The sequence below is a fragment of the Diplotaxodon limnothrissa genome, linkage group LG7, assembly GCF_057381915.1.
Source record: "Diplotaxodon limnothrissa isolate DT_005_m linkage group LG7, D_limnothrissa_male_GT1.1, whole genome shotgun sequence".
Taxonomy (NCBI): Eukaryota; Metazoa; Chordata; class Actinopteri; order Cichliformes; family Cichlidae; genus Diplotaxodon; species Diplotaxodon limnothrissa.
The window spans coordinates 43,329,866-43,474,044 of NC_140602.1; the positions used below are offsets into that span (position 1 = coordinate 43,329,866).

A 144,179-nucleotide genomic window follows, 5' to 3' on the forward strand; every position below is an offset into this window, starting at 1 on the left:
GCCAAAATGCATGTCAGAAATGTGTAAAAATGCTGCTTCTCTCATACAATCTATTAACATAATTTCAAAGATATCACGTGCACTCATTTTCTCAGGGTTAGTGGGATTCCATCTAAATTAAATGGAATTGTGGCAATTGCATGAAGAAATCAAGTGGTTTTCTTTTATAAATCATTAGTTGCTTTTGATGGGAATTTTTTGTGTGTGGTTAGACCTGCTCCAACTTTTTTTTTTACAATAGAACAGAATAGCCCTTTATTGTCTTTGTGCATGTACAACAACATTTTTGTGTGGACTGATTCTGTGTGGATAATTTGAAAGCAAGAAAAATGATCCACATGTGAAAAAATATTCAAGACAGTTGCCAATTTTCGCAGGAGTGGATGTCCCCAAAAATCCACCCCTAGGTCAGACTATGCAATGCTCAAAGAAATTACAACAAACCTTAAGAGCTACAGCTCAACAACAATAAAAGCGCTATATAAATACAGGCCATTTACCATTTTACCATTTACCAATATCATCAGTTGAACAAGTTATTGAATCATATGTTGGACTTAGTTATTAACAAACTTTCTGTATTTTGGCTTAGTTTTCTTTTAAACCCCACTGGGTGTCTCACTGTGAGAAGTACCCTCTGGTGCTCTCTATAAGCATTTAGACTTATGCTTTTACGCAGCACTGAGTCAGCTGTATGTCTTCCCAAGCTTATGCGCTGCTTCCGTTTTGCTTGCCAGAAAAAAAAGTAATTTCCTTGGATTGTTTTGTTTTTTTGCCTGTGATTGTGTCTACATATTTTAGAACCATAAATAAATGAATGTTTCATTTGGTGCTTGTTTTGTGCTAGTTTTCAGATTCTTTTGAAATAATAATTGGTTGTGGACTAGCTTTTCATGTAATTAATACCTGACAGTCAGTGGCGTGCACAGACATTTTGGGGGGCAAGTGCTCCAGGGGGAAAAAAGGGCACTTTTTGCATATGTGGAAAACCTTTTCTTTGTATAATAAAAAAATCGCACAGGTTAAATGCAATTTGACTTTTATTTTCTCCTTTCTCAGCCTCTCTTTCCTAGGCATTATGCTTGCTGAAATTAGTAAATAAATAGACCAAAATGTATGAGAACGAATAAGACTGACTGTGGTCATTACAAGAACAGGGCAGAATGGTCGTTTTCACAGGCAATTGGGAACTGCCCATTTTTCCTTTAGCAAATTAATGTGTTAATGTTGCCAATATGTTACACCAAAAAAAATTAACATGTCTAACCAGTGCTTCTCAAAACTTTTAACACCCCCAACACCGTACCCTTCAAACTACCAATAACAACGTCACTGTTCTGTCACAATCAGGTCACAACACAGTGCGTAAATGTCTGCGAGCATCGCTGAGTCAGTAACAACCAGTTAGGCTAAAGACTGCATCTTTAGACAGTTGGACGGTGTTCTAACTTTCTCACAGGAGACACCTACTAAAGACAGTCAAAGACATTAATTTCAATCTTACCAAAGTAGGACAGTAGTTGACGTTAGTTATGGAAAGGCTAATCCACAAAAACGGAGAAACGTCCATAATTCTATTATTCATAATCATGTCAAGGTTTTAGGTTTTTCTGCAGTTCCATCTCTAAAAAGTGTGATGTCTTCCCGTCACTGACTTCAGTTTGAAAACTTTGTATTTATTCACAGATTTCCGTGAGATCATCCTAAAATTTGTAACGAAAAATGGGCTCAAAAGAGCCCTCTGCCTAACGGCATGTAGCCTTAGCCTATAGCATAACGTGATATTTTCAATAGTGTATGCAAAAAGGTCGGAATTGATGGAGAGTGGGGTTGCCTAAATGGTTTAGGTTACATTTTAAATGTGTCGTTTTTTTGTTTATCCATATGGATGGATGGAGGGGTAAGCTGGCAAAGTTTGTCATGTGCAGTTTCTGACAGGCTACTTCACAACAAAACAATTGCAGGTTGGTCTTAGAGGGCAAACAGAATAATTTCACTCGATTCATGGGTTACCTGACTGGTTGGGAAGGGAAAGAGCTGCCGTGTTGTCCGCCGTGGCTCCCAGTCGCTATAGTTAGCCTACTATGCCTACTCCAAGTAGTCCTGTGTCATGCCGCTGCTACACGCCTCACAACAAATGAACTGCAAGCGTGTTCACGTGACACGGTGACAGTGAAAAAGCGACAGGGTTCGGGTGTCTTTGAAGAAGGGGCACAAATCAAGCCATTATTTTCACACCTTTTTAAATCGCGCAGCTTTAAAAAAAAAAAAAAAAAATCACGTCTTTCAAAAAGGGCACTTTTTTGGACTGAGGGCAAAAGGGCAAGTGCTTCAGCACCACCTCGTCTCTATCTGTGCACGCCAGTGCTGACAGTACATTCAAAGTGAGAACTGCCCTTTAAAACGAACTATAGACTCCGCCCACACAGCCCGCCTCTGGTAGACGCCGGACTAGCGAACCAGCGAACCCGACCATTGGCGGACGGATTGTGAGACACCCAGAGAGCCAGAGATCTCGGGAGTGTATGAAGCTGACTATCAAGTTCAGGCTCTCTTCGCCACGTAAAGTCGGTCTACGTTAGATCACGATGAGTACATCAGAGTCTTTGGATCGTATGGAAGTGTGTGAAAGCCTCTTAACATGGGTAAGTAATCGAGTTATAGTTGTTTTTCCGCTGACAGACGGTTCTCCGGCGCCCCGGCGACGCTAGCTAGGCTAATGGTAGCTCGAAGAGCTAACGGGAGTAACGTTAGCTGGCTAGAGGAAAATGACTCTCCTCACAGTGGTTACGTATGCAGGCCAGCTGTTTGCTGTGTTTAGCTGCTGATGTGTTGGTTGCTAGCCGCCAGCACACCACATACCATGGCTTAACTATTGATTTTTGATTCATGCGCTGTGTAATCGGGCTTTTATCTAACGTTATTTGAGCTTTCGTTTACTAAATCCCTACCGAATGGTGTGTCAAACCGCATTGGCCTTGTTATGATTTAAAGCTTCTTTTGGTCAAACCTTTTTTGTCTTTTCTTATGGTATGAGGATAAACGCTCGGCGTCTGCTTTGGGGTTAAATTCCTGTCATCGTTGTTCAGTGTAGCATATTATTATGTTCGCCTTTCTTCCTCATTCCTTCTTCTGAATAAAATGTTAATGCTAAATAACTTCTTGGGCTTGGATTTTTAACCAGACATTACCCTATATTGTTGATGCTCAGAGGCTGAAAACTGGGATTTAAGCTAAAGGCGTCGGACTGTAGAGTCACGTGCTGCAGACTGGTATATGTTTACATTGATCAATGAGGTCTCCCAACACTGGGTTTCTAGAAAAGGCATAACACGTTGTACTTGGAAAGCTGTCACATCCTCATTTACCATAGTATGACGTGACGATTGCTGATGGTTAAACCAGTGACCTTAAGGTTAATAAAGTGCTGCTCAGGCATTTGACTGGATGGAACGTTATGAAAACTCTGCATGGAAAAATTACATGTTTTCACAATACTCTAGTGGTAGAAATGTCAGAATTGTATAATGGAAACATCTATCTGGTGTTGGTTATATTGGAGCCGAGTTCATGCATGCTACCCTGCTTCTCTAATGTCAGCATATCTGCACACAAGCTGGTTTCTGAGCAGGTTCACTTGGGTCACCTGGATGTTGTTGTGTGATACTTGAAGCCATAAAACATCCAGTGATTCCAGAAACTTCACTGAAGATGTGTCAAGAAGAGCAGTAGATGACCCCACAGATTAGTTTTACACACATAGCATAAAATAATTGATTCCCTTTGTGAAAAGGCCCAGTAAACCTTTGTCATAGTGATAATGGATCTGGCAAACATGCCTCACATACCTTACATGCCTATTAACAGTGAAGATACATCAGTGACTAATTAGGACTAAAACGAGACAAGTGTTACTGGTTTAGATTAGTGCAGCATTAAGATCAAGCATAGCTGATTTTCATGCATGTTCTTTGAATTAAATTTGCAAGTACTATTTAATGACTTTGTAAATACTAGATTTGTTTGGAGAAACACTATTTACCTTCCCAGCTTTCTAGTTCAAAGTCTATAATATCCAAATGTGTTTGCATGAAGAGCAATGCAGGCAATTATCCTTTAAATTCACGGTGAGCCATTCAGCTTCATGTATTCTGCCTGCTGAATGGTCCGCCTTGCAAGCGCCCACAGCTAAAACAAGTGGAATATTTCCCGGACTGAGAACACGTGATTATCTCCCACTGCATGCTACATGTGAGTGTGTGTAGCTTTGGTAATTATCCAGACTGTTAATGAAAAATTAACTAGATATTTAGTATATATATTATACTAATATATATAGTATAGATATTTCTCAACTCATACTTTAAATATATAGGGTTGCACATGACTGGAAAATACACATCATGTACTTTTACTGTCATTATATGAAATTACTGGATGTTTAAAAAGAATTAATGAATAAAAGCCACAGGATTTAATGTTTTTGTTGTTTTTCATTAATTTGCCCTTGGGAAGGTTTGGTATCACAGCAGGTAGAGCAGGTCATCTACTAACTGGAAGGTCGGTGGTTTGATCCTTTTTGATCCAGTCTGCGTGGCAGAGTGTCTTTGGGAACGATACTGAACCCAGAGTTATTCTTAATGCATGTATCAGAGTGTGAATGTGCAGCACTTAGATGCTGCACATTCACACATAGAGAGAAGTTATTGTGTGAATGAGACATGTTGTATAAGGCCAGAATGCTTGAGTAGAAAGCCCTATATGAGAATCAGCCATTTACCATTAAATCTGAGAAAACACACAGGAGATGGTTAGTCTGGTGTATTTATCAATGTTGTGATTTAGGGTTTCGATGCGCTGCAGATTTGAAAAAGGCTAATCCGGCCTCTTAATACGTGATCGCTTACATTCTAAACTTTATTTAGTCGTGCACACGTTCTCCACAGCTGAGCATGTCCTGACCCAGCTGTTACTGCAAACTTTTAGGTGTGGATTTCCTGTTGGGTCTCAGTCCACCCCATGTGTTACCACCAACTTATGTACTACAGCTGACATTTATAATAACATGATTGTTTATTGTTTTTGGTTGACTAGCTGAGTTTTTACTTTTCACTACACGCTCATTTCCAAAAGTACATATGAAACCAAGTTTACGTGTTGCAGTGGCTTATGAAACACATCTTGATGAAGCATTGTTTTGGTTCAGTGGCCCTTTATGGTCTATACTGTCAGTCAATGTGTTCTTATTAATGCAAGAATTATCTGTGATGGCCAAAAATGTTTGTGGTAAACCAGGTAGTCTAATGTGAAGTTCCTGGTCAACCCTTTTAATACACTGCTGACTCGTGAGCTGAACCTGAGCAAAATTGGAGCCTCCAGTTTACAATACCTCAGTTTACACGATACGTTTTTCATAACTATAGTTTGTATCAGTTAATGACCCATATGGAAAAAAAAAAATATATATATATATATACAGTGGGGCAAAAAAGTATTTAGTCAGCCACCGATTGTGCAAGTTCCCCCACTTAAAATGATGACAGAGGTCAGTAATTTGCACCAGAGGTACACTTCAACTGTGAGAGACAGAATGTGAAAAAAAAATCCATGAATCCACATGGTAGGATTTGTAAAGAATTTATTCGTAAATCAGGGTGGAAAATAAGTATTTGGTCACCTCAAACAAGGAAAATCTCTGGCTCTCACAGACCTGTAACGTCTTCTGTACGAAGCTTTTCTGTCCCCCACTCGTTACTTGTATGAATGGCACCTGTTTGAACTCATCATCTGTATAAAAGACACCTGTCCACAGCTTCAAACAGTCAGACTCCAAACTACGCCATGGCCAAGACCAAAGAGCTTTCGAAGGACACCAGGAAAAGTATTGTAGACCTGCACCAGACTGGGAAGAGTGAATCTACAATAGGCAAGCAGCTTGGTGTGAAAAAATCAACTGTGGGAGCAATCATCAGAAAATGGAAGACATACAAGACCACTGATAATCTCCCTCGATCTGGGGCTCCACGCAAGATCTCATCCCGTGGGGTCAAAATGATCATGAGAACGGTGAGCAAAGATCCCAGAACCACACGGGGGGACCTGGTGAATGACCTGCAGAGAGCTGGGACCAAAGTAACAAAGGTCACCATCAGTAACACACTACAACGGCAGGGAATCAAATCCCGCAGTGCCAGACGTGTTCCGCTGCTGAAGCCAGTGCATGTCCAGGCCCGTCTGAAGTTTGCCAGAGAGCACATGGATGATACAGCAGAGGATTGGGAGAATGTCATGTGGTCAGATGAAACCAAAGTAGAACTTTTTGGTATAAACTCAACTCGTCGTGTTTGGAGGAAGAAGAATACTGAGTTGCATCCCAAGAACACCATACCTACTGTGAAGCATGGGGGTGGAAACATCATGCTATGGGGCTGTTTTTCTGCCAAGGGGACAGGACGACTGATCCGTGTTAAGGACAGAATGAATGGGGCCATGTATCGTGAGATTTTGAGCCAAAACCTCCTTCCATCAGTGAGAACTTTGAAGATGAAACGAGGCTGGGTCTTCCAACATGACAATGATCCAAAACACACCGCCCGGGCAACAAAGGAGTGGCTCCGTAAGAAGCATTTGAAAGTCCTGGAGTGGCCTAGCCAGTCTCCAGACCTCAACCCCATAGAAAATCTGTGGCGGGAGTTGAAAGTCCGTGTTGCTCGGCGACAGCCCCAAAACATCACTGCTCTCGAGAAGATCTGCATGGAGGAATGGGCCAAAATACCAGCTACTGTGTGTGCAAACCTGGTAAAGACCTATAGTAAACGTTTGACCTCTGTTATTGCCAACAAAGGTTATGTTACAAAGTATTGAGTTGTATTTTTGTTATTGACCAAATACTTATTTTCCACCCTGATTTACGAATAAATTCTTTACAAATCCTACCATGTGGATTCATGGATTTTTTTTTCACATTCTGTCTCTCACAGTTGAAGTGTACCTCTGGTGCAAATTACTGACCTCTGTCATCATTTTAAGTGGGGGAACTTGCACAATCGGTAGCTGACTAAATACTTTTTTGCCCCACTGTATATATATCTCTTATAAAGTTTGTATCTGTGTATTGTGTCTTGTGTGAAACTTGTATGAAAAGCATACGAGAGTGAAAACAGATATACTGTAAGATCCATTGAAAAATTATATATAATTGTAATATAATGTAATATATATAATGAAACTTGTATGTTTTGGATACTTACTAAAACAATATATGAAAGTAATGAGAAAGTGGCCACTTTCATGAGTAAATCATATAAGTTTTTACTATTTCTTTTCCATATGGGGTGCTAGTAAACATGTCGCTTTTGCCTGGTTTCTTTTAACGCAGAGAAAAATCCAAGTGAGCTCCAAGCGAAGCAAAATTCCTCACTACAAATCACATGAGAATTTTCACTCCGCTTATTGGCCAGATGGATTTCCGGAAGGAGCAATAAAAGTAAACTACAGCAAGAAGGTGCTGTGTTCTGGACATTTGGAGAACATGGAAAATTTTGGGTTTTTTTTTTCACGGCTAATTGCTAGCCCATACAGACCTTTGCACATCTATAAAGAAACTGCTCTGTAGTTCATTTGGAGCCGCACTGAGACCAACATCTTCAAAGGGTCTCGAATTGGTTGTTTTTGTCCACACCTGCGATTATTGTGTTCACAATCTATAAAAGTGAACCACACCAAGGGGGAAAACAAACCAGAGTTCGGTTTTAAACATAGGTTAGGGACTATAGTGGATATCTAGAAGGTATCTTTGGACCGCTTCCCACTTGTTTAAGAGAAGTTGCCTTGAGCAGGACAAAAGGGTAGCTGTCGAAGCAGTTTTTCATAAAAATCCAGGGTGTGCAGACGGTACTATTCCAGTAGTTGCTGAAGTGGTTGTTGGCCTTATTTTGCTCTCTCGTAAGTGCTTCAAGGCTTCTTGATTAGTATAATCGTAACAAGCTGAATGGAAGGTGATCCTGATAATTAAGAGGACATTTATTAGCCCAGTTTTGCTCTTGGACGAGTGCTTCAGGGTTCCACGATTAGTTTAATTAAAATAAGCTGATTGGAACATGAGCTGATGATGTCATTCAGAGGACATTTAGTAGCCTAGCGCTATCTCAAAAGTTGACATCCCATCTGAAATCAATAAAGTTTGAATTAGGCTTATATTATAAAATATTATATATAATATTTTACACTGGGGCTCATATTCTGTTGCCCTTTAGTCGAGGCAACACAAAGGTCTATCACCGAAGTTTTCTTTCCAAGACAGTATTTACCAAAGCATAGGAAATACTAACTAGATTTAGTCCTCTGTAACTACCGATTGCATGTATTTAGCTCTTGATTCACATAAACGTAGAGACTATAAAGGGGATGGATATAAAATTAAATCATATTTTTTATATTCAGTGATGTAATCCAGCATATTGGCGATAAACATTAGGTTTGATTGAAGGCTGATTGGCTATTTGTGACTGATGTAATTACTGGGTTAATTGTTTTTAGATTTGTGCCTGATCAACATTCAAGACACCAAATGTGACATAATTAACTAATCTCTAAAGGCGTTTTTATGAGGATAAGTGTACTGAACAGAATGATACTTGGCTTCATTCATGGAAAACGTGACTGCACAATGTCCTGCACCTGCACATAAAGCAACCCACCTGCACTGGTCAGCTTTGGCTTTTATTAGAAATCACATCAGCATACATTCCTTTCCGATGCTTTGTTATATAGTGTTACTCTATGTATTGCGCTGGTTTGGACAGTGGGACATGCAGCTAAAGCTGTCAAGCTCACATTACCATGAAAGCCACTATTGTTTAGAAAGAATAGTGTAGGATCTTTTTCAAGCTACAGCCACACAAAAATGAAAGGAAATTTTTATCAGTCAGCAAAGTGGAAAAGTAGCTGATTGATTTAAGATGACTTGAGGTAATACGTTAAATCAAGCACAAAAGCACATTGCGTGTCAGGGGCCGTGAATTCATTTCTTTTGTACAACTCTCACAGCGTGTTGTCAGCTAAGGACTGCCCGGCATAGTGTCACGTTTGTTAGTGGTCAGTGTGGTTTTTGCAGGGCTGGCTATTCCTTTATTTTCTTTCCTTGTCTGCCTTTCCTGCAAAAGGAAACGATGCAGACCAAATATTGCTGTTGTGCAGTACTAAGTTCATAACAATAGGGATCCATGCAGCCGTTTCTACTTAGATGTTTGTCTTGTCTCAGTTCCTCTTAACTCAGTGGCTGTTCAAAAGAAAAGGGATTTGTGTTGTTGCCGTGCTCGTATTTTAGTAACACATTTTAATACTGCCTAAAAAAGCTAACACAGCAAATGTTTTAAGAGGCAAGTCTTGCTATTATCGTCTATCCCAGTTCCATCAAATATAGGAAGTTAGTAAGTAACTGTATCCTGTACTTTAAAGCTGGCAAAAGAGTTTAAGTGAGCTGGTAGATGGAGTGAAAACTGTGGGTGTGGGTAATCAGGTGAAGTTTCTCTGCCTTTTCCCCAGTAATTGGTGTTACATAATCACGACTATTGTTTAGGTTCTCTTTTGTGTTGGCTCCTGGCCAGTGTCTGGCTTTCTGTTCCTGCTGCCTAGGACTATTTGACAAATCGCTTATTTTGAAAGCAGTAATAGATAAAGTTTTGCAGCTAATTGGCCCCCCAATGTAATTACAGTGCAAAAAAAAAAGACAAGCGGAAAAGACTCAAAATTCGCATCTAAACTGTAGCGTTACCTTTCATGTCCAGCCTAAATACAACTCTAGTCTAAAAGCTTTCCTTGTAGATGGATGTTACTGCAATGTCATGCTCTCCTCATACCACATGAGCTGTGTCCTTCTAAGGTGCACAGTGTCAAGTGTCTTCTTGTTTACTAATCTTGTTCTTTCCTAATGATGAAATAGTGCCGTTAGTTGCTTTTCTGTGACATAATAACACACTTCCCATGGTCCCAGACTTAAATTGTTAACTTAAAATATAAATTAGTGTGAAACTGTTAAAATAGTTAGAAATCAAATTAGTTTAGTACAGTAAATTCATCCATCCATCCATTTTCTTCCACTTATCAATAAGTGTGGGTGTGTAGAACAGTGAATTCATTTTTCATTTTTAATCTTGTTTAAAAAAAAAAAAAAAAAAGATAAAACACTCAGTTTTAAATAAATGTTAAAACTCGGTAGTGACAGCAAACACTTGTAAAAGTCTTGGTCCAGTCAGTCTCTCAGACTTGCAGCGAGATAAACATGTATTCAGTTCAGCCTTTTCAATTTCAACCCCGGCATAACAAAGCAGGGTGGGAAAACGTACTAGACATGAATTAAAATGATGACACTCACAGAGACAAGCAGGTAGAACCGGGACAAAGTTGCTGGTGTCTTTTTGGTACCTCTGTGTCATTCATTCAGTTTATGTCACTCACAGAAAAATAGATTGCCGCAAGAAACAAACCTCACTAACCTGTGTCGTTGTTGATGAGCAAAATATGTGGACGGCTGGTTGGCTTTTACTTTTAATAGAGGCCTTGCATTATGTATATACTATACTATATAATAGAAAGTGAGGGAGACAGAATTATGTACAAACAGGATTTTAACTAGGTTTTTCATCCCTTTTCTTAGTGTATCTTCTTCCTTTGGCTCTTGTAAAGTTGGCATGCAGACTGATATCACTTCTTTCTGGGCAACAGACTTTCTGCCAGAGGGGTATGCTACAGAAAAATATGGAGGGTAGGAAGAGAAGACATGTGAAATAGTTAGAAGGGACATAATGAAATAATGATATAATAGAAATTGAGCAGAATGACAAGTGAAGTCCGCAAGAGCAGTAAGTGTGAGTTCTTGTTAGTACTGTGGATGATTGAGAGTTATTAAAAGGCACCATTATAAAATTTGCAATGCGTACGGTGGATCTGCTCAGTGGACAGCAGATAAGTGTGATGATACTAGCCAGCATACAGCTGTGACAGTATGATTGTGAGCAAGGGATTCCCTAAAACAGGGCGTTTAATCTTATAATAGGTTTTTTCTAGTGTTTCAAACATGTTATGCTGTTTTCAACACACTGGTTACTCCTGTATAATTGTATAGTTTAGTTCTGTAACCAGCGCTTTGTTTACTTATTTCAGATCCAGACATTTGGAGTAGAGGCTCCATGCAAGACTGTAGAAGACCTGACAAGTGGTGTTGTCATGGCACAAGTTCTACAGAAAATGTAAGTAGTTACTGTTAATGTTTGTGTAGAAAGAAAATGCAATGTTTCTAATCAGTTTTTGATGAATTTTATTACATCATTGTAAAGTTTAGGTAAACAAATACAGTTTAATCTCTATAAAGTTATATTAAATCCATAGTCCACAAATGAATAAAAAAAACCCCAGTCATTTAATTTGGTATGCTTTTTTTTTATTTTTACCAAAGCCCACTTTGCATTGTTTTGTTTTGTTTTTTGTCTGAAATTTCTAGAGATGTAGTGTATTTTAGTGATGCTTGGATTAGTAGAATCAAGCCAGACGTTGGAGACAACTGGAGGTTAAAGGTAAACATGACTTACTCTTGATTTCAATAATAGCAAAGTGTGCATGAGATGGGCTTTGTCAAATGGTCTCTTTTTTATCAGTATTTGCTGATTAAACCTGAATTTTACTAATAATATACGTTCTTCTCTTTTACAGATCAGCAATCTAAAGAAAATCTTGAAAGGCATCCTAGACTATATCCAGGAGGTGAGAGTATTTAAATTATTATAATGATTTTAAAATGAACTTTCAGTACTTTACATCCAGACATTCTTGTAGAGGAGAAGTGATTGTCTACTCTACTCCAGTCAGCTTAAGTCATCACAAGTCCTAATAATCCAGTTGTTCTTGAGGTTTCTGATGTGATTTTATTGTTTAAAATTTACTGTTTTATTGGATGTGATACAACTACCGATTGCTAGGTTGCTAAGACATTGCCATGGTGGTCTGTAGTTAATCGCGTTTACTTTTCAGGTTATCTGTCGTGTTGTTCTAGCTGAGGAGTAGGATAAGTTCATAAAGTGTGATACTTACTGGAAATGGAGACCATTCGACTTGTAAGTAAAAGTTGTGTCCTGTGAAACGTGTTGGCTGCAGCACTGAGGCACAACTTTTACTTTGTATAAAGCCCTTCATCATTTCTGGTTTGTTTCACTTTTGACAGTTTAACAGCTCGGAGAGTAGCTGGCAAGAGTTTGTCGACAAGTCCATCACTTCCAATCAAACTATAAACGCAACAATATAGTAGTGACCAAAACAATCACAAGGCGGTATTGCCATCTGGTTGAGGAATACACATTTTCCCCTTGCGACAGGTTACACAGGCCTATGTGCCTGGCACTCTAGCAATCGTTTTCCCAGCAACTACAGTCAACTTCCAGCAATGACTTGCAACTGGTCAGTGAATACTATTTCTTTCACTCATCTGGTTGCCAGATGGACTAAACCCCAAAACACTGTATATGTGTGTATATAATATGTAAAATACTTTAAAAAATGCAGACGTACAACTCACTTTTTTAAATTGTTCATAATATTGTGCGCCACCCCCCAGAACACACAACCAGAGCTTGGAGCTCACAGCTCGAGGGGACTGTGAAGTTCCTAGAAGGAACTCTGCTTTGTTCCAATCTGCCTTTATGTTTAAAGCTGGCAGGAAGTGGAATAAGCTCATTGAACTACTGTTTATTGCCACTCTTTCTCATGTGATGTTAAAAGGGGGATTCTCTTTTATCCTCTTGATCTATTTGTGTTTATGTGTGACAGTAATTGTTATATGGGATTTGGTGCTGTGTTACAGTCTGTGTTTTATTGAAGGAACTACCAGTTGAATTTGTGTTAGGATAATTTTTCCTTGCTTACGTGATTTTGTGTATTTGTGTTTATTGCTTGATCTCCCCGGTGACTGTGGATAGAAATGATCTAGTAACTGATGTAAATCTGGTAGAATGCATCTCTTCTCTTAGGAGATTCATGTTCTTGTGCATTGACCCTGATAAATAAATACAAACCAATACAATGTATAGCCCTTACATATTTCATCCTTGTCTCTAGGTCTTAGGCCAGGATATTAATGACTTCCCACTACCTGATGTTAATCTTATTGGAGAACACTCTGATGCAGCTGAGCTTGGAAGGATGTTACAACTTATATTGGGCTGCGCTGTCACCTGTGAACAGAAACAAGGTGAATATTGGATTTAAGAGGCCCATGTTCTGTGTTGTCTCCCTGCTTTACCCACTGATTCAGAAAGTTATGTGCTACTTTATACTTACTTACTCTTAATTTTGGTTTTCTCTCTAATCCCTAGAATACATCAAAACCATAATGGTGATGGAAGAATCGGTGCAGCATGTTGTCATGACTGCCATCCAAGAGGTACCTTGTTATCTATTTTAGACCTTTAAAAAGTATTATGTGCATATAATAACTAATAAATGAAAGTAAGAGTCTTTGATTCTTGCTTTTTAGTGATCAACAGCTAACTGGTCACATTTTTATGGATAAAAAAACACACTCTGGTCACTGGTATTGTTAATTATAAATTTGAAACCTATTCGATTCAGGAATGATGATAAATAGTAATATTGATACCAATAAAACTAATGGTATCCATCGCTAGTGTTGTTTTCACTTCTAATCATTTTTGTTTGTATCTGTAGCTGATGACTAAAGAGACTCCAGCTACAGGAGGAACTGACTCATATGTGGATCTGGACAGACAGGTATGTAGATTTCAAGCTTTGACAAGCTCCTATGCAGCATTTCACTCAGGTTGAGATCTAGACTTTGACTCCGTCATTGCAACAGTGTGATCGTTACTTTTTCAGCAATCTCTTGTACATTTGCTGCTGTGCTTGGTCTGTTGACCCAATTTTGGCCATGCTGTCAGACAGATGGCCTCACATTTGACTCTTCAATACTTTGGTATACAGATCGGTTCATGATCCACTCAATTACTATAAGGTGCTTCGTACCATCTGTCAGCCATATCCTGTGGCTGACAAATGGTAGGAGGTGTGCTGATTGGCTGTATTTGGTTTTTCCTCTGCATCGTCACCAAACATCTCCGGTTTGGTCTCGTCTGTCGTCTGTCCAAAGATCTGCTCTTTTCCAGAGCTCTTGTGCTTTGCTCAGATGTAGCTTTGCAAACCTAAGCCTTGTTTCTATGTTTGTTTTAGTGGGGAAAAAATCCTGACAACCCATCAAAACTATCCATACTTGTATACTTGTTCAGTCTTTTTCTATGAACTTTTTCTCATAATCATGTTAGAGCAAAGAACAGCATAGGCTTGAACAAAGTTGTGAAGGTAGCCAGCAAAATAATAGTTTTCCCACAGTCTACTCCTTGCTGTATATGAGCAGCAGGTAGTGTGAAAGGGCTGAGCTATTGTGCTGAGCCAGATTCATCCCCTTCAGAGAATTTGAACCACTTCCTTCAGGCTGCAGACGGAGAAGAACACGAGTAAGATGTCATAGGATCTAAACTTTTTTATTACCTGTGCAGTAGCGTTCTTTAGTTTTATGTCTCTCTTATTTACCTTGTGGATTTTTGTTTGGTTTTTTTGGGGGGGGGGGGGTTGGAGGATTATGTCTTATGATTTTGTGTACTTGGAATCTTTTGGATGTAAATTTAATAAAAACAATAAAAACAACAATGTTTTTATTGTTGTGTGTAGTTTTACTGCTTTTATATTGTCTTTCTATAAACCTTCTTTGCTATTGGATTAGATTGAATTAAAATTATTATTATTTTTTTTTTTTTGATCAGTGAATCCACTGATTAGCAGCACCTGACTGCTACTTACCCTCTTAATTTATATGAAAATATTAAGGATGTACTTAATTTTTCACAAGTCTGCATGGAATTGTTTTCCTTTTTTATTAAGTGTACTACATAAAACATTTTGAGGAGCAGCAGTTCTTGATTTATGCTTAATCTGTTTTCAGCTGAAGAAGACAGTTGAGGAGCTGAATGATGCTTTGGCTACCAAGGAAGAGATTGCCCAGAGGTGTCGCGAGCTTGACTTGCAGGTTGGTTTTGTATGAATAACGGCCAGTGGTTTTAGGCTCTTCACAGCTAGCACCGTGTACATTTACTCTTCCACTACACTCCACTACAACCTATTACAATAAGGTTGTGAACAACTTTTCTGCTCTAACTCATTTGTTACATAAGTGTCATACTTCATAATATAGTTTACAGATATTTTTAGTTACACTTTAAAAGCAGCTCCATTTTTGGATTGATGTCATCAAAATTGTTGATTCAGTTGCTACTGATTGGCATGTCCCATAGTTCCTTATTTAATAATTGCCTTGCCAAATTGGCGATCTGACCCACCAGCCCAAAATCTTCACTGTAAATGAAAGACTGTTAATTGCAGTTGTTGCCAAAAAGTGGAGCTGTAATTTAAAGGGATACTTGCTCTCCACTTGTGTTGAATCAGTTTCCTCTTATCTTTCCTCTTTACTCTTTCAATACTGTTTGCCTTGGTTTAAAGGCTCTCCGTGCAGAAGAGGAGCGTGATAGACTGAGGTTAGACTTTAATGAGCTAGAAGAGAGGGTAAATCCAGACTTTATTTTCTTTGTTTCTTTCTTATGTTCATGGTGTGTGATTTTCTTTAGCCTGCTTGCAACAGGTTCCCCTTTTCCAAATTCTGTGTGCATGTATGTGTACACATTTGTGCACAAGCATTTGTGCACAAGCATTTGTGCACAAGCATTTGTGCAACTGTACACATTGTCCTGTTGGAGCACACCAGGCACAACTGCAGTTTGGTCTGGCTGTGTCAGATGTGGCTTTCTTTTACCTTGGTGTGTCCCATGCTTTTCCACAGCAATAGTAGAAAGCGAGGGAAATAGGTTAACATTTGAATTCAGAAATGAGTCACTTATTGGAAAAATGCGTTCATCACTGTTTAAACATTATGCAGTCTTCAGATTTTTATTTTTTATTTTTTTGGTTGCATAACTCTGATCAGCAAGCAGTCAGCAAAATTATTAAGCCTGTACCTGAAGGCACTTGGTATCTTTTGAGGAACCCGTGTGCTGGTTTTGGAATTAATTGCAGCTGATTTTCACCCTGTTTCCTGCGTTTTGAGCTGCACGGTTCGCATCTTTGATGTGATACAGTTTTGTTGCCATAAGGGAATTTTCACAAGGAATTTCGTAGGAATTTTAGACATGGAAGTGTTAAGCTTTTTAGAAGAGAGAGTGAGTCACACCATATTAGTTTAAAATGCATTTTTAAATAAAATAAAAAAGAGCAAATAGATTCACTAGATAATTTTCCTAAAGTCCCAGAAGGATTAAATTATTTTCCAGTGTTTTAAGGCATGTTTATAGACTTGATCCAGGCAAATTAATAAAAATCCCTTCCTTATTGACTGATTATATTAATTTTTTAAAGAAGGTTTGTATTTTCTCTCAACAAATTATATCAATATATCTAATTTTTACTGTTTACATTAAAATGCAGCAGCAGCTTTTGCTTTGCTTTGCCCATCACACTGAGAAAACACCAACCATGTAGCTCTCTCTGCCATGTTGGAGTTAATTGATTTGCCTTATTAAGGTGTGTTTGGTGTGTGTTTGTTAAACTAATGGACCTGGATGCTGTAAAGGAAACAAGCAAATTAAAGTAGCTTACCTACATTGTGAAAGTTATAAATCATCTCTAACTTGTTTCCCTTCTGCATCTCTTCTTTTCATGTGTTTAAAATCCCTTCAATCGATCATTTCCACACCTTTTGTGTTCCCGTTAATCTTTCTTTTCTCCACGCTGTCCCATTTTTCACCTTTTCTTATCCCATTCCTCTCATTTCACTCATGATTTCGTGTATCCCATTCTTTGGCCTTTTCTTCAACACTTCCCTTTCTCCAGGTGGCAGCCCTGCAAGAGGAGAAGAGCAGTTTGCTAGCAGAAAACCAGGTCTTAATGGAGAGACTTAACCAGTCTGACTCCATAGAGGATATAAACAGCCCTGCTGGACGCAGACATCTTCAGCTGCAGACGCAACTGGAGCAGCTACAGGAAGAAACCTTCAGGTCTCGATTTGCATGCAACGTGGAAAGGAATTTCAACAAGTCAGGGTTGAATTGATTAATGCCCAAAATCTGCAGGCTCAATGACACTTGTTTCTAATTCCCTCTAGGTTGGAGGCAGCAAAAGATGATTACCGGATCCGTTGTGAGGAGCTGGAAAAAGAACTTTTGGATGTGAAGTCCCAGAATGAAGACCTTACATCACTGGCTGATGAGGCCCAGTCTCTAAAAGATGAGATTGATGTCCTCAGGTATTTTGAGGATGCAAAACGAACCCTTAACATATTAAAATTATTAAATTAAAACAAACTAAAAAACTAATAAGACAGGAGCTTTGTTGTTTGTAGTAATTCTAGCTAAGGTGCTGTGAAGCACACGTTTTAATTTTAGCATTCATTCATTAGTAGATGTATTGGCCTAAAGACAGAAAATAAAAGAGCCAAGAAAACACTATGGCTTAAAAAACTTTTAGCTTTACAGCTTGTTATCTGTCCATAAACTAAACTTTAACTAATCCAGTGTGGAAATCAGCAGGATCAGTATGACAGTGGTGAAAATAAAACTGCTTGTTGTTTTCATCGCAGGCACTCATCTGACAAGGTGTCAAAACTGGAGGGCACCGTGGAACACTACAAGAAGAAACTGGAGGACATGGGACTGCTCAGAAGACAAGTATAATCTCTCACTCACACGCGCGCACACACACGCGCGCACACACACAGCAACTTTAATACAGCTTTTATTCTCATGAGTGCTAACACTGCAGTTCTTGAAAACGTGTAAATCAGATTGTGAAACATGACTTTCAGTCTAAAAAAAAAAATGTATGTCCGTATTTTCCAGAACAAGCTTATGGAAGAGAAAACCACAGCTTTAATGCAGGCTAATGTTGGCTTAGAGGAAGAGCTACGAAAGGCGAATGCTGCCAAAGCCCAGTTGGAGACGTACAAGAGACAGGTACCTGTTCCTAAATAAATAAGTTTTACATTTTCCCAGTCTTAGTACTGTTTTACAATTTTCATGCTTGTGTAATAATTTTTTAGCGATCAGGTCTTCTTTTGAACTGTCATCTCTCTTCACAGGTGGTTGAACTTCAGAACAGACTGTCAGAGGAGTCTAAAAAGGCGGACAAGATGGAGTTTGAGTATAAACGCCTCAAAGAGAAAGTCGATTCTTTACAAAAAGAAAAAGATGTACGTATATTTAATGTGACTAAAATTAGGACTGATGACATACAAAAGAATTACTTTAATTTTTTGTTTGTTTTGTTTTTATGAAATATGCCACTTTACTGTTCTTTCAGACCTGTTTCTCTTTTTAGATGAAATCAAATTTGTTACAGCTAGAAAAGCCAAACCTTGTAACTTAGCATGAGAGGAAATTTTGACCAAAGGCTCTTGATAACTGGTACTTGCGCAGCTGTCTGGAAAGTATTTTACTGGAAATGTTTTACTACTAAGCACACTGATGTTGATTCCAGATCCTGCACTTCTGCTGTTTGACCTTCTGTCTGTCTCGCTCATTCACACGTTTGACTCTTTGTCTCTTTATAGCGTATGCGAAGTGAGAGAGATTCATTGAAGGAAACTATTGAGGAATTACACTGTGTTCAAGCTCAAGAGGGACAGTTCACATCAGGTGAAGAAATGTCTTTGTCCTGAAATATAATAGGTGTAGCTTTGCCTCTTATAAGTTTAATGAATTCTTGCTCATCTTATTTACAACTAATATCTGTATTTAAAGGTTTATTCCCATTGGGTAGCAACGATGGTTCTGATTCACTGGCTGCTGAGATCACCACTCCAGAGATGCGGTATGTGTGTGTGTGTGTGTGTGTGTGTGTATATGTTTTAACCCATATGTTTTTGTGCCAGTTTGATTATTTTAAATGAAAGAGAAGAATAATGATATTAGATCATCCTAGAAGTTGGTTTTTAAAATAAAAAAGAACAAAAAACTAATAACTGAGTAACAAATACAACAGCAAACTATGCAAAAAGAATATAACTAATGCTCTGGTAAAATAAATTCACTTTTTAAGGCTTGATTCCTAAATTTTGGATAGTAAAGTATGTCTCTAGTGTAATTTATTTTACAACCAGATAGTTTCAAGCCCGCTTCAAGGCTTTCTCTGCTGTTTTATGGTGGATGGGTTTAGCTTAAAAACCCTGTAGAGCGTTATGTAATAATTGAGTGTGAGTTACATCAGACTGCCAGCAGCTTTCCAGGACAGCTGGATTTTCTGTTGGCTGGATAATATGCTTAAATTTTTATTCAGTACTTGTGAACCCAGGAAAAATGTGGATTTGTATACAAATCTTCTAAAAGCTACTTTCAGGGAGAGGGAAGGTTAACCCCATCCAGGCAGTTCATTTACTGTAAAGGTAAATGATGAAAACATGTTGTTTTGTGAATGACTAATGACTTTATGTTCCAGTTGATGTCTTTTGGTGACTTTTCAGTATCAACATGCTGCTTTTATAAGAGGCACCTGTTGCCTGTTCATTTGATCTGAACTGTAAAACAGGGAGTCGCACTCGCAGCTGAAAATTCAGTCCCTCAGCCAACTGCACCTCACCTGAAAGTCGTAGTCAGTACCTGTAGTCAGTAATAAATTGTTTGGAAACAACAGTTCTTCAGTTGGAATGGATTCATGTGCCATGCCCTAAAAACAGGGCTTGACACAAAGCTTCCTACCCATCCTGCTGTTTTGGTGATTAGCTGAATGTAAGGCTCTCAGGTGCTTTATATTCATTTGGCTGTCTGTCACACTAGAGCCCAAGACAAGGCTGGCCTCAAGCTTTATCTCCTGCTGTATTAAATACAGGGAATATCCAACCAAATTTGTGTAGATAACATTTTTGACTCAAGTGTGGAATTTGTCAGATTTAACCCACTGCTGTAACACTGTCAGGAGCACTAAAACGGAGCAGGCCATAGGTATAATTCATTAAGCAGACAGTGTTGTAATAAGGTGATTCACTACAGTGATTAGTTACGCTGAAGTGAATATCTCACTTACACTCACTACTTGACCTGAGCTTGCTTGTGTGTATGTTTCCGTGCACAGGAGTACACCATTTCAAAGTGAGCCCTCTTCCTGTTGTGGTTGAGGTTTCCCTTTCTGCACGTTGTGCCCTATACTAACACGAGATGATAAAATAAATAAATAACAAAATATTGCGAATTTTAAGTTCATCATTTAGACTAATATTCTGAAGCATTTTTGAGACTGTGGTATAAAACAAGAATGCTTGTTATTTGAGTTTAATGCTCTTGATGCTTCTGTGTTTCTAGAGAACACGTGATTCGTCTTCAGCATGAAAACAAGATGCTGAAACTGGCTCAGGAGGGATCAGACAATGAGAAGATCGCTCTGTTGCAGAGTCTACTCGAGGATGCCAACAGGAGAAAAAATGAACTGGAGACAGAGAACAGGTTGGCATCGAGCACAAAGACATATAGCTTATTGGTATTAACAGGAAATCACCTATTACTGAACCCAGTGTCTCACTGATATAGAATCTGAGAAGAGCAAACAATAATATTGTTCTTCCTTTTGGTCTGTTCATATTAATATTGAGCCACATTTTCACTTGTGTGCTGGAATGTGGGTGATTCTCGCCTTTACTTCTCCACACAGTTGTTCTTGTCTTTGTTGTATTTCAGTGAATGACTTATCAGCTAAAAATCTCCTTCTAATATTGGATCTACAACAGTTTATTTTGCAGTTTGGTCACTGATTTGTTGAAAATAACAACACTGTGGTGAAACGTTGTACTTGTTATCTAGGTTGATAAATCAGCGCTTGATGGAGGAACAGAGTCAGGTAGAGGAGCTACAAAAGAATCTTCAAGAACAGGGTTCAAAAGCAGATGATGTAAGTAAATGCTTGTACTCATGTACTCATACTGTGTTTAATTCCAGCACCAGTTTACTGGTGGCAGTAAACACAGAAAGCAATCAAACTACACTTCAGAGAGTGCAGTGCTCTGTTTCTACTGACGGCTTAGGTCCTGGAAAGTCATGTGCAATAGTGAAAAAGGCAACGAACATTTTTTTCACAACATCAGCCTTTTTAATTCTTGTGCTTACCTCAATGCACTGTAAACATTAACAACTTCTAACAGCTTTTGCATTCCCCTTTCTGCGCATATGTCATTTTATTTATTTATTTATTTACAATTATTTCTGCTGTAGCATTAGACACACTAGCTTTCTTGGGACGATGTCTAGCCATGTTAAAGACAGGTGTTTGAGGCTTGATTGCGACAGTGAACGAGATTAATACAAGCTCCTCAGCAATTCAGCAACTCTAATTTTTCTCCATCTTATTAACACATTTGCCTGCCGCCTCACCTCTGATGCTAAATGTTTTCATGGCCCTCCTCTCTGTTCCTTGTCTCTTTCAAACTAGTTCCTAGTATGGGACAACAGATTTTTAAGAAAATGCGATTTGGAGCATCTCCCAGGAAGGTTGATGTGAGGAAGAGAGTTTACGTGCATGTTTAACTTTGTCTTTACTGCCTGATTAACACTGATCTAAAACTTGTTTTCTTTTGTGGGGTTTCTGGTTTAATTTCTTGTCCGTCACTGTAGATCTTAGATCTCAGTATCAGCCTCATCTTTCCTTTCACTCAATATCACGAGAACAGTGTCTAAAATCATGCAACAGAAAGAAGAGAATGGAAAACTATTTCCCTCAAATAACCTTGAAAGTACAGATGCAACATTTATGTGAGAATCAAAGATGTGAAACTGTCAGATTATTATGTCACATTTGGCACCTCTTTTTAATTTTTGCCATTTTGTTCTTTTGTTATTGTTATTTTCCAACTGTTCTCCACTGTCAGACTATAGTAAGTATATCTTTGTGATTTCAGCAAGTTGCAGCTTTTAGACTTTTCAGTTCTGATGTTTGCATAGCTTTTTAAAACATATTTATATTGACAAGAATGTGTAACCGAATGTAGCATTTACACTTTAGAGTAGTAGCAAGTCGCAAATATTCTCTGTTCTTGTGAGTAGTTTTAAATCCCCTCCCCTGATAGAAACCCCAAAGTCCTTGTCTTCTCCTCTAGCTTCCCTGTAGCAATCGGAGCATGTAATCTCTTAGTACTCTGAAAATGAGTTTTGTCTATACTGGCTGCACGTCGCCTTGATGTCAAATTGGGGACTGGTGCTGATTCAAAATGTAAAGAAATTAGGTTCCTGCTTTAATTGTACATTCTCAGTATCATCAACACTTTGACTATACTGAAGGTCTCTTCATCTCTTCATCTTTCCACATCTTGGATCATGATCTTTTCCAAAAACAGTTCAACGTACAGGAATGATTGAATTTTGATACCACGATTTCTAACACATTCGCCCGTTTTGTTTGTTTTCTTCTTTTTCTTCCAGTCTTCTATTTTGAAGAAGAAATATGAGGAGCACATGTGAGTGTGTTTTAACTTAATTTGCCCATGTCGCTTAATTCTGCATTTCATATTGTGAGCTACCTGATATAAGGTGCAATGTTCTTTTTCTTAGGGAAAAAGTACAAGAGCTGAATAATGAGCTGCTGAAGAAAAATGCCTTCATTGATGAAATGGAGCCGAAATACAACACCAGCAGTGAGTTTACGGTGATATCTGAATATGCAAAACACGCTGACATTTAAAACATTTTGTGTGTAATGTTGCTGTACAGGTAACTCTTCATGCACTGACATTAAAATGTATGAGTCAGTTTAAAGGAAATCTAAACTAAGATGCTGTTTCCCCTCTCAGTCCAACGAGTGGAGGAGCTGGAAGAGGCCTTGAAGAAAAAAGATGAAGACATGAAACAGATGGAGGAGCGATACAAGAAATACCTCGAAAAAGCCAAGAGTGTGAGTAAATGTTTACTAGCAAAGGGTCCATAAATGAATAGTATTCTTTAGGGCGGGCTGTATGGGACACAAAAAAAACCCCCAAACATAACCTGAATGTGTCCTTCACAGGTAATCCGAACACTGGACCCCAAACAGAACCAAGGTTCAGGTCCTGAAGTCCAAGCCCTGAAAAACCAGCTGCAGGAGAAGGAGAGGATGTTGCATTCACTGGAGGTAATCAATTATCTAGTTGGGAATTAGGGTGCCTGAAAAAAGGGCCTGGCAAAATAAGTACCGTAATTGTTGGGCTATAAGCCGCTACTTTTTGCACAAGCTTTGAACCCTGCGGCTTTTAGTCAGGTGCGGCTTTTCTATAGATTGTCCATGATTTTTGTGATATCGTAAGACGATTTGTTTTGTTTGTTCCGCTGTTGTACGGCACTACGTTGCCTGGCGGAAGGATCGGGGTTCAAGAGTGGTATGTTGGTCACATGTCCATCCGCCAGGCAACATAGTGCCGTACAAGTAGCGCGAAAAACAAACTTCAAAGTAGCGCTATGCGTTCAGCGGGAGTCGTGGATGACGAGCGGCGATAAACTTGCGAAAAGCAAGTTGTGCTCAACTCTACCGGTGGATTCTGACAGCGTGGAAAAGTGTGCAAACATCCACGATCACCAACGGATTTCGAAGGGCTGGACTGCTGCATGATGAAGAGGAGGACACCGCCACGGCCCTTCAGAGGGTGTTCGACTCTGACACTGACAATGACAATGAGGATTATCTTTGGTTTTGAAAGTGACAACGAAGGAAAGAAGCTGAGAGTGGATGACGAAGCCATCCTGAGCCTGTTCGTTTCCGACACTGGAGAAGAGGACTTTGGTGGTTTTAGTGCGCAGGAAGATGGTGGTGAATGACTGACTTTTCTTCTTGTTAAAGCCGTGTCACTGCACCTGAGCCTAAAAGGTAGTCTGAATCTATTTTTCTGGTGTGCTGTAGGTTACTGTTATGTACTACATTTGTTACTCATTTATGAAGCACAGCACATGTGCAAATATGTACCCATAACTTGATTTTCAAAATATTAATAAAAGGGGTGTGTCTCCAAACAGCCATCTCTTTCCTGACAATTCGCTTTGTGCATATTCTCTTACATATGATAAGTCAATATTGAAACACCTGCGGCTTTTGGTCAGGTGCGGCTAATGTATGTACAAAACAGGATTTTCCCCTGATTTTAGCTTGTGCGGCTAATATTCAGGTGCGCTTTGTAGTCCGGGAAATACGGTAATAGACTCATGTGCCAATATTTGTTTTAGAAACATCCTCCACTCTAAGGTTGATTTTGCCTTCATGTTTCCTCCAAACAGAAAGAAATGGACAAGACAAAGAGCCAAAGAGATCACGAGGAGAAACTGATTGTGTCAGCCTGGTACAATATGGTAAGGAGCACCTATACAGTCTGAAGCAAATCCTGGTGATACAGACGATTGGTCTTCTTTTTAAAATGCACTGTGGCACATACAGCTGAGATTTGTGGCCAAGCAAGTACACTCAACAAAAATATAAACGCAATACCTTTGTTACTGCTCCCATTCCCCATGGGATGGACGTAGAGACCTAAAATTCATTCCAGATACACAATATAACCATCCCTCCCAAACAGTGGTCACAAATCAGTCCAAATGTGTGGTAGTGGGCACATCTGCTATATTGAGATAATCCATCCCACCTCACAGGTGTGCCACATCAGGATGCTGATCTGACATCATGAGTAGTGCACAGGTGTACCTCAGACTGCCCACAACAAAAGGCCACCCTGGAATGTGCAGTTTTTTGCGCTATTGGGGGTCTGGGGACCCAGAACCGGTCAGTATCTGGTGTGACCACCATTTGCCTCATGCAGTGCAACACATCGTCGCATGGAGTCTATCAGATTGTCAATTGTGGCCTGTGGAATGTTGGTCCACTCCACTTCAATGGCTGTGCGAGGTTGTTGGATATTCGTGGGAACTGGTACACGCTGTCGTAAACGCCGGTCAAGCACATCCCGAACATGCTCAATGGGTGACATGTCCGGTGAGTATGCTGGCCATGCAAGAACTGGGACATTCTCAGCTGCCATCTGCCCTGAACAATGTGAACCATGATTCATCCGTGAAGCGCACACCTCTCCAACGTGCCAGACGCCATCGAATGTGAGCATTTGCCCACACAAGTCTGTTACGGCGACGAGCTGGAGTCAGGTCAAGACCCCGATGAGGACGATGGGCATGCAGTTGAGCGTCCCTGAGACGGTTTCTGACAGTTTGTGCAGAAATTGTTTGGTTGTGCAAACCAATTGTTCCAGCAGCTGTCTGGGTGGCTGGTCTCAGACGATCTTGGAGGTGAACCTGCTGGATGTGGAGGTCCTGGGCTGGTGTGGTTACACGAGGTCTGCGGTTGTGAGGCCGGTTGGATGTGCTGCCATATTCTCTGAAACGCCTGTGGAGACGGCTTATGGTTGAGAAATGAACATTCAATGCACGGGCGACAGATCTGGTTGACATTCCTGCTGTCAGCATGCCAATTGCACGCTCCCTCATTGCTTGTGGCATCTGTGGCATTTTGCTGTGAGACAAAACTGCACATTCCAGGGTGGCCTTTTGTTGTGGGCAGTCTGAGGTACACCTGTGCACTACTCATGATGTCAGATCAGCATCCTGATGTGGCACACCTGTGAGGTGGGATGGATTATCTCAATATAGCAGATGTGCCCACTACCACACATTTGGACTGATTTGTGACCACTGTTTGGGAGGGATGGTTATATTGTGTATCTGGAATGAATTTTAGGTCTCTACGTCCATCCCATGGGGAATAGGAGCAGTAACAAAGGTGTTGCGTTTATATTTTTGTTCAGTGTAATAATAGCAATACACAGAAATAGCTACTGTCAGGAAGTAATTCATAGCTGAACAAAGCATCTACTAAAGCATTGAAAGACAATGTTATAATTGGAGCTTTTTTTAAATGTTGCGTATGTTTTCTGCTGTAGATAACAGATATAATACATTTCTCTACCACAGAGGGTAAACACCCCTTTTTGTTTGCCCAAGAAAATCACCACTAGATGGCAGCACAGACTATTCAATAACGTCAATGGCTGTTTGCTCATTATATATCTCATCAGTTGCTGGTATTATTGTTCATGAGCTGCTAAATCAGCACTAATGTTAAATGTCAGCTAATTTAATTTCCTATACCTCAGGCTTGGTGGACTAACTAGCAAATAATCTAATGACTGTCTTAATATGTGTGTTAACAGTCTGCGCTCCTTCTTGAGGGCTGTCTTTGACTTGGAGTGTTGCTGATTTGTAGTGACTTTCAAATGGGGCCTTAAGCTTTCCTCCTCTGTTTCTTTTACCAGGGTATGTCTCTGCAGAAGAAGGCTGCTGAAGATCGACTCGCCAACACTGGTTCTGGTCAGTCTTTCCTGGCCCGGCAGAGACAAGCCACCAGCACCCGGCGCCAGTATCCCGGTCACGCCCAGTCAGCTACCGCCAGGTAGATGGCAGTAGGGCACGAAATGCTGCAGCCAGCTATTTTACAAGTCCCCCGAACGATGTGCCTATTTTGAGGCGTTCTGTTTTCATTCATTTCTAATGGAAGTAAATGTTTTCCTGCATTTCCTGCCGATTGATTTTCTTTTTTTTTCCTTCTTGATCAGATCCATGAGGTAGAGATGCCAAGAAAGGTTGCCCCCAAATCTTGCACCTTTTTTTTTTTCCTCCTCCCCCTAAGCGTATTTTACCTTGACGCCCATCATGCAAGACTTCTACCTTTTATCAGGCTTCAGCATATTTAATAGGTTCTGACCAATCACACCAAACATCCTTTCTTCCTCCCTCTCTACCACTGACCTTCTTGAACCTGTGCTATGTAGTAAACTTGTGCCATGCAGGTTTTCCAGACTGCAAGGCTCAGAAGAATCGCGTGTCCTTGTCAAGTTACTGTAATTTTTGATAAGAGGAACCGCTCTACCTGTTCATGCAGTATTTATGCACATCTCTACCTGTAGTAACATTTTCAAGTTCAGCTTGTTTTTTGCAGTGGACTTGACAGCTTTTCTGTCCTGCGTCATCTATTGTAACTCTTTATGATGTAGCTTTAAGGAGGTAAAAGCAACTTTTAGTTTAATGTGTCAGTGTTTCATTTCAGTCTCGACCAGCAAATACATCGAAGCATAGGATTATGTAATGTCTCGTGTAAATCTTTGATTTGCTTGCTAAACGTTCTAACTGATTTAATTGAGTGATTTCAAATAGGACTGCATGATTGTTGGTAATGGTGCAGCAATAATTGTGAATGGTAGCTTTTTTTCCCGAAGAAAAAAAAGAGACTTCTTTAGGTTTTGAAATTGTTCCAGGTGGTGCAATTTAAGACTTGATAGATTTCCTGTGCTAGTGTACATACTGGTGTAAATTAGTTTTAAGTATCTAAGAGAACAAGGAGCCACCAGCATTTACAGAGTTGACAGACAACACCTTATGTGCCATAGTGTTTGATATAAATGTCTGTACCTTGGCAATCTGTCAGGTTTACCTTCCCCCTAATATGACGTGACAAAATAATGTATTCACAGAACGTTTAGCGGTGAGATGGTTGGAGAGTTTTAGACCTGAGGACTGTCTGTTGAAAGAGATTTAGTTTCTGGATCATCTGCAGAGTGGACATGAAGACCTGTTCAGTGTCACACATCAGAGTGGACTGTTCCATATCACTTTCTATAATCAGCTCATTGCTGTCACAGTAAAAAGCACTTTTTTTCCAGGTTTGCTAAAGGGTGTTTAAAATGCGCACTACATACAGGTATATAACTTTAAATGGGAGTCTTAAATAGGGTATGCTTTTCTCAATATGTGTTTAACCGATTGTTTGTTCCGTTGTCATTTTCCAGTTTTAACGCATATCAGGAATCATAACTTACTAACCTTGAAATAATTTTGCTTTGTGTTAGATCAGGAGCAGATTGTTGATTTTAGGCTAAAAAGCCCTGCCATCTGACCATTACTTCTTTTCTTTTTTTTCTTTTTTTCCCCTCCCTCAACAGCAATGTCCCTGCATGACTGGCACACCAATGACCTGCCCGAGCCTTGTGTAGCCTGGCCTGTTCTTTATGTGGCCTACACTGACCCCCAGCTGGGCTAGGCTGTGGCACGCGTGCATGAACTACCTACCTGTTTGCATGACTTTGCATTGACTCAAGTCTGCGAATAACCAGCCCACTAGCAGCAGCGCGAGCACTAACAACCCTCTGCGGTGTCACGCATTATAACCTCCAGACAAACCCGGGGAGGAACGGGATTGGAAAAGAAAACCTTCGCTCTCCTTTCCCCTGTTAATTTTTCCACCATTCCGACTCCTTTCCCCACACCCTGATGCTCTTTGTTACATTCTCTCCTCCTCCCCTCTTGTAGCCTTCATAAACATGCCTGCTTGTTTGCTTCCACACTGCATCAAGTCTGTTACACCATGTTACAAACAACCAGGAAAAAGGAGTGGAGTAAGCCAGTTATCTGTCAGTCAAGTTTTGGGTTTAAATAGGCCTGTTCTCTAGTATTTATGTCTAACTTGATTTTGTTTGGCTGCTTAGGGATACCTCAATGACATATTCCTGCATACTCTGTTTATTTGTGTGGCTCGAGGATTGGGGTAATATTTGAGAGGTATAACCGGCAAATCAGTATGCATAACAAAATAGGACTCCATTCTGTTTTTAACTTCTACAGTAAGTATTTTTATGAAAGCCCTGAACATGTTGCTAGATTGCATCTTAAAAGTGCTTTTACCTCAAGTATTGAATGCAACCAGTTTTGGACTAAAGGCAACAATGCTGCCCGAAAAGTGTTTGCAGAGATATAAATATAAAGTGTTTAAATGAAAGACATTGTTACAGATGTGTTTTGAAAAGCAGTAAAAGCCCCCATTAAGCCTGCTTGCAGTTTTTTGTTGTTTTGTTTTGTTAAACGCACATCTACATAGTGTTTCTGATAGTAGCCAAATTTCAGTTGATTCCTAATTGATTAATATTTTTTTTAGAAGCAAATAACCTGTGCCCTACCATATCTTGGTGTATTTTACCTTGGATTTGAAAATTCTTGGTAGTACAGACATGAAACCGTGCATTAGCTCATGCAGGCTGATGTGCCGTCTATTCACTTAAAGTAAAATTGGTTCATCACACTAAAATTGGAAATGGTCTCCAGTGGTCCTGCTGACCATAGACTCTCCTAAAAAAAAAAAATAAATATATATATATATATATATATATATATATATATATATATATATATATATATATATATATATATATATTAAAAAAATTTTTTTTTTTTTTTTTTTTAAAGGCCCTTCACATCAGACAGTTGAGAGGCATCCTGTATTTGGACGCTTACTACTTAAACATGTTACAGTATTAGTAATGGAGAACCATTGATGTTACTGAGAGTAATATTGTACATTTTATGTAGCTTCTTTAAATAAATGTCATTATTTTCCCTAAAGATTATGAAACTATTGAAAAGCGGGACTCAAGGTTAAATGTATGTCAAAAGTATGACTGCATACATTAATTTAAATAAGAGCGTTGGTTGCATCATCTGATTTAGTGCCTTTTTTTTATTTGTTATATGAAAACATTAATTTGGTCCTTTTCTTTCTGTAACAATAGATCTTACACACACATTTATTTTGTTATTTGGGGAAAAATGTTAAATATGGATGTTAACTTCATAAATTATTGTGTTGGGCTTAATGTGGGCTTTTCTCTGCTTTTAATCTATTTTACTTCTATTTGATATGTTACATAAGCTTAAATGATTCATGGTGTGCATTTTTTTTAAATCTTAACAGCTTATTCTTTTGCTGCTTGTACAGCAGTGTTAAACTTTTAGTAGTATTATAGCACCACTCATATTGTTACAGTGGATGTAATTTATCCATCATTTAAATACTTGTCTTATGCAACAAAAGGAAGATAAAGTTTGTGAACATGTACCTCCCGTTTCTTAAGTAGGAGAATTTTCTTAGAAATCGTTTTATTTAAAAAGTTTTTTTCTTTTGCTTTAACAAACAAATCACTCTTTATTTTTAATTTAATAATTTACTTCAGCCCTACAAATGGTCATGTTTTTTAATGCCTGCAAAGACTGGTGGGTTTTTGTTGTTTTTTTTTCTTTCTTTTTAGTGGGAAAAGAGGTTCATTAGCTCTTGAGGATGGATGTTTAACTGCATTAAAATGTTATCTCTGCAAGTCATGTTTGTTTTCCAAAACTGAGTAGTGGATGAATATTTTCAAGTATGAAGTCAGTAGCAAAGTACGGCGGTGTCTTGTCCCAGAGTTTTTGAAACCATTAGCCTGTGACCTCTGCAGTTTCAGCTGTAAATGTTATTCCACAGAACTCTTAACCGTCCATCCCCATACGCTGGTAAGAAATCTGTATATAATGAAACACATCCACATTGGGGTTGACCTGTTGAGATTTATATCAGGGATTTGAGGAAAACGTTTTTTTTTTAATCTCCCTTAAGAAAAAGCACAATGTCTTAACCCCTTTTATCCCAGTGAAATCAGCTCCTGTGTTTTGTTGCTCTTATTTGCATCTGTTTGTTCTTTAATAATACATCAAATCGGCTAGTTTGGACTACTTTCAGACCTCGTCAATGCCACTTCTTTGTCAGTACAAAGTAAAGTTACCTAATGCTGAGGTTATTACTCATTGTTTTCTAATTAACCGAACTCTAATTGAGAAAAGCAGTAATCCTACAAAACTCTGTCCTAGTGTAGTGCATTTTTCTTTTAAAACATGCTTAAGATGAAATGACTACCCAGTATTCTCTGTTGTTAGCTGGTTGCGCACCTACAATGGAGACCAGTCAAACTGTATTAGAAAGAAAATATGAACAGGGAGCTGTTAACAAGTCGTAATCATAACGTGCAGTGTTTGCTGTAGGTTTTTGTTTTGTTTTTGTTTTTTACTCTGTGAAAATGAACAAAATTCGTATTGAAGTAGCAAATAACCTTCCATTTGCCAAGTTTTATATAGCTTGTATACAAACACACTATGTACATAAGTATGTGACTTGGGAAGCGTGTAGACATTTTAAGAATGAGGAAAGTAGAAATCCTGTCTACTTTGGATTATAGCACCTGTCCAATGAGGGCTTACTGATGAAAACGTGCTTCCTACACTGCTAAAAATGACATTGTAAATAAAGCTTGTATAAAACTGGCTGCTGGGCTTTCTTTTGTTATCACCTAAAACCACACATTTCCATTACTTGCTGTTAAAATTAATCTCATTTATTAAATAAGTTAAAATGTGTATTTCTCTTATAAGGCAATGATCAGTTAAGGGTAAACTAAAAGATTCTATATGTAAGAGGCCGTAAATGTCATTGCCTTATTAATCTCTTTACAACAAAGCTTCTTTCATTTGATCATGAGACAAATTCTGATGATTGTCTGTTAAAATGGCTTTTAAATCGAGGGTGTTTGTTATTATTTTGTTCCTAATGCAGAATCACTCTTACCTGCAAAATGCAAGTGTGGCATTAGTGTGCTTTCCCTATTATTGCACTTTGCCTCGTCTATCACCCCATCTTTGTTCTTCAAAGTCACTAATGCCAGAAGGGGTAGTGTTGAGTTTTGATTCTGCATGTCTGCTTGTCTTATAAACTGAATTTGCTCACTCATACTCAACCCGGCCTGGGAAACAAAGCAACAGATGCCCCTTGAGGCTGCAGACGCCAGAACTTCCCTGTATCAGTGTCCCATTCTTCGATCTTCTTTTTCTCACTCTAACCTCAGCCTCCGGGTTCTTCCTCGTGACACGTCAAGGCAGATGTCCAGAGTCAATATAAATACACTTCTCTGGTTACTCACTTCTCACACTGACAGTATGATTGAAAGGAGGAGAGGTCATCGTTGCAGTCCACAAAGGTAGGTAGGAGGCCATGGTGAACAAATGGATCAGACACAGGCCTGTCTCCCAGTCAGTTTGAATGTGTGCACCATTTGAAAATAAGGATACTAAATATTTCTTTTGGACTTACAGTTGCGTTATTATCTTAATGTCTTCCTCTTTTATGGTTTCTCACTGTGTTTTGGTTTGCATGGTCATAGAAAACTGCTGGGTTAGGTATAGGAAATGATTATGGGTTGGGTCAGGCGAGACCCTTTGACAGCATTACTCACATGTTAGAAAGTCTTGCTGCTAAAGCCCTGAAGGCAAGCTTCTCCCATGTTCACCAGGAAAGAAAGTGTAGGTTTACCTCCATGTCATACTTACTCCCTGTTGGGCTGACTGAACTGACCTACAAGTTACTAACAAAATTGTTACCGAAATTTCATCTGTTGTATATCATATCACAATTTCTCGTGAGAAAATGTTAAAAATCAATATATCAGTGTTTGAGTTTATATGAGCTGGAAAGTATGGACACTTCACATTTTGATTGTTGTATTGCAGTTTGCTAAACTTGATTTTGTATAATTCAACTACAAAGAATTGGAGAGGAAAAACTGAGGCCAGTGAAAGTCACAGACAAACACCGAGTCATGAACAACATGAATAGAGACTAACCAGAAGCACTGAAAAAAAATGTGTGGATTAGACAAATGCCATAAATTCTTCTTCTGTCTTTTGAAACCTAAATACATAGTGTCTGCTTCATTATAATGCCATCATGGTCAGACCTTCTCTGAAACATAATAAACTCAGAGATGAATTAATTTTAAAAAAGAAAGAAAAACAATGTTTCACATACATAAAATGAGGCGACTGTAATTTTACAGTTAAACTTTATAAGTTGTTGGCATGGATGAGGTGATTCTCTCTCTTTAATTTATTTTTCTAAAAATGTTGAACAGCTTGAACGCTTAAAGGCTGTGGAGCCATTGGAAGTGTGATCTGTACAGTAAGGTACACCTATTTTAAAAAACATTGTTGCTCTTAACATGCTGTCAAAGAAACAGCATTTTTTAATATCCAAAGAAAATGTTGTCATTGATGCCAGATGTTTTTTCTCCCCTCCTTTTTCCTCTCTCCATTTCTCAGTATTGAAGTCATTACAGAAACATTCCATTGAAAGGAAAATCAGAGCAAATACGAGCTGTCATTTCCTTAATGAAAGAGCCTGTTACTATTTCTTCATAACTTAGCATTTGGCTGACAATATAGGCTTTATGACACTTTCATTTTACATTTCAATCAGGCTGCTGGGGGGGTGCAGAGGCCTGATAACACAAGGCTCTCACTGATGCACGAACGATAACACGCACACACACACACACACACTCGCAGGCACACGCGGATCAGGTGGTGGCACTTTTGGATTGAAGCCTGGTGGGTACCTGACCTGAGATTTTGACATGCACACAAAAACCAATGGGCACACACACCATCACTGTCAGCTAACACACAGGCAAGCCCTCCAATTTTCCATTATCATTTCTGGCATGACTTCAGTGAAACATAGGTGAGAAGTGCACCGGTGTAACTGAAACCTCATGCTCAGCCTGTTGACACAGTCAGAGAGTGAAAGGAAGGCAGAGTGGCTCTTTATATTGTGTTGACCCCTGCGAGAAAGGAGAACTGAGCAGAGTTTGAAGGGATCAGTTTGACAGACAGCTGCTGTGCGCAAAAGGCTGCGGTTTATAAAAAAGGTCCAAGCAGGCGATGCTTTTTGGAGACACGAGGCTTTCATTTGCCACGAAGATTTATTTTTTTCTGTCATATTATTGGCCTTATCACAGGCTTGTTAAAATGCCTTTGGTTGAGGGATAGCTTACAGAGTTCAGTAAACAAACAGAACACTTCTTCTCTACATGAAACTCCAGCCTTTTTATGTATTGGCCTCGTGTCCTGTATACAGATTGCTCATTAACCTCTTCAATTTCATTGCATAATTTATATATTGATTTTGACTTGCATCTCATTGTCATAAAACTAGTATGTACCATATGATGTTCTTGGTTAACCACATGCTTTGAAAAATCTTATTTTCCAAGTAGTAGCACGTGGCTTTTACTACTGATGCCCATTTCTCTATTTATTTATTCATAGTAATAAATGCTAATAGGAGATGTGGAGTATTCCTACATATATGGGACCTTTGATTCTATAATTCATTAATTTTTCTATCGTCAGCACAGAAACAGCATGTCACATCATAAACATGAGTGGTTAACATGCAGAAAAATGTTTGAAATGTTTTAAGTGGGATTCGCACAGGACTGCAAAAAGTCTTGAGCCAGGCCTCATTCCTTTCTTCATTTTGTTTTGAAAATTTAAAGCATGTGTAGGTATTTCAAGGTACATTGAAATACAGTATATAAGGCAACACAGAGCTTGTACAATTCTAACGAGCTTGTAAGTCAATTTTTGGTATGAGCGCCTTTATTCTTCAACACAGCCTAAAGTCTCTTAGGCAGCTTTCTTTTTGTTTCTTCAAGTAGTCTCCAGGTGTAGTTCTCTGGACTTCTTAAAGGACATTCAAAGCTCTTCTTTGGCTGCTTTTTGTTTTGACCTCTGTGAAGATGATCCCACACTGCTTCAGTAATCTTGAGGTCTGGGCTTTGGGGAGGCCAATCTATGACTGATTGTGTTCCATTGTGTGTGTGTTTTCTGTCCAAGTATGCTTTTATTGCATTGGTAATGTGTTTGGGATCACTGTCAGTGTGAGAAATGAAGCCAGTCAGATGCTTTCCTGGTCGATCAAAATGCAATGGCCTGAAATGCTGTTCCAAACCATGACAGAGCCTGATGGTGATGACAATTTTAACCAAAAACGTCAAATTTGAATTCATGACTCCCGTCCAGTTCTTGTGTAATTTGGCAACCTCAGTCTTTTCTCCCTGTTTTCCTTCCACAAGACTGGAACTGAGATTAAAAAGCTCAATGATCAACTGAAGGTCCAGGTGGATTTTTTCCTGTTTCTTAAGAATGTGACTTTGGATACTGTTCATCTGTTGTAGACAGTTTTTAATGCCTGCTACTTTTTCTTTGCCCTCCACTTTCCTCAAATTTCTTAATTGCACATACAGATCAGAGATGTGCTGAGATATGCTAAGTTTTTGGCTAATAGCTCTTTGGGACTCACATTGTTGATGTAAAAATACAATGTTATACCTATTTAAACTGTGTAATCTTTGGGATGATGTGTTTTTGTAACAAAACAAAGTGCCCAAAGATGCAATTTAAGGTCAGTTAAAAGGTCTGGACTGTAAATGAGTGCAAAAGTAGCCAATGCCCAAAGAAAAGCTTTGAATGACCTTCAGAAAGCCTGGAGAACAAGACCACTTTAAAATGACAAGAAAGTCTGGCTCCTTGGAAACAAAACATTAAGAAAGAAAAAAAAACCCCAGTGCTCTTGCTTTTTAAAAATCTTTGTCCTCGAGAGGCTCTAAGCTGCGTAAGTACATTACATGAACATTAACCTTTACACCATGTATAAGTAATCAAGTTCAGGTACTGCAGATAGTACACACACACACACACACACAGGTCAACAGGGAGCAGAAATCCACCGGGCCAGAGGGATAAACGTCTGAGTGATCTCCATGGTTTTTGAGCCAGAGTGAGTCACACTGGGTGCCGTGACCACTAAATCAAAGAGCTGTTTGAACAGCTGCATTCCTTCACACCCCTTCATCCTCTCTTTCTCTTGATGTGCAGTAATTCTAATTCTGGCTTTGCTGCTGACCCAAACCCTGTCTCCTTTCCATGTTCTGGTGTGATGGAGATCAAACTTAATGGAAAAGGAGTGCAAGCAAGTTTAGTCATCCTCTGATAATGAAAAGGTGTCTGTTTGAGTTCCAGTGTGATGATGAGACAGAGAAAGTGCAGCAGATTTATGGACACATGACAGCCTGAGTGAGTCGACCTGCCGTTGCTTTTCACATATACAGCTGCCCTCCTCCACACTCATTTACTGTTAGGCCTTTAGTTTTCAGTGACAGGCGTGGTAATTGGAGCGGTATGGACAAATCTCATACTGAAACAATTCTTTTGTTTTAGGTTTCTGACATTTTACTGGTTCAGTATCAGAATCAGAATCAGAATCAGAATACTTTATTGATCCCTGGGGGAAATTATTTTTTGTTACAGTGCTCCATTTTAAACCAACATTAAGACAAGACAGACAATACGCTAACTAAGAATAGTACAATATATACATATATATACATACATACATACATAAGTCACTCATAAATAAATAGTTGGAAAAGAAACATGTGTAGTTGTAGCAGCAAACAGTGTGTTAAGTGGATGCGTTGTACAGTACTACCTAATATTACTGTGCAATCATGTGTAATGATTATATTAATGTTTCTGTTCAATATTTCCTCCACGTTCCTGCCCCGATTTTTAACTTGCATGCTTAGGGTGATGATCCTGATCACTAGGCCAGTTTTATTCTACTCTGCATGAGTATTTAGCAACATAAACAACTTATCAGTAAAGTCTGGCATTTGACATTGTTCCTCCTACTTTGGGGGCCTACAAGTTCAACTTCAGGCCATGCAAACTATGTTACATCTGGCATTTAGTGATAGATCCTGAAAAAGAAATGAAGCATCACAGTTTCTCCATTAAAGTGTCATCTTTGAAGTCATCTGTTAACAGGACCAAACAGAGATGCTTACACTGGCGGTTTCAGGTGGTAGTTTCAGGTGGCTCTTCATTTTGAGAAGTTGTTAGCTTTTTTTTTTAATGTAGGTATTTCCTATTGTTATTCACACTGCCTGAAATAAAACAGTGGTTTAAAAGAGAGAGCTAGGGGAACATTTAAGAAACGTGCGTATTTAATATCCCACCATTATGACTGCATCCTTAGTGAGTATTTGTTGCTACAATCTCAGGAGAATCTTTTGGAAAATTGAAATGTAACTCTGAAACAAGTCATTTTAAAAAAATCTGCTTCAAACCTGAGGAGGAAAAAACACTGAAGGAGTAGTGCCTGCTGCAGCACTAATTCAAAACAGATGAGGTCTCTCAGCTACCATACTGGATTATAGGTTGACTTCTGTAATGATTCATCAGCATGGTGGACCCTGCAGGCTCTGGGATGGGTTTCATTGGTCTTAGTTTTGCTTTATTTCTTATCAAGTTGCTTTGCAGTTCTGTATTTTTATTTTTGAGTCTTGTTTTATTTAACAACATAATTAAAACCAAAGCAAGTGTGGATACAACATGTAATGTATGTAAAAGATGGACGTACCACTGTGATGTCACCTTTTGGACTTTGTATTTTGAAGCCTTAGCATCAGTGTTTTGATCTGATGGTTGAGTTAATTTAATTTCAGCCTCAAAGAAAATGGATGAATAAATTTTTTTCCACAATCATTCTAAACAAAATACCCTGCAAATAAAAAATGAAAAGAAAAATACATTAAAACTTCTTAATCTAGGTGTTTTTAATGAGATTGCCTCACCTAACACATATCGTGTATTTTTACATGTTCATTTCCCAAGAAATTGAAATCTTAAATCAGACCATGCCATTTGAAATCCCAAACTTTCTATTGTGTGATATAAAATTAACAGTTTAAATGACAGTTTTAGTGATTTTACCAACATCCAAAATAATGCTCTTTTATATGTGTTTATTTTTTTAAAGAAAAGATTATCTGTTTCACTATACACAAGTCCGTGAGGAGAGGAAGCACGTTGAGCAGGTACACAGGCTGAGAGAAGACAGCGCTAATAAAAAGGGTAATCAGGGAATTGAACACAGGAGGGAAACACAGGTGAAACAAATAAAAACGGTCATGCAAGGGGAGAAATATTAAATGGAACAAACAGGAGACAAATAAAAAATAAAACAGATAAAAGTAATTAACAAATACAGAGGTAGATAGTCAGCAACTTTACAGTGAGGAAAACACCAAGGGAGCTTGTTTCCACCACTTTTTTTTTTTTTTTGGTCAGTGGTGGAAACAAACATGACTTTTGGCCAATGCCAATAAGTTAAAATTTCCAGCCATTATCCCAAAACTCAACCCACCAACTCAAATTTCTGAGAAAGTAACTTGACATGTTGTGTTATCAAGTCGAAACTCTGACATAATAACCCCAAACCTCAACTCATTGAAGACAAACTTTTTTTTCATAGCGGCAGTAACGACCTTTCCTAAAAAACTGCAATTCACAAAATCCAAAAACACTATACAAACCTCAGAAGAAGAAAAAAACACATCGATTTGAAACTAGAGTTCAAGGCCACAAAGAAAGTGTCCAGTAAGGTCACAGATCATCTTAGTGGTAGAGTCATCCTCCGGCTAACTTCCATGCAGGAAACCCTCCTTGCAAACAGAGAAGCCGCACCCGTCAGTATTAAACCAAAAGTGCAGATTTAAGATCTTGTCACCTTCACCTTTTGTGTCACAGTCGTAACCACACTTTGATTGGTTCTTCATTAACTTTTTTAAAGATTTTTTTTTGACTTGGTATAAATGCAATCCTCTACATATGTTTTTAAGTCAAGTTATTTAGCAACAATTCTTTGAGAATCAGAAAACTACTTCAAATTGTCACACGATCAACATTTTTCTGCTTTTTTACACCTAAGGAAAACCACACCGCACGAATGTGAGTCAAATATGAAAAACGTGAAAAACAGAGTTCAACAACAAACACTGAGAGGAAGGTGGTCGGGTGATGAACAATTACGAACATAAGCTGGGATCAGAGCTTTGGATCAAGTATACAAGGTATGTGTGTCTGCCCACAGATCCGCCGGGACACCCTGGATTCCAGTAAGTGCTTTTTACCCTGAACACCACTTCTGCCTTTGAAGCTGTGACTAAAGGCTCAGTCACACAACCACTTCCATCACAGCTAACCATACAGTCATGCCTTTTCTGCTGTCTGTGCCATTTGCCATTAATGTCATGTTTGTTTTTGAAACGCGAAACTATAGATGTTTACAAGTACCAGATAATTAAATGTGCTGTGACTATCAAACACAACCATCATGTGGTTTGTGTCCCTGCTAAAACTAGAAACTCTGTGTTGAGAAGTCACAGATTAGAATAGATGGGATTACTGTAAGCAGAGCAAAACAGCAGGACAAATTATCATGTCATAGGAAGAAAATGTGTGTGTTTTTCTTTCTTTTTCTTTCCAAAACCCAAAAAGATGTCATTATAAAAGTCAAATATCTGTGCAATAAAGTCATATTTTCTCTGCCTGACGAAGACAAATACCCTCCAGGACTCATTTATAAATACTCTAAATGACTCTGATTGTATCACGATTTTATATGACCACCTCAAACACAGGACACAACCTAGATCAGGATTTGCCTGTAGAGGACATTCCACAAGGTACCTCTGTGTGGTTTGTATAGTTAATAAAAACTATGAGTCACCATCTAGATTGTAAAAAAAATTAAGAAGTCTCTTTCAGTAAGAATATACCCAAATGACCTAAAATACCTTTACCCTAAATAGCACAGACAGACTACAGGCTTTGTTACTTTCCTGGGCATCTTCTGAGTCCTGTGTTTACCAAAAATATACCAGATCTATAACAGGTAAACAGATGAAGTGAAGCAATCAATGAGGGAAAAAAAAGCCATGTTGTGACAAACAGTTTAACATCCACAGCCTTGTTTTTTATTTTATGCTATCTTGTTAGCACACAAACTGTCCCTCAGCCTCTGGATCTTCTGTTTGGTCTAGTTTCTGTAAGAGAGACATAATGAAGTCTGTCTTTGTATATGATCTGTCTGACATCTATGTATTACTTACTTCTGATCTAACTTGATCGACTGATGTTCAAAGTGGTAAACAGAGATGGGCAGTAACGCATTACGTGTAACGCGTTACTGTAATCTGATTACTTTTTTCAGGTAACGAGTAAAGTAAGGGATTACTATTGCAAAAACGGTAATTAGATTACCGTTACTTTCCCGTAGGAACGCTGCGTTACTGCGTTACTAAAACCGTGATTTTTTTTGCGAGAATGTCTCATGACAGTGACGTAAGCGAGTGCGACGTTCGTGGCAACAGCTGTGTGCAGATCAACAATGGATCATATATCGAGTTCAATTCAGTTAAATTCAATTAAATTTTATTTATATAGTGCCAAGTCACAACAAAAGTCGCCTCAAGGCGCTTCATAGATACAGGGAAAAACCCAACAATCATATGACCCCCTATGAGCAAGCACTTTGGCGACAGTGGGAAGGAAAAACTCCCTTTTAACAGGAAGAAACCTCCGGCAGAACCAGGCTCAGGGAGGGGCGGGGCCATCTGCTGCGACCGGTTGGGGTGAGAGAAGGAAGACAGGATAAAAGACATGCTGTGGAAGAGAGACAGAGGTTAATAACAGATATGATGATGCAGAGAGGTCTGTTAAGTGCAGGAGAGAGTATGAGCGTGCAGCGTTTAAAGCGTGGAAGTACTGACCTTACTTTGAGTTTGATTCCATAAAAAGTGAAAAAAACATTAGTGTCCATTGTGCGTGGGAAGAATACTTCTTTTTACAGCGGAAAAAAAAAACCCTAAACGTCCAAGCAAGCACCGAGTGCGCTACGACGTAATGGGAAACTCACAGAGAAACTCGCGGATTCTTCCACTGACCGCTGCGGCACACCTGCACCAGGGTAAACCTCCGCCTACCTCACTCCTGCTTTACAGGTGAAACTAGAGCAAAAGGACCGCTGAGTCTTTGACTTTATTTATTTTCTGCTGTGTTTTACTTGCATCTATTTGAAAGACTGAGTGTAAACACAAAAAAATATTTTTTATGTGCTGGAATGTGCAGAAAATAAGTTTAAATGTTAAACTAATTTCTTCCAGTCAGAGAATGTTGCATATAATTAAATTTTTGCTTGATGCATGAAGTTAAAAGGTTAAAACTAATAAAACAAGTTTTAAAAAGAGACTTTTCCATTTGATTACATTTTGTATGATGGATTATGCAGAAAAAGTAGAATTGGGCAGAAAGATCTATCGCTTTATCACCTATTCAGGTTGTAAATCGTGTTTTTAAAAAGTAACTAAGTAATTAATTACTTTTGAAAATAAGTAATCAGTAAAGTAACGGGATTACTTTTTTGGGGAAGTAATCGGTAATTAGTTACTGATTACTTTTTTTAAGTAACTTGACCAACACTGGTGGTAAGTTTAATTGATCCAGTGAGACTTTGGCATGAACATCTGCATCTGCAGCCATTAAAGGAGGGAGATGGTATTGGAAGGTCACTTCTGGTCTGGCTCATTTGTTATTGAATCATCTATAGGAGCTCAGAGGACAATCAATAAATCATTTATCACCCTTTTTTAAATAATAAATTCGAATGAAAATATTATTTTAAACTTCACAAAACTCTTTGAAAACTAAAAGTCTTCATCTGTAACTTGAAAATGTCTGAGGCTAAAAACGAAATATAATGTGTACTATATATATATCCTGTGGCTTAATATTTTATGAGAATATCAAAACTTCTCTCATATCTGCACATAAAGCTCCACTCCAGGTTTAACTGAACACAATCTGCTTTGTATAATAATGTGTGTTGGAAATAAAAGCCAGCCACCTCCACTAAAACCACATAGACCATTTTCACGCATGAACTGCCGCTCTGAACTTGTCTAGACATTACCACACAAAGGTACACGTGACAACACTTGGGACAGTCTTTAATCTGCCAGCTCCCTAGTAAAAAGTCCATGTGATGCCTGATTGGGCTGATGTGAAAAATATCAAGCAGGTAACTGTCCCGAGAAATCCCAGCTAGCGAGTGGGAGTCATGTCTCCTGGGTCCTGCAGGCTTTATCTGGGCCCCTACGTGCCTAAACCGAAGAAATCTTTGGAGTGAGAACATCTCCAAAGATTACTGTGCTAAATATCAAAAAGGGCATATTTGGATAATTTATCAGCCGGATTCCTCCAACATTATCTGGAGGTCATGTGTGAAAATGTCTACAGGCAGGCAATGCAAGCATGGAGGCAATCAGGCATCTGCCAGCACACAAGCCGCAGATACTAGAGCCAGGTCTTTTCAATTAGACACAATAAGACAGTGGTTTATATGACTGACCATCTGTAATCGGACAATTACTGGAACTGCATATGCAGTCCATATGATTCTCATCTCTTCCTGTTCTTTTTTTCGTGCCTGATTCAACACTTCATCAAAATGTGCTTTCCACTACCAATATCCACAGTTTAGGTCAGCTATTTTTCTCCCTGACTGATTACAGCTCAGGACAGGCCCTGGTTTCCCATCTAGAATCATCTGTGGATTTGCCAAAACCTCGTTCAAGTTAACTGAACTGTTCCTACATCACAGCTGTAGTCCTTCTGTCCCGCAGGTACTTGTCTACTTCTTCTGGAGGCCTCTAGGTCAGCCAAGCCCAAATGGTCTTCTTTTTCAGCTTGACAGCTTCCTTCATCATCGGTGTCCCCTTGATGATTCTTAGTTTGCAGCTCCAACAGGCGCTGACAGCCTACTGACCACAATTCAAGTAACCACCAGCACTGGGTCCAAACGTGGCTTTCTTTGCTTCCATGTCTCTAACATCCTCACAGTGTATCCAAAAATGTCCCGTGGAGGAAAAATGTGCCACAACTACATGTTAGCTGTTCACCCACCCAAGTGTCCAAGAAATCGCACCTCATATCTGATGATACAATCAGAAAGTCAAGCTTTGAACTTTGACCTTAAGTGTTTTGCTGCAAATAAGTAAGCCTGTGATTGCTAATAAGGTGTTTCTAGCACCGGAACCCAACCATGAGGTCTCACAAACATTCAGGAATATTCTCCAGAGACAAAACACACAACTCAGGTATAGTGTCCATTGGGCACCAGAGGCCACAACAAACTCTGGAAAATGGAACTGCAGGAGAATGGAGGCATAAGCCAGACAACTCAACTACTCAACCTCCCACACCAGCACGGGGTACTTCCCCAGCAGAGTGGTTAGCATGGTTCCATCTCACAGACGAAAAGTTCCACACCCAGGTTTCGCTGTTTAACGAGCCCTAGTGGATTTCAGTGGAGAGACCCATCTCCAAACAGGACATGTTTTGTTTATGTTTTTATGCATTCTTCTTTTGACCCAATATAAACTTCTTCTTCTTATTATTTGTTATATCTTGTTCATGGTGTTTCTACACACACACACACACACACACACACACACACACACACACACACACACACACACACACAGTGGGGAAAAAAAGTATTTAGTCAGCCACCGATTGTGCAAGTTCCCCCACCTAAAATGATGACAGAGGTCAGTAATTTGCACCAGAGGTACACTTCAACTGTGAGAGACAGAATGTGAAAGAAAAATCCATGAATCCACATGGTAGGATTTGTAAAGAATTTATTCGTAAATCAGGGTGGAAAATAAGTATTTGGTCAATAACAAAAATACAACTCAATACTTTGTAACATAACCTTTGTTGGCAATAACAGAGGTCAAACGTTTACTATAGGTCTTTACCAGGTTTGCACACACAGTAGCTGGTATTTTGGCCCATTCCTCCATGCAGATCTTCTCGAGAGCAGTGATGTTTTGGGGCTGTCGCCGAGCAACACGGACTTTCAACTCCCGCCACAGATTTTCTATGGGGTTGAGGTCTGGAGACTGGCTAGGCCACTCCAGGACTTTCAAATGCTTCTTACGGAGCCACTCCTTTGTTGCCCGGGCGGTGTGTTTTGGATCATTGTCATGTTGGAAGACCCAGCCTCGTTTCATCTTCAAAGTTCTCATTGATGGAAGGAGGTTTTGGCTCAAAATCTCACGATACATGGCCCCATTCATTCTGTCCTTAACACGGATCAGTCGTCCTGTCCCCTTGGCAGAAAAACAGCCCCATAGCATGATGTTTCCACCCCCATGCTTCACAGTAGGTATGGTGTTCTTGGGATGCAACTCAGTATTCTTCTTCCTCCAAACACGACGAGTTGAGTTTATACCAAAAAGTTCTACTTTGGTTTCATCTGACCACATGACATTCTCCCAATCCTCTGCTGTATCATCCATGTGCTCTCTGGCAAACTTCAGACGGGCCTGGACATGCACTGGCTTCAGCAGCGGAACACGTCTGGCACTGCGGGATTTGATTCCCTGCCGTTGTAGTGTGTTACTGATGGTGACCTTTGTTACTTTGGTCCCAGCTCTCTGCAGGTCATTCACCAGGTCCCCCCGTGTGGTTCTGGGATCTTTGCTCACCGTTCTCATGATCATTTTGACCCCACGGGATGAGATCTTGCGTGGAGCCCCAGATCGAGGGAGATTATCAGTGGTCTTGTATGTCTTCCATTTTCTGATGATTGCTCCCACAGTTGATTTTTTCACACCAAGCTGCTTGCCTATTGTAGATTCACTCTTCCCAGTCTGGTGCAGGTCTACAATACTTTTCCTGGTGTCCTTCGAAAGCTCTTTGGTCTTGGCCATGGCGGAGTTTGGAATCTGACTGTTTGAGGCTGTGGACAGGTGTCTTTTATACAGATGATGAGTTCAAACAGGTGCCATTCATACAGGTAACGAGTGGGGGACAGAAAAGCTTCTTACAGAAGACGTTACAGGTCTGTGAGAGCCAGAGATTTTCCTTGTTTGAGGTGACCAAATACTTATTTTCCACCCTGATTTACGAATAAATTCTTTACAAATCCTACCATGTGAATTCATGGATTTTTTTTTCACATTCTGTCTCTCACAGTTGAAGTGTACCTCTGGTGCAAATTACTGACCTCTGTCATCATTTTAGGTGGGGGAACTTGCACAATCGGTGGCTGACTAAATACTATTTTGCCCCACTGTTTATATATATATATATATATATATATATATATATATATATATATATATATATATATATATATGATATTCTTTTCTCATTTTGCAATATTGTTGCATTAGAAAACAAAAACCCCCAAACAGTGTTGTATGAGTCACCTGTCAGGATCAAATGCATTCACCACCCCATCTGTAAAAATGAAACATATGTGGTCATTTCCATACTGTGAGACGCTTTTGAAGATTTTTCTAAAGAGGCCGAATCGGATGTTTGCTCAGGATCTCTCAGAAGACCCCAGTTCTGTTTGATCTTCATAAACAAAGCCACTTTAAAGTGGAAATATACAGATGTAATGTTGCATCTGTATTGACAGGAGGTCACTGAAATCCATTCCAGATTTCAAACAGACTTACTGCACTCAACTTGAACAAAATATTGTCAGTGTTTTTTGGAGTATTCAAAATTAATTTAACTAATAAAACTGTGGATTACTGGTTTAACATTTAGTTCACTTGGGCAAAAAATCTGACCATAAAACCAAATCATCTTTAAAGTCACCTGGTAAGGTTTAACTTATATCATTACAATAAAAAAACATTTTTCAACCCACAAGAACATAAAACTAGGTGCGTTTAATCTCCCCACATGCTGGTGTGTCATATGGTTTTTAGTTGCAAAGGTATTTTGCACTGACGTGACATTTTTAGCAACGTGTTAGTTAATCTCTGAGGAGTCATGAACCCCAGACTTCATTCTGATCCTCGCTCCAAGCGAGGTACTAAAACTGTGACTTCTGCTGCAATAAAAAACCATAAAAAGCACACGTTAAGGGCTCTTACACCAGGCATGCCATATGTGATGCTACATTGAGCTGGGGAGGATGATCGAACAGCCTTTGCCAGATAAAAAACAGGTGTGTGCTTAGTCGCACACAGATGATGTTCTTTTAATCTTCATACAGATGCACAGAACAAATGATCAAACACACACATGCGTGCACGCACACACACACACACACGCACACACACACATTCGAAGTTGTTTTCGCTTCTCTCAATGTGTCCTGCCAACAGATTGGACAAATTAGCTTAAGATAAAGATCATTTCCAGTAGATTGTTTATGTACATGATTGACAGTTTCCTGTTAGTCACTAACATCATTAGACAAATGCAGCAATGTTCAGAAATGAGTGAAGTCGAAATGGATCGAAAATAGCACGAGTAACCATGTGTTATAATTTATATTTACAATTCTGGATTCTAAAAAGATGGTGAGAATGATCTCCAAACTATCTTTGGGCAGAATAAACTCAGAGGGACCGGCTTCTTTCTCAACGTAACACTCTGTCTGACACCGCTGCTTCTTTTCTGTCTTTACTTTTCTGGACTGAATTTGTCGTCTCACCCTTCATCCTATCTTCCATCCTCTCTGCTTCCTTTTTCTCATTCAGTCCAGTTCTGGAACTTGCAGAAACGACTCTATCCACTAGGAGGCGCTTTAACCGATATTGGTAAAGTTGGTTTATTTACACACAGCTATGCAAAAACACAGCAGATTATTAGTGTACCAAGGGGAAATGTATGCACATGCAGCCACATATCTGATTATCATCATTCACTGCTAAATGATTTAAACGGATTTAAATCGCACGAGTCAACGCTGTCAATTACATTCGGTGAGCTTGACTCCGTGAGCTTAATGTCTTGCACTGTTGAAACCAATTATCATGCAAGACACTTTTCTCTCTCTCCAGCCGGTTCTATTTGTATGCAAACAGCAAGCGACAGAAATCGGGCCCCGGGGTCGTTCCTCGCGTCAATAAACCATTTCGTATTTACTCAGACGTCTGAAAACATCAACATGTGTTCACTGCCCCCGTGTGAACCAGGGGTTTCGAGCCAGAGCGCACAGATCGGCCTCGAGACGCAGATATAAACCTCAAGGCCTTACTTAGGAAATTCAGTCAAAAACTGCTAAAACATTAGAAAATGTAAAGCTGTGTTGGATCTAATGATAATACGACCTAATAAATATATAAAAATAGGTTACAAATACATTTTCTGCGTGGACCCTGAATAGTAAAAATGTCATATTGGTAGTCCTTATTTATTCAGGGCGAGGTGACTGACCTTTTCTCAGCTGCTGCATGTCTCTGCTGGCCTTTCATGAAAAGGTGAAGCTCTGCGGTTTCCTTGTCTGTCCCAGATGTAAGCCAGTGTTATGGCAGGTTTTCTCATGCGAATGCCTCCTGTTTGTAAGGCATTAAGGACTAGAACATGATAATCTATCCACGGGATCTCGAGCGGCACCCAAAAAAACAATGCCTTTGGGGCCTGCTTCTCTAGGGCGACAAAAAGAGACCTCATCAGTCTAACGATAATTGAAATCCGGGATAAATGCTGTAATCAGTGTAGCTTTTGTTAATCACACATATCGGTGATAAATTGCTCTTGATTTAAGTCTGGTAAAGGTATGCACACTGAATTCATTGACATATGAATTGTGATCGACGAGGTGACGTTTAATCAGATTACTGTATGTGAGTGTGAGAGAGAAAGCGAGAGAGAGAGAGAGAGAGAGAGAAAGGAAAGGGTGGACTGCAGCAGGGTGGTGGCGGTGGGGTTTATGCAGACAACCTGGGGGAGGGGGTGGGGTGGTAGGTGCTCATTCACACACGTCAGAGAGAGAGAGAGAGAGACGCAGAAACAAACAGTGCACGTCTCCGTGGATAGACGGAGCAGTGTGCGCAAAAGTTTGGGGTTTTTAAATATCTATCTGGCAAGTGCAGCTTCGTGCACCACGCTCACATTCACCGAACCAGACATCAGGAAAACAGAGGTCAAAACGTAATCCCGAGTTTTATTCTGATGTTTAGCTTCAGGTGCTGGCACGGCGTGGACCTGTTGCTTCAACTTTTGCAGGCAACTTTTGGATAAACTCGCGCAGTTTTTCTTGCCAGAAGGGAGTACAGAGAGGGGAGTGTGTGTCTGTTGGAGGGGGATCCAACATGACCAGCAGTGAGAGGATGATGTGACCCTGTGTAGACTCCTATGACCGCCTCTCTCTCTCTCTCAGACACACGTGAAGCGGCAGCGTCGAGTCCAGGAGGCTGAAGTCAACATGATTCTGTCCGGCGGTTTATCGGATACTTGTCATCTCATTTTACGTGACCGCACGGAGCCCAAGCTGTGGAAATAGGACTTGGTCCATGCTTTTTTGGTATAGTTGCTGCAAACACCTTGTGGTAGAGTAAACACAGGCCACCGTGCACGGTTTGGAGACAGCTACGATGCGGGGCACTTTGGGCGCATTCATTCAGTCCTGCCTCATACTGTTGGTCCGAGCAGACCAGTGGAGGCTGAAGGACTCCGCCAGCTGCGAGCTGAACAGGAAAGTAAGTTGTATGAAGAGAGTGTATGAGTGATCACACTGTTTCAGTTTGCAACAGTGTTGCTTTTTGTGTCTTTTCATTTGCTTTTAATTTTGCACTTTTTGCATAACAGATAAAATAGTTGATCTCAGACTGGACCTGTCTTGGATTTAGTTTTTTTTTTACTTAAACCCTCCGAGGGTTTTATAACTTGTAAAATCAGCCCAGTTTGTTTTTTGTGCAACTACTCACTTATCGTCATTATTTGTTTAATTAATAAATTGATGATCTGATCTTTGAAATCTGAAAAAAAGCTTCCAAATCTCTAATGTAGCTTTAACTTGAAAACTAACAATCTTACAAAGAAGTGGATTGCCTACAATTTTCTGTCAGCTAATCAATGAACTATTTCTTTTAACACTCCTTTTGTGTATTGGGATTGTGTTATTTGTAGATCTTTATCTAATCTACAAAAAGATGTGTGCATTCATAAAAATAACCTTTCAGTCTCTTTGCGAGTAGTCTTCTTGTAACACCGTTCATCATACCCCAGAGTAACTCAGACCAATTTGAGGTCAGATCCAGCAGCAACAGGAAGGAAAACATTCAGGGCAACAGCCTGTAGTCTGACAGTCACTGACATGTGTATTGTTCATTTGACACTTGGGCTCTAAGTGGCCTGTTAATAAGTCATTATCAGCATGTTAGTGGTCTGTCTAATAAACAGCCACTCACAGACAAAGAGGCAGTTGGTGTCAGACAGGCTGTAATGTAAACATAATGGAAAGACTGTAAATTTGCCCCTTTGTTTCTTTCTCGCTTGTTTTCCTATGTTTTTTTCTTTTCTTAGAGTTGCTATTGTTTAGGTGCTACGTGCTTGGGTGATAATTTGATTACTTGAGCAACTCACAATTAGAATTAATTAGACAATCAGGAATCTCCTACATTAAGGATTTCTATATTTCATGAGATTGTGGTTTAGGACTATCGAACAAACATAAAAAGTAAAATATTTAGCACGTTATTATGAACCACTCAGTTTATGTTTGTTTGTGGTTACTGTGTGGAGTTTACGTGTTCTCCACATGTCTGTCTACACTGGCCTCCTCCTGCACTCCAAACACATACATGGGATTTAGTTAATTGATGATTCTAAATTGTGAATGTTTGTCTGTCTCCGTGTGTGATTAGCGACGTGTTCAGGATCTATCTTGCCTCTCGCCCTATCACACTAGGGATAGGCTGCAGACCTTCTGTGACCCTGAATTGGATAAGTGGAAGAGGGCCCATGAACGGGTCTGTCTATCTTGATTGTAGCTTTGCTAATATTTTTTTCTTGTACCCACAGCAAACTGACCTAAACTCCTTCCTGTGGATGATCAAACGGGACCCTCCTTCATATTTCTACGGTACAATCCATGTTCCCTACACACGTGTTTGGGACTTTATCCCAGAAAATTCCAAGCAGGCCTTCCAGGAGAGCAATATTGTCTACTTTGAGTTGGACCTAACAGACCCTTACACCATCTCAGCTCTGACCAGCTGTCAGCTGCTTCCTCAAGGTGAGAACCTGCAGGACGTATTACCCAGAGACATTTACAGGAGGCTTAAAAGACACCTTGAGTATGTAAAGCTCATGATGCCTTCTTGGATGACCCCGGATCAGAGAGGGAAGGGACTCTACGCAGACTACCTCTTCAATGCCATCGCTGGGAACTGGGAGAGGAAGCGACCCGTTTGGGTGATGCTGATGGTGAACTCGTTAACCGAGGCAGACATTAAGACGAGAGGGGTGCCGGTGCTGGACCTGTATCTGGCCCAAGAGGCGGAGAGGATGAGGAAGAGAACAGGAGCTGTCGAGAAGGTGGAGGAACAGTGCCATCCACTCAATGGGCTCAACTTCTCCCAGGTTAGTTAGAGAGATGTACTTCTTCATACCGTCTCATCTTTGCTTGTGTGAAAGTGTCAATATTGCAAAAATAACAGAAACACAGTGGTACAGCTGTAATCCTACAGCAGAGACTGTTTCAGATAAATTACACATGATGAGGAGAGTGAGGTGGACACATTGAAGCAATGCTATTTCCCAAACCTACAGTTACAATTTACACAAGCATAAAAAGGTCGCTGGGCTATAATTATCTCCATAGTCAACATTTAATGTGTAGCAGCACATACGTTTCTAATAACTTCCACAGAGGAGTGATCAACTGATTGGACTTTTAAGATAAACATTATTTTAAGATGTGTGCTTTATCTGAACGCGATTATGTCTTTTCGAGTCTGAACAACATCCATCTCATGCTGATGATGCCAAATGATGTGATGTTACATGAAGCAGCTGGTGGGTTCAGGCTTCAGCCTTCATGCATCAGGCTTGCTTGTTTCAATAAACATCAACCTCCCCCCCCAACACTCTCATATATTGTAAAATACATCAGCATAAGACACTAGTATGTGTAATATAAATGATTGAGACTGTCCCTTTCCCTCTTTTCCCATAGCTTATGTGGAGAAAGGTGTGGTGTGAGTAATCAGCTGTATAAACATCCAAGCGCTTGTTTTTTACATCCTTTTGTTATTAAGAAAAAATGGATTCTAATAACTCAAGTCTGAAATCATCAGAAAAAAGGGAACCTTGTTCCTCAAACCTCTCTCACAGCCTTTCTGTTTATCTGTCTGTGCCCCTCGGTGACCCTTTCAGCATTACAAACATGTCTCAAAGACAGCAGCCACTATGAAATCATGTCGCATATTACTGTGGAATTTCTGCCAATGCTGGCCGGGAGTTAGAGGGATTACACCATTTAGCCTAACACCCAGAAGCTTAAATTGTTGTTATTTTAAAGGACGCCCTGTTGGCCACCATAAGTCTCAACTCAAACCACCCAACACCACTTATATAAGCATTCTCTAGAGATGGAAACAAGGGTTTTAATAATCTCACAGCACATATAATCAGTCATATGTAAAATGAATTATGCTTTTTTACTTGTTGGTGTAGGCAGTTTAATAGAAATCTTTTTTCCCCATGGCAGTGCTTACATCTTAATAAACACATGGCGTGTGAGTGATAGATGACAGTTACTGTGAAAGCATTTTTTCCCTCTCACTGAGGTAAGATGATTAGCTTGTGCTCTAAACATCTAAGACTGATTTAAGAATGGCTTTGAATAACTGTGAGTGTTTTTGATTAGAGTCCTCTAATAAATAAGAACTACAGGAGTATCAGCTAATTGCTAACCCCTTTCTAGAAAGCATGCTTTTTTCGTAATTAGACAAAATATCCAATGGCCAGTGGATATATTAATATAGTTTCGATATTTCCAGGAAATCTGCAATAATGATATTTATGACACTTTAGAAAAAATATGTTTTATTTGTTATTGCAGCTTGCAGCCAGTGACATTGATTTCTGCTACCAAAATTTCCATTTTCAATTCGTTGTTGTCACTGATTACAAGCTATGTAATTTGAAGTGAGAACCTACTGCTACAAGCTCCCAGCAGCTTTAGCTGAACTCTAAAAAGTCTGTCAGCGTAGCAACTAATAGTTCCCACTGCACTGCACACAGCAGGCAAGAATAAACAGCCAAACTTAACTCAACTGTTCCGCATAGACGAGACACAGTTATTTACAATATCTTAACTCAGGCACTACAATAATTAAACTTCTGGGCGCACACATCAGGCACAAACACAGGTGAGCCAATCCATTATAAAAACATTAAAGAGGATTCAGGTATTGCAGCTGTTTAGTCTCTAAAGATACAGCAGTCGGGACATACAACAGGCCTGTTTGCACACTGCTGACTAGAACCTATCAGATTTAGCATATAATACTCGCCCCAAAGCCAGATTTGCACAGCATACAATATGGTCAAATGCCCTTCTGCAGCAAATGTAGGACTGTAAAATCACTGCCTAATAACAATATTAAACTGCAGCAGCTTATAATAGGCCAAAGGGTTACTTTCATCTGCGTGCACAAATATAATACTCCAAAGGTGCTCCGAGGTTTAGGCAATGAATTTCTTCACGAGTTCTACAGAAGAAATTGTCCCAAGTTTTCAAAATGTCTTTGAAGGCATTCATCAGCAACAGGTCTGTGACTTTCATCTGTAATGCATTGAACAGTAACCATGGCGTCACTGGAGAATAATCACTCTGGTGAGGCCAACAGGAACAGTTCTGAGAGTCATCAGGGGGATGATGCTCTATAATATGCTGGTCTTTTGCTGTGCTCTTTTATAAGCTAGCTGATAACAAAACAAGTGTTTTGATATTACTGTCATTTAAAAAAATGCACCATGTTTTAACTATTAGTGGCTACTATGTAAAGTCATTTGACCATGATAGCTGGTGATGTTTAAAGAAAAGAAAAAAACATCATTACTTGGCATTTTTAATATATTACAACTTCCTATCACACATTTCTTAGACAGCTGATAACAGGAACACTCTTGCCACTATAAAGGTTTTTAACACATTTACCTAGGTTTTTTTGGCACTTGGCAGGGGGTGCTGCAGCACCCCTACTTACCACGACCTTGAACAACAGCAAAACTGAGAGGAGCCCAATTCAGAACAAAGTTGAGCCCATTATAATGTAGCAGTTGTGACAAAGCATTATATAAAGTGATGTAACATAAAACAAATGTAAGCATAAAACTAGAAACATAACTGCTTAACACTTTTGTTTAACAGCAATTAAAATAACGGAATCTTAAAACCCTTCAGGAGCTATGTAATATTTTTATGTAATAAAGTAGTAATAAAGCAGAAATTCAAAAATATTTTCTAACCTGTAATTTTGTGTCTTGGGTTGATCATTTTAACTAGTTGGCTAAATCCCACCTTTTCCATCATGTAACAGCATCAGTAATTTCCATCCACCATTTCCTTTTTCTGTCTACTGAGCATGACTAGCAAGTGTTCCAGGGATGCTAGTTGAGTCATTTACTTTATTTACTGTTGGATTGTGTTGGGAGTGGTGAAGCAAGTTTGCCCTTTCCACCTTTAGCAGGATTAGTTTGTTGGAGGTTGCTGAAGTAGCTCCCTATTTAGGTACTACATTACCATCAGAGGCTAGCATTCTGTTATGGCGATATACTGATATTACGGCAGGCTCTGTATCCAATGACCACTGGTATTGGCCCATGTTGGTCTTGTTGACTGATGTCAGAGTATAACTAGCATAACCGGCTATTGTTATCTGTTTCGTCACATCAGTTTTATAAAATGTTTGAAGGGACTGAAAACCTAAACAACTTCATATGTTCTATGATGATTTCTGTGTTGCCCTGGCACAATAATGAAACAAATAACTAACACAAGATAAAGAAAACAGAAGGACATTTTGGTAACAACTAGTTGTCTGAAGTTTGCACTGCTTGTACTGCTCAAATGGTGATTTGGTGTATGCACCTGACATTATCACCAACATTTGCAAAGAAGTTTAAATGCCCAGAATCATTTACGGGAGGTGGCATATCTCCTAATTCATTTCCCGAATCAAAGTTGGCCTGTTATGAAAGACATTGATACTTTGCTTATTTTGTTGTATAGACATGGTTGTTAGACATTATTAATATCAGAGAAAGGTTGCGGGTGGCTGAAATTGGGTTTGTCAACAGACCTGTAAAGTGATTAAACCTTCCATCATCGCAGCTTCCATTTAATTAGGTCCACAAAACCTCCAGAAGGCTCAACAATGGATTGTAGTGTCCTGAAAACAACCCCTGTCCTGATCCTATCAAAACAACACACAGCTTGGCACTCCGTAATTTCCACACTCAGTTTCAGTCTAATCACCAGCAGCTCGACTGACGCCTTCACCCCGCTGGCTTAAAGCAGCCTGCTTTATACCTTTTTTCACAGTTCTGCCTTGTAGTTGAAAAGGGCAATTCCATTTAAAGCCTTTTAGCTCAACTCAACTGTAAGATGTCCAGATAGAGTGTGATGAGTGAGATACACGCTTGGTGAAACAATACTGCCGCCTCAGCCACCAGTCTTGACAGAGCTGTTTAATCAGGCTGCAAATAGAGAAGCACATTTATGGTTTGTAATAGTCTCTGTAATGTTTTCACTGGCTATTTGGCTCTGGCATGGAAAATAAAAATATTTAATGTACTGAAACAGTGAAAAGTTCTCTCCTCGTGCCTTTGTTAAGGACAAACCAGCATGTAGGCCTGTTCACTTCCAACAACTCAGATGGGTATGCATTTGAAGTAAAATTGATTTTCAAAGCCACAGTTGATGTAGACATTCTCTTCTTTTGTGAAAAATCAACACAAAACCTTTCCACAGCTGATTGGATGACTGCACCACTAGCTTTATTTCTGACTTTCGCACTGGAAAATCATGGTTGCCCTTCAGGAATTTTACCAAAACCTTGAAGAAGTTTAAGACAAATAGGTTTTGCAATCATGTATAATTGGACATCCAAAGTACATCTTTTAATGGGTTTTGAAGGCTTGGTATTTGTTCTAAGAAATGAAAGAAAAAGAAGGAAAGAATTACACAATCATCTCACTGTCATTTAGTTTTCATAATCTCAACTCCTTTCCATAATCAGCTAATGAGCCAGCTTCCTGCCTTCTCTGAATGTATCCAAACAGATAAATTCACAGAGGGGAATGCAAATGACATAATGCAGTCATTTACATATAAAGATAATGCTGTACATTTTGAACAAATCTTTCCCTGAAAGGTTTCTGTGGTTTTGTACTTGAGACATTCACAAAGAGATAAAGTAATTGCATCAAGCAAGGAAATTTGAGCTCTAAAGTATATGAATTTTGAAAAAGTTTAGATGTTGAACTACTGCATGCAGCAGGAATGCTTCTTGGACCGATGGCTTAGGAAATTTAGAAAAATTACTGGATTCATGGATCTTAAAGGCAGGCAATTTGTTGATACCCTAGAATATTGGTACCCGGTGCAACTTTTTTACATAAAAAAGACAAGATGCGGCTTTTTTTTGCTTGTCAATATAAATTAAGCACATTTAGGTCATTATTTTCATGCCACAACTTATTATGCTTTCTTTTGTCGCATCTCTAATCTGGCTAAGCATGACTGCTCTTATTCTTGCGTGGTGCCCCTAGTCTTTTGAAGAGCGAGCTCAGCCTTGCCCATTACACTAAGTGAGCTTGTTGAGGACAACAATAGCTGCATGAAGGCTGGCTTTCTCTGTCACTGTTGCTGGATACCCACAAGACATTCCACACCTCAGTGGAGCGGACCTGCTAATGAAAGTGTTGTTTCTTTGCTTCCATCATTGGGTGTAATGGTGCATGGAGAGGTGATGAATGCGGGTCTCAGTGTACGTCTAGGAGAACAGAGAAAGAATTTTTTGAGCCCATTTGGTTCATTCATGACCAGGAGAACAGGGAGAGCTGAGATGCAGACTGAGATCAGTAGAAGAGCCATTAGGGAAGGAAGGCGTGACTCCATCTTCATTAAAGGTATCATGACGTTACCTCTGTTTGACAACCTTGAAACTCCATTTGTGGTATTTTCTTTTCACAAGAACTGACGAGCCACTGAGCTCTGGATGTGCAAGGTTTCATAAGTCGAGGCCTCATGATATCTGAACAAAACCCACATTTATAACATCACAGACTCAGAATGAAGCTGTTTTCTCTTTCGATGGAGCAGTTCAGTTCTCATTAGACTTTCAGTTCGCCTCTCTTCCCTCTTTTTAGGCTCGTCTTTTTTGCCTGAGGAGAAGCATAAGATATTAGAGAGATATTTTACTAAGGAAAGCCAAACACAACTTCTGCCTGATGTGAAATTCAACACAGACAAGGCTCAATAGCACTAGTGATTTTAACCTAATTATCATATCTTCCTGCATGTCTGTAATCCAAGCACACACATGCACATCAGCCCTGAACTTTTTGAGCCATCACCCTGTGGAGGTGCACACGAAAAGCAAATGTAGATCGGATATGAGGCCGTCTTTAACCTGCTGTCTCCTTACAAAGTTTCTGTGCTGTTCAATCGAGTCCACTTGAGAATAGCACAGGTCACTGTCAGGTGAGTTCACAGTGAGCGAGTTGGTGTCAAGTGTCCTGCCTCCTGCATACTTTAACCCGGCTGTGCCCTCACCTAAGAAAAAAAACCAGAGTATGTCTTGTAGTGAGAATGTAACCGTTTCAGACCATTGACAGCAGTGTGCTACATTTGAGAAAGTGCAACTTTAGACAGTGTCCCAACCTGATTCACCCAAGAATATCTGAGGTTCATGTGTGAAAATGAATTGCAACTGTTTCTGGCCTCAAATTCAAAAAGGCTTCTTACTGCACTAACGTACCCATTGCATCCTTTTTTTTTTTTAAATCTCTACAAAACTGTTTGAACTTTAAATACAATTCTACATTTATGTAAGAGCATCAAAAGAAGATATGGTAACAGAAGTGTGCTGTTACAGGAACATAATACTAAAGAGCAACTACATGAACAAAAAAAGTATTAATGCCCATGGGAGGAGCTTGCCTGTCAAAACCGAATCTATTGTAAGCAATAAACAATATAAATGTTAATTGTTTTGGTAATTTCTCAGCTTTCAGTGTGCTGCTCTGCACAAGACTTTGTCACTTATGCATGAAGCCACACTTCCTCCATGGTTCAGATTAACTGCACAGATATGAGCGCATTCGTAACAGTTTGTCTAACTCTCAACCGGAAAGCAAAGAAATGTATTTCTCAGGGATTTACTGACTAGCATATTCTAGGCCACTAATGATTCAAATGTTCCATCCATCCATTCGCTTCCGCTTATCCTTTTCAGGGTCGCGGGGGGCGCTGGAGCCTATCCCAGCTGTCATAGGGCGAGAGGCGGGGTACACCCTGGACAGGTCGCCAGTTTGTCGCAGGGCTAACACACAGGGACAGACAACCATTCGCACTCACATTCACTCGCACATTCACACCTAGTGGCAATTTGGATTATCCAATTAACCTATCCCCTCAAGCTGCATGTCTTTGGACGGTGGGAGGAAGCCGGAGTACCCGGAGGGAACCCACGCAAACACGGGGAGAACATGCAAACTCCACACAGAAAGACCCTGGACTGATGTTGGAATTGAACTCAGGACCTTCTTGCTGTGCGGCAACAGTGCTAACCACCGTGCCACCAAATTAAAATGGTTTTATTTGAAAAGGAACCATGCATTGTACCAGAATTAGCTTAAGGCTGGCAACTTAAGTTAACTATTTTTATGTAGCCTGGCATCCAGGCTGTTTAGTAGCTTCTACTATGGGACGAGACCTGCCTATGAGTTTTTGTTCAAACATGTTGTGGGGTAAGATTATAGATAAATCTTTTTTTAATTAGATAAATTAAGTTAAAATAATTTAGCTCTTTATCAAAATGCAAAATTCAAAACTATTGCTACACTGCAGGTAATTGTTGGTCACGGAATCAGTGAATCATCATCACTGCGGGCAGGGCAGTGGTATTGGTTTTGGCTGGGAAAACAAAAATTCTTTCGTTTGAGAAACAGAGAACATATGGAGTCATAATGACAGTATTACACAGTAATACACAGGAGCAAATCTGATTAGAGCTCATTTGTCCAACTGAAAAGTCATAGCAGTGAGCATGTGACGAGAAAAATGTCTGTGTGTGCTCTTATGGCTGCAGTCAAAATAAAGGGAAAAGAACAGCATTTTAACATTTTAACCTGCACTTGAATTTATTAGGCTCATTACGGTACTCTTGAAGTCGAAGTTAAATGCTCTGCCAAATAATTGTCTTGGCTTAAAGAATATTAATTTGTTATTTTGGAGAAATGATGAATCGTGCATATTTTTAAAATAACTTGCTAAAACGGTTTTGGCAACGAAACATCACTGTTTGAAATATTAAAGGCAAACATGCAGTGCAATTTTCAAAAAGCCAACAAAGCAGATATGGACTGAGCGCAGGAGGACACGATCTAGTGAAAAACATTTATTTACATGCAACCTGTTGCCCAGGTGTTGCAGTGCAACTGCATGATCTCATTCATATTGCAGAAAGTCATTTGTATTCTTATGCCCAGCATTAACTCGAGCATTTCGTCTCTAAATTGTTTATAAAATAATTTATTATCTTGCTTCACTCTACTTTGATCACAGGGAGTAAACTGCACATGTTTAATTACAGCTTGGGGCGTGTTTGTCCAGTGTATATTTTTTCATATAATTGCTTGTATCCGTTTATTATTGCTTGCATGTGCACGTGAATATTTCCATGCACATATGCACTTCTGTGCTTGTTTGCAGGAGTTGGATATGAATGATGGTTTGTATCTGTGTGTATGCGTAAGTGCATGTTTATGTGCATATACAGCTCTATGGTTGAACTTTGAACATGCCCTTACAGCTTCTTTCCTCGGTTTCATGTCAAATGGCGGTGCTTGATTTCCTCCCCACTGTTGACCAAACAGTCCCGTATTAGATGTCTGGCATTTCCTCAGACATTATCTGTCAATCTGTCTCGATACATGACACCAGAGACAAAGAAGCGGCAACTGTTACTCCCAAATCACTTTACAGATAGAAACTGAAGCCTGGCAACAAGTCAGAAAAGAATACAAATCAAAAATCAGCAGTCTGTATCGACTCTTGATATGTAGTTTGTATTGGCTGCTTTCATTTTAACAGCAAAAAAAGAAAAAAAAAAGAAAAGAATAAAACACCAGAGATTTTGTTTTTGTCCTGGTGGCTGAGGAGTTGAATGTGGTGCCATTCGCTTTGGTGATTGCAAATATTCATGTTCATATTACAGCGCTCCCTTCTTCGCTTTAAAGTTTACACGTGTAACGTCTCAAATATTTGAGGAGATATTAGAGAGAATTTCTTTTATTTCTCTTGTTGTCAGGATATTCTTTGTGTGATCACTGCACACCTTTTTAAAAGAATCATTAGAAAACCGGCGTCATACCGAGCTAGAAAAACGTTACAAATTCCATTTTCCTGTCCTGTGTAAGTCCACCCATTTGCATAGTTTTATTTTTTGAGTATATTTGCTTCAAAGTGGATGAGATTCAGCTGGATGGTGCCAACTGCGTGCCAAGAAAAAGAGCTTTGATTCCTGAAAGTATATACAGTAATACACTCCCGCCGAGCGGAGTTTGACTTTTTGAGACTGCCGCAGGCTTTTCCTGGTTGTGTAACACAAGCTTCTGCTGCTCAGTTAGGGATTTAATAGCTTGTCTTTCTGACTTAACGCTAAGTCATGAAAGTTTCTGCAGGTTCCAGAGAACATTACACTGCATTCATACATGGATGCTCCAAATTAAAACATAACACTTACACTCAAAGCTTTAGAAAACATAAGCTCTTAAAGAAAACATGTAAAACTGCACATAATAGCTGCCACTTATGTCAAATAAATGCAAGTCACTAATCCTGATCCAGGGTAACACAAGTTAAACACACTTCATTAGAAATAATTCATCGCTGACTTGATCTTTTTCAAGGATTAATGTATAATAACTGAATTGGGACATGTAAAAATAACTCAGATGAACAGAAAGATATCTCTGAAACTGCTTATTTTAATAGGCAGTTTTCCATCCACTGTTCCAACATCTGATTATGAAACCTTACTGAAAGTAAACAGCTCACAAAGAAACATGGATTTTGTTGTTTCACAGTGAACCGCCGCCTTCATTTAAGTAAGAAAAGCTCAGCATCTGCAAATGAACTTAACCCTCACATACTAAGGCCTTCGCTTAATTAAAGCTAATGTAGGTTACATGTAAGAGCTGCGGGAGTCGTTACGACACTAATTTCAATTTGTTTGGTGCCCATCAATCCCTCTATTGTAGTGTAAGTTAACATTTTTGCGGGCTGTATGTGGTTGAGGCCCCGGGTTTGTTGTTTATACTAAGTCGTGACCAATTAGCATTAAATTAGCATGTGACTGATGAAAAGTAAGAAATCCCATACATGCTTGTTTTAGTGTAATTTATTTCTGTGTGTTGCAAAAGAGATACAAGCTAAGTAAAAACAGTTTAGAAGTAAAAGTGTCATGATAAAGGATTTGTTAAAAAAAAATAAAAGGTTGCTTCTCATGGTTCAGTCTTGACTCTGGTAAATTTTATCCTGTTTGTTTTCCCATGACTGATGAAGCCATTGATCAGGATTACTTGATAGCTAAATTGCTGTAATATCGCTAATGGCTCAGTCACACTAGAGTAAAAGTCCACAACTGCCTTGCGACTAGGAAAAATCAGTGCCTCAGTGTCCGAGGCAAGCGTGCGGGTATAACTCCCTCAAACGTTAGTCAACCAAGGTGATTGTGCGAGGTAACGTGTCTCCAAACAGTCACGGTGCGACTGTGACTGCAGACAGATTGGCAAAGATTTGCTAGCAATTTTGGAAAAGTGACAATTCGTGAACAAAGAAATATTGCAAACACACTGCAGTTGATCTAAGTCAGTCTTCATTGGTTGTATTCTGGTTATTTTACTATATAAAAGCAAGGTTGCTGACCGCCTGAATTTGAATCACATCACTATTTGTGGTGGAAAATCTGGATTTCAGTTTCAAATGTGTGAGGTTCTAAGTAGCCTCTGAATGCAAGTAGTTCATGTGGATTTCTGTGTGTGTAGATGTGCAACAGATTTGCAGTTTTTGCTGGTAGTTAATCGCTGTTTCATCACAAACAAACCCTATTGCCAACCTGACCCATTCAATCGCAAACTTACAGCAGACTAATAACAGACTGGCCCCATCTTAACAATTCTTAATTGCTATCTTGGTGCACCAAAGCTGCTTTGAAGATGGCAACTAAATGCAAGTGGTCACAGACCTGGCCTCTGTCTTCAACAACAAGATTGTGAAATAATTTCCGTTGTGTCCGCGGTCTCTGACCTAGAGAAAACAGTGGAACACCTTTCAAGGAGGTATTATCAAGCTGGATCATCACTGAATGCTGAAAAAAACATGGAGATGCTTTTTAAATTAACCTTTCGCCGTATGACATGATTTCTCATAAATTCTGCCTGGTAAGCTTATGCTTTCTGTGTGCTGCTGAGGTTTGTGGCTGGTCTGGATTAAATCCAGTTACTCCACTGCCTGTCGAAGTGAGCCAAACCTGGCTGGACTTCAGCCGAGTGATACAAGGCCAAAGCTGTCCGCAAGCTCCCACACAGAGGATTAATAGTTTCTGTGTCACCTGGAACTTGTCAAAAGGTTTTTTTTTCTAAAGGACATTTTTTAAAATTAGGAAAATAATATATTTATCATTTTTAATTTGAAGGAATGTCAGATAATTATATTTTCATATGTTTGCTTTGAGGTCAGCTTTCTCATACTTAGAAAAAAGTTGATTAAACATTTGTAGCACGTATTTCCAGTTAAGATTTTTTTTTTTTTGGCTTCGGCTTCAGTCTGTAAAATACAATGATGTTATTGACCATTAAATGAAGCAGGTAAATGATTCTGATAATACTTAATGTGTTTGAATAAATTTTTAAAAGAGATAAATGACCATAAATGCACTTGTGTCCTTCTGGCTCCAGTCCACATTTTTGGGGTTTCGGTGAAGTTTCACAGGTGAGTGCCACACAGCACACTTTGTGAGAGTTCTGCACAGATGTTTTGAACTGTCTCAGTGCTGTTACACACCTCATTCACAGCAGGTCTGTAATGAATAGCTGCCTTGAGCATCCACTAGATTTCTCCCCCCCCCCCCAGCTAGGTGATGATTTCTTAAATACATTGCAAAGCTGCTTTTTGACCATTACGTGCCATTACTAACGTGTCACTTGCCAGGCTGTGTTCAGTTTCAGAAAACACAGCTCGACCCACTATTAGATGCTTCTGAGATATTTTTTGCTGCGTGGCAATTTCTACAAATTAGCTGAAAAAGTGAAATGTTTTGTAAATGACGAATAGCTGTCATGTTGGGAGTGGAGGCCAGGACCTTACACATGCTGCAAATGCAGCGAAATGAGGAAGATGCTTTTGAAATGATCTTTTTGCTGTATTCTGCTGAGAATTCTGGTAATAACTTTATTCATTCATTAATTTAAGATTAGCTACAATGTGTGTATGACGAAGGAACCAGTCATCGTTTAAGGTAGCCTTTGACAATTAGAATCATCTTCATAGTGCTGGTTTTTAAGGTTAGCATGAGCTGGAGAGGCCCAAAAAAGTTACTCTGTAGCTTAGCTTATTATCAGTGTTCCACTGTCAGACTAAAATTGCTCCACAAAACCTTGCCCACATTTTCTCCTCCTTTTATAACGTTGTATTAGAGCTGGGCGATAGAACGATAACGATATGTATCGCGATATAACTTTTACTCGATAGAGAAATTAAGCTATCGCGATAGACCTCGCCGCTCTTGTCCTCTTAAAAAAAAAAAAAAAAAAAAAAAAAAAGGTCAGCCAATCCAAATTAAGTAGCGCAGAGCCGAACCAATCACAGCCGCAGCGTCACGTCGCGTGACTTGTTACGTACCGCACAAGTGCCAAGCCGCACGTGTGTTTGTTTGGGAAGCAGCCAGCGCGTAATGGAGGAAATGAGTGTGCCGACTAGAAAAATCAACCGAGCGTGACCGAAGAGAAAACAGATGATGGTTCCAATGCCGGAGAGATTGTCGAACGGAAGAGCCGTAGAAGTTCCGTAGTGTGAAGGTATTTCGGCTATTTCAAGTCTGACAAAAAACAGAGTAGCGTGCACTGTAAATTGTGCCGAAAGCAAGTCTGCAAATACAATAAACTGGTGCATGCGTCACACTGCGCCACGTTATTGTTTCGGTGAAATGAATTTCTACAATACTGTTACTGTTAATTCTACTCTCTGCAGTGTTTAAATGCTTACATATACACACAGTTACTGTCCCTCCACACATACGACTCGGTTCTGCTTCTATGCCCCAGCTTTGTTTACTTTTTCCCACCGAGGCTTCTAGACTTCTGATTGGCCAACATTTCTGCACGGTTAGGAATCTAGCGCCACCTGCTGCTTTGGCATGTTCATAGCAGCGTTTTCCTTCATTTCTGCCTTTATGTGTGGACGGGATTATTTTTTTAAAACGAAAACGGAAAATCTCCGTTTTCAAAAATACCCGTGTACGTGTGGACGTAGCCTCAGTCTCTGACTGGAAGCGCTAATTCGTCATTCGGCTTTTGTCAGACTAAAGTAACTGTTAAAACTGTTTGAAAAGCTCAGCTATACAACAAGGAGAGATTGAGAATTTCCTTTTAGTTCTCAGTTTATTTGATATTGACAAAAGTTAGTCAGTTTTGTCTGTTCTTCTGTAAAACAAACTAAGATTTATTTTTAGAATTAATATTTTGCTTCTAAGTGGAATTGACAATTTAGTCTGTTTCATTTGTTCTATTTTGAAACTTAAACGCTTTAGCGGCTGCCTTTTGTGTAGTTTGCAATATTTGCCTTTATTTATCTGAAAAAGTCTCATGTTCCTTAAGTACATCTACCCTGTTGAACTTATTATGGGAAATAAATATTTAAATAAAAACAAGCTGCTGATTATTTCACATTTTACTTGTGAGCAACGGCACATTTAAATCTTACAAATATAGTTATTTGGCTTATATCGTGATAGATATCGTTATCGCCTGAAATGAAAAAACATATCGTGATATGAAAAAATCTCATATCGCCCAGCTCTACTTTGTATTGACAAAAATTGCCATGTGGGTAGCCTTCACATGATTCAGATCTGGCACTTACTTCTTTGTGTGGGCATAATTAAACACTCTAATTTAACTCTTTATAGAATTAGGCATGGTAACCATGGTTGATTAGACAGTTGTGATCACTTACACGAATATCTGACATGAGCTGGCAAAGAGACACCGAGCTACACATGCTCCACAGCTAATCAGGACCTGCAAAGGTAATCAGATAGCCTTTACCTCAGGCAGCAGCACACCACAGACATTGTCAAGCTGTCCAAAGGAGAGGCAGGAAAATTTCTGTCTTTCCTTGGGCTTTTGTTAGGTGCCTTGCATGCAGACCTGGTCTTCTTTCATTGTGAAGCAGTACACCTTATGGTGAAAGCATTTGACAGTAAATAGTGCTGCAGACACTCTGCACATGTCAGGTTAGGACACTATTTAGCTGATTTTTCTAAAAGGAATTAAGCTGCTCACACTCTAAAAAGAAAAGCATTAGACTGTCAAAGTAACTACTAAACATTGCCTCACCTGTCCCTGCCTCATTTTCTTACCCAATTGGAAAATTGATATATATGTGTTTTTGGCTGAGAACAGAGCTAATTGGAGGTTTGAGTGTCACACGGCCTGCACAGTTTCCCTTTACCTGAACGAAAAAAAAAATGGTAAAAGCAATTTTTCCAATTCTGGAAGCCCGTAGTTGATTTCGATAAGATCTTTTCAGAGGAACACTCCTTTTGATAAATCGCTGCTAAGATAACTGACACATATTGGTCTGAATACAACGGCAAATGTGATGGTCTGGTGATTTGACTTGTTTCGTATCTGTAGATGAAGACAGATATGTTGTATAAACTTATGCGGTGTGTGGTTTTTGTGTGCCGTGCATTTTTGTCTGCGTGACGTGCTATATGTGTGTTTGAATCATTTTTTGAAAATAGTCAAATATTTTACATTATTGACATTGCTGCATTCAAATACCAGGCTAAAATAACGTTTAAAAAACCTGCTAAGGTGTACCTAAGCCTTTGTGAACACATACTTTTCCAGCATTTGTGGAATTTCTACTCAGAAGTTGAGGCGTTTTTAGGTTTGGCTTTTGAGGTTTGAGTTTCAGGTGGTTTTGTGACTTCAGCAAAACTGTTTGGTAAGGTTTTTAACCTATGTATTTCAATACCATCGATATAACTAATTTTCATGGTCTGTTACTTGCGATACTTTTTCTGCCCCCAAACATCGATTTTGTTTATCTATTTTCAAAGTAATTTAGAAAGCAAAACCTACCAGACTCACTCTGATGCAAACTGCTCAGGTGAGTACTTGTTGCTTTTTATTTTAATTTTGTACTCAGTATCTTTGTTGTTGGGGAAAAAAACAAGCACGCTGTATTTTTTTTTCACATTTGCAGTTTTTCTGAAGTCACACACTTTGAAACTGTTTCTGAGTCTGCAATAATAAAGAAACTTTACAGACATGATGCAAAGTTTGATTCCTCACCATCTAAACTTGTATGCAAACCACTCTTTGACCCTGTGTGAATCTTTCATTGGCTGTTTCTTATTTCACAGTTTCCTCCCCTTATCTAAAACGTGTTGAAGCCTCTTCGCTTGCTGTTTTTACAGTATATTTCATCATTTGTGTTGCTTTGACAGTTGCTATTTTGGTGTCAGTTTGCATATCAGGATGCTTATATTTGTACCATTCACAATAGTTGCAGAGGGACACTTCTCTGAAAACTGAACTCCCAGCACATTTGTGATGTTTGGATGTTTTTCATATTTTGTTGACTGTTCATAAATCTGTGGTTGTGAAGCTGTGGGAAGTGGTAGATGTCCAGACAACAACAACCATCACACTCTCTGATTTTCACTTGGCCTACCTATCTTTTTTTTAACCGCTATTTCTTTTTCTTTCCGTGGAAACACGATTCTCTCTTTCCTCCCGCTGTTTGTCTCAAAAATATTTTCACCCTCTGTTCATCTCCTTTACTTCCTTTGTCTCCTGTACTGATCAGCCTGACAGAACAATAAACAGATTCATTTCTCAGATGGTTTGAATGCAAGGGCCCATTTTCCATTGCATAGACTTATTCTGTAGGTGATTGGGAGGTGTAGCGTTTATACTGCTGATGGCGTTAAAGGTCGATGTTGAGTTTATTGGGATTCCAGTCTCTGTTTTTGTTTAGAATAAGAGAAGTGATGCAAGCTGACTGAAAGTGTTCACATGCATATTACTGTAAATAAGCGTGTGTGCTTGTGCATGTGCCTGGCTTCTTCAGTTTGGTTTGCCCGCGGTGATTTGGTTCTGAGTCTAGGCCAGTGGTAAATAGCACTATGTGGGTTTTTAATTCCTGCTGTGTCTTTATTTCTTGGAGAACTTGGAGAGCAATTTCTTATCCTGCTGTCTGTTGTTGTTTTTTTAAACATCATTTGCCCCCATCATCCTGTGCAGTGAGGAATTTGGTGTATTTCAATTCAATGTCCAAACTTTTTACGGGATTAATATACAGATTCAAAAAAGTACAAAATAATCATCTTAACCTTCCTGCCTTCTTGGGACCTTTTTGTGCCACTGCTATGTGTTAAATGGCTGCCATTTCCACTGTGTTCAGTGGAATATAACCAAACTTGCCACAGGATAGTTTTTACCTGTCAATGTTAATATTCCAGTGTGAATTCCTTAAATCAGCCTAAAATGGCTGAGCAGCAGAAATCCCCACACCCATCACCCTGGGGACCATTTTCTGCCCATTGACTTCCATTATAAACGCTATTTTTCAACCCCAAATTATCATCATATGATTTTATTTTTTCTTCTTTTCTTGGATGTCAATGAAGACTCAGGGCCTTGAAGTTTTAATTTTTAAATTGCAAAAAAAATGCAAAAAAAATAATGGCAGGTCAAAATGTATGTTGGTGCCAATCTTTGGTCCATCTAAAGGCCTACTTATAATGACAATCACATATTACTTCAACTGGTTTTTTGTGGAAATATTTAGTTTCGTTTTTTGGTTTTTGGGGCTTATGACACAGGGCGCTCATGTAATAACACTGGGATTTGAAGGGTTAAAACAACGAAAATATAATTAAAACTTTACATGAATATTTCAGGGAGAAGTAGTTTTACAAGGTTGGCTAATTTAAAGTGGAATAAAATATGGATATATGGTCTTTTTATGGCGTGGCTGAGAATGGTCCCTAGGGTGATGGGTGTGAGTTTTTTAAAGGATGGCAGGAACAAAGCAATTTAGTCAACGCTGTTGGATTAAAGTTTTGGGCATGTAGTAGTAGTAGTTTGAGTTTTCCCTTTTCCTCTTCTTCCGTAATTTACATTTCCCATGTAAACCTTTTCACCTTCAGCCTCTTTTTGTCTTCATATGTTTCCATAATTTCTTTGGACTTCTGCATCTTGACTCTTTGCAGTTTCCTGTTTTCACATGTGTGCTGAATAAAGGTTCAATTATCTGTGTAGCATGATGTGGATGACTTAGAATGCATGTGATTGGTCTGTGTTTACTCTGTACATACACTGATAAAGACAAAAAGCTGGTTAAAATAACCTTACTACAAATACGAGAGTAGTTCTGCAGAATATAACAGAATTGTCAACTCGAAAATAACAAACTACGTCCATTCTTTGAATCACTGTGGTTTGGCAGCGATGTAAATGGATAAGCTTTTAATAAATACTCCTCTGGCCTTGCAAGAAACCATCAAGCAGTCTTGATCTATGCATTGTTATCGCCACAGGCTAAGGATGAAATAGCTGCCACCATCACCAAGGGGGCAAAGTTTGTGGAATGAGTGCACTGAGTGGGATTTTTCTGTTTCTGCAGAGGTTGGAGTGCAAAAGAGCACACGGACTAAAATGCAATTCATGCATCTAAAACTATGTTTTTTATAAACTCGACACTGAGATATTTCCAGATATTGGAAATACTGGAAAGTCTTTTTCTTGCCTGTATCCTTGCTTGGCTGTTTTTTTTTGTCCAGCTGCGATTCCCAGTTTGTCGATGGCCAGCCATTTGTCTACAATGGCATACAACACTCTGCTATTGAAGCAACCTGCTGTACCGAAATATTACAACTTTTTCCCAGATGAAAGAAGATAAAACAATTTATTTCGGCTAATTTTTGCCTGTTTGAGTGTGGAAAATCTTGAATTAATCTACTCTTCTTTCTTTGCCTGTTTGCGTGATAACACACATACATTCTCAGATGGTCAGTGTGCGTCTGCAGTAAGTGTTCGCAGCTGTTTTGGCTTGAATCTCGGCATGAAACAGCTTGGCAGTGTTGTTCTTGACTCGTGCTGTCCTGAATTAATAGTGTTCTTTCAGTCAACAGACAGTCGTCGAGATTGATGGCTGTTTTCCTTGTGGCTCGCTGTGTTTTCAAGATCTTTGTGTTGTGTCTTGGTGGACCGAGTCGCCGAGTGGCTCGCTGGTTGCTGTGTGGGCCTGTTTTGTATGTACGTGTGAGAGAAAGGAAGAGTGACAGGCAGGAAGACAGAGGCAGGAAAATTTTGCGAATAGTGGACACTCCTGTTTGGTCACTGTCAGAATGTGTGATGACAGGTGGCAGCATGTGTGTGTGGGAAAGTGTGTGTTTACAGTGCTTCTATGTTGATTAGGAAATTAGCTTTGCACAGAGAAGCCACTGTTGTTATGTTAATTTATATAAAAAGTTAGAAAAGCTGGAGTTACTGAACTTTGACATTTTGGCATTTTTACTTAGACAGTCAATCAGGTATAAGAAGACATTACAGTAAATCAAGGGGCTGATCACAGACTAAGAATGACCCTTGTGTGCAAACGGCGTGTTGTTAGGACTCCTGTACAGCTTGTTCAGGGTATAGCGAAGCAGTATAGCCGGATAGAGCGCGGGGGTTTGAGAAGTTGACATTTCAATCACCACAACCCCCACGATCTGCGCGCGCGTGCACACACACACACACACACAATGCGCGTGTAGAAACCTCGAGCCATTTGGTTTGAGGCTGATTCCCTGTGACAGCCTAAATATTTGGCTGTGTCAGGCACCAAGGTAAATGCACCCCGCAAGAATGTTTTTACAGGGCGAGAGAAAGGGAGAGAGAGACAGAAGGGAAGCGAGGAGGGCGAGAGATAGGTTTTGGACAGAGATAAATAGAGAAAGAGAGAGAACGCACAGAGAGGAAGAGAAGGAGAAGTGTAGTCACGGTTTCATATGAATGTGGTCTGAGTGCTGGCCGCTGGTTTCTCTGTGATGTACATGGAGCATGTGCTCATTTTTTTATGTGCTGAAGTCTGGAGGCATAACTCTACTCCAAATAATTAATCAATAAGAAATTGTATCGACACACTCTAAGTTTAAACTTCAGCCTCCCAAGAGATCTATGAGGAAACAAAACATGCACATTAACTTATTCATTGAAAACATTTTTAAAAAGCAGACAAAACAAACATATTACTTTACTGATAACAGCTATTAGTGAAATCCTTGCTCATCTTAGATGACTTGGCTTTTATAAACACACTTGTGAAGTAAAAATTGCTTGCTGATGATTTTAGTATTTTAGTGATTTAAAATGAAACTGTGGGCTTAACCTGGCTATTAAAGGAGTTGTTCATGTCAGCATTAACTCACAAGGATCATAAGGATTAGGAAATATAAATGGTATATGAGGATACTTTTTCCCTAAAGAGAGAGAATACGTTTTTGGTCATTATTATTTTCAAAGCTTTGGGCCTGAGGACTTTTTTACTTTCTCCTCTTTCTTTCCTGTACAGGAAATCCTTGCCCAATACTTTCCTTCTTTTGTTGCATTGGAAAATTAATAAATCTTTCTTCAAAGGTCTGCTCTGAGTTCTGCAGAGCGGGCAGTAATCCATGATGATGAAGCATTTAAGCACACACACACACACACAAACATATAGGCACAGACACATACATGTACATATAAACACACTAAGATGAGACCTAATCTTGTACAGGTTATACACACGTACATACACGAAAACATACACACGGAGCGAGGAGGTCATTAGTGACCCGAGGAATGTAAGGGTCAAATCTTAAAAAGATCTGATAGAGGGGATCTATAGGATCAAAGGAGAGAAGGATGGAAAAAGAGGGAGTGAAGGAATATGCAGGATGAAAGAGGAGAAGAAGGGAGGTATGAAACGATGGGAGGATAAATGTGTGAGGGAGAGATGTGTAGGCAAGTCGGAGAAAATATGCTCAGGGGAGTTGGAAGGAGGGAATTGAAAGAAAGAAGCAACAATACGGATAAGTCAAACTGACAGGTGTGCGTATCTGTGTTTAAATGGTGGGTTTTCAGCAAGAAAGTGAAAAGGTTGCGCTGTGGTGAAAGATTTATGTGTGTGCGGTGGGTTTCTGTGCGGTGGGAGTGTCAGTGAATGTCTGCTGAATAAAACACTTTATTTCCACTTTTGCAGCCGCAATAGCCATTAAACAGCCGTTTCTTTACAAACATAAAGACAAAAATCATAAAACTGGCAGTATCTTCACTTTTTTTAACCACAGTCTTATAGAAAAAGAAACTTGCTATGTTTTCTTTCACCTTTCAGCTTGTAGTTATGGTTTAAACCACCTTTTTAGTTTATTTAGGTTTTCTCTTTATTTTCATACACCTTTTCCTGGCTCAAAACCAATATTGGATATTTATTTGACCAGAAAGCAGCAGAAAAATACAAAATAAACACGTTATGTTGATTTTTTTTTCTCAAGACTGTTAGATGTTACACTGAAACGCGAAAGTTCGTTTTTCATGGTTTTAAACCTCTGAAACTGTGGAGTGGACAAATTGAGACTTTCAGTTTAAAATACACAATGAGACTATTATGAAAGAGAAAACAATCAATTTGAAATCAGTCACATTTTTTTAATCATCTTAGGTATTAGAAGTTCAGCCTGTTTTGTCTGGAAACTCAGATAAAAATAGACGTTACTTCCTGAACCCCATCACAATCAAATCACAGGGCATTGGTGTTTAAATGTTAACTACCTGAGGACAGCACAAGGTCTCCGAATCACTGTTTTGTGAAGTCCTAGCAGTGCTGCTGTGCTCCTGATGGGTCTTGTTTTAGGGCTGACTGCTCTGACTAACATTTCGCTGATAACATCACTCATAAGTAATTCAGAATCCCCGTCTCTGCCTACTTCTGCCTGCATTCGTCTTCGTCTATACTCTCATCCTGAGGTTTCATCGATAACAACAGTAGTGAAAGTCTTTTCACTACTGTTCTTTTTCTCTCCCTTTTTTTCTTTGTTTTCTTCTCTATTATTGGTCTGAACCTTTCTCTTACTGTTGCTGGTATAAATCATACTCAGTGCCTGTTTCTGTCTTATTTATGTGCATGTATGACAAAGAGAAAAGGAGACTTGTATTACTGTGATAGCATCACAAGCAAGTAGGAAACCGAGGAGCTGTTGGGAGTCTTCATTTGTACTTGGGAGATTGCCTGGAAGATCTCTGTCTCACTCTCTCTCTTTCTGTGTGTGTGTGCACGCATCTGTCTGAGGACATGGTTTGTCAGCAGTGTGGATAGCCTACTTTATAAAACGTGTGTTACTCCATATGCTTTTTCTGCTCACTTAGGCACGCAAAAACAGAATATTTGGAAAAATCACAAAAAAACCACAAAGACGCTTGCACGCACCAGCACGCATGCTCATCTTTAGTGTCTCATTAAAGCCCAGCTGAAAATTAAACTAGTCAAACACTCTCTAAATCTCAGTGCCAGCTCTTACAATCAGAATAACATAAATTAGCTGGAGGCTTTGCCATAAAAGGAATATAGCTTTGTGTTTACATGTTGGTCACATTATGCCAGATTCATATTATGACATGATCTCTCGTATAGTTTACATAGTCTATATATTTATATACAGACCAAATGTGTTGATGACATTGTTGGCGAGATTAAAGACGTAAAGTCATCTTATCTTTGCTTGTTATGATTATGGTGATTATGATGGCAGCATTAAGGCCGAAATATACTGAACCTAAAGTAACATGAAGCAGACCAGTGTTGAATGCTGCTGGCTGTTGTGCCGCTGTCTTTCCCTGGATACAAAAGAGGTCCTTCTCTAAACTGTGACACTATTCCTATTCCTATATTATTCCTGTGTTATGGAATTAATTGTGCTGACTTATTTATGGTGCCATCACATTAGTACTGAATAGGTTTGTCACCAGAACTGAAAGTTTCGATACCTTTTGACACCAAACCAAAAAACACTGATACTCGAATACTAATTGATAAAGAAAAAGCACAGATTATATCGCATTAGATACTCATTTGCAGCAGTATTGAAATCAACAGTGCTTTCTTCACTTCCACCAGCTGACGCTCTGCTTTACACAGCCCCACTGTAAGCTGACAGGCTCACAGCCCTTCCCCTCACTAGAAGCTGAACACATGAAAAGTAGTGCAACAAACTTGGTGATGCTTATTAAAAGACCAACAGCCCACTCTTTATCAACAGTTGTCATACATGTTAGCCTGGACACATGTTACCTGATTAATTACAGAGCTGCCGCGTGCTATCATTAAAATAGGGTCTAGTGGCTTTGGCTAACAATAAAATGCTAATGCTAATTTTGGACTTAGGGATATTTTATATTCAGTGCAGTGAATTGACGTCAAATCTGCTGTCACTAGCCACCGTTTCTTGGTCGTGCACTTATCAAGTTTTGTAACCTGCTTGAAGACATGACTGTATTGTTTTTTTTCCCTGCTGTTTTAATGGTATATCAGTAGAAATGCTCAAACATTCACAGATTATATAAAGGGAGATGTTGGAACAGTTGAAAAGATGATACTTTGTGGACAAAACTGGAAAAAGCAGTTTTTTTCTCCTTGTTTTGATCTCTTCTTCTCCTACATCAGTGCACATGTAGTTCTCTGATCAGGAAAATAATGTAGTGGCTACCTGCTTTGCTGCCATAACAGAGAGCATAAATGAATGAGGCCGTGAAGCCAGCAACCTGGTGGGTATACTGGGGCCTTTAGAGAGCAAACATTATCAGTCCTGCTCATCTGTGTTGTTAATGGACAATGTTAGTTTGTCAAGATAGCAAAAATTATTTGTTTTTAAAAAGTATTGTGTTTCTTTTAAAGAAAGACACCTAGACAAATGATTCAGTAGATATATCTATAGCAGGAACTTTTCATTTAATTGTTTGTCCATTATCTAACTTTGGTGTAGAATGAATGACAAGGGATCTTTATTAATAGAAAAAAGCTGTAAAACGTATGAAAATATCCTGAAAAGTTCAAAATTAAAAAAGACTTCCAGTGAAACGGACTGGCATCTTTGCTTGCCCGATTTTGACCCCCGGGCCTTATGTTTGACACCTCTGCTTTAGAGAAAATCAACATTTGGCTCTGGTACATGTTCCTTCACATGATTTAAAGCATCTTTCCACTTGGCTCGCAACCAAATGACAATTTTTACTAAATAGTTGAGGAGGTGTAACACCTTAACAATACTCTACAAAACTCAAAACCTTAAACTAAGACTCCAAACTCCAGGGCGAGAGCAGCAAGAGTTTTTTGAACACTCCAAATCTCCACATGTGGGAATCTGACCGTGATGATGTTTGCTCTAGATGCACACACCCACCCCACTCCATCTCCACAAGAGGGGAGATTTCCATGACAAAGGACAATTATTGACTTTCATTGGCTCCGCTTTCTTTGATATCAGCAAGGGGTGTGTCTGTGTGTCTGTCTGTGTGTGCAGGAGGGGGCGGGTTAGGGGACAGCAGAAGAAACAGGGGGATCTGATGAAAGGAGCCGAGTGGGGAAAAAGCACCCGCTGACCCGCAATGGAGTAGTAGAAGAGGACGATTACAGCAGAAAGAAAGGAATGATTTGTTAAGGTTTTCTTCCTTTCAGTCCTCCACTTTACTGCTTTTTTTCTGTTTCCTCACTTTCTGGTTAGTGTTTTCTTTCTGTCTGTCTTATTCCTTCCCCGCATTTTTTTTTGTACTTTAAGCTGCCTATATATGACTGATCCTCCCCCTCACCCACACCTCCGCTCCCTCCTCCTCTCCCTTCACTACCATAATTTAAGGGGCTGAAAGGCATGGCGAGCACAGAAAGAGGAGAAGGGAGAGCAGTGAAAAAGGGGAGACCCTGCAGATGAGGGCCTTCCTTCACGGAGATGGCACAGATGTGAGGGTGTTTTTGTGAAATGAGTCGGGGAGGGGCGGCGATAGGCTAATTTGCGTGGCATAAAGACGGGGGTCCTTTTCATATGCAGAGCTCCACTTTGATGCGCGGCCGATGAAAGCTGGAGGGAGCACAGAGGAGAGGAGAAGAGAGGGTGACGGAGGGGTTCTTTGTCCCCCTGACAAGAAGGCATCTGCTCCACGCTGCTCTCCTCTCCTGCTCTCTTCAGCTATAAGGAGGCTCCCACAAAGGGGAAGCCGAGGGGGAAAAGTGTCATCGGAGCACCTTAGAAAGCAGAACATAAAAAGCAAAAACATAACAAAAAAATAGCCGCTCAGGTCCGCCTTGCATACAGATACGCATATCGTTACAGAATTCAAGAGCTGAGGCTTCACACACAAACTGGTGAATTGCAAAAACATGCTGACATACTGTGGACAAATTTACATAGTTCCACTGCTAACCAAAAACGTATTCACTTTGACTCATTGTTCCTTTTGAGAAGCAAATAAACTATACAAAACTTTCTTCTGTCACTGGGATTGAGATCAATGGCTTCCAGGGTGAAAGGTGTGCGTTTGTGTGCATGTGTCTGTGTGTGTGCGGTGAGAGATCAGAGGGAGACCATGCACTGAGGTGACTGGCGGTGCTTTCTGTACGAACCCCTGTCTCAAGTCTGATGTGTAGACTGTACAGCTTTCTGAGCATGTGCGTGCGCTGATGTGCAATTGTGTATATCTATATTTGCATGTGCATGTGTGCATATGTCTTTCATCTCACCAGGCCTCTCTAACCAAACACTGGCTGATTTCATGCTCACACAAAAGCTGAATCTGTGCTGCAAAGCTGAAAGGGGTCCAGGCAGAAAAAAGTGTCCTTTTTAAAGTGGTTAATTCAATAGGACACGTAAATCAGAATTTTATGCCCAGTCTTGCCTAAAATTTAACATGTTTGCTGTTTGCTGACAGTGTCTGTCAGTCAGACTAGTATAGCTCAACAACTTTTAAATGGAATCCTATAAAGAGTGTACATAAAATAGTTTTCAGATAATGGATCATTTTAACTCTAAACCAGGCTGGACTCCAAAAGGCTAGGCATGCTGCGCTATGTTGAAACTGATAGCTCCTCTCCATTTCCCCACTGTGGCAGTTACCACTACATATCATCACAGCAAAAATCTTCCTTATGTGGATTCCTCGCTTCTCAAGATTTTCCGCTCTAGGTGAGCTATCCTCTCACCTTTTATCAGACATTTGTGTTTTTTTTAGCAGCAGAGCTCCTCTCTGTTACGGATAATTGACATTGTCTTGCATTGACAGCCACATGTGCTGTCATTTCTCTTGATCCTCTTTCTTTGTTGTTTTTGTTTTTTTGTGTTGCATTGCTCAACAGCTGATCTGGGAATATCTTTAACTCTCAATTTGATTGTCTCTTTGTTTGGCAGGCCTTGAAATAAAACCTCAGAGTCACAGAATGAAGCCTCCTGAATACAACTGTCATCATTAATGGTTCCCAACAATAGCATTCTTCAGCTGCATGGCAGTTTTAGCAGTGGCACACTGCACAGCCAATAACTGTTCAAAGATTGCTTTGGCTTGTAGTTGAGAGGGCACTGTTTATTGCTGGTATCCAGTAATTACACCAGAACATACCAATGCTCACATGTATGTGTGAGGTTGCTGACTCGCTGCTTGTTTGATTGTTAGAAGTTGTATTTTACACATATAATTGACATTAATTTGCTTGATCTTCATATTTTTGACCCCAGAAAAACCTCTGGGTCTTAGAGGGAGGTAGAAATAAATCTTTCATTAATTGGTTATCCCTGTCTTATTTTAGGTGATCTTTGCCCTGAACCAGACTTTATTACAACAGGAGTCTTTAAGGGCAGGAAGCCTACAGGTCCCATATACCACTGAAGACCTCATCAGGCACTACAACTGTGGAGATCTCAACTCCATTATCTTCAATCATGACACATCACAGGTCAGATCATCCACAATCTCATCTTATCTTGTCTTGTCTTGTCTTATCTGTAACTTTCAGTCTGTCTAATAAGCTTAGATTCATTTTGATCTTAGGTTTGTCCAACTGGCACAACCCTTAACCTTTTACTTTCACCCCTAACCTACTGACCCACCTCACCTTCTTCTTCCCCCACCCCACACACCCCCAGCGCACACATGCACTTTCTCCATACTTAGCTACTTCTGTTCTTTCTTTGCCACCATTGCTATATGTTTCTCCTGCCAATCTCATGAGATCTTTGTCAGTCCAAAGGCTTTTAAGTCAATTGTACCATCAGTCATGTAAAGAAAATAAATAAGTAAAAACCCTTGAACGATATGTCTTAAGAATTTCAGATTTTTTATTGATTCAACCTTAGTCAAAGGTTTGCAAATAACCTATAAATAAACAATCATGTCTTCTGTGTTTTACTTTCATGGCCAACTACCTTGGGAACTATAGGTCCCTAACTTCAATAATGTGACACTGCCACCCAATGAGCAGGCCACTGCCCAGGAAATAGACAGCTACTTCCGACAGGAACTCATCTACAAGAGAAATGAAAGGATGGGCAAGAGGGTCAAGGCTCTGCTTGAGGAACACCCAGACAAGAGCTTCTTTTTTGCTTTTGGAGCAGGTTGGTGTTCTCTAATCTACACAAAATACACACAGAAAAAAATGAACAGTGAACTCTGTGATCAGTGTTTGGAGTATCAGCTTTATAATATGCAGTGTGGGTTGTTGGTTTACTAGTGTGTTATTAGATACAGTAAATGCCGCTATATACGTATAATATCCCAAATCCACGAGTTCCTCCCCGTGGATACTTCTATGTGTATGTGTATTTGTAAAGTGGTAATGAGATCTTTCCTTCAGTCCAGACCAAAACTCCTGGACACAAATTTACTTAATTACCTTCAAAATGACTGAATGAGTGAATGGTCTGTGTGTGTGTGTGCGTGTGCGTGCGTGTGCGTGCGCGTGCGTGCGTGCGTGTGTGTGTGTGTGTGTGTGTGTGTGTGTGTGTGTGTGTGTGTGTGCATGGCGGGGCCTGGGGCTCACTAAGCCTTGACCCCTGTGGGACATGGTCCTGCTCCCGGCTGGATGCTTCTGCCCGTCTTTGGGATGTGGATGCTTGTTTGTTCTGGGGTGCGTGGCTGGATGTTCCAGTGTGGTTGTTGGCTTGCTCCCTTGGTGGCAGGGTAATAATAATTACTTTTATCCATTTAATATAATGACTTTAATTCCAGTTTTGTTTGAAGAGCACTCCTACAAAGGAGATTAGAGACTTCTTAGTCAGAGCAGCTTAGCAAACTCAGGTAGAGAAAGCAAAGACATCGTAACCTCCTAAGACCCGAACTCTTTCATGGCATGCATTTTTAATTTCTCTTTGCTATTTGGGCTGATTGGGACCGGATGAATGTAAAAACAAAGAATTACGTGATTTTTATTTTTTTTTTTTTACCTGATTTTTGTTTCTGAGAAAAATGAGATCCACATATGAGGGCATTCGCTTTAAATTTCGATAGAACAATAGCAGTATAATGTCCTCATAAGTGGATATCAGACACTTGTAGAGCAAAATGTAGTATTTTGGTCTAAACAACTCAAAATGTGATGTCCACATATGTGGACGCCAGGTCCTAGGAGGTTAAGGAAGAGGTGAACAGAAGCCCCAGAAAAGCTGAATTTAGCTTGTCTTCCCAGAACTGAAAGGGCAGAGTCCAGAAACACACACATATATATACATTTATACATATAAGTGGGAATTCGTGTCTCTTACTGTTGTCTTTAAATAAAGAAAACAATTTTTTTGGATGTTATTGCATTGGATTTATGGAAACCGGTGCTGCTAATCAGCCCTATGAATGAATAACTCACTGACTGATAGATGGTCTTTATCAACTTTGAGTCCAAATAGTTTAGTTTAAAGGAGATCTTCTATAAACCATAATTTTATCAATGCAGGGTTAACCAGAAGCAGACTTGTGGTGTGTTTGAGTCATTTAGAAATGTCAGCATAATACTTTGAATTCTTTTAACACTACATAGCAACCTCATAAGTATCACCCATCTAATAAAAGAATCCAATGAAAACAGGGACGGTGATAAGAACAGAAATCAAGCATACTTCTATGTGTGTGTGCGTGTGTGTGTGTGTGTGTGTGTGTGTTCACTTTATGTGTGCATAAGTCCATCAGCCAGACTTTCTTTATTCTGTTTTGAAAATGTACAATCAATTGATTCATTCATTTTCTCTATCCTTTGAATTTGTCTTTGTTGTAAATCACTGATTGATCTATTGATTATATTTTGGACAGTTTTCTAATGTAATGTCCAACAATCAGCTTATTTTTGCATAAAGCGTTTACAGATAATTAATAACACATCTATAAACTATTTATTAGCCATCAATAAGGGGAGTCTTATTGAAAAGTAGCGCCATTACATTCTGAATTTGGCATGTCATAAAGTTTCAGTTCATTTCATACTTCTTATACAGAGCTGTATGAGAAGAGTGGACCAAATTGTATTAATTTCTTAATCCAATTTTGTTGTTTTGTTTTGTGTTTTTTTGATTTTAAGCAATGTTACTGTGTAAACCTTTGGGGGGTCATTTTTGAGTAGAACAGCAGTGAGCTTTGAGCAGAAAGAGAGAGGCTTTCACAGACTATTGGTCTGCTGCAGGAAACAGATGAGGAAAAGCAGATGAACACGCTCGCACACACACACACACACACACACACACACACACACACACACACACACACACACACACACACAACCCACTCCCAGTGCCTAACAAGGAGTACATTTCAGAGCTATCCCCTAAGGAGGTGCCTTTACAAGGGCTTGGTCTCTGAAGGTGTGTGCCTCTGTGTGTATTTTTGTATGTATGGGTGTGTGCTTATATGTGTGTTCACTGTGCATGTGTGTGTCTGCATGTGAGCTGGTGAGTGAAAGTGATATGGCCAATCAGCCCAGAAGCATTGGTCTTAGACATATGGAGGGCAGGTTAGGTCGTTGTGTACAAGGAATGGGATGTGGCACACGATGGTCCACACACACACACACACACACACACACACACACACACACACACACACACACACACACACACACACACACACACACACACACATTACACAGGCCCCTGGGTATCTGGGTAAAATGTGTCCTTAATTATCCCGGGTGGGGTCAGAGGACAAGCACACTCACGCACACACACCGGCTACAATGGAGCCCATTATGTCAGGGTACTTCGTTTCCCTGTTGCTATCAGCTGTGAGATCTGTCTTATCACTGACCTTATCATGTCCCTCTGATTCGTTAAAGAATGTTTAAACAGATTAAAGATTTTTTTATGTTCCACATTTTCAAAGCTTTAGGTAATCTGTGATTATGAATAATGTTAACTTTAGATTAAATTTGATTCAGAGGAATTAGAGTTGTGCTTTTTGAAACAGCAGTAGCATATTTGACATATTTCTTTTCCCGGGTAATGATCCCATTTGACTGCAGAGGTCGGCCTGCAGATTCCTGACTGACCTATGTGGAAAATTGTCGAGGGTTTTCATTTTTGCTTTCAGTAAGCTTTATTGCCACAACAACTTAAGTACACTGGAAATAAAATAATGACCTAAAATAACTTCAGCATTAACATTCTAATATAGTACAAAGTTAACTGTGATGAGGAAATATGGCTGTTTTTTTATATTTAATTTTTATTTACATGATCAACGCAGTTTGTCTGTTTGTCTGTCAGCAAGACAATTCACTCACTGGCCACTTTGTTAGGTATACTTCAGTAGTTCTGAAGCGCACTTCTACAAAGGAGATTAGAAGCGTTGTAGTCAGAGCACCTTAACAAGTTCAGATACAGAAAGCAAAGTCAATTTTTAAGTAACACGAGACAGAAAAGCTGATTTTTTTTCTGGAACTGATGGGTAGTACATGGCACAAATTGAGCCTAATCAGCCAGTCACATGACACAAACTCAGTGCTTTTAGGCAGATATGTGCATATAGACATGCTAAAGTTTAAACTGAGCGTCAGAATGGGGAAAAAGGTAATTTAAGTGATTTTGAATGTGGCATGGTTGTTGGTGCCAGACGGGCTGGTCTGACCGTTTCAAAAAACTGCTGATTTGCTGGAATTTTCTTACACAACCATCTCAAGGTTTTCCAGAAAATTGTCTTACAAAGAGAAAATAGCGAGCAACAGTTCTCTGGATAAAACTGCCTTGTTAATGCCAGATGCCAGAGAAGAATGCTATGAATGCTTCAAGTTGATAGCAAGGCAACAATACTTTAAATAATTACTTATTATAACTAAGGTATGCATAAGAGAACCTCTATATGCACGCATTTAATGCAGATTGGCTACAGCAGCAGAACATTACACCGGGTGCCTCTCCTGTTAGCTAAGAACAAGAAATTGAGGCTACACTTCAAACTGGCTGGTGAACAAGCCGAACTAGGAGACGCATAGTCAAAGGAACCCGTAAAGGTTTTGTGCAGATATGTATACCTTCTGTCATAATTGAACAATCGTGCACTGGATTTGACCCACAGTTGTTATCTTTGACTGTGTGAGCCATATTATGTGAGTATTTAGGTGTTTTTGCATTGTACGAAAAAAATAAATAAATCCATGAATGGACAGTAGTCACACACTAGAGTAAAATGCTTTCGCACCCTAAATAATTTCCCATACAGGAACACATACACACTGATTTATACACCAAGAAAGAATTGCTTTGTTACACGTGGGTGGAAAACGAGGCCCTGCCAAAGTCTTTTACCTGAACTGAGCTGTAGGGGCTAAACTGACTGGTCAACTGAGAAATTGTTATTTAATTTCTTGTCATCATTTTCACACTCATGTTAAAAATTCACCAGAATGTGGCCTGTGATTGGTTTGCATCCCAGCTTTCACTGTTAGATAAACTTTGTTTTTCAGCAGTCTGGCCAGAATAGTGGTCAGGAAGGCAGCAGTCAAACAAACAGTAGCGGTCGCTGGTCAGTACCTCACACTACACTTTAAGGCCCAATGGAGCAGACACATACACACACTCTCACTCTACACTGGCTGTGTCTCTCTTTACTCCCACCTCACACTTTGTTGTCTAGAGTCCTTTCTTCTTTTCCTTGTGCAAACTGCCTGTTAATGCAAGTTCACAGAGTGCAGTGGGTAAAGATTTGAAGAAGGAAAAGAGATGCGGTGATAAGAGCCGGTTATAACAGAGTCACATTCATGGTGCACAGACCTCTGTGACCACCCAGTAGTTCTGGTTGTTATGAGAAAATTTAAGGTAGAAAAAAGTTTCATACACCTGCAGCACAAAGTACCCTGTGTCATGCTTAGTGCCCCATCTTTCTGCTAAAGCATAAAAACCAGGCTTATTAGAGTAACAGAGACATTGCCCCAGTCTTTCCTGTCATCCTCATACAAAAACATGTCAATAAAAAGATTTTGACTATACTGGGATTTGAGCCAGCTTTCAGCGATTTGCCTTTTTAAAAATTTTTTAAAAGTTTTTTTAACAACATAACTCATAATGGTGTACATATAATATTTGCCAGTTCTTTAGTCCTAGAAGGAGCAGTGATTTTAGACTCAATATATTCTGCCCTTGTCTTGACCATAATGGTAAAACTATGAAGGTTTTTCCAGTTTTACTTTGTGTAGCTAAACAGCTATCCTGTCACAACTTTGTACTTTACTGTACTGTAAGTAAATACCTCCTAGAAATTTGTCTTTTCCCCCCACTTGTTTGTCTGAAATACCACGCCCATCACTCAACGTGAATGATGATGTTGAAAACGTGCCATATGTTCAGACAGACATATGGAAGTGGTTATTGCTCCGCTCCATAGGTACAGTAACCCAATCCATGTATACAATCTGAACCCTTGTTCCCTTTATAATCTCTGCCATACCCTGGCACGCTTGACTTTAATAAAATGGTGTGTTTACATATCGCTAAAGGCCGAGAGCGACGTTCTGCCTGCTCTCAAATGTTTTTTCTTTTTCCAGGCTGAACTTGAATACATCCATGTTTCAGCCTGAAGCTCCTTAGCACACCATGATTCCCCTGAAAATCTGCTCCAAAACCACAAATTTAAATATTTGCGGCAGTGTAATAGCCAGTGTGGTTGACAGGCTCTAACGGTTACTGTACTTTGAAATGTTTGACTCTTTTCACAGACAATTAAGGTTTGACTTTGGATCTTTTGCTGTTTAGGTTGGTACAGCCTTGCTAAAGTGAATACCCCTTGGTTAGTGAGCTGTTTAGTACTGTGGGTATGCCTGTAATAAATGGATGTTTTGGCTCATGAGCTGCAACTCATGACAGAAGTTGACATGAACTCATAACTCACACAAAGCACCTTGACAAGTCAGTATGTGGGTTGCTCTTGGTACTGGAATCCCTTGATGAACTGCTGAGTCCTCTAGTTTCAACATAAGCAAAGGGTACTAACATAGCCACATTTATAATGCATTTGTTTGCCAAACTATTTAAAAGCAACTTAAATAATAAGAATATATCTGGCATATTCCAATTGGAGCCCCCTCGAGCCAATGGACATGACAGTGAATCCAAATCCCACTACCATTTTAAGATGGTAGCGTGACAGTAACCATTTTCAGCTGCTACTTTATATCAGTTTTTATGTTAACAGTGAAGTTATGTGGCTTTTATTGACACATAAGTGCTGTACCACAAAAATAGAGTGAAGCCAATAAGATAACCGTACATATCTCACTGTAAATAACTCAGAAGCTTTTTTTTGTTATTTTATGATGTGATAATGATACAGTTATTATTTCACAATTATGTGAAATAATACATGCAGAAGCAAAAATGTTCTGTATCACATTTAATGTTATAGATAATCTCAATTGATATTTGGGATTCAGGTATTTGTTTTTGTTTAATATTTTAAAGCATTATTTGCTGCCAATGGTTGGTGCTGCTCTCCCAAAGTGCAGAGTAGGATTAGGATTAGGTTTAGCAGATACGATGACAGTCATATGGGAGACGGGGTACACTCTGGATAGGTTGTCAGCTAATCATATGGCATGAAGCAACCACTGACACTCACATCTATACCTACAGGCAATTTAGAGTCACCAGCTTACAAAGCATGCTTTAGTCTGTGGCAGGACTTAACCACTGGCACAGTGATAACATTGAGCCTTGGGGAGTCAGTAAGTTTGAACCCAGCGGTAACAGCGCTAACCACCGTGCCAACCCCATATAAACATAGGTTTGAATATTTCCCTCAATGTAAATATAGTTGTGATGAAGAGTTAAAACAAATTGATGCAGAATCTATAGTTTATGATCCTGCTACACACTGCAATCAAACCATATTCAGCTCATTTGAAAAGCATTACATTATAACTGTTGTTACAACACTTTTTTGTGTAAATAAACTAAGCCTCTACTGCCCCTACATACATAAAATGGTAGCTTCATAGGATTGACTAGAGATTTCTCCAGGTTAAATCTTCCACATGCATGGCTCAGATCTCTGCTGTGTGTTTTTACTGTATGCACGGCATCACCGCTGCCACTGCCCCTTTGGTTTTTCTCGCCCAGATGGTGTGAAAGTCAAAAAAAATATGGTGCTTTTTTCACAGCAACCTCACACTCATAAACAGCCAGTTTACAACTGTTTGGGGTAGTCGCTGACACAAGTAACACACATGTCATCCAACACCATTAAAATCCAGACCAGACCTACCACACACCGGTTAGGGAAACAGGCAGCTAGGGCCAGACCATCTGCCAATCCTACATTAAGTCCCGGATTTAAGTTTGAATGACACCTTTATGCCTAACCTTTTTTTTAAGGTTTAGTTTATGATGATACATTTAATGATAAATGAAATTATCAGTTATTAAGATATTTAATCATGTTGATCGAATAAAACAACAGCTATCAGGTGTTTTTTTAAAAAAAACAAATCTGAAGAGGTGGACACGGTGTGTTTACCACCTCCAGAGTGGTAAACACACTGTGATGAGGTTTTGTGTCAGAAGAGAGGAACAACTAGCTGCTTTGAGTTCAGCCAGACAGACTTTTACTTATTATTTAAAACTGTGAGTAGTTTCTGTTTGCATGTATAATATTAAACTCAGCCCAGATTAAAAGACAAAACATTTTAGCAATCAGATGTTAAGATACCACGATCTGTAATGTATCATTAGCACATGCAATGTCTTCTTCCATGAGGATAAAAGAGCGATAAACCTGTCAGCCCCTCTGGGTAACTAACTGCTTGTTAAGCTGCTGAGTGAAGCGCTCCTAAATATATACATTTTGTTGAAGTCATCTGGTCAAAGGCCTCAGCCTCTGTACTTGAAAGACATATTTCCTACAGCTCACGCTTCTCTCTCGGCTGCAGCACTAAATGCTTGTCACAACAGTTTGCTGTGATTTATTAAAAGAGTTGAACTCCTCACCCACTGACCTCATTCAAACTCAGGAGTATTTCCTTATCCACCTGGAAAAAGGCTTTTTACATGCCTGCCCAGAGGCTCAGTTTCATTTGGACCAGAGGTAACTCGCTTCTATATAAAAGGGGAGAGGGAAAGAAAAATGACATCTTTAGCAGCAGCAGTGCATCTATTGATGATTTTGAGTGGAAATTTCTCATGTACAGTTCCTGTATGAATGAGTCTGTCTCTGGCTGTACGGTGACTCTGTACATTCAAACAAGCAAAGCAAGGTTTGACCTCAGTAACTTCTTTTCTGGCTTAGATTAGCTTTATGTGTCCTGTACACAGTGTTGGGAAGGTTACTTTTAAAATGTATTCCACTACAGATTACAGAATACATGCCCCAAACAGTATTTTGTAATGTATTCCGCTATGTTACTCAATGAGAGTAACGTATTCTGAATACTTTGGATTACCTAATATATTATCATGCTTTTTACAACTACATGAATCTACATTGCTGTGTGATTTATTACTTTTACTGAAGGTTACTCGCCATACCAATACCAACTAGATGTTAAAATCTTAATATAAAGTGAGTAACAGTAGGTGGACATTAGGTAAGGCTGCACTTTTTGCAGCGATCTCGTATAGAAAACTATTCCGCACGTATATAAAACAGGTCCACGGCTCCGAACCCTAACGGCATAAAACCGTAAAGAGACCTCTGGCTAATACGTCGGGTTCCGTGTCGGGATCGCAGCCGAATACTAGCTTTACTTTGTTGTCTGGGTCAACTTTGTATATATATATATTATATATTTACATGCTTCCATCTCCTGTTTCTGGTCGGTGACATCTCTTACTTTTCGACTCTCTTTCTTGCTCCCTCGCTCACAGACACATAACGGGTATGGCAGTCCATTCTCCCTGCAGCACGGACTACACTGCCCATTTTTTAGTAATCTTTTGGAAAATGCTACATTGGCTTCGATGTAGGAAAACTCATAGGAGACGTATTAATTTGGGTCTAATTTGATTTTGAAAGATGGCAAAAACTCACAGCTCAGGCTTCAGTCACACAGACCTTGAGACAGGTAGAGGACACCCTTGCAACCTCTGGCTGTTAGCGAAAAAAAATGTATTACCCAACTGGTTGGCAAGTGTTTGCTGGAGGTTGCTGGCTATTGCTGGCATGTAGCACCAAAAACCTCTTTGTGATGGTTTTGATTATGTTGCCATGGTTGCTCACAGTTAGAATCAAAGATGCTTGCGAACTACTAGCCGAGCTGCAGTGAAACTACTGCAACACAAACGAGAAATGGAGAATCTTCACCTTCAAAGTAAAAGTTGTCCCCTTGCAGCTGCAACCAAGATGTTTCAAAACGTGCACCTTTTACTTTTAAAGCAAATGGTGTCTGTTTCCTTCATTCATTGTTTTACAAGTCAGAATCTTCCATGCAAGCTACAGTGACAGCAGCAACCTGCCAGCAACCAAGCATTTGCCAGCAGGGTTTTGATGCAGCACCATATGTCTTTTGGTGACCTATTTCATTTTGAGATTGCCAGCAACCACTTTCCAACCAGTCTGGGGAACACAGATGTTTTCTTAGCAACCAGATGTTACCAGGGTTCACTGATTGATCTCTAGGTCTAACTGGAGTTTTAAGTTTCACAGACAGCCAGCAACCACTCACCAACCAGTCGGGGAATACAAACTTTTCCCTAGAAACAAGGGGTTGCCAAGGAGTTGCCAGCTGGTTTCTAGGTCTGCGGATTGGGAACTTAAGGCTTCACAATGGGACTTAACTAACCAATGGGTGATGTCACAGTGGCTTTCTCAATTTTTATCTGCAGTCTGTGGGATTAAGTAAGAGTTCAAACACATACCAGAGCTGACAGAGTAACCGAGCGAGGAGGAGAGTAGATCAACGAGGCACTCAGAGAGGTTACCTTTGCTCATGGCTGAACAAGGGAGCTGTACTTTACTAATTTAATTCAATTTATTTGGGACAGTGCATGTTAATGAACATACATGTAAAAAAAATGTCTAACTGATGATATTTCTCTGACCGCTTATTGCTGAAAGATTATTTCTGCTCAAGAAATGTAGGTCACTCTAGCTTTTACTATTTGGGGGAGGCCTTATGCTCAGGGGATTATTTTCTGTAACATTAGGACCTGACACTTGGACACTTGGAACCTCTGCCTATGCAACTTCTATTTACATCTGCAGAAGTATGAAGGTTAGGCATACTGAAGCTGGGGAGTAGAAATCACCTTATCTGGAAAGAAGAGTAAACACAGACAAACTCTGAAGCGAGGGGCCGTCCTCTAACTCCCTGTGAGAGTATAGCCTACGGAACTGGACGACCTAGCCTGCCCTAACATGTGCTCATCTTTTTTTTGTAGAAATACTTGATTGATGTCATTTCCATAACAAATGCATTTTTATTTTGTGTTTTACATCTGTGTCCTCTCAAAGATTATATCTGCAAGAGGAGAACTTGGTCTTACAATGTTCCCACAATACTGTTTGTGCAAAGAAGAAGCAAGGAAGTTAATGAACTACCGTTTTAGTTGAACAGAGTACAAATAGTCGTTAGCTTCATTAGAGTCCTAAAATGAATGACTTGATAAATGAGTGAGTTTCATGTGTCCTAAATTATAAGCATTAGGGAAATGAAGGTGCTGTCCTCCTGCTAAAGATGCAGAAAGAACAAAATAATCAGCTTAAGATGGTATGGTTTTAATTAACATGTGCTGAAATTACCCTTTTGTGGGTCATAACTTCTGTTTGGCATTTAAAAAGATCTGGAGTGAATGAGAGGTTTTAATCAGAAAAACATCATTTTTAGGTTTTGCCCAAGCTGCTTCGGATGTTTTAGCTGCTGCAGAAGTTAAACGTGGGTATGTTTTCTTATGAAGCTAAAATGAGAAAGCTGGAGGATGTAGGCTCACAGTTCAATGCAGGTCACAATCTTTTTAAATAGGTAGTAAAGGATAAAACAAGAGTGAATAGAGACAGAGGACGAACAACCGGGAAACTGTCTGAAAAAAGTGCTTTTGAATTTGTCAAAAAAAGGAGAAAAAGAAAAGTGATTGTGTTGTAAAGGCAACACGGCAGTCACAAACGTCCGGGGAGACTTTAAAATACTCTGTCCCGTGGATCTGCTTCTAGTTATAACACAGACCTAAAGCAAAGACAATATGCAGGCCTCGTGGACAACTGCTACAGCTCTTGCAGATTACTCAAACTAAATGGGCACAAAATTGCACTCCAAGCCACATGTTTTAGATGGAAGTCCTGTGAGAAAACGTCTGAGAAAAATGACGATCTGGAATTCTTTTTAAAAAGTGAGAGGGCATCCGACTCCCCTTGGTATATTTTTTTTCTGTGCTCAAACAGTTGAAAACCTGAGCAGAGACTCACAGCAGGATCGCAGAGGTTTGTGTGTGTGCGTGTCTTGTTTTTGTTTGAGAGGAAGTGGTTTTTGAGGCTACAGTATGCAACCTCCAGGAATACATTCTGGTGGCAGAGTGTAACATAACTGGCCATGTTGTGTAGACAGTTTTTCATTCTTTTGCTGTAAAAAAACAACAACTGATAACTTTTGACAGTCTTTAAAACTTTCTGGCTTTTCTGGATTCAGTATAACGGTAATCAAAGTCTGCAGTATGTGTTGCTCACACAGAACAAAGCTTGGTGTCTTTGCTGACAAGTACACTCGTCTACCTTTTTATTAGCTTCCAGTGTCCTGACCATGAGATTGTGAACCACTGGTCAAACAGACCCAGAAGAAAGGATAATAATAATTACATACTCATACTCACTCATTTACCTGCTTATTAAATATCTCAAATCTCAAATATCTAATCAGCCAGTCACATGGCTGCAACATGTACATGCCTAAATACATTTGCATGTGGTTTCAGCCAGTTCAGCGTCAGAATTGTTTAGCGTCAGAATTTGGGAAGAATTTAAGTGACTTTGAACATGGAATGATAGTTGGTGCCAGACAGGCTGGTCTGAGTATTTTAGAAACTGCTGATCTCTAGGGTTTACAGAGAATGATCTGAAAAAGAGAACATGCCCAGTTGATGCCAATACAAAAATGCCTGTTGTATGCCTTGTTGCAACCAAGTTATGCAGAAGCGTATCTCTGAACACAACACATCGAACCTTGACGGACGATGCCACTCCTTTCAGCTAAAAACAGAAAAGTGAGGCCACAATTTCAACAGGCTCACCAAAGTTGGATAACAAAAGAATGGAAAGCTGATGCCTGGCCTGATGAGTCTCAATTTCTGCAGCAACAGTAGGGTGGAAGAGTGGCTCCATCCAGCCAGTGGTGGTGGTGTAATGGTGTGGTGCATGCCTACCATGCACGTCCCTTTGGGACCACAGTGTATCCATCTCCTGATTGGTTGCTTTCTACAGGATAATGCGCCTTGTCATCTCAAATCATCTCAAACTGTGACAACTCATGACAAAGAGTTCACTGTACTCAAATGGGCTCCACAGACATCAGTCTAAATCAGGGGTGTCCAACTCCAGGCCTCAAGGGCCGGTGTCCTGCAAGTTTTAGATATCACCCTGGGTCAACAAACCTGATTCAAATGATTAGTTCATTACCAGCCTCTGGAGAACTTCAAGACATGTTGAAGAGGAAATTTAGCCATTTAAATCAGCTGTGTTGGATCAAGGACACATCTAAAACCTGCAGGACACCGGCCTTCGAGGCCTGACGTTGGACACCCCTGGTCTACATCCAACATATGACCTTTGCAGTGTGGTAGAACAGCAGATTTATATTATGACTGTACAGCTACTTTCTGATGATATCATTTCAATATGGACCCAAATATGTGAGGAATGTGTACAGCACCTTGTTCAGTCTGTACCATGAAGAATTAGGAGAGTTCTGAAGAGAAAAGTTGGCCTAACCTAATACTAGCTAGGTGAACCTGGTGAGTATGTAAGCTTGTATAATATTGAAGTTGCAATAGGCATCTTTTACAAAGCCTGTTTCTTTTTCTCAAAAGAATATATCTGCATATATCAAATTGCCTTCTCTTTCTTTATATAAATGTCTTCATTGTGCATACATTTTTCATCTGTCTCACTTTACCGTTTCAAAAAGTCTCTACCATGCAGCTGAAGAAACAATTAAATTTAACATGAAATCCAAAGACTGTATATCAGTAAGAGAGCGTTCTCAGTCACGGGTATTCAAACACACGGGTATTTTTTTCTCCTTCTTGGCGCTTGAGACGCTGAACTGGATATAAGCACTGGAAAGTGACGAGTACAGTTTTTTAGGAGCTTTACTTTGATATTTCCACTTTATGCTACAGTCAGTTCCAGGCTGTAGGTGGACAGGTGGCCCAGCACCATCCCCTATTAAATATTCTCTGAAACTTTATTTGTAAAATGAGACATTCAGTGGTAGGGACCTTCAGAATTGGCATTGCTCCGGTTTATTTTGTCAGAACTGCTCGCTTGTAAAGAATTTTCCAACTTTGATCACTTTTTCACAGTCAATGAGCCGGTGTGTACTCAAGTCCCTTAATGTCTTGGCAGAAGGAGCTAAAAATGAGGACTGCGCTGAGCGAGAGAGTGTAGACTATTGCAGCCTGACAGATGTAATCCCTAACACGGCTCCAAAGTGCTGTGTGCCACCACAAATTTTCAAGTGAGGGTTTATTTAAAAAACAACCTCACACCACATACCTCTTATGTGCCCTGTTTTTCATTTAGGCTCAGCATAAATTTAAAGCTGCAGTTGCTCAGCACAACCTTAAAAACTTCTTGCAGACCCTTGAGCGGTTATCACACTAATTATAAGCATGGTTCATGTTTAAAAAAAACAAAAAAATGCACAAAGCAAGACAAAGTAATTAAATGACAAACGCATTTAATGATCCGTCTTCATCAATTCTGCAAGTGCGAACAAAGTTGCAGCAAATTTGCACTAAGCAATGCAACTCCATGTACTTTCTCTCACATTCTCCCAAATAACATCCACATTAAAGAGACCATTATTCCGAAACACTTGTCTGGGACAGAGACGGTGATCATTAAATAACAAATTGGTGGTAACAAACAGTGTCAGATGAGATGAAGGCAATGTAATCGATTTCCTCTGAAGCACCTAAAACCTTTCTGATCCAAATTATGTGAACGAGGAGTTCACGTCTAGTTGTAATGTCTTCTCAAATTCACATTTCCTAATCTCCGTTTTCCCTAGTTTAGCTTGAGCTCAAGATATTTGGTTAATTGTTTGAAAACCACCACCAAGCTAACACCGCGCTTCAAACTGTCTTGTCCCCACTCATTTATTCAGGTTGGTGGTAGTAAGCCAACTTTGCGTGGGCACAGCTTCAAGATACAGTCTACAGAATCTCAATAGTTTGTTTTAGCTGTAAAACTGTGGCCTTAAAGGATGCTCTTGTCCTCTGCTATCACAGTCTGGCATCTGAAGTCTTGACATTCCTGTATTGCTTTGCAATCTGTTTTTCTTTTGTAAGAAGGATAAATCTGCTCTTTTGTTTCTGCTTCTGTCTTGAATTGCCTTGTTTTCTGTCTGCATTTATGTCTAGCTTCTTTGTTTTGCCTTCCCTGTGTGTCTCGCTTTTTCTTTGTCATCTCTACTTCAACAGCTGTGTCTGTTTACATAATCCTGATTGCTATCAGTTTGATTGTAAATTGTTTTATTTCACTGAATTAAGCCTATTAGTGAACTGTCTGTCACACAGTAACATGCCTGAGAGAAGTACAAGGAGAAATGTTTTGGTATTGGTGGAGATGTTAGCATTCTTTGGCCTAACTCTATAAAGGTACGTGGTGTGTGGCTTTCTCTTGTGTATGATCAGTCTTTCAAATTCTTACAGCCGTATCACAACCATCATTTATCACAGCTTTCTCTTATCACTGGCATCTCCCTTTCAAAACCACATCCTGGAGGAGTTTGAATGAATGAGGTCTGATTGTAATGATGTAATATGTTGTCGAGTCTGACTAAAACAACACATGAAGCTCTACTGCTGTCCTCTGTGCTGGACTGCTCTGATGCTACAGAGTCCACCATTTTTAAAGTCTTTGTGGTAAGTTATGTTTTTGAAGGACCTGCAAGAGATAAAACTGTACTGAGTTACAATGTAATATAATCTACAGTTAGAAAGTTGATGTACTCCAATAAAAGGCTTGAGACTTGGGTGGAGACTAAATCCGCTGGCTTGTATGCACACCCGTTTAACCAAAGCTGTCTTGGTTTTGGCATTCTCTCTTATGCTTTCACGAAAAGAGTACCCTTATCCTGCAGGGGGTTTGGATCAAAATGACAGCACATATTTGCATGTAACATCATGCTAAATTTATTCCAGGCAATGACATTGACATTAAAAAAAGTTTTTTTCCATGACTCATCCAATGGTAAAAAAAAATCACGGTGCCCACAAGGATATGAATAATGTTAACATTAAGAGTTTCAGCGCCACAAGCTGGCTGCATGAGATAATCTAGTGTATGCCTCTGATACAGGATTATTTGGGCTGTGATTTTAGACCATGGTGGCATCATAACATATCTTGCATAATAGCATTTTTGTAGATAGAAATTAAATGTCAAAAACTATAAAGTGAATATATATAAAGTGAAGTACTTTAGCATTTTATAGTTCATGTTTAAAAAATCAAATGTTTTAGCCCATTACTAGGTGGTTGCTAAGCTGCATGCTAAAGTCATGCATCACGAAAAGTACCTTGGATATAAATTGCATTCTACTTGTTGTGAAATTAAAATGATTTGATGGTTTTATATGTGTATAATATGTGCATAATTGGTACAAATTTGTACCAATTATCATCTGTAGACGGTTGCTTGGCAATATTTTGGTTGTTTATCTTTTGAATGTATAAGAGGAGTTGTGACTTTGTGCGTTGTAGGAAGATTATGAAAGTTTCATGTATGTAGAACAACAGCTGTTGCTGTGCAATCACACTGTGGTATTCAGATTAAACACTCAGTGGTTATTTCATGTATTTCCATTCTGTCACCTTCAACAGCAGTGTTATCAGTGTAGCTCTAGTACCAACTATGCATTTCTCTGGGTAGGTATTTGATTTGCTATTGTAAAATTCTCAGAGTCTCAACTGGATGAAAACTAGTGACTGACCACGCCACTAGAAAGTTTGTTTTGTTCAATAAAATTATACTATTCTATTATTTTAGTTAACAATATATCAAGTCATATTATGCCAGAACTTTTTATATGACCAGTACTTTGGTTTTATGACCCAAAGTGATTTTATTTCCCATCACCCTCAGCGTACTGTACTTTTATTTCTGTGGTCACTACTAACATTTTTTAGTTAAAGTAAGATGGAATACCTGCATCACATGAGAAATGCATCTTATTCAAAGTGTTAAGTAGATTTGCCACCAACTTTCCTTGCAACTTTTTTTTGTTTAAGAAGAAACAAAAATCACTGCATCAATATTTATTAATTATTTAATACTCATTTGTTTTGCTCCAATCTAAACTTTTGAGTCAGATTTTAGTTTCTTGAAAGTAAGCAGCACTTTTATGTAAAGCTTTTTTGATTTCATTTGTTGTACGCCAATTGTTCATTTTTTCCTTAAAATAGAAAGAAAAAAGTCGTGAAGCCTGCTTTAAAATCAGTGAAACAAACCATTCACAAAAAAGAAATCCAGTATTTTCAGCTGTATCCAATGAAATGTTTTATCCGTCTACAAATTATGATAGAATAATAAAGTGAAGATTGATAGACTGTATTACAAGGCACTGTGTGTAATTACTCTTAACTAGCTTGACAGTGTTTAATCATCATGCCTGTGGTTTGATATTACTTCCAACTAGGGTTGCCAACCGTCCCTTAAAATACGGAATCGTCCCGTATTTCGAAACAAAAGTACACGTCCCGTATTGAGCTAATAAGGGACGCACTTTGTCCCGTAATACAGTGAGAATCAAAAGTAGTCTATAACTTTTAATGGAATTAACGCTTTGTTTGAAAACATAATTCCCAGCCCCTCTCCTGCTTTGTGACCAATGAGCTGACAGCACACTTATGACAATTCGAGTATGACAATTCAGATTACCGCTCATCTCATTGGTCGAGGAAAGGTCGCTTACGGAGAAAATACCGGAAGACAACAGATGACCACAACAAGAAGCATGGCCAACAGGGAAACAAACGCCGACACTGCGGTGCAAGTCTCGGACGACAGTACACCTAAAGCTGGGCAAACACTGTGCGATTTTTTCAGTCACGTTATTCAGCTCCTGCTCAAACTGCACGATTGACTCGCAGGGGTTAGACGTTGGTAGGTCACGATGCAGGGTCTCACACTATACCGCCCGATGCTCTGATGCGACCTGAGTGCTCACACTGTGCCTCCATAACATGAAGCTTGTAACAGAAAATCTGTCGCGCTCTCTCTCTCTCCGTCTTACACTCACACAGACACACACACCACCACCATCAACTTTGCTAAATTGCTAATGAAAAACACTCATCAGGCAGCTGTGATTGAGCAGCAGTGTAAATCCAACTGTTTTCACGGTTGTTGTGGTCGTGATAATTTTGTGATGCCACATCGAAAAGGCTCGGATGAGCTTTTCAAAGTTCTACAAGTTGTGCCTCCATCGCTTGTGTCCAGATCACACGCTGCACAGCCGTGCTGCTCCATCTTTTACACCAACGTTTACGTGTTTGCGCGCGAGCAGTGTGAGCGGCTGTGGTGAGAACCTCAAGAGCGATTGATGATCGGGAGCTGGTCGTGAGGTGTTAATCACTTCTCGTTACCCCACGTATACTACACGATGCACGATGAAGGCCAAAATCGGTCCGATCACTCAAAAATCGGCTCAAAATGGGCCTAAAACCGCACGGTGTAAGCCCAGCATTAGAGCAGCAATGTTTGTTCCCCTCAGAGAAAGGGAAGAATGGGAAAAGGAAAACACCTGGCTGGAAAAAGTTAATATGGGCATGTGCAGTCAATATCAGCGCTATGTGGCCAGAAGTGTGATAATATAATTTATTTTGTGTAATAAACAACTGCAAGGATAGATGATTACAACAAATAGATGACTAATACATAAAAGTAATACATAGATGAATAATGATGATGAGTTAAGATGCGTAATCATGGGAACAAGCGGGTTTACAAACAGGAGCAGCTGATTAGCATTAGAAAAGCTGAAATAATATTTCAACTGAAGCCGATTGTACTAAATGCACTAAATGTGCACTGTTACAAGAATGTTTTTCTTTCTATTGTTTTCTATTATTTTAAGTTAAGCAGGACAGAGTTCTTTTAAAGAAAGATTTACTTATATTCTCAAAAGTTAAGCATGACAGGCTTCTGTTTAAGAAGGAGACCTGTTTTATTGTGTTAATGTTGTCATTTTGAGCTAAAAATAAATGGCTAAATGATCATTTGTTTCACATGTGTTCATATCACAAAGAATACACATCTACTTAAATCAAATTCAAGTCAAAGGGTTAAAAAAATAATTTCACACACAAAAAAAGAGCTAGAAAATTCACCACACTGGGAAGGGTGAAGACAACTGGGTCGCCCGGCCCTGGCCACGAGGTGTCCCTTATTTATTTTTCAGGGAGTTGGCAACCCTACTTCCAACGGTGTCCTGTTCTTTTCAACCAAATTGCATGTGACTGATAATTGATGAGGTTTCAGTTTAATACAAGGAGGAATTGACTGTCCATCAAGGACATGCAAATCTATGACTTAACCAGAGATTAAAAAAGTGCAGTGTAAGCAGAGCCCGTATTTCCAGACACTTGATATGTGTGTTAATACTGAGCTGGCATTGTTTGAAAAACACCAGGATGGCTGTGTGATTTCTATGTGAGTTGATAACCAGTCATTTTCTTGTCATTTGCCTTTGACATGACTGTTGCCTCCATGGATGGCTAAGTCTCCTTGACAGTTGAAGGCACTGAGGTTTTGCTCAACTTTTAGCAGCTCAAAGAGCCAAAACTGTGATTTTCCAGTAAAATCTTTGGCAGGTTAGTACTTCCGACGTCCTAGAGATGTCAGATCATGAAATTCAGTTTGTTATTTTAATAGTCTGAATCTCTCTGTTTTTATAGCTTTCTTTGTCTCTGTGCTATAATTTATGCACAGTTGATGTTCAGGAAACCACTGTAGCGTCAAATATCTGAACAAGAATAGAAAAACTGAAAATGACCATTTGAGCCAAAGATTGTGGCTCTACGTCTTGGCCAATAATAGTATCTTCCCGAAAGAAGCAAACCAAACGCTCCACACATCAGATATCTTATTGTCATCGTCTTCAGTAAAAGGCTTTATTCAGTGCTCAGTGGTCATGATTATGGGCTGCTGGGTCCAGCTGACTAGCAAGGAACATGTGTACATAAACAGAAAGAAAAGGCTATGTAGGGCAGAATGTCCTCAGCGGTGCCTATACGTGTAGAGTTTGTTTATCCAGCATGCTGTAATGTTATGAGAACTGCTGCTTCAGCCTTAGTTACAAGTTGTAATGTAAATATTGATGTGTATGGAAAAGGAACAGTATTTAAAGCTTACCATATGTTCTAATAATTTGACACACTGATTCTGAAAACTGGATAAGCGTTTAAGGACAAATACTGCTGTGGTCCTTTTCTGTTAGAGTTAGCAAAACTGTATTTTGTTCATGTTACAGACAAATATTCACATTTAGCACTTAAAGTCATGTGAAAAGGTCCTGTGGACTGCAGAGTCTAGCATGTAGAACCTAGCTTGTAACTAGCTAGTAGCACCACCTGTAGCAGCAACAACGAAGTAATAATTTTTTTGTATGGCTTTCTAAGTCTTTCACATGGTTGTGGAAGAATTTTGACCACTGTTCTTTACAGTGTTGATTCAGTATGGGCAGTAACGCGTTACTGTAATCTGATTACTTTTTTAAAGTAACGAGTAAAGTAAGGGATTACTATCGCAAAAACGGTAATTAGATTACCGTTACTTTCCCGTAGGAACGCTGCGTTACTGCGTTACTAAAACTGTGATTTCTTGCGAGAATGTCTCATGACAGTGACGTAAGTGAGTGCGACGTTTGTGACAACAGCTGTGTGCAGATCAACAATGGATAATATATCGAGTGCAGGAGAGAGTATGAGCGTGCAGCGTTTAAAGCGTGGAAGTACTGACCTTACTTTGAGTTTAATTCCATAAAAAGTGACAAAAACATTAGTGTCCGCTGATCACTGCGTGGGAAGAAAACTTCTTTTTACAGCGAAAAAAACCCCTAAACAAGCACCGAGTGCGCAACGACATAATGGGAAATTCACAGAGAAACTCGCGGATTCTTCCACACCGCTGCAGCACACCTGCACCAGAGCACACCTCCGCCTACCCCACTCCTGCTTTAGAGGTGAAAATAGAGCAACAGGACTGCTAGTCTTTGACTTTATTTAATTTCTGCTGTGTTTTACTTGCATCTATTTGAAAGACTGAGTGTAAACACAAAAAATATTTTATTTTATGTGCTGGAATGTGCAGAAAATAGGCTTAAATGTTAAACTAAAGTCAGAGAATGGTGCATATAATTAAATTTTTGCTTGATGCGTAAAGTTAAAAGATTAAAACTGATAAAACAAGTTAAAAAGAGACTTTTCCATTTGATTACATTTTGTATGATGGATTATGCAGAAAAAGTGGAATTGGGCTGAAAGATCTATCGCTTTATCACCTATTCAGGTTGTAAATCGTGTTTTTAAAAAGTAACTAAGTAATTAATTACTTTTGAAAATAAGTAATCAGTAAAGTAACGGGATTACTTTTTGGGGGAAGTAATCAGAAATTAGTTAATGATTATTTTTTTCAAGTAACTTGACCAACACTGTCTGCCACAGGACTCACAGTCTCACTTTGATTGGGTCATTGCAACAAACCTGATTTGTTTTGCCAGTGTTTGTTCTGTAGATTTACTGGTGTGCTTGGTATCTGCTATATCCCCAAATGTTGACCATTCTTTAGCTGTTAGATAGATTGCCTTGCAATTAGCCTTTAGCTCTAGACTCCGGGCCCTGTGGTTGCAAAACAAGCTAAAATCGTTACCAGAAGTTTGGTTGTTTGTTCATTTGCAACTTTGCAATTCCTAAGCTGTCATGTTCTTTTTTTTGAGAAGAGTCTTTCCCCTGGCAACCATGCCAAACGAGGCATATCTGTTCAGTTTTTTTCTAACTGTTTTGGCATGCTGAGAAATAGCTCCCGGTTTATTCGCAGCTTCTTTGAGCATTCCACGTTATGACGTTAGTGAGGAATTTGCAGGGAAGACTGTGGCATTATGTGGCCTCACGTTAACCTGTTATGTTAACACACATGCTCCAGGGCCCTGTTTCAGGAAGCCGGTTTGGAAAACTCAGAGTGAAAAACGACACTCACGGTTGAGTAACCCCGAACTGTCCAACTCGGAATATTCCGTTTCAGAAAGGCTGATAACAATTAGTTCAGTCAACGCGGAGTTGCTTTAACCCCAAGTGAAGCGCGCGGACGAGGATACATAAAGCCCTGATTAGTGGAGCACAGATTAAGCGAGTCACCATGGAGACGGAGGGAAAGAAGGCGCGGTCAATGTATTTCACAGCGCTTGAGGCCGAAATTCTGATGGCAGCATATGCCGATAACATGCAAATTCCGCGGAAAAAAGTAACACAGCCACAGCTGCAAAAGAAAGGGAGCATGCATGGCAAAACATAGCCGACAGAGTCAATGCCTGAGTGTTAATTTAAACATTGATCGAGGGATTTCCACCCATTCAACACGTTATTTTATCATATGTTATTTTATTTGTTATTTTATACATTTTATTTTGTGATGTGATGTGAGCGCAGGTGCAACCCAACAGGCCCCAAACGTGCCTGGCAGCAAGTAAAAATGAAATATAAAAATATAGTCCAAACAGGTAAGGTGTAATTGTATTATGAGCCATAGTGCTTGGTCTGTTTGTCCCATGTAAATCAATTGCAGTTAGAGGCTACATTAATTTTCTTTCTGTAAGCACTTATTGAAATTATCTGAGCACATTACAAGTACATATTTGCTTACCCTGTATGCTCAAATGTGGCCCGTTATAGCCAACAGAAAAAAAGCGGAGGCCCGAAAAACAGGTGGGGGTCCTCCACCACCACCACTCACAGAGGCTGAGCAGTTGGCCCTCAGCCAAAACAGTGGGCGCCCTGTGGCCGAAGGCATCTCTGCGGGGACATCCTCTGAGTCAATAACCCCGCAAGACACAAGTGCCTACATAAGGGGTAAATTCAAAATAATACATGATGTGCATACATCCTTTCTTCACAGTCACCTTTGCAGTGCTGCTCATTCATTTGATAAACTCTTTACCATAATGGATTATTTTGTAGTGAAGTTATTTTCCTACTGATTTTGCCTTCCCTCAGTCTTGGTTGTCTTTGAGAGCATAATGACAATGAAGTGTAAGGTGCTTGGTATGTTTGTTAATTGCCATTTGGTCCCTTGTAAGTTATAAGTGACCTGTATAAACCTCATATTCTATCAGTTGATGGTGATGGTGTACTGCATCTGGTGCAGCCTCCTGTTGAGCCAGACCAACATGCAGTTGTGAGTAATACTCCACAGATTATATGAGTTTACAGTAGAACAGCAATGTTGTTTATTTCTTTACTACAGGAAAATAATGAAGAAACATTGACAGCTGTTACAGAGGAGGAAGCAACAGAGACACTTTATGAGGTTTACATCTTTTAATACTTTGTGTACAGGAAATACAGGCGACCAATAAAGCCAGTTGAACAAAAAATCTCTTTATTCTTCTTTCAACATGTTGAGGTGATGGGTCAAAAGAAATGATTGTGACATATGGTGTCTCTGACTGCGCTTCCATCTTGTATGTCCGTGGGAGGGTCAGGATGTTCATGGTTTGGATCACTGCTGATGTTTGGTTCAGAAGGACAGTGTTCTCCTCTAATTGTGGCAATGTTGTGAAGAATCACACATGCCACAATAATGTCACATGCCCTTTCTGGGGTGACCCTGAGTCTTTGCAGGCACTGGAACCGGGCCTTAAGCATTCCGATAGTCATTTCAATTCTGGCTCTTGTCCTGCAATTAGCCAGATTATATCGCTGCTGTGGGCCCGGTTCAGGGTCAGGGTAAGGGGTAAGCAAATAGGGTAAACATGGATACCCCCTATCACCAAGCAAGTAGCCAGTGAACTCTCCTAAGACAGAAGGGTACACTTCAGTTCAAATGTCCCTGAAGCAATTGGTCTTTATATATTTTAAAGTATTCTCAACTCACCATGTCCAAATTTTGTGCTCAGTGTACATTCACGGAATATTTGTGAGTCATGGACAGAGCCTGGCCACTTGGCTTCCACATTTGTGATAATGTTGGCAGCATCACATATGATCTTCACAGTGCAGAGAACACAAATTAGCATCCATTACTATAATGAAATAATTTGTTAGTTTGACATGCTACAGGGAACTATGTACCTGTACATTAATGCTGTGGAAAGACTTCCTGTTCACATAGTCTCCTTCATTTACTGAAGGAGCAATGATTGGAATGTGAGTGCCATCTGTACAGCCAATCACGCCTGGGAACCCTGAAAATAAATGTGCAATTTAAGTAGTAGTTCAAGTATCACCACATCATGAATTAAGTTTCGTTCATCCTGATACCTGCAATTTTGTGGCATCCCTCTTTGATAAATCTTGTGGGTCTGTGACCGGGGAACACCACAGACGAGTACAGGAGACGTTTCAGTGCAACTGTAACATTCCTGACTGCCCGACAGACGGTAGCCTTGGAAACGTGCTCAGCGTCACCAATATTATACAGAAAGCTCCCGTTTGCAAAAAACCGAAGTGCAATACAAATAATATGCAATGAACTGAGAGCATGTCCGCGATGTGTCACATGCGTAATATATGGCCTGAGGATGTTATCCAAATAACTTATAGATTGTGCTGAGAAACGGTAACGTTCGCACAGAAAATCATCAGGAAATGATAAAATGTCCAAACGCGCTCTGATCACTCTCTCCCGGCGGAGAGCTCTGTGGAGAATTTGGGCTTCACGATCTACTGGCTCTTCAAGGAAGGGGCACGCCATGTCCGACACTTCCTACTGTCAGGTTTCCGACAAAGGGGCGGAGACAGTCAGGGTTAGTTGTAGTAAACCTGCTAGGGGGCAGGTTAACTTCACGGCGTGTGTCGTCATAGTGACTCACTCAGGCTGCAGCTGAACTCGCTTTGTGAAACCGAAAACCCAGAGTTTTCGTTAACTCAGGGTATACTTACTCAGTTTTTCCACTAAACCGGCTTCCTGAAACAGGGCCCTGACCACCAAACTGCCAAAACTATTGTTTATACAGAGATGCTCACACTTGCTGATGATCGGTTAATCGTGTGCATTTGATTAGCAGCATCTGCTTACCCCCTTGATTCCTATGGAAGCTTTAAGGGTGTACTTAGTATTTCACAGGACTATATAGAGTTACTTTCCTGGTTTTATAGTGTCAACCAGGAAAGTAATGTTATCTCAATATCATAATAAAAGTTCAATGAAGAGAAACATAATTTATTGAGATACAGAATTCAGTTATTCTATGTGGTGATGAGACTCAGATGACCCATTATAACAACAGAGTCCCGGCTACGATAGGATTTAGCCCAGGACCCCTTGGAGTTTAGACGCTAGTCGTGGTGCAGGTGAAGATGGAGGTTTGTATAGAGTTTTGAGTGACTACGGTGAGGCGGAGATGGGCTGAACAAATTAGAGCCTGAATGGCAGAATGACAAATGAGCAGTGATATTTACAGCACACAGAATGGAGGCTAACTGGCTTACAGAAACCAGACAAGAAAATGACTGGACTAGAGCAATGATGTCGGCATTGAGTTTGACAGTGTGGGAAAGTGGATGTAAGAACTAGACTAGCCGCTGATGTATCCATCTTTCCAGCAAAAGTCTTTGCAACAATGCAAATGACTACCTTGTAACAGCTTTCAGACACAATGTTTAAAGAGTGTTTTGAAAGATTTTAGTTTTCATGTTTATTGTTAGACTCTGCTGGTAGATGATTGTAAAAGATGTCACTTTTATATAACCATAACATGAACTGGTCCATGGTACTCCAACTCAGAGGTCCATTCATGTATGCATGTAGCTCCACGAAGGAAGTTAGCTGTGAATGAAAGCTTTCAGGTCACAGGTCTTTATCTGTACCATTCCCCCCCTTCTCAGTGGTACAAAATAAACCATACAGTGAATATATTGTGCAATAGGACACAAAGTAAAAGCCAATTTCATAAATGTAAAATGTATGAAATTGGTCTAAATGAGTAATCAGTGAAAATATGTCAGATGTCACACATGTTATTCTAGAAGTGTGCTCTTAAAACTGTGGCGTGGGCTGTATGCTGGGCGGCAGCCTGCAGCTCTGTTTTGAATGGGACCCTATAAATATAAACTACTGCTTATGTACCCAACCCAAAACAACACGTAACAACACCTTAACTTAGAAAACTCTAAACTTAATTAGTAATGAGAAACATGGTGAGTCAGTAGACTCCAACATTTCCAACTTTTATAACTATGGTACAAAGATATGTTTGTTTTGATTTAGCTTGAGACAACCAGGAGTTAAACTGTGCTGGAGGCAGCCGTAGTGGAGCTCTGCTTGTTGATACCTTTAGATATTATCTCTCACGTATGCAGTAGAACACTGCCTTCCTTTTTTCTGTCCATCCACCCATTTCCATTTTCTTAACCACTTATCCAATTCAGGATCACTGGGGGGCTGGAGCCTATCCCAGGAGTCACAGGGCGAGAGCAGGGTACATTATACAGGGCAGTGGTAACTTTAGTAATTTTTTTATCCATACAAATTACACATACTAAGAAGAATTTGCTTTCACTGAAGAATCATATTTTATGGTATATGCTTACATCTGGGTGTGGCCTTGTGTATGTTTTGTTAAGTTCGTGTAGGCTAACCTTTTCCATTAAATTAGTGAAAATATTGCTTCATCTTATCATCAAAAGGCACAGAGTGTACTAAAATGAAATGTATCCAAAAGTAAGAATCTTAGATTTTATTTATCTTAATTAAAATAAATATAATTAATGAGCAATGTTGTTACTCTGGACAATTCACATTAATATAACACAAATGAAACTAGTATCTACAAAAGAAACAGCCTATAAGGTTAAAGCCAGTGGCCAAATGTTACAGCATACACAGGCCATATTTCATCAAAATCCAGGCCTAACACATAATTTTCTTTTCCCACTTTATACCTTTTTCCTGGGGCATCAATCATTTTTAATCAAAGATGTCTACATTTTGTTTTTGTTTGTAATTTCATGAGTTGGGCGCACGATTAGAGTGCAAGTTTCCCATGTTTCATGCTAAATGGAACACTTATAAAATGGTCTTTGTGTGAAGGGTTTGCTGCATGGCATCCAAAAAAACGCCTAAAATAAAAATGTCCCTCTGAAACAAGCATGTGAAAGTTTAAAGTCTCACCACTTGTGTTTTCTATTATATTGATTAAGCATGCCCTAAAATCTGCTTTAAAGCATTGGCTACATGTTGATAAGATAGCTTGTTATTAAAAAATATTTATTATTTAAAGCACACAAATGTCACTTTCTATTTTATTTTCTTGTGCCACAGGATTAAAAAAAAAAACTTTTTTAAACTCAGGAATAAATGAACTCTAATTTTTTTTCATCTTGTCAAACATGCTCTCACTCCCCGTGAACACACTGGCCTTTGGGGACATGACAGAATTGATGGCTTACCTCCTTAGCGCTTGCGTGTGTGTACGTATGTGTGTGAATTGTGCTCCTTTGAAGTTCTGAAGTCCGCCCATCTCTCTATGGCTCTATATTGTGCTCAACAGCTCCATTTATCCCACCTTAATCCCCTGACTTAAACTTGCATAAATCACGCTGAGTTGTTTCTAAACCTGGGCAAGCTGGAAAACAGTGTCTCTGTCTCTGTTTCGTTCTGGTTCAGCTCTCATTGTGAGTTTAAGGGCTTCTGGATATTTAGCCGACCATGCTAATGATTACTGGACAAGTACAAAAAATGTCTTTTTATGTGGCAACTGCGTTTTTTCTCCTACACATTTTAGCAAACCTGAATTAGGTAAATGTGCCTTAAGACAGAGAAAACATAAGATATGAAAGCATAATTAATGGTATTTTTTCTGTTTATACATTAGAAATATACAGTTAGCTTGTAGCGTAGGAAAAAGAAAAGGCTTTAGAAGAAAATAGGGATCATGGGATCAAAAAGACTTCTAAGACTAAACTCACAAAGTTCACACTCACAAATCGTTTAACTGTTTTACTCTAGCAGATCATATGCAAACATTGTAGAAGTCCCTTCTCTGGCCTTTTTCTATGGCTGGGACATAATGTGACATTGTTTTAACCAGCATTCAGTCCAAGTCTCTGGGCAGCATCACGACACCCATAGTGCATCTAAGCTAACCTCTCTCTATCGATGGCTCTAGGCCAGATTAAAGTGCTGGGGCTCATTGTTTACACAGCTCTGTGGTGCCACGGCTGAGCAGGCCCAAACAATGGACCCCTGCTCCCTTTTGTCAGAGTGAGAGGAAGAATGGAGACCTCTTGACATGGCAACCTGAAGCCTCAATGCCCCTACTTCACCTAGCTGAGAGGGTCACAACGAGAATGAGAGGGGAAAAAAGGAGAAGAGGGGAAGTTGGACATAAGAAAGAAGGAGAGCAGAGAGAAGAAAATGGAAAGGGAAGAAAAGAGATATAATATGGAAGGTAGAAGATTAATTAAGAATGGAGGAAGAAAGCTCGAAGTAAAGGACGTGGAAGAGGAATGGGAAAAGGAGAGGCAATGACAAGTGGATAGGAGATGCAGAGAAAAGCAACACTGAACTTACTTATGTAGGAATCATAAGTTTTGTAATGATGACAGAAGCAGATATATAAATGTATGCGTAATAATTTGATTGGTGATATCAGGCTTGCTTTTTGTTTTACTCTTAAGTTAAACGAGAAAGAGAACTAACAGAGCTGGTGCTGTCCTGACAATGTTCCGCTTATTTTAGTTTGAGATGGCTCATCATCTCCTTTCAGAACAGCAAATTTATCATTTTCTACTTATTGGTTGTAGGTCACTTTCTGGGTAACAACACAGTTATTGACGTGCTTCGTCGCCAGGGATATGAGGTGGAGCACACACCTGCTGGGCAACCCATAAACCGGTGAGTTTGCTTCAGTCTAATCATCATCATAATGCTGCTTGTTTAACAGGACTGGACCGTAAGACATCCATGGCTTTTAGATGCAGTTTCTCATATACTATATGGTGTTTTCGGTAACATCTCCCCGCCTGTGTGCTTTTTGCAAGTCTTCTCTTGTTTCAGCTTAGATTGTACTGGAAGATAAGTGTCACAAATTCCCCGCTGGCCACCAATGAAGTGGTGTTGAAAAGGCCAATTTAAGTAGGGTTCTCACCTCCTGCTGTGAAGCATGTAGTGCAGTCTACCTTGGCACACTGAGGGTGGTAATCTCGCTTTAAATCTGTGTTCTTGTTCCTGTGTCTGAGTGAATGAATAGGTAATTCTACTTTCTCACACACAGCCCCCGTGTTTGATACGGTATTATGAGCCTGAGATGAACCCACATCTTGCCTGTTCATAGACTACCTTGATGTTGTCTTGAGAGAACAGACAGCCTTCATTATATCCATGTATAACAATTTATTATTCGACTTCTCATTAGTATATCTGACATCACAGTTGTTCAGGTCTAAGTGCATTTACTCTCTTTGTTACCAGTATTGGTTTATTCATGGTGATTAACGTGTCTTGAAAGGAAAACTAGTGTCAAATAGTATCAAAAAGAAGAGTTTAGGTTTTTCTGTCATGCTTCCCAACTTGTAATTTGTTCTTCCACAAAAAGAAGCTATGTTAACTATTAGACTGTAGTTAGTTTTTTGTCCTTCCATTGCATCCTGAATGGAGAAAGAATGGAGACCTGTTTATAATAATATATAATATTAATAATTAATAATACTTTTTTCTCGACTTCGCTCTGCTCGTGATTTGAAAGTGTATTTCTCCTGCTTGTTTCACTGCCATTTACTTATTATGATCAAATATTCACTTTAAACTGTCATGTTAATATTTTATTGGCAGGCTTTTTAACAGGACTGTCAGGTGGAATAAACTCCTGGCCTGCATAAAAACACTCTAACCTGCTTTCAGCACTTTGCTACTTTTGCTCAGCATTTTCTCTGCACTTGTAGACTCTCCCACGAGACTATAATGCCATGTTTCAGTGACCTCACAGGAAAATGTGATATTTATTTTGCCTGTAACAGCAAAACAGACCTTGTCCTTACATTCTTTGGTGTCCATGGCAATATCCTTGGACAAGGCACAGAGGCTGTAAGATGTGCTCAGTTTGTTTCATCTGCATCTTCTTTGGTGCATTATGAAAGTTCCATTTATGGCAAAGCCCTCCAGACAATCATATGCAGGGTGAAATGTGGGCAGGCTGCAGTGTGAAGTGTGAAACCAACACTGGCTTCATCGCCAGTATAGTCCAGCATCACCTTCGTATCCATGATCATTGTTAATTGGAGCTCATATAGTTCACCACACTTGATGAGTTCTTCAACAGTGATCTCTTTTTGTCCCACGTGATTTGATTAAAACAGCCCCAAAAATGTGTTTTCAGCATAAAGATTTCAAGTTTTTGCTTTTGCTTCGGACAGGCAAACATCATCTTATAATCTTCATATGGTTCCTTGCCTTGTATCCCCAGTTTTCTGCTTCTGATCACCTAGGCAGGGTAACTACTCTTCTTCTTTTGCAGACAGGCTTGGCACCATCGTTGGCAGGATTAAAGATGATTAAAGACTAAAGTTGATGATTTTATTATAAAAGTGACATGCAACGAACCCCTTTTCTCTTTCTTTCTAAAGCATCTTACCCTACTGTAATGTGCATCCTCTAGGCGATCATCATCTGGACCCGTCTCACCAGAGCTGGAGGACCATTACGATGAGTCGCCTCAGCTGGAACCTTTCTTGCACGAGCTTCTTCACAAAGAGGAGGGTCAGGGGCATACTCTGGAGGAGGATCTGTTACCCCACATGCTTCTGCCACCAGATAGCCTGGAGGTTCTGGAGAAATCTGAGAGAAAAATGCTAAAGAAAAAGAGGAGGAATAAGCAGAAGAAACAGCGGCACAGGCATTTTAATGACCTCTGGGTTCGGATAGAGGAGAGGTAAGATGAAAGAAAGAGGGGTAAAGAGGTGAAGGTCTTTCTTCTCTATGTATGGGTTATCAATGACTAGAGATGAAAGGCCACAGGTGAAATGAGAGTATGATAGCAAGAGCTCAGAAACAAGCCAGAGAGGATGTAAAGGGAAACTCACACTTGTATATAGAATAAAACTGACACTTCCTGGTGCAGTGCTGCAGGCTCAAACAGCCACCATATCACATCACCATGCACTTCATGCAGTTTGCATAAACTTCAGCACATACACATATGTGCCCTGCAGTGGTATATGAGTCCTGACTAGTTCCAAGCTAGTGTAGGTGTCTTGGTTATGAAAAGAGCGACCTGGGAATTCCTGCTAAGTATCGGGATTTGGTCTCACAGTAGCTCCAGGCAGGAACTCACAGGACAACACGATAAGATCACCTTTCAGACAAAGAAGAATCTTTTGCACAAGGTGTGGTCTGCCATGTGGAAACATCCCTGCATTTTTTGCAATGGCAAAACACAGTTTTGTCATTGGGTTGGAAGCAGTAACGCTAATATGAACTTCAACACATAAACAGTCCTAATCTATTCAGTCACACCTTTGGGGAATTTAAATTTTCCATGGCCTTGGCCAAATTTGGGTTGCAAGAGAGAAGACAAAAGGACAACATGTGATCTTGACACAAAACAGAGAAATTTTTATCTTAATTGAAACAGAGAATGGGTGAACAGCTAACATTAGCGTTATTCAGATGTAGATCTGGACTTAAGAAGTTGTTGCAGGCAGCAGTTTGTAAAACTGAACTTGTGCTACCAGTATTTATTATTTCAATATGCAGTATGCACTAGTCCAAATTAGTGATGGAAAGAAAAAGCTAAACAAATAGTGTCACTTCTTCATGTGAACAGAGGAGGTTTGTGAACATTTGTGTACATTATTTCTGCAGAAGTGTTTTCTCTAAATCTGCAAGATCCTGTATTTTGAGCAGAAATGAAACGGACTCTTTGTGCATGGACGTTACAATGTTATGCACGTTCTTGTATATTTTAATGTCTAAAAAGGTGGCTGAGTAAGAGAAAGTAAGGCAATTTGAGAAAAAGAAGCAACTCCAGTCTCACAGTTCTTTGTTGTGTGGCCATGGTATGTCACACCTGGTTTCTTTGCGCCTCTTAAGGCCTTTTCACACAAACTAAAGTTAATTTCTCTAAAACTATGCCCCTTGAGTATTTGGCTGAATGCAAATAAGTATGAAGAGTAATGTAAATTTGGGGCAAAGTGGCATTATGTTAGGAGTGTTTCTTTTTAATAAAAATGGAAATGCTATGATGTCTGTGTGGTTTTGACCACCTCAAAGCAGTCATTGCCTCACAGACACTTCAGTCTGTGTAATTTGGGGATGAAGGAAGAGTAACAAAGGGCATAATAGCTTTCAGGTTTATTGGCAGTTGGTCATGTGACGATCAGTGATTTGAGCACCCAGAAATTCTGTCAGAGAACTTTTTCTTTGTGGCTTTCATCATCATTAATGTTTCCATTGTTGACTTTCTGCAGTCTGCATATTTTCTCTGGCAATTTTTGACAATGTGTGGATGTGGAGAGAGGCTGGTTTTCCTGCTGATCCTGCCACAATTTCCCCTACAGTACCAAAGAATTGTACAGTGCAGAAACAAAACAAAATGCTTTTTGTTTAAAAAAAAAAAAAAAAAGTAAAAGTCTGGAATTAATAAGACCCTACCCAGTCTGTAGTGATTCTAAATTGCAAAATGGGAGCCAGTGCCTGTAGAAAAATTATGGTGTAGTTTACTAATTGCAGCATACAGAGTTTTAAAGCCTCTGAAATTAAGATCTGATGTTGTTTTGTTTTTCCTGTAATAAAAAGAGTGAAAAAAATCAATGAATGTAAGCAAACGTTAATGTCACAGCAGTGAAGATGGGTTCATTGTGAAAGCCGTCATTCAGTTAACCCTTTAAAGGCTAAACCATGATGTAGTTGACAGAAATTAAATTATTTTGCATTAATGAGTGTTAATTTGTGTCAGTGTGCAATGCGCAGCGTCATTGTGCAACCAATTTTTTTTTCAGTTGGGGAGCGCCTGGGGGGGGGGGGGGAGTATTACCCACACTAATACTCATTCCCTTTGCCCACAAACCAGTGAAAGAAATGCAAATACAGAATGAATGCAGGATCCTCGTTAATTATACCAATTAAAATCATTCTGTTTTGTGTTCATCATTTACGACCCATCATTCAATTGAGAAATATTATAAATCTTCATTATTAAATCCATGTTTTTGCCTCTTTTCTCTCTACAGCTCTGTGGTGCAGTCCCCGCCTCCCCCAATGGTTCGCATCATCAATGGTTACATCACGGTGCAGCCGCCTGACAGAATCCAAAGCCAGTACAACTATCATCGTGTTCCTTCAGCAGCACCAGCGCCTTCGATCTTCTCGTTGTCTTTACTGAGCTTTCACCTCACACTACCTATAGTGATCTCACAGATATGGACTGTGGCCCTCTAGTAAAATGGTTATAAGGACTCTAAATAAAACTGGTACACGTACGCGGTTTCAAATATACTGCTCTTAAAAAAAAGTCTGGTCTAGCTGTTCACTCCATGGATGTTTGGGCACAGAAGGTTTGCTATGTTGGAAGTGAACTGGAAAGGTGTGGCAGTAGGGCTCATCTCTTTACAGATTGGGCTTTGATGTGCATGCGAGTTCATATAACTTGAAACATAAAGGTCTGAGTTTCACTTAATTTACACAGAGTGAGCACAGAGTATGCAGTAGGGAAAACAAGAAGCTCAAACTGAGGTAGTGTTATCACTAATTACACAACTCATCAGTGCCTTGCTGGGTTACACAGTTATAGTAGACAGCTATTAGTTGCTCTGAAAATTTGAGAAATCACTTAAGTAATTTTTCAGCTTAAATATTTTCTCCAACAGCAACTGGGACCACATGTCCTTTGAGTATCTCTGTGAGAGTACGTGGGCGTGGGACAAACAACGTCTATCGGCTCTTAAACCCACTGGGCTTGCAAACACAAGTGCTCAGACTTTAATTTATTCTTCTATTTTAGAAGAATCTGATTTGATTACATAAAAACCTGCTGCGGGGAGAAAATTGTACATACGCCTTTTGAATATTATAGAAGTATTTTAGAATTATTAAAAAAATTAAGATTATCAGAAGCATTGTTGTTTATATGGAAAAGTATAAATAGATATGCAGTATATTTTCAAAACAAAATCAGGAACTAACCACCATAGCCCCATGTCATGTGTCTCACTGAAATTACATTTTTGAAAGGGACAGGTGATTGTATTGTACTTTATTAGTGTTATCGACTGCTTTGATGTATATGTTTGCTGAAAGAATTTATGTGGATGTGTCTGGGCGTGTGTGCGCGCGTGTGTTTTACATAGCATTCATTCATTTTTTATTTATTTAAAACTGTAGTGTTGCTGTTAGCCATGTGAAACATTCCCTGTGGCTTTTGTTTTTATATATTTCATCTCACCATGATGCCAAAATGACTTGTTTTTCAAATGTTCTTTCAGTGTAATTTCAAATGCATATCATGGCAATAATAATTAAACTGACTACATGAGCAGACCGCGTAGTGCTTTACGACCTTCACATTTCATTTATGGCACGAGACAGCAACAATAAAATATTTATCTGGATGTAAAATTGGTCTTCGATGCTCGTTCTTCGCTGTGAAGCAAATCAGTGGAAAGTCAGGGGAGAGAAATTTTTACAGCAAAATAACCAGTGTTATATTAAGTATAGATCAAATTATTTTATGTACCTTAAAGGTGTTACTCATCACAACGAACAAACGAACAGCTTCCCAACACTTAAAACCTTTTGGATTCCTTCAAAAATCTTTTTATTTAATGGTCAACAGGTTTACGCTCCAGTCCCATTATCATGTGTATAACCCTCAGTTCCAACAGGCAGCTGGTTTCAGTGATCAAGCGTTTAGCAGCTAAATTGCGCATATCTGTTTCTAGTTGTTGTTTTTCATCAGAGATGTATGAATATTAATGTTAATGCTGTGTGCCCTATGTCTGCTGGATGTATAAATAGCCATCTGTTAGCTAACATGTTTTTTAGGTCCATCAGCTTTAGGTACAGCATTATCAACTGAACAAAGGAGTGGGCACACACACGTACACATGCTGCCCTCCTGATGGGTTCATGGCATGTTTATGTGATGTTAATGTGATAAGACAGCTATTAGAAGTTGTTTGACGTGTGCATGTGGTCTGTCACAAACAAGACAGCTGCTCTGCTGGCAAATATCTTTCCTTCGAGACACAAACAGGAAACCGGAGCAAACTGGCTCTTTAGATGTACAGGAAATGAGAGATAATTGATTTGTTACATTAACAGGAAACGCTGAGTGACTTGTTAGTTTGTGCTTTTATTTAGGAGTGGCTATGTGCTTGATGTGCTGACATGCATGAGCAAAATTAGGGCAGTGATTCTGAGTTATTCTAAGTGTTATATTGGGTAACAACAAGTACAGTACAGCCCATGGAATATGCTAACTTTATCTGATGCTTTCTGATTGTTAAAGACAAATTTATGTTTGTTTTTATTTAAAAAGCAAAAAAGTAAGATGCATGGAAAAAGTAAATCACATCCTTACAGCTTTTCACACATTTGTGCATGTCTTGCACTAAAAATACTTTAGTAAATCATCACTCTGTAAGTGATATCAGCTACAGGGTTGAATTCAAACTGCTGTTTTTTTTCAGGACTGGCTCCACCAGCATCGGTGTCCTGGAAGAAGAAGGTGAAGGCACTTACAGCAGCATCACAGGATGATGACAGGATGCAGCAGGTGACAGGAAAGGCAGCCGTGGGTGTCACTTATAAGTCTGTGCATAATGTGTATTTTTGTCTTACTGTCTGGAGACAATGTGATGGCTCTTACACACTTTGTCTTCTTACCAGGAATATCAGCACCATCACAACCTTTTAAAAGATAAAACATTTCCATCCATCGCTACATTTTCTTTTACTTACCCAATTCAGGGTTTTGGGGACTGGAGCCTGTCTCATGGCAAGAGGTGGGGTACACTCTGAACAACTTGCCAGTCTCTTGCAGGTCTCACACAGACACACACTCACTCACTCGCTTTCAGTACTTACAGATATTGTAGACTCATCGCTTAAAACGTGGATGCCTTTGGACTGTTGGAGGAGATCACATAGCCTGCATGCTGGATTCAAATCTTGGACCTTGTTACTGTGAGGTGATAGTGCTGTTATGCTGCTATACTGTAGTATACTGTAGTATAGCAGCAATATATAATAGCTGTAATAGCATCATAACAGCTATTATGTAAATTTCCAGTTAGGAAACAAGGCCAGCAGACAGATCTCCCAAAATTATTATTACACTACATATTATCATTACAAGCACAGCATACATAGCTACTTTCAGATGTGCTCTTACTGACAAGAGCAGCACACAGCAGGTAGCTGTTTGACTGGCAGATTTTTGATTTATTCATTTCTTGCCTTTTCTGTCTTTTTTCCTCACTCCAATTTCCTCTTATGTGCTCGTGCAGATTTTCTTTGCATGGATCGTACACACTCTCATAAAGGAGACTGCAGGCTTTTTCGGGACAGACAAATCACTGAATCACTGATTCAATTCTAAATCTTATATTGGATCAACAAATGCTAAAAAATAACATGAAGGTGTCCAAAGGCTGAACTTGTTCCATTTGGGTATCTGAAGCTCAGTTAAAAAACAACCAAGGAATAGCTTAGAAGACGAATAAAGTCATGTAGCAGAGTAATCACAGCTGAGATTTGAATCCCATTGAAATGTTGTTGGCAGGATTTGAGATCTTGCACTGAAGGAATTTAACATGGAAAAGTAGTGAACATTTTCAGAGGCTATATCAGAGACTGCTATGCAATTATGCAAAATGGCTGCAACGAGCTATTTTAGCTCAAAGAGCTAATGTTAACTTCTGAGGCTAAGAGGGCACTTCCTTTTCACAGAGAAGAATTATACTTCAGCTTCAACTTCTGTTCACTAAAAGCCTGAAACAGACATTTCTCTGCGTGTCATTGTTCAGCCTTTATCTGCTTTGTTTGTCCAAATAGGTCAAAAGGCCAAGAATAACAGAATGCAGGGATATAATATTTAGCTCTGAGGGCTTTTTAAATTCTTATTCTATAAACAATTTAGGCCTACTTTTGACTTTTTTGCTGATCAGGTCAGGTCATTAATCTTTTTTTTTTTTTTTAAACTTAAAGAAAATGAACCCCAGACTTTTGCCGCTGACCTTATGCGAGAATGTGGAACTGAACACTGCTACCTTTCATGGCGTGATGCGTGTTTGGAGAAATGTAGAGAGAAAAAGCAGACTGATTGTATAACTAAAGTCATAACTGGAGCCACTGCAAAAGCTCGAAAACATTAACCTTATATCATGTTGATGTGCGACTCCAAACGACATTTGTCTTGTGCTCCATGTAACACAAAACTTTAAAAACAACAGACCTTGTAAGTCACTCAGTCATTACATAAAAGAACAAACAAATAGGTGCGGGTCACTCCGCTAATTGCCTCCCTTTGAGTGCTTTTGCTGACAGATGTTACAGCTCATTTACTATTAAAAACACTGTATAATGAATGGTGTGAATTACATAAGTCAAACTGTGGACCATATGAGTGAACTAGTGTCAAGGTAAAATCAATTCAAGACTTTAAACCAAGACGAGAATCCGCTTATACACACATCAAGTGGCAATTTCTTTCATTTCAGTTTAATTTTTTCTTACATGTTTTAGTTCCCTTCTCATTTCAAGACTTTAACCAAGAATTAATACAAGCATGCAAAGGCTATTTGATAACAGCTGAACCAAATACCAAACTCAAGAATTCAATACTGCACATCACGACGAGTTGAATTAGAATAGCATTTCGTCTAGAGTTGGTAATTATAGTGCAATAGATATGCATGTAACATGTGGCAAATGCAAAGCATTACCTGCAACGTGAATATGAGGAATTTGTTCATTCCGATCCTTTTTAACATATGATTCTGAGCATGTTTGGGGGATTTTTGATCTAATTATACCCTTATTTATCACTATATGAAGCAATATCCTCTTGCCAAACATTGATTTGGGAAAACACAATCAAATAAGAAAGCAGGTCTTAAAAAAATACACGCTACACTGAACTGGAGGTGCGCTTTCCAGATCGGACAAACCCATGCGAATTGAAAGCAGATGGCGATGCATCCATCTGTTTCTGGAAAGCAGAAACCTAAAAGGTAAAACCAGCCACAACTTAATTTTTTTTTTTTTTTAAATTAACATGCTTACAAAAAAAATAATCTGAGGTTGCCTGTTATTTACAGGCAGAATAAATATCTAATCCCTTGTGAAAACAAGATCTAACCTTGAGTTTTCTCCATTTGTTATTGCACATGACGCAAAAAGTTCTATTTTCTGCACTAAAAATGTATTGGTTCAAATTGATCAGAAATTCTCAGCTTGTTATTTCTGTTAAGTTCCTCCCATAATACCAATCACCCAGAAAAGCTTTTATCTACCCTAGTCTATTTGTGCCTTTGTGACACAAGGTCAAATCACTTTCTCACTGTTAAAACAAGCACTGAATGCTATTGTTTATCTGATGTAGCTCTTGCACAATTGAGCCTATGTTAGGTGGATCTGTCTTTGGCTATTATCGCTGCATCTGTCTAAGAGTCCTTGCACTGTGTTAGCTGCGACCCATGGAAATAAGTGCTTTTTTGCCTGAGTCCTCAGTATATATTTACATACTAAATCTCTCTGTGGTTACATGTGTTATGAGTATTGGTTAGAGCTTTGACCAGTGGGAACTCATATTGTAAACATGCAATATTGGAGAACAGTCAATTCTTAGATCAACTATCAGTAAAATAGTAAATTTTGTATATTTCGTCTCTGCTCTTGATTTACATTTCTACATTTTTCTTATATTTGCCAGTTCCAGCATAATTCATCAACTTTCACAGATGAACAAAACCTGCTTTTGTTAAATGCAGCAATGTATCGCAAATCGACCTTTGCAAACTGGGCATGTGTGACATTACACATGATTTTTGCCAGGGGCCCAAAAGAATTGCTTAGAGATGGAAGTTTTCACTGGGTGGAATTGCCCAGAAATAGGCCAGACTGAATAAAACATATGAAAGCCCAGGAGTTCAAGTATTTTGTAAGGAGGTGATCATAACAGTTTTCTTAAACTGCTTTATAAATCAGCCCATTTTTATTCGCATAAAATGTGAATAATATTATCATATGACCATAAAAAACTGATTTGATTTTCCACCACCAGCTACCATCACCACTGACTACTTTATAAAATAAAAAGTTGAGTGATAACTCCCCCAGTATTGGGCATTTAAAGAGGAACTAAACACCAATTTTAAACTATGTGGTGTATTAAGTATAACAAGCATTTATATTTCTGTAGAAATACTGCAAATTATTTAGGCCTTTATTTTTAATCATTAAAAAACAATTATTAAAAATAAAACATTTTTCTACTTTGTTTTTGATACACTTCAATTGTATAAGAAATAACTACTAATCATCAAAACAGCCAGGTCATCCCAATACACCTAAAATCCATATTTCAGTTCATTTGGAGATTCAGAGCAAAAACATTGTTTATGTGTCTCACTGCCTGTCAGGGTTGCTCAGAGTATGATTGTCAGCATATAAACAAATCTAAATTTTTTTGTGCTGGCACTGCACCACAGGGTGTCAGTCAGCTGCAGCTTGGATCAGTGGAGCCCATTCACAGGAGTGATTTTCCTGACGAGTGTTGTGGATGGAAAGAAGCCCACACTGGGAGCTGTAACCTGGAGTCATGGCACGCACGCATTTGGAAACACTGCTTCTCAAAACCAAAGCACACAAACACTCATGGTTGATATCAAAATATTGATAGTATATATAAAGTAGTATCATAGACGCCTTTCTGTCTTCCTGTTGCTCATGTCAACATGCGTTTTAAACCATTCATTTAGTAGGTTTCCCAGTTATGCCAAACGCACATGCACCCCAAGCTGAAGTATGAAGACCACTAGGTGGTCCTCTCTACTCTGTTCTCATTCCACTTAGGAACATTTTTTGACTACTTCATGTGTCAGTGTTTCTATTCTCCCCCCAACAACAAGCCACATTACTAGCCTGTTACTTTATAACCTATTTATGAGCTATTTCACCCCCCCCCCCCCCCCCCCCCCCTTTTAGTAAGCATTACACAATATCCCTGTCCTCATTTTTAGAATAATGTCATCCAATGCCATGTAGTTATTTACAATTATATACTAAAGAACTGAAGGACTGAGCTGCATCTTTCTTTTAATGGGAACGACAGCAGTGGATTTGCGTGCAATGCTGCCCTCTGTCTTTGAACTGAGGTACTGGATTTCAGTTAATTTGTGATTCTCCTGACATAGTGACTGTGCAACTACTGCAAAACAGTAATAATATATGTAAAAATAATTAAGCTTATATTTACATTTTTTGACATGGGTTTAAATAAAACAATAAACAAATAAATCTCAATTTTATTTATTTATTTATTTTTTTTGGGGGGGGGGGGGGGACAGTGTTAGCAAGACTACTTTTGGCTTTTATGCCACTGTGCCTGCTGTTCAAGCAGACAAGCAACTCCATTGATATATAAAACATAATTTTTTACTGGAAAAAAAATAATAATAAAAAGAATAGTCACATTTTTGATAGCACCTTACCTACTGTTTCCTGCAACTGGATGTCGATGCATGTCACTCAAGGGTAGGTACATTATTATGTCCACCTGCATAACTACAACTGATCGATGTCAAGTCTGGCTCATATGAATAAATTCTCTTTTTCATTCTCTTTTTGTGTCCAAGCTTTTGGACAGATAAACATCAAATGCCGTTATAACAGTGTAAACATATGCAAAAGCAAAAATCTATCTGTGCTTTACATATTGTTGATAAACCTTACTCCAGTACAAAAAGCTGAGATGAACTTAGTCTGCCTTCCTAAAACCTTAACACCAACTAGTTCTGAACAAGCTATACCTTGGTAGGCTAGTCCGGCACTCTCATCTGACAGCAAGACGGTTCCTTGTTAGAATCTCTAAGTCAGTTTAAGTCTTTTTGTACATCCTCAATGGACCTGGGTAGATTCTGCATGAAGCACTGTATGAGCATGCAGCTATAGGGTGATGTAAAATCTAAAGTACTCAGAGTTAAGACTAGAAAAGTACTATATAAATTTGAGTCTATGTACATAACTACAACAGAATAAGATTAAACACTTAAAGTACAGTAAAGTAAAGTTGAGGATATAAATTGGCACAGGGATCATTAGAAGATTATGAAGTGTATAAGCCATTTTTCTTTTCTTTGCAGTCCATCAAGTGCTCTTCTCTTGTTCAGGGTCCCTGCTGTCACGTTCCAGCCATCCTGCTGACTGACTCCTCTATGACTGAAGCTTCCAACTCATCCTGGACTGGCAAAATCTCATTCTTTGCCTTCATTTTTTTAAGTAGTGACATCTCGACATCTCCAGTAGACCTTGTGCCTTAGCTACATCTGAGTGACAGCCAGGACCTTTACTGTTCTCCCCTTTCATACTTTGAAGACATGAATAACTGCCGCAGAGACTTTTGAGTTGCAGAACTTTCAGCATTTCAATACTTTCCTATTATGGGTGAACTTACATTCTTCATTTATGCTCAGATATATTGCCAGAAGTATTCACTCACCCATCTAAAGTATTTAATACATGTGTTTCAATCACTTCCACGGCCACAGGTGTATAAAATCAAGAGGTGAGGCATGCAGACTGCATCTGCAAACATTTGTGAAAGAATGGGTCGCTCTCAGGAGCTCAGTGAATTGCAGGATGGTACTGTGAAAGGATGCCACCTGTGCAACAAGTCCAGTGTGAAATATTCTCACTACTATTCCAAAGTCAGCTGTTAATGTTATTCTTCAACGTGATTGGGCACGATTGTAACTCAGCCACAAAGTGTTAGGCCAAAAATCACTGAGCGAAGTCAAAGGATGCTGAGGAGGATACTGGTCGCCAACCTTCTACAGAGTCGATCTCTACAGACCTTCAAACTTCATATGGCCTTCAAAGTATCTCAAGAACAGTGTGTAGAGTCTCAGTCTGTGTGTGTCTCTGTCTGCCAATCCAGTGGAGGAGGAAAACAGTACTTGTCTGACTGCGCTACGTCAAGTGCAAAGTTTATTGGAGGCGGAATTATGGTGTGGTTTAGTTTTTTAGGAGTTGGGCTCTGCACCTTAGTTCCAGTGAAAGGAACTGTTAATGCTTCAGCATACCAAGAGATTTTGGCCAATTTCATGCTCCCAACTTTGTGGGAACAGTTTGAGAACGACTCCTTCCTGTTACAACATGACTGCGCATCAACGCACAAAGCAAGGTCTATAAAGACATGGACGAGTGAGTTTGGTGTGGAAGAACTCGACTGGCCTGCACAGAGTCCTGACCTCAACCCACCAGAACACCTTTGGGATAAATTAAAGCGGAGACTGCGAACCACGCCTTCTCATCTACCATCAAATATATGCTGATAATGCAAAGGGGAACATGTGGAACCTTTCATACCAGCTTTGAGACAAATGTCAGGTCCTCCATAAAAGCTGTAGACTCTTGGGCACTGAGCCTCAGCAAACTCTACCTGCATGTTTATGGTGGCTCATCAAAGGATCCTTAAAAAGGGTGCATCCATTTCCCAAGTTCAGTTACGGGGTGGGTGTGTCACCCTGTAGTTAAACCTAGAGGACAATATGTAAATGAAATCTTGTTTGCTTTAACTCTTACTCTTTTATATCCTCATTGCTTCTCCTCAACATCTCTCTCCTTCAGAGCAATTTTTATAAACCATTTAATTTACCCCATTTGGCTCAGTGTTGAGTATCTTTATTGGCCATCTCCTGGATCTCCTTTCCAGCAGGAAAATGTACTTCTTTGGACATGTTTAATAAATATCTAATGCAGTTTATGCTGAAGTAATTCTATAGTTACAAACCTGAATTTATTTTAAAATATGTCCAAGAATTAGTTGTTCATAGGGGAGTTTTGAACAACAGAAAAAAAAGATTTAGGTGAGTTTTATAATAAATTCTTGCTTTTATTTATCTTTTATAACAGGAAGCACTTCAAACTGACTTGGGTGAAGTATGTCTACAGAAATAAAGTAATTTCTTTTATATATTTGGTTTCATTCCAATGGATTTATCCACAAGAATCGCTAATTTTTCATATGTTCTTTTTAAGAGGGCATTGGAGAAACGTTTCACACACAGCACAAATAATACTATTACTTGGTACAGTTGTTCTGAGAAAATTATGTACAGAATTTAAGGACCTTGCTTTAACCTTGGGATAATAAAACAGTTTTAACAAGGGGACTGATGAGATACTGTCTTCATCAAAATCAAACCACATTTTATTCATGTGTGTAAATTGCCCACGCACCAGTCCTAATAACATCAGCAGTGTTTTTTTGGTCTCTGAATGGAATTCATGAGGGAAAATGAACTTTACTCCCAGGTAAAGCCTTATTATGTTCACCCATAGATTCAGCTGAACACACTGCCAAGAGATGGTATTCATTTATGAGCTTAATATGCAGGAGATAAGTTTGTTTGTGTGCAGTAGCTTGATTGCCCCAAACCTAATCAATTAAGAAGCCAAATATTTTTGATTTGTTTGACTTTGAGAGGCTGCATTTAACAATAGCCATCCTACGTATCGCATTTTTTTTTCTTTTTGCCTGTCCCGTTTGGTTCTTTTGCCATCAGAATTGTTGTCTAAAGGCAAAGAAAGATGCCCAACGGATTTACTTTACCAAATTGACCATCCCAGCCTTGCCGTAATGGTCCATTTGATTCACCTTTTATTGTTTATTTTATTTTCACTTGCTGAATACGGGACAGACTTGACTGGGGGAAAGAAGGAGAGAAAGAAAGAGGGTAAGAGAAACAGCTGAGAAGAGGGACGGGGGAGAAGGGCAAAAAACAAAAACCAACAGAATGGGCAGAAAAAAAAAAGAAAAAAATGCATATATCAATCACCTGGATCACCTGCTGAGAAAGAAAAAAGAAAACAAGCAGAAGAGAACAAGAGTAATAGAATAAACAACATCACAATGATATATGGGAATATGACAGTAAATACTAAATATTAAACATTATTGTGCAGCACATAAGATCAACAGAACACAGTGTGCTTTGAGGTAGGAGCCAAAAAGGGTGTAGTTTGTGGGTGTGATCACCCGTGTGTACACCTGTGAGCATGGACGCGCTTGTTTTTTTAAAAGGTTCCTTCATGTAATGATCTGCTAGAGGGTGTGGGGGGGCCACAGCCCCGTCCTCCAGGGCATGAAGCAGGTATGGAGGAGATCAAAACTCCAGACATCCAGAGGCCCCCAGAACACAAGAGACCAAGGAAGACCAACAGAGGGGCAGCTGCGCCACTGTCCCGGAAAGAGCTGAGGAGAGTCCCAGATGAGGGGTCACTCAGCAGCCGCGGAGCAGAAGCCAGGGGGAGTTGCAGTGACGCGCCCGTGAGCTCTGCCGGCAGCCAGCCGTGCCTGAGTGAGCCGGTGTGTACCTGGACGCCCATCCCCAGACACAAAGAACCAACGCACCGATGTCTGAGGGAGTCCGCCACTGGCAGGGGAAGTGGTGGTGGGGGGAGATAGGCCTCCAAACCTTGGAGGGCCTGAGATGTCCCCAGAGAGGTGACGTCTGATACCCAACCTGACATATAGACACAGACATACAGGCACACACAGACACAAACATCCATTCCCACCCTCATGCTCTCATATGCACTTACTCCAAACTCAACCAACGTGGAGACAGACATAAAGAGACGCTGTACACACGATCACACTCCCCAAGCGTTAAAGTTAAGGTTAAGGTTAAGGTTCTTTATTTGTCACATGCATAGTTATACAAGTATAACACACAGTGAAATGTAGCCTGACACGCTCCTCGACATGTGCAAAAAAATTGGGGGGGGGGGGGGGGTGTAGAGGAAAAACATTATATATATATATATATATATATGTGTATATATATATATATATATATATACACATATAGTATATACATTGGGTGAATGTGCAGTAGTAGCAGCAAGCAGGTGAATTCTGTACATTAATATGAATAGACATCTGACTATTTTACAGAATAGACAATATAAACATATTTAAAATTAAAGGAATTGAAATGTACATTGTGCCTTGGTTTAGTGTCAGGAAGAGTCCTGTCTCAGTCAATTATAGATGATGTAAGAGGGCGGGTGTGTGTGTTTAGGGCACGGATGGCTTGGGGATAGAAGCTCCTCTTGAGTCTCTCTGTCCTTGCCCGGAAGATGCGGAACCTTCTACCAGATTGCAGAAGTTGGAACAGTTTGTTGCCAGGATGGGACGGGTCCTTCAGTATCTGCGCTGCTCTAGTCCGGCATCTCCTGGTGTAGGTGTCCTGAAGCGGGGGGAGAGCAATCCTGCAGCAGCGTTCTGCTGTACGGATCACTCTCTGGAGAGCTTTTTGGTCCTTCACACAGCTGTTCCCGAACCACGATGTCATGTTCTGTGTGAGGATGCTCTCCACAGCGCCTGTATAGAAAATCCTGAGGATCTTTGGAGAGACCCTGAACTTCCTCAGTTGTCGTAGGTGATACAGGCGCTGCCTAGCCTTTTTGGTCTGGACCTGAATGTGGGCAGCCCATGTCAGGTCTGAGGAGATGTGGACACCAAGATACTTGAAGGACTGCACCCTCTCCACTGGAGCTCCATTGATGATAATGGGCTTGTAGTCTCTGTGCTGACCCCTTCTGAAGTCCACCACCAGCTCCTTGGTCTTGCTGACGTTCAGCTGGAGGTGGTTGTCCTGGCACCACGATGCCAGATTCTTCACTTCATCCATGTAGGCCGCCTCATCGTTGTTGGAGATGGCACCCAACACCACTGTGTCGTCAGCAAACTTCACAATGGTGTTGGAGCCATGGGTGGCCACACAGTCTGAAGTGTAGAGGGAGTAGAGCAGTGGCGAGAGGACACATCCCTGAGGTGCTCCTGTGTTGATGGTGATGCTGTTGGAGAAGCACCTGCCCACCCTCACCACCTGAGTTCTGCCAGTGAGGAAGTCCAACACCCATACTCTACGAACCGGGTCTAGGTACCCTTGCCCCTGGAGGGGGGAACTGCACCCAGACCCAGGTTGTGTTACCCTTTTCCCTGCGGTGGGGAGAAGCAGACCGCCCCGACTCCGCAGCAGCAGGGAGGCCCCACACTCCAGACCGCAGTCGGACGGCCAACTCCTCCTCCTAGCCCCCCCGCTCCAGCAGGCCACAGAGAACGGGGGTGAGAGAAGACTCCAAACCTCCCTCCACCCGCTCATTGTAGTGTTGATGCATGTGTGTTCTAAGGTGCATTTAAAACCCAGGAGGGCATGGAGCTACCTGCCAGAGAGCAGCAGGTAAGCGCATGGTCCCTCCTGCTAGCCCTCAATGTCTACGTGTATTTAAAATTGAGAGGTGGGCAACGACGCCAGGGGTGAGGTTGTACACCCCGATGGTACTTTGGATTCCGTGTATCGTGCCCACCCCCAAGATCCTATATGTATGTGTAATGAGAGTGTGAGTAATGTGAATGTCTAAGTTGTGGGATAAAATTGAGGCAGAGGCAGCCAGAAGGGGACGGGGTAGCCTCCTCTGCACCCTACGTATCGCATTTAAGTAAATCCATTAGATTTCAAATACATGCCTGTAGGTCTGCCTCCTGTGAACTTAGTATTTAACAATTTAAAGTGGTATTATGTTCGTCTCCTGTGGTGTCTCTCATTTTATAATCCTCCCCCCATTATTACTTAACTGGCATAGAAGAAGCCATACAAAGGTAAATGCCCTTCTTACTTCCACATCCCCCGCACCTGCTACCATCCCTTGTGTTAATGGTGCAGTGGTGTTTTGAAATGAGTACCTATTAAAATGCCATTATTAGATAAAGGGAGGGATGTTGTCCGTGGCACAGGTTTATTGGGAAGTAAATGTAAGCCCCTACATGCGAAACACCTCATTAATCCTGCAGTTATTTACGACCCTGCAGCACAGAGGCAAGTGCAAAGATGAAATCCCTGCTCATCTAAATATTGTCTCAGCTGATAAGATTAACTCTGCTCCTACTCATACATGTGGGTGCAAAGGGACTTAACACTTCAAGTAATGACCTTTACGGATTCCTGCAGAGAAACTTTCTTACGCTTAAATCTCACATAAACAGAACACAGAAAGCCCAAAAAAAAACCCCATTGCTGAAACGACAACAAAACCCTGCAGTATTATTTGGGATAAACTGCATTCAATATTATGTTGACTTTAACAAGAATAAAGAGGTACAAACTTAAAAGAGTGTATTTTTGGTGTGAATTGGAGAATTGGAACAAGTTTTTAAAACAGCACTGATCTTGTAGCCTACGGAGTCCAAAAATGCTGCCATTAAATATGCATGTGAAGCAGTAGGTGACCATAAATTTATCACAGCTCTTCGTGTCTAATATTCTTCCACGGATTCAACTGCAATTTCTTCTCGAGAGGCTCTGTTTTGAGAAAAAATTGCATCAAATGAATTTGGAAAACCTGCAATAAATAATACAGAAGTGGTGCAAAAATTTAGCAAACATCAAAGCCAAACAGTCAAATTCCACAGCTCTTTATACACCAGTCAAAGTGACACTGTAACTGCGATGTTTAATAGAATTTGCATTGTTCTTTTCTCACATCGACATACATGAATCTTTTTTTGTGCTTTTCCACAGCCATTGCTTAATGATCCTCTTCTTGTTCCGTATCCAAGTTCATTCTGGATGTTCAGTGGGATTCACCTGAAGTCATCCGTCATCCATCTGCTAGACTAACAAGAAGCACTTCAAAACACCAACCTCCGCCAAGGCATCACACTTTCTGGGCGGTGTTTACTTTTGACAGTACAATATTGTATCTGGTATATATCAAGGCTGTTTTGGTGTTTTTTTTGTTCTTTTCATACCTACTTTGGAAGTTTGTAGAGCAGTAAAAGTTAGACAAGGGAAGCATGACAAATGTTTATTCTGAGTGTTTTGAAAGAAAGAAGGATGTGAGATGTAAAAGTGATGTCAGAGGTCAAATTAGGGAATTTTAAATTAAATAAAAAATTTAAATAAAAATACAAATGGGGGTATTTTAAATTTGTAATTTTTATATGATTCTTTTTATATGTTGACAATACACAACACACTTACTAGTTTCTAGAGTTTGTTTTGTCCATTTTTGACATATAAATCATTAAGCTGGTGGATGTAAGGCACCCCTACAAAGTGTCATCTGTATTCAATCAAAACTTTTCAACCAATCGTGTTTACAGACAGCAAGAATGGCACATGTGCATGCAATGACTGCAAAAAACACAACCTCCTTGGCGGAGGAAATAAACATCAGAGTAAAAGTGTATCAAAAGATACAGGATAAAGCTGTATTTTTGTTTTTATTTAAATTCATATACATTACAGACAGTTTTCTGTTTTTAAGTGAGAAATAACCTTAATATCCATCACCTCACCACTTTCAATGAATATAGACAGAATAAAAAAAGGTGCATTAAATACAGTTTGCGGCATACTTGCAACACTTTAGAGATATGATAATTAAGCATGCTACATGCTGCTAAGGGCATTATGATTTGAAAGGGTTACGTTACAAGATGTACTTGCCTGAAGTTAATCGTTTTTACATTTACCCTGTTATTCAACTAAACACAACAATGTTCTTTAAATTGTCTGCCATGCAGCAAACTGATTGATGTGTGGCTTTGATTGCAGAGTAGGATGCACAGAATGGCAATGAATACTACCTGTCAGATAAGAGTCGAGGCTAAAAAAAAAGAGTTTGCAGTATAACCCCTCTCAAGACTTTTTTAGCTTTTTACTTTAGGCTGAATCCATTACTTTTTTTTGAAAGACGGATGGCAGTGCTACCAGCCCCTCTGAAATTCCTGACCATTTCTTTTTCCCACCTTCCAAATGTGAGTGTGAAGTCTTTCCAGCTTCCCTGTCTCCTCACCTTAGGTTCTTGTCAAGCAACTGGAGATAACATTATTAAATATACAATTACCTAGGACCAGGCCCCCTCTCTACCAAGATCAATTTCCAGTCAGAAGCTGTAATAAAGTAGCTGAAAGCTCTGTGAAATGAAACTGAAATAGCACCCGGCCCCTCACAAAACACCCATAAATATGGAGGTTCCTCTTGAAAAGTCTTATTTACTGGGAGCTTGTTACTGAATTTAGGGAGAATTCAACCATTGCGGATGAAGGTCTAATCATCACGTACCCTCTGCTAGATAAGCTATGTAAGATCTCTATCTCTAAGTTGTTTGAAAATAAAATAAATGTTGTGCTCGTGGTCAACTATACCCTGAGATACTGTGTAAACAAACGCATCGCAGTGAAATGTGAAGATGGCTCGAGCCTCCAAAACAGCACAAGAGGGCAAATTAATAGTCTATGTTTGCCTGGCTGTCAGACATTGCCCTGTTGAGACTGCAATTAAAACAAAGGGTGTTTTGACCCTGCCTTTCGTACCACTCTAATTTCTGCCGCAGTCTCTCTGCTTGGCATTTGAGTATAAGATTACATAGATAGAAAGGCATTCTGCATGAAATGAAAAGTTACCTTCGCCTTTTTGAGGGGAATGCATGCAGCTATTTGTCATTCTGAAGCTTTTTTCAGCTCCGAAAAGGTGACTGTAACACTTAAGGCTTCTATAGTTCAGTGTGTTGTGATTTAAAAATGCATGTTTTTGTACTGACATTCAACTTTCGCAGTCTTTCTTCATTCTGCATTCAAGTAAAAGCTTCTTCTTTTTTTATAAAAAAAGTGGCACAGTCTTGATTGCTGTGTTGTTGTACGTTCACCTGGCAGGAAAAAACACTTTTCTCCGTTTCATTTGGTTTCACAGGGACAGGAAAGAAACACTCTCCAAGCACAGTTCTTTTGTCCATCAGGTCCCACAGATCCAAAACCATTCTCATCATGTTTTGTCATGGATATCCACATATCCACATATCCATGAGGGAAATTAGGGAAATTTTCATCCAAATGCGGTGTGGCAATTTATTCCTGGCTGACAACAAGCTGCCAAAAGAAGCCTAGATGACAACTGCACTTAAAAAAAAGAAACCAGAGAAAATATATTATAAAGCAAAATACCTTTTTTGGCCTCTTCAGAGGAAGTGTGCTTTCTCTGTTTTTCTGTGAAAGACTGACCTTAATCTTTAGCATGTGAGAGTAATCTAATTACCAGTAAACATAGTACATTATTGAAAGACTGAACAAAATGATCTTGTAATTTTTATGTATCAAACCTTCTCTTGTCTTTACCCTACAATGTTAGGACCTTGGCCTGTTGCTCTTACGTTGACAGTCTGACTTAAAATTAAGATTGCTTTGGGATAATAAGAGAAAAGAAGAAAAATCGGTACTTTTATCCAGACATGAAAAATCTCACGAAAAAAAAATATAGAAAGAGTCAAGGATAATCCAATCAATCAAAAGGAATCATTTTTAATAGCTTAATCATTTGCCGCATATCCATCTAGGCTTAACGGTATGGCAGAATTGATCTTTTATTAGAGCTGATCTTGCTCGCACGGTGAGGCAGATGATTGAGCCTTATGCAACAGCCCAAGGCTCCTCTGGTATTCAAGAGTGAGGCTGAGATAACTGACACTGACAAGGCAAAGCTGGAGTAGATGAACCTCATCGACTCCTGGAGGCATCGCCGATCACAACCCCGACAGTGCTGGAGAGAGAGGAGGAAGACAGACCAGAAGACTGGAGGTGTGAAAGTGCATGTCAGTGCTGATACGTAAAATGCTCCCAAAGCAGGTAAGACTACCTCTGTGTAGAGCTGATGAAGATGATAGAAGGCTGTGGAAGACTGCAGTGATCCATAACATAAAAAGATGAGGCGGTTTCATTTTACCAAGGGGGCAAAGGAGGACCAGCTATGGGAACTTGCTACCACGTTGAAATGTTTGAACACTAGATGGCAGTTTGACACAGAACACTATTGTTTTGTGGATGCCTTGCTGCAAAGCATAAATTTATTTACCAACAGATACGCTGTAACTGTTGTTGTTTAGTGATGCAGATTGAAGAGAAGATTTTGATTATCCTAAGCCTCGTGATTTCATGATCTCGTAGATATTAAAACCCACTTCTATTAGCGTGTGTGTTTGTGTAGGTAGATGAGCATCACGGCAGAAAAGTCTTTTGACTTTTATGTTTTTGCCACGCCTTGTTTATTTTAAATCAAACACTGTTTCTAAAAAAAAAGATGAAACAAACAAAAAACTATCTAAAGGTTAAAAAAAAAAAAGATTAATTTCACAGGTTCACAGCTTTTGCTTTTATTGAGTTTTTACTACGCAATCCACAGAGAGAAACGTGCGCTGTAGGTCTGTTTGTGTGCACAGTGTTTTTGGCATATCATACAGAGACATTTTTTTTCTTTACCTTTTTGGCCATGTGCGTAGGAAAGAGTCTTGTGACATTTACAGCCCTCTGGGGGGAATGAGCACTCACCTGGCAGACTCTGTATTTATTAGCAGATGACTAACTTGGTATTTATCTGATGCTCCATTTCAGCCTCATACCCAGCAGCAAGCAGTGACCATGGCCAAGTCAACTTATCAGGCAGGCTAGGGTAAATGTCTACTCCACAGCTCCACTGTGATCCATCCACAGCACCTCTGTGCTTTGTGTATATACCCTGTTGCTATTTCCTGAAGTTTTCATTACATTCAGTGCACACAGTAGACTAAGAGTCCCAGCTTCATCACATTTTTCTTAAATCTCCAGTGACCACATGGTTCTCCTGGTCCCAAGTGTCCGTCCCCTGTCAGTTTGATAACTAAACTAAGCTAAATATACTACGATAATAAAGTGGCATGGTTTGTCTTTTGTCTGAAATATTTTTAAACAGAACTGCAATCAGTCAATCAATCAAATAGACACAAACTAAACAAAGGGTTTGAACTAGAGGTTGATATAACTGCACATTTTTCCATTCGCAAACCAGCTTTAGAGCTGTCCTTAGGGAAGGTTTTGAGAACACAGTGACCATATAAAAGTGGCTAAAACCAGAACTGAATTCAAAACATATTCATTGTTCCCTCTCTAAACCGCTGGCACATTTATTCAACAGACCCTTCAGAAAAATAATATTAATAATAATAACAAGCTGCACAGTTAGAGGTCTTTGCACTCAGCTGAGACCTGTGAATGGAAAACAGCATGAAAACAGCAGAACATTTAATCTACCCTCATTGTAAACTACAAGAGATTTGATAATGTAAACTCTAATGGCACATCAGCCCAGAAACCTGGAGGGACCCCAGTGCGTGAGGAACACAACAAAAATTTGATTTGCCTTTTTCTATCAGCACTCATGTGTGTATATATTTAATAAGAAGGAAAATTGCTTACAATTAAAAATACTGCAAGATTTAAGGCGTCACGGAAAGAACTTTGTTCACAAAGAATTTGTCCCTGAGCCAATAAGCAACCTCAGATATGAGTTTTCATTTATGTTTGTTCAATATCAGTACAGACAGCAAATTAAAACTGAAGAAGAATAGATTGATGTGACGTGATTAAAATACAGCTCATGATTCTGATTTCAATCTTTTAGTACAAAGATTGCATTCAGTAGTGAACAAGATCTTCTAAAGGGAAATCACTGTCATTCTTCATTGGCGTTTTTTCAATATACTTCTCTTGCCTTCTTTTTACCTTCCATTTTATGCACTTTGCATCTGTTTATTTATTTATTTATGAAAGTTCTCCTTATGTCCTTAAACTCTTCTCTCAGCACATATTTAGATTTAATTTCCTGGGGAAAAAAGGAAGCTGTGTAGGTGGTATGTCCAAACCTCCAGTTATTAACTCCAGCAGCAATTCTGATTTTCATAAGAGAATCTCAAATAAGCCTTGGGGCAGTGAGAAAGCCTAAAACCAGATGCAGTAGGAGTAACAATCAGTCGGATTTTATTTTTGAAACTGTTCTTATTTTGTCTATTTTTTCGACCTGTGCTCATTTTTGTTTTGTTTTTTAGCTTCTTCTTTTTTTAAACCAGATGCTCAGTGCACACATCAGACAAACAGAAGGAATTTTTTTCAGTGTGTTCCCCCTTTTTTCTGTCTTTAAAGAAAAAGAAAAAAACAGGTGGACAAAGGCAGAATATATGTGAGTTTAAATCACTTGCACATAGATGATTGGGGTTTTGGGGGTAGAAACTGACATTTAGAGTACTGCTTAAGACCTGTTGGTGGCAGTGTTGATGCTTCCAGTGGCTTTAAACTGAATTTGATTTGGGGGTTTGGAAAATATATTTATTCTATGCTAGTGAATCACAATTCATGAGCTGAAGCTGCCACTCCAGCGCAGACACACACAAAAAAGCAATGATTAAAAAGAAAACAAATCCAAGGTAATATATTGATTATTTTTGTTTTGTTTTTGTCATTATTTCATTCAAATCATTATTGATAATCCATATATTAAATTTCCTAACCATCACACCAGACAGTCCTTAAATATATCCTTTCCATTTTTCACACTGTGTGGTGGACTGACAATCTGGATAGACATTTTCCTGGTGGGCCTCTCACCCCGTAGGTCTGCAGTGAGTCTATAGTGATAAGGACAGATTCATAGTGTTGAATGGTTCACTCCATCCAGGTACATGTGCTGAAGAAATGTTAAAAACAAACAAACATATCATACAGTATGTCTGCTGCTTTCTCTCAGCATGTTTCCCTTTCTATTTTGCAAACTGTCTTGGCTGTGAAAATCAGCATCATACTGCTGTACTTTACCTTTTATAACAATCAGGATTTTATTGACTTATCTGAAATGGTTAATTTCATGAAAGCACTTATACTTCCCACTTAATCCTGTCCTTTATGGTTGCCCATCAAATGATTTTAATGGGCTCTACCAGTTCAAAAGTTTACAGTGTGAAGCTGCTGTTTGATTCTCTGACTCCAAATCAATACGGCATCATTAATGGATAGCTAATCTCTCTACCCAGACCTCACATACAAATGCATGGGTAACATGAAATTTTAATGCATGGGGTACCCTTTAGTTCAATTATTAACTTGAGTGTTAACATTGTTGAAGGGTAAATGTTAACTCTTAAGCTTTTTCTAACCATACCCAAGTGGTTTTAGTGTCTAATCTGAGAAAACAACAAAGGAAAGTACGTACAGAATAACTGCTGGGAGCAGCTGACAAACTTCATGATTCAGAATTATGAATGTGATTAATCAGGACCACAATGGTGGACTGATCAGACATCTGATGAGTAGACAATGGTATAGAGACTATCGTAGCTAAAAAAACAACAACAACATTTTTTGTGTTCGATCTTTAATGTTACACACTGTGAGGTTTCAGGTCTATAAACTATCAAACACCAGGAACACCAACAAATGGGACTGCAATCAGGCCCATGAGAGATTGGAAAATGACCCAGTTTTTGTAATTTACCCTCTGTACACCACCACAGTTGATTTTATATCAAACAGCCACTACTGATGGTTTGTTCTGATTGAGTTGTAGACTTTCAACATTAATTTGAGCGATTAAAGGGAGGGATAGAACTTTGTATTTGGTAGCTTTACTGTGGAACTCTCAACATGAGGTTCAGAAACCAAAATAAATCTATCAGAGATAGCAAAAACTTGAAAAGTGGCCAAACCTATAATTGGTTACATTTTGGAAATGAAGGAATGCGCTGTGCTGAGCAAAAGATCTGAAATACCCCGAAAGATTACTAAAGTAGAATTTAAAAGAAAAAAAGAAAAAGAAAAAAACCCTTTACAATATTGTTAACAACACTCTTCATGAGCTAGCCGTAGAATTGTTAGATTCTACAATCAAGAGGTGCCTTATTCTGAAAAAAGTCTTTGGACAGATGAAACCAAGATTAGCTTGTACCAGAATAATGGGAAGCCAAAAGTATGGAGAAGCACGGAAACAGCTCCCGATCCAAAGCATAGAACATTATCTGTCAAACATGGTGGAGGTAATGTTATGGAATGGGCACATATGGCTGTCAATGGAGCAAGTTAACCATTGTTTAGGGTTCAGGGCTGTACTCTCTTATGCTTGACAGCGCAAATGACCCAAAGCATACTTCAAAAGCAACCCCAGAGTTCCTAAAGGCAAAGAAATGGTCAAGTCAGTTACTTAATTGCAATTTGCATATCAAGAAAACAGAAATTTCAATTACTGAAGACAATACTAAAAGCTGAAAGACCCCAAATAAGCAGCAAATAAGGTGACTGCAGTAAAGTTCTAGGGAAAGACATCTCAAGGGAGGGACCACATCATTTGCTCATGCCCATCTGTTCTAGACTACAGGCACTCATTTCTTTTATTCTTAAAAAAAAAAATCCATTTTAGTCTGTCCAGTTACTTTTGATTGTGTGAAAATAGTGTATATAACTATTTTTTTAGTTATAGCAACCTGAATTTGTTCAAGCCTTTGTATTAAAGTTGAAAGTCTGCATTTGAATCACATTTGGGTGTTTTGAATAACAACATATAAAATTAAACATATCTGACTTCTATGTGACTTAAAAATTGTTGAAACAGTATAATGTTGTTTATAACAATATATGAAAGCTCATATTTGGAACACACATGGCATCACAGGGTTTCTCCTAAGAAGACAGACAGAGCTAATATTAAAAGTCATTAGCAAAGGCAATAGTTGAGGGCTACATAAAACAAACTGCCATTACCGTCTTGTTTAATAGCCTAAAGCTGTTTACTAACTGACGAGCAAAGCAGAATTAATAAAGCATCTTGTTCTTCTTCCAGGATTAAGCTGGTAAACAAACACAATTTGAATGCAAATTGCTTGGCTGGTGACCACCTGCTAATCAACAATACTTCCATCACCCGAGAAACTTTGCTGCGAAAATGAAAAATAGAGTTACTTTGCATTTATTGATGTTCAATTTATTATCATTGTTTTTTTATTCTGTACATTTCGAGCTGCGGTTTTGTGCTTTGTGTTTTGAAAGGCACCTAAAAACCAGCACAACAGTAAATCACACTTCAAAGGAGGCTAGCTCTGGCTTTTGTCTTTCAGATACAAGTACTCAGCTTGGATATTTAAATGAGCTAGCAGAAAAATAAGCCCATATACAGCAACACTGTTTTACCTTTTGGATCACAGGGATCAGTGCACAAATGCGCACACCGTCATGGATATCCTTTTTATTCATTTCTTTTCCCCCCAGTGTTATTAGTGACCACAAGAAGAGCTGATTCTCCACATAAATCTGATGCTATTACACTAGTCAAGCCAATTAGCTGAGTGTTTTGATTGCATTCTTCTAATGAACATTCAAAATTGTGTTGTCAAGCTCTTGCTGGCCCATGCTGTTATTGTAAGTATTACATTAGCTTTAATGAGGTATGAATAGACATGTGCTTTGGTATTTATTTCACTAGAGAGTCTCTCTCTGACTGAATGGCATGAAGCACATTTATCTTGAAACCAAAGTCTGCAGAGGATTGTCTGGAAGGAGAGACTCAAACAATGCTTTACAAACAGCAAACACCATGAGACTGTGACAGGAAATGACAAAATAATGACTGCTGAGCTAGCGAGGGGATTGTAATGGTTTTAATGATTTGGAAAATATTATTAATACAATGTTATGCAACTGTGACAATTCAACAGTTTTAATTGATATGCAGATAGACACTGTTCAATCTGTTAGGCCCAGGGAGTCTTTCAGATACGATGACATGAACGATTAAAAAAAGGAGCTGCGTGTGTGCAGATAATTGCATTAAGTAGGTAATAAAGGAATCAACCAACTCAGGACTGACAAGCATTTAATTGTAACTGTAAAAGAGAGAATAAATGAGCATGGAGTAGCTGAAATATGCACAATAAGTGTACAATACGGTTGTATATATTTCAACTTAAGGAAAAAAAGACATTCCTGAACAACTCAGCCTCTTCAGTTATGTTTGATACAAAAAAAGTAAAACAAAATGTATATATATATATATATATATATATATATATATATATATATATATATATATATATATATATATATATATATATATACACATTTTGTTTTTTGTTTTTTTGTAAAAAAGTGTAGTCGGATGGTAACAAACTACCGGATCAAACTACCAGAAGGCAACATTGCAGACATAGAGGACAGTTACAAGTACCTGGGGATCCCGCAGGTGAATGGGAACCATGAAGAGGCCGCTAGGAAAGCTGCAACCACCAAGTACCTGCAGAGGGTCAGGCAAGTCCTGAGGAGTCAGCTGAACGGTAAGAACAAGATCCGGGCCATCAACACCTACGCCCTGCCCGTGATCAGGTACCCTGCTGGGGTAATAGGCTGGCCAAAGGAGGAGATAGAAGCCACTGACATAAAGACAAGAAAGCTCCTTACCATGCATGGAGGGTTTCACCCCAAGTCCAGCACCCTGAGGCTGTACGCTAAGCGGAAGGAAGGGGGCCGGGGACTGGTGAGTGTCAGCACCACAGTCCAGGATGAGTCAACGAACATCCAAGAATACATTGGGAAGATGGCCCCAACTGACCGAGTGCTCAGTGAATACCTCAGGCAGCAGAAACCCAAGAAAGAGGAGGGAGACGAGGAACCATCATGGAAGGACAGGCCCCTGCACGGTATGTACCACCGGCAGATAGAGGAGGTGGCTGATATCCAGAAATCCTACCAGTGGCTGGACAAAGCTGGACTGAAAGACAGCACAGAGGCACTAATCATGGCAGCACAAGAACAAGCTCTGAGCACAAGATCCATAGAGGCTGGGGTCTATCACACCAGGCAAGACCCCAGGTGCAGGCTGTGTAAAGATGCCCCAGAGACAATCCAGCACATAACAGCAGGGTGCAAGATGCTAGCAGGCAAGGCATACATGGAACGCCATAACCAAGTGGCCGGCATAGTGTACAGGAACATCTGTGCCGAGTATAACCTGGAAGTCCCGAGGTCAAAATGGGAGATGCCCCCAAGGGTGGTGGAGAATGACCGAGCTAAGATCCTGTGGGACTTCCAGATACAGACGGACAAAATGGTGGTGGCTAACCAACCGGACATAGTGGTGGTAGACAAACAGAAGAAGACGGCCGTAGTGATCGATGTAGCGGTTCCGAATGACAGCAATATCAGGAAGAAGGAACACGAGAAGCTGGAGAGATACCAAGGGCTCAGAGAAGAGCTCGAGAGGATGTGGAGGGTGAAGGTAACGGTGGTCCCCGTGGTAATCGGAGCACTAGGTGCGGTGACTCCCAAGCTAGGCGAGTGGCTCCAGCAGATCCCGGGAATAACATCGGAGATCTCTGTCCAGAAGAGCGCAGTCCTGGGAACAGCTAAGATACTGCGCAGGACCCTCAAGCTCCCAGGCCTCTGGTAGAGGACCCGAGCTTGAAGGATTGACCGCCCACAGGGGCGAGTGGGGAATTTTTATATAAATATATATATATGGCCCCAACTGACACATTCCCAGATCTCTGATGTTGAACTTCTACAACTGTGCCATCAGCAGCGTTCTGACGTATGGATTTCTAGTGTGGTTCCCCAGCTGCACCAAGGCCGATCAGCAAGCACTCCAGCGGGTGGTGAAAGAAGCTGGCAGAATAACGGAACAAGTCTGCCAGAGATCAGTAATATCTTCCCCACTCGCTGTCTGAGGAGGGTGCACAGTATCCTGCGGGACCAACATCACCCTGCGCGCCACCTTTTCCATCTGCTGCCCTCAGGGAGAAGGTACAGGTCTATACAGGCCAGAACATCCAGACTGGCCAACAGCCTGTATCCACAGGCTGTGAGGCTCCTGAACTCTCTGCCCCCCTCTCACGGACAATAACCATATCCAACTTCTTAATAGCAATGAACTGGTCTGCATTGGTGCATCATATCTTTATTCTCTTCCCCCTCCTGCCCCCCCCCCCTCTTTCTTAAATAGATAACTATCATATCTGATATCATATCTCACAGTACAATAATATTGAATGGGTTGCATTGTTGTATTTTGTCATGTTTCTCAGGTCTTTGTCTGAATTTCTACGAACATTATTGCTAAGGATTGTCTTATTGCATTGGAGTCACACTGGGTTAAATATGTACACTTGGGTTTTAAGGGGTATTTATTATTTTCTTCTTTTTTTTGGGTTGTATGGAAGCCCCAAACGCAATTTCATTGTTCTTGACAATGACAATAAATAAATAAATACTAAATATGCCAGTGCAAATGTAGAACTGATTTAGAGGCATTAAATCAAATAGTGCTTGTTAATTACCACCAGTCAAAGTAAATCCTGTGTCTGTTCAACAACAGTATCTGTAGAGTATATTTTTTGAAGTGAGACCTCATGTGGATTCTTCATTCCAGACTCCCCGCTTTGCATAGTTTAACAATTATGTAACCTATTTCATTACTGCTGCTCACCTCAGTGCACTTTTATTTATTGGATTCAGGTTTACCAAGACAAGTTAAAACTATTTCTTTGTAAAAGTATAAATATCAAGGAAATTTGACAGATTTTACCTGATAAATCGCTCATGTAAATGTAATAATGTAAAACAAATATTTCCAAATATTTGGTGTAAACCAAGATGACAGGGAACAATGTGGGTTGCTGTAAAAGTCTTCATACAAATGTTTATTGTATGAGAATATTGATGACTGATTGTTACATTTAATACATTAAATTGCTTTTAGTCAGACAAAGAATACACTGGACCTTGTTTTACTGGTTTTAAGGCATTGAATGAATAGCTAGTGCATAGTTCACATATACTTTTAATCGTTAATAGTAAGTAACACTGATATATTACTATTTATCAAATCATTTCTTTATTGGTCTTCACTGACTCCTGAGGCAGTTATCGGCCCTTTTAGTTTCTTTTTATAAATACTCACTATTATTTCAAATCCAGCTTATGGCAAAAGCTGAAATAGTGCCAAGATTCAATCACTTTCACCCATTCCTGCTTCAGTAGGAAATGTGTATTGTTTCCTACTGAAGACACTCTTACAAAATGTGTTTTGTGTGAGTGTTTTCTGAGATGAAAAGCCAGTGATTAAAAACAGCTCTGAAACAAGTGGTAATCAATCATTTTTAACTAAAACCTAGAAATACTGCATATGAATACGTCGAATCTGGATATCACCACAAGCTCTACCACTTAAGCTTTCCTATATATGTAAGCTTTTTACAGTTTCTATTAACCTGATATTTGTTCTGAGAAACGAGCCTGAATCGAGTTAATCAAAATAAAAATTAAAAAGAAGAAAGAAAAAAAAATCCATCAAATGTTAAACTTTGTTCCACTGATATCCATCATCCATTTATTTTGGCAGGCTAACAATAATACAGTATGCAATAATGCAGGTGCAAGCTAACTAGCTAGCTTATCCACAGCAGTGCTGGTTCGAATAACTTCTCTGGTGGAAATGCACCTTAAGATTCTGTACTACTTCTAAAACAGAGCTGCTGGGTGTGGTTAAGAGATATGGAAATCGCTAAAACACATCAGAGCTCTGCTGCCTTTCCACTGCCCCTATATCAAAAGCTAGATGACTAATGACTACCACCGTGATGTGTCTTCTACTGCATTTTTATTCTTCATCAAATAAGAAGCATATATGCAGATCGATAGGTCACAAACTAAAAATTAATCATTTGATCCACTGCAAACAGAATTCAAATGTAGGATATAAAACAGTACATATAAATCCGCTGCAGCATTCTGACCCTAAAGAACTTTCAGGAGTTTATAGCGAGATCCAGCTTTTGCATCACTTTGCTGTTACCATGGCAATGGAGCTGTGAGAGATCGGAGCCTTCTTCAAATGTTATACTTTGAGTGTAGCATCATCATCATCGTGCTTCCTCTGGAAGTGTTGTCACCCACAGATGACACGATCATCTTCTCTTCATTTCTTCTCCATTTGTTTCCCTCGAGGCGTGTGTATTCAGTCACTCCTCGGTCTACATGTGCCTCGATGTGTAAATTTATACTAACATGAGATTTATGATGTGCGGTTTCAGCTTGTCTGCGAAACAAGCTCCACTTGAGCATAAGCTGCCATGGCTTAGACGCATGTAAAGCTGTGCTTAAAAACCACGAGCTCTCAGGTATTATTTTGTAATGTTACTTATCGTTACCTAATTCTTTAAAAAAGAATACTTTCCTATATTATTATTATTATTATTATTATTATTATTATTATTATTATTATTATTATTATTATTATATGGCTTTCATTAACCATCCTCCTTTAAAAAAATGTTAAGCCTGAATCATTTCCATTTATTGATCTTAGAGAAGTCAACAGTCACCCAAACTGCTATCTTGAAGCCAATGAATCCTGACAAGTGCCGAGCCTTTTCAAATCTTGTTCACTTAAGGTCTTTCCACCTCCGTGTCCTGCTCTAAAATCCAATTTATATGAGTGTGCATTACCGATGGTAGAGGCCTTCCTGTCAACGCGAGTGTATTTTTCAGCAAATTTCACATTGTTGAGCTATCAAATCAGATAGCTTTCACGGTTGAAAGGTGCTCCTGCTGAAACAAAGTTCAAAAAGAATTGACAATATTCTGTGCATTTTTGAGCGAGACAAACTAAAAATATTGAAAATACTTCCAGCTGTTCAAAGTACAACTTTCTCCCTTCACATCTTCTTGCATTCTTCATTTAGCTTTTTGCCGTGTGGCTGACATGACCTGTGGTGATGGCAAGGAAAACGAACAAAAACAAAAACAGATCTGATAAAAACTGCTACTGCAATAATCCAGCAGTACTACCTGCAGCATAACTGTTTTAGAAATAGTAATTTCTTAGATTACTCATGGTAAATAAAATATGCTTAATACATTACTGTTGAACACTGCTCATAAGAAACTTAAAAAGATAATAAAAATCTATCTTCTTCTCTTTAAAAGGTTTTTCTTTCTTCTTTTAACTTTAGAACTAAAATCAAGAGAGGGAAATGTGAAAAATGCAAAATGAAACTAAACATAATCCGCAATCAAAGCAAAACCGCAGGCAAGCAAATATCATAATTGCAGTTTGAGACATGGTTACAAGTATTGTCAGTCAGAGTGGTCAAAACCATCCTTTTTAGTACATGTTATTAAGCTGTCATTATTCCAAATTGAGCTACACTTCTCTATTGAGTTAAGAATAATGCTGCAGACAAAGTGAATCAGCTCCATTTGTGTTTTTAGGAGCCTTAAATCTCTTTTAAAAATTGTACAACCTAATTTTGAGCACAGTAACGCTGGCTCTTTTGGGGCTGCTATGGAAATTGTATGGCTGGGACAATGTACAGGAAAGTCTGGGCAGGAAATAATTTGCAGACCTGGAAAGTAAAACAAGGAAAACTTTCTTTGTCCCTGAAGACATTAGATGTGTGAAAAAATGTAAAATAAAGCTTTGGATATAATGCTGCAATACTGATTATGTTAAAAAGCCGGATATAATGGTAATGGATTCCATCCAGCAAGCAGGAGGCAACATGTTTAAAGCTGTTGTGTTTCTAATTAAGACCTCTTTGCTTGGTACTGATAGTGACTGACTTTGTATAATTGCTTACACAAATTCTAAATCCCACAGCATGTAAAGTCACAGTTGAGGTGTTTGATGTATACTTTATATTTGACAGATTGACAGCAGTAAAAACTATTTCTTTGGATGTCTTTGATTTTCTCGGCTGGCTCTCTTCATGGTACAGACTTCCCACCTGCATCTGCTTGGCAGGAAACAGTAGGCTATAAGCAGTAACAACAGGGATCCAGTTCTCACTGCTCGGCGAATGTAATCACACTCTATTTCCTGAACTCTGTATTGCAAATCCTTTCATGAAAGTCACTTTTTCTATTCTCCATGTGTTTGTCTGCATGTCTGGCACTCTCTCAAATACAATGGTGCTTACTTTATGCTCTAGATCAGTAACTTGGTTGATCACGGTAGCTTATCCCAGCTACCACAGGGCCAGAGGCGATGTACACCCAATTTGAACTAAATTCTTACAGTTATTTACATGCTTGGTCTATTTTAGGTGCTGTTTTTGTATCACTTCTGTCATTATTCTGATAGACTTGTTGGTCTTTTCCATTAAAAAAAAAATCTAATCTGAAACTTCCCTTCCAGTGGACAAATTCATGACTTGCACATATTGCATCAACACGCAGCATCATGTGGTTGTTGGAACACAGTTGCAATGGAGTTATTTTTTCAGTCTGTCCTTACTGATAATATTTCCAAAGAGCAAATATTGGATGACAATGCACTTTCCTCCCAACTTTGAAATAAATAAATAAATAACTGAGCAGAAGAGTAACTGGTGGGGAGCAGAGACTAGACAGGCTGCATTACTCCTCGCAGATGGCTGTCTGGATCTGCTGCAGTGATGGAGGACAGCTTGTCATTTTGTGTTACGTGTTTATCATTGTTAGGTGAATTGACAAGACCCCAACATTGTTTTTGTTTCCCCTGCTCTTCCCCCAAATCCAAACAGAAATTGCTGACTTTTGGCAGACATGCTTCATTGCCATGCCCTCAATCTGCTGCTGTGCGAGTACATGCAGTAGAGATTAATGAGTATCTGTCTGCTACAATGACAGAAGAGTTCTAAAGGGCACATTGTGTCAATTATAAATTATTTGATAAGTACTTAATGGTATAAGTCATATCTCCCCCCCTTTCATGCATATGCAGGTGAAGAATGGTAGGAAGTTTCATAATGTAAAACTTCTAATATTTTTAGTACATTAGCAGGTTGCTTTGTTTTTAAGGAAATAATAATCTGGCAGAGAACACAGAGTTATCTTTTGGGTTATTTATCCTGGAAAGTAAAAATCACTTTTACAGTCAATAATGCAAATAAATGTAAAAAGAAAAAAAATAACCTGCACAGATGTAATTACTGTAGTATACATACTTTCCCAGTGCTCAGTCCCAAGTTGTGCAGAAGATCCTGGTGCAAAGACATTAAAATGCATAGGACTGCAGAAAGAGTGCAAGACAGAAAAAAAACACTGAACAAGAAGTACCAAAATATCTGCAGTGGCTTAGCCTAATATAACACACAGCCCCCAACTTAGTCATTAATAATACTATTACATTACATTAATGTATGAACACAAATACATACAAACTATTGAGCGCATCAATCCAGACACAACAGAACAAAAACTACACAAAAGGGGAAATGAATGGACAGATCAGCTTAATTTCCAGTTCAGTTGTCTTTAAATTTGGTTCAGTTCTCTTCTGTCAAGATCCACCAAATACAGTCATGTGAATGTACAAAACCTTATGCTAATACATGAATACTTGTGAGTGTTTAAAAAGAGTTTAAAAATGCATTTATCTAAAAGAGCAAAAAACAAGAAGAAGCACTATTCTCTGGAAATATCCCAGATTAATACTGCATCAAAGTGTCCCTGCACTTCTTTCTGGTCCAAGTCCAGTCTGGCACCAGTGCCCTCCCACTCCACGGTGAGAGTAACTTGGCTTAGGGTCACACTTGTAAAATTTGAAGGGCCTTTTAATTAAATGGTAGAAATACAGCAAGGTTGGAGAGGCCTTCTTCTTTCTGCAACAGAGAAATGAACTTCAACCAACGTCTTCAGTTATTTATGCTGCTGTCAGATGGATTTATTAAGAAAATCAAAAAAAGAAAAACATGATTTATGAAGCACTTTTCTTCATGAAGTGTTTCCTCCATATCAGAGACAAAACAGGTGCTACGCATTCACAGCTTATGGTTTGTAAGCCTGCATCAGTACAGATTCTGTGAAGCATTTTATAAGCCACTTTCCTTTTCCATGCTTGTTGGTTTGGAGCGGCACATGGCCTGAAAACAACACGCTAATGTCAGTTTTCACTGTGGAAATGTTTTGATAGAAATAGTAAACATCTGATATTTTTCAGTGGAAAATGCTTAATTTTTAAATATTACTCAACCATCTGTACTGTTCTTTGTGTTATCATAGCTTCATTATAATAACAAAAGTTTCATATATGTGTGTTTTTTTGACTGAGAGGACATTCAGTAGGTGTTTCAGGGAGTAAGAGTATGAGGTATCCGTCCGCTGTCATATGCTATTTGGTCCATCTACAACTGTACTGACACCTTAGTTTGCATTGGCAGCAATGAGTCAGACTCAACCCTGGTGGATGCTGGACTCTGCCAGGGCTATTATTCTTTTATGGTCAGAATTTCTAGGCATAGCTAGAGGGTGGATGATCAGATCTTCTCTGTATTTCATCTCTGCTTTTGAAAAGGATGTGGTCCTGTTGGTTTCTTCTAGAGATGATCTCCAACTCGTACTTGGGTGATTTACAACTGAGTATGAAGTGCCTGGGATTAGAATTAGAACTTCCAAGCCTGCTGGAAAAGGGTGTAAGTGCTCCTTCTGAGTTGGTGACTCAAGTGGAGGTGGGGTGACCGTATCCCAACACAGTGAATATGAGGCAAACACTGTGTTTTTGTCGATGCAGTCTCGACACTGCTGAGCTTTATGTCTGAATTCAATGCCAAATTGCCAAGATGTCTGAATTTTATTGTACTGTTATTTCACTCTTCTGTCTGGGAACACTTTTTGGGTGTATCCTTAAATTGGCATACGATTTTTGAGCTATAGCTGACAGCAATTTTTATCCAATTATCCACACATACACTCATATTTGTTGTTTGGTTTGGGTTAGGACCGGAGAGAAATGTTAATATTAGTTTGTTCCCTGATTTTTGGTGCCCACTTGTAATATAAGTTGGATTGTAGATAGGGGGCAGGGTTTAATAAGAATATTTTCTTCTTCCTGCTCCTTTTCACACATGGTTGTAGTGCTTTATTGATAGAAAGTGTGGTTGGTTTGTTTGATCTGTTGTACCAAGTGTGAAATAAATAAATAAATGAAATGAAATATTTTCCCCCCATGCGAAATTGAAAAATAACTTGAACAAAAAGACAAAATCTCTATTTCTCAGAATGTACTGCAGCTTGATTTTTCGTGAGCTAGTTTCCATCATATTTGACATAATTTGCAAAGCTTGTGAATTTTCAGGGACTTGTAACTTCCTCTGATACCCTGAGTATGGCGTTAGAGACAGTAACCTTCTTACGACTATAATATAAAGCCTTCCCTTCATATACATTGGGTAAAATCCATTCTAGTAAAAATGTGAACTACTCAAAATCTTGTTCATTGTCTCAAGATGTGGGATAGGCAAGGGGACAGGGAGGAAAAAAATGCTGTGCAGTCACACATAAAGAGGAACAATCTGTCATCCTAAGTAGAGGAGTTCAAGTATCTCATGGTCCCGTTCACAAGTGAGGGGAGAGTGGAGTGACAGATGGATTGGAGTAGTGTCTGCAGCGATGCGGACACTGTACCAATCTGTTATGGTGAAGAGAGAGCTGAGCATTAACGTGAAGCTGTCGATTTCGAGGTCGATCTGAGTTCCTACCTTCACCTATGGCCACGAGCTGCAGGTAGTGACCGAGAGAATGACACTGACAACACAAGTGGCAGAAATGAGTGTCCTTCAAAGGGTGTCTGTGCTCTCTCAGATATGGTAGGACCTTGTTCGGGGAGGGGCTCAGAGATGAGCTCTACTTCTCCATAATGACAGAAGCAAGGTGAGACGATTCAGGCATCTGACTGAGACTCCTCGTACGTGAGGTGTTTTAGGCATGTCCAACTGGGACAAGGCAAACTCAGGACACGCTTGGAGAGATTATATCGCTCTGCTGGGTCGGGAATGGCATGGCGTCCTGCCTGAAGAGCTGGAGTAGGTGGCCGGGGAGAGGGAGGCATAGGTGTCTCTGTTTAGACTGCTATCACTGTGACCCAGAACTGGATAAGTGGCAGAAAATGGATCGATGGGTGTCTGAGTAAAGTGTCTGTCATTTATGTTGCCCTGCATGTGCAGTTTAAGGTACAGACCAGTAGCTTTTATTTATTCCACTTTCTGCATTATAGGCTTGTACTTGTTTATGATGGGGCAGGTAAAAGAACAACACTGTCACTTACTTGTTTTGAAAGTTGTAGGATGACAATACTATCATTTTGACTATATCAGTAATATTTTTGAATCACAGCTAAATTTTGCAGTTTTACAACACTCACTGATTCTTTTTTTAAAAAGTTTGAAAAATAACTGCTAATCACAATATTCAACAAATTATACAGTAAGACTCACACATGTAGCCAGATTGTATACCACAAGCACACCCAATGCATTTCTATCTAATCTGAGCCACAAATGCACCATGACACCACAATATAAATTAACATTTGACCAGGGGACACATTTGCACTGCAGGGGTGGTAAGACAGAGTTATTAGTGTTATTATGTCATGCCTAGTGTGTTTTTGTTGATTGTTATTATCCCCTCCTCCGGTCTGCTGAATCACTCTGTGTATTTATTGTTCTCATGCACATATTTTTGTCCAGGAAATGTGGTTGTATATTAAATATTGCAGTTATTTTCCCACTTAAACTTTTTTGGGTTGTAGTTAGTTGTAAGACTTGTATTTTCTGTCATCTTCTCGTCTCCTTTATTATTTGACTGATAAGAAAAGGCATTTTCTTGCACTTCATTCTAACACTTGTAAATTATGTTAATTATCAGGTCATGTATGACACAAGGAAATGACTTAATCTCCTAAGACCCGAACTCTTCCACGACATGCATTTTTAATTTCTCTTTGATATTTGGGCTGATTGGGGCCCGATGAATGTAAAAACAAAGAATTACCAGAATTTTGTTTTTACTTTATTTATGTTTTTAAGAAAAATGAGAGCCACAAATGAGGATATTCATTTGAAATTTTGATAGAACAGCAGCAGTATAATGTCCTCGTAAGTGGATATCAGGCCCATGTAGAGCAAAATTAAGTAATTTGGTCTAAATAACCCAAAATGTGATGTCCACATATGTGGATGCCAGGTCCTAGGAGGTTAAAGCAACATAATACATATGCTTAGATACGCAAATGCATTACACTCATGAAAATGATTGTGTTTAGCAAAGGAGGCTGAATGGAAAACACAGGAGAACAAGCTCAATGCTGAGATTGTGTATTTGACCTGGCACTTGCAGAAGTTTTAATCTTCAGTTGCTGAAAGTTGTGTTTACTGCTGACAGTGTGAGCATCTGATGCCAACAGTCTCTCTCTCTATCACTCGCTCTCATGGGGTCACTAATGCAACTGTTGCAGCTGCTCTGTGCTTTTC

At 39.5% G+C, this 144,179-nt stretch overlaps 2 protein-coding genes across 3 annotated transcripts; both read left to right on the top strand.

Moving 5' to 3' along the window:
• Positions 1 to 2,489: 2,489 nt before the first annotated feature.
• hook3 (hook microtubule-tethering protein 3) lies at positions 2,490 to 29,173 on the top strand. 2 transcript variants are annotated; one of them, XM_085359734.1, is made up of 24 exons: positions 2,490 to 2,645; positions 11,164 to 11,249; positions 11,501 to 11,573; positions 11,710 to 11,760; positions 13,108 to 13,240; positions 13,365 to 13,432; positions 13,717 to 13,779; positions 15,005 to 15,088; positions 16,942 to 17,105; positions 17,213 to 17,353; positions 17,687 to 17,774; positions 17,946 to 18,059; positions 18,185 to 18,295; positions 18,656 to 18,740; positions 18,846 to 18,915; positions 20,400 to 20,540; positions 20,895 to 20,982; positions 22,506 to 22,540; positions 22,635 to 22,717; positions 22,874 to 22,974; positions 23,086 to 23,190; positions 24,324 to 24,395; positions 26,363 to 26,499; positions 26,663 to 29,173. In XM_085359734.1, the coding sequence occupies exons 1-24, from the start codon at positions 2,589 to 2,591 to the stop codon at positions 26,673 to 26,675; spliced, it is 2,163 nt and encodes a 720-aa protein (XP_085215860.1). In that variant the 5' UTR covers positions 2,490 to 2,588; the 3' UTR covers positions 26,676 to 29,173. The 2 variants fall into 2 exon arrangements, with proteins under 2 accessions (XP_085215860.1, XP_085215861.1); XM_085359735.1 differs by having other exon boundaries at positions 26,363 to 29,173.
• An 18,879-nt stretch (positions 29,174 to 48,052) lies between these two features.
• On the top strand, positions 48,053 to 109,256 carry trabd2a (TraB domain containing 2A). The gene is made up of 7 exons (XM_085358129.1): positions 48,053 to 48,157; positions 49,482 to 50,042; positions 75,802 to 75,948; positions 76,432 to 76,606; positions 104,627 to 104,717; positions 106,477 to 106,749; positions 109,049 to 109,256. Exons 1-7 carry the CDS (start codon positions 48,053 to 48,055, stop codon positions 109,254 to 109,256), a joined length of 1,560 nt encoding a protein of 519 aa, XP_085214255.1.
• The last annotated feature ends 34,923 nt before the right edge of the window (positions 109,257 to 144,179 follow it).

Bases quoted from the DNA above. Each gene is read 5' to 3' on its own strand.
- hook3 (XM_085359734.1), top strand. From the start codon at position 2,589: ATGAGTACATCAGAGTCTTTGGATCGTATGGAAGTGTGTGAAAGCCTC. The intron at 18,296-18,655 runs GTACGTATATTT...GTCTCTTTATAG, and splicing joins CTTTACAAAAAGAAAAAGAT to CGTATGCGAAGTGAGAGAGA. The intron at 20,541-20,894 runs GTTGGCATCGAG...CTTGTTATCTAG, and splicing joins GAACTGGAGACAGAGAACAG to GTTGATAAATCAGCGCTTGA.
- trabd2a (XM_085358129.1), top strand. From the start codon at position 48,053: ATGCGGGGCACTTTGGGCGCATTCATTCAGTCCTGCCTCATACTGTTG. The intron at 75,949-76,431 runs GTCAGATCATCC...TGGGAACTATAG, and splicing joins TCAATCATGACACATCACAG to GTCCCTAACTTCAATAATGT. The intron at 106,750-109,048 runs GTAAGATGAAAG...TTCTCTCTACAG, and splicing joins TGGGTTCGGATAGAGGAGAG to CTCTGTGGTGCAGTCCCCGC.